Source organism: Cavia porcellus, unplaced genomic scaffold (genome assembly GCF_034190915.1).
Source record: "Cavia porcellus strain 051 isolate PalLab524CR breed Dunkin Hartley unplaced genomic scaffold, mCavPor4.1 scaffold_5, whole genome shotgun sequence".
Classification (NCBI taxonomy): Eukaryota; Metazoa; Chordata; class Mammalia; order Rodentia; family Caviidae; genus Cavia; species Cavia porcellus.
The window spans coordinates 862162-972400 of NW_026947488.1; the positions used below are offsets into that span (position 1 = coordinate 862162).

The following is a 110239-nucleotide window of genomic DNA, read 5'->3' on the forward strand; positions in this document are numbered from 1 at the left end:
TTTCCTATGTCAGTGGTCTATGCAACAACAGCTCAACAGTAACTGAACTAGATGTTCCCAGTGGCAGGGAGTTCCTCTCAGTAGGGTAAATCTTAAGTAGTTGGCAAGTCCCTCAATGCTGGATCAAAGAAGACACTGCAGGCTTCTAAAAAATGGGCTTCATGGGGCTTCTTCACAGATGCCACCTTATTCTCCTACCTTCACAGCATCACACATTTGCAGTTTGTGACTGGCCCTTGCCTGCCTCCCAAAATGCTGTGGGCTTATGACAAGAAGGACTTATGTACTGGTTTCCTTACCACTTTTATCAAATCCTAAAGACACATCCAATAAGCATATGTGGATTTTTCCCCAAAAGAATGCTTTATTGACAAATTGCCCATTTATTCATTTTAGAAAGATGTATCAATGACCTATTCCTGCAACTGCAACCTGCCTTATCATACCCTACGGCAGTTAACCATAGAAAAAGAACATTAAGGGCTCACCGCCAGCCCCTGCATCCTCATTGTGCTTGCTGTGCAGCCCTACGGGTATCCAAAGTGGCCAGGGATCCTTGGTCATCAGAGGACACATATCCTACCAAAGTGGACAGTGAGCAGTTCCTTCCGCTTCCAAGATGCAAACACATGCACACAGCACGCAAGGTCTTGGTGCCTTGCTAAGAGCCACTAAGGCACACAGCTGCCCCTCCAGACATGTCTGACACACGGGACCCCAGTGTGAGAGGGGCTACCAGGGTGTGGCAGTTTGAAAATGAAACATCTGTAGCTCCTGAGAAAAGGTAGCAGCAGAGTTCTAGCTGATCCCAAGCCCCATTTCCAACATGATCTGCAGGGCTGGTGGTGCTTCTCCTGCAACCTGTGAGCAAGCAGGCAGGCTGGGCCACGCCTCAGCCAGTCAGTGCTATGCAGAGGCACATCTTGTTCAACGGTGTTAAAATCAGAGGGTTTCTTTCTCTCTGCCCCTCCTGCCCTCAGAGACCCAAAAGCTGCCTGTGCTAGAGTAGGGAGCCAGAGGAAATGCCAGTCTTTGTGAGAATCAAGTTCTTCATACTAGAAGGTGCCACTTAGATAAGCATACTAATTGGTCAGGCCAATTACATGGACCAGATACGACATGGACCAGATGCAAAACTGTACACAATGCTCAGAATCTATTACAGAACATATATGTATAGCATAAGGCGATGTAAGGCTTGAATTTCAGCTTGAGTCTAAAGAATATTCTCTAATGATAAGGCTAAAGCTGCTTTGCCAAATTTTAATTTTTGAGGAGTCCACTGCATTTAAAAAATAGTAAATCTGCTTGTCAAATTAGTGTAACAACTAGGCAGCTGCTGACAATGTTTCTGAGGTCTCAGAAAATGGACAATTCTCTTATTCAGCATCTCCTGGCAAAAACTGGGCTCTGGCAGTGCATTCTTGGTGAACATACGCTACCTGTGAGTTCAGGAAACAGGAGGGGAGGCCAGAAAATGTTGCTTGTTTCATATTCTTATGTGTCTTCTTCCTGCTAAGTTCTGGGGAGCTATCAAAATTCCCAAGAGGGGCATAATTTTGGGCCTATTACTCCCCAGACCCTCCACCCTGTCCATTTCCTGTGGCCCTGAAAAGGACAGCACAGTGATCTGCTTCACCTATGAACTTTTAGTGTAAAACATTTATATACAGGATTGTTTTCTAACTCTTGCGAAGGCAGCGGTCACATCTGCACGTGAAGGAGCATGATTGCCCTCAAAACCAACTGTTCAGTCGTCCCAGCTGGTGGCTCCATTGCGCAGAGTTGTAGCTGTGATGATGAAGGTGTGCTTGCACCTGTTCCATGGCTTGGCGACACTATCGCAGGTTTAGAAAGGTGAGTGATCTGGCAGGGGTGGGTCAGCACTCCCCGCTGGGGAACAGATGCTGTCACTGCCATTCTCTCTGCCGCCCACAACCTTAGACTACAAAGAAAAAGATCAAGAAAGCAAAACCTGAGACATAGAGGACATGCATGGTAAGTCCTAGATTTAGTTCAACTCTCTACATAAGCTTACGTAATACAAAAAAATACTCAGCAGGCTGAGGTAGGAAGATTGCAAGTTCTAGCCACCCCACACAACTTCGCAAGACTATTTCAAAATATAAAAACGGTTACTCCACACAGATGGCCTAGGTTCAGTCTGCAGGGTGGAATGGGAGAGAAGGAAGAGAGGAGGACAGGGAAAGCAAGAGCAGTTAGTCCAGCAAGAAACAAAGGAATAGGTCACCTCACCGACAGGCAAAGGAATGGGTAGGTCCCCAGGAAATTATATAGCGTGGTAGAGGCCAATCCCAAAAGGCTACATGCTGCTCAGCATGGTGGTCCACACCGCCTGGGGTCAGCATTCAGGAGGAAGGCTGAAGCAGCACCACACAGTGAGTTCAAGGCCAGCCTGAACTACAGAGCAAGACTCTGTCAAAAAAAAAAAAAAAAAAAGGACTATATACTACTATATGCCCACTATGTGACACTTTTGAAGTGTCAAAATTCTAGAGACAGAGAAAAGGTTGGCAAAGTAGGAGCAGGAGAAGGTAGATATGTCATAAGAACCACAGAGTGATTTTGATGGGTACGGAAGTCCGCCTTTATGCCCTGTTTAGGAGACTGTACAAGATGTGAACACTGCACTAAAGCCCATAAAAGGTACAAGACATTTCTCTAAATAGCTTCCTACAGTAAGCCTGCAATAAATGGAAAGTGACATGATATGTGACACCTACAGAGAACTAACAGCATAGGAACAATTACCTTTATGGTCCCCACTCGGTCTTCAAATGACTTGAAGGTGGCAGAGTTCCTTTAAAGAGAAAGGGCAGAGGTATAAGTGTGAAGAGCAACCTCAGGGATACCCTCTTCGATCTGAAGGGCTTCAGATCCAGGTTCTTACCAGGAGCCCAGTCAGCATCCAGGGACTCCCCAGGTCAGATGCCTGCCAATGAGTCAGGCTCAGACATCATACTGAGGCACTACAAATCCTGAATGCTTGGCACACTCCTGCCACACTTTAAATGTATCCCCTGGAACCCTGGTATGGTGGCACATACTTATAATCCCCTTACTCAAGAGGGTGAAGCAGAAGAATCTCTAGTTTGAAGACACTAGGAGTTACAAAGCCCATGTCTCAATCCCTACCCCAGCCAACACACCCTTGGCTTTCTGCACTAAGGCTGTGGGAAGTCCTGGAGTCCTTCACTCACATCTCTTACAGAAGCAGTTCTGGAGGGGTAAGGTAGCAGAGGAGAAAATAGGCCAGTCCCCATCCCATGGCTTCACACAATCAGATCTCTAAGACTCCCTTGATGCACCAGGCATGGTGGCACACACCTGTAATCCCAGCACTTGGGAGGCTAAGGCAGGAAGATCAACACAAATTTGAGGCCTGCCTGGGCTACACAGCAAGACTCTGTCTCAAGAAGAAACAAACAAACAAAAAAGATTCTCCTGATAAAAATGGGTCGTGCTGAGCCATGCTGTGCCTGACCAAGCAGATGAGACCAACAGACCATGCTGCAGGTGCTCCTGGAGAATCCTTAAGAAAAATGAAGCCTCCAGAGAAGCTTCTTGCAGGGGTGCCACTGTCTATGACAGCTTTACCACCTTCTGCCTACTGACCCTGCAAGGAGCCAGGGCCAGAACCTGGGAATTTCAGGATAGAGCCCAGTTTGGCAGAATGGACTCCTCTAGAGCAAGGGTCCCCAACCTTTGGGACACAGACCAGTGCCATTCTGTGGCCTGTTAAGAACTAGGCAGGCAGGCAGGCAAGCGAAGCTTCATCCAAATTTACAGCTGTTCTCTGATCCCTGGCACCAAAAAGGTTGGGGACTACTGCTCAAGAGGCCTCAGGATAGAAGCCTCAGTTCCATGAGTTCTTCCTCACCAGTCTAAAGGGGTCTTTTCTAGTCCTCAGCCAACAGGAAGCTGCCAGGGAATGGTATACTGCATTTGGGGATATAAGAAATACAAGGTGTAATTGATGGATGCTGCCCTGCCCCCACCCAGAGACACCATAGCTCTGAAGCAACAGGGAACAAGCGTACTTTACCTCATGACTGGCATACTTATCGAGTGGCGGATGGAGTAGCTGCTGCTTGGAAGCATGGTAGAAGCAGAGAGGGAAGCAAGTTAGCACAGGCTTCAGACTGGCAGGCACTCGCTGGCCTGGCTCACAAGTAAACCAACTTTGCAGGGTAGAAGAGGGACCCTACTTCAAGCAGAATTGGAATGAGCCCACTCTACATAATGCCAGAAGAAAATCAACTTAAGGTACCTCTCTCCCAGATCCATAAAGGTAGCCAAGGCCACCTGGTAGAGTGCCACCGCCACAGTAGAACAGTAAAACAATAATATGTAAGGAATTCTACATATGGGGTTTTTTCTTTTTCTTTCTTTCTTTTTTTTTTTTTTTTTTTTTTTTTTGTCTTTTTCATTTTTATCGGTACCGGAGATCGAACTCATGACGGTCTGCTTGCAAGGCAGGCGCTTATGCCGCTGAGCTAAATCCCCAGCCTACATATGGGGTTTTTAAAATCATTTGCTCCATGGAAGTTTCAGGTATCTTCACATCAAGGTAACTCATTTTGTGGCAAAAGAGAAGCACTCAGGTCAAGTAAAATGTCAATGAAAGCCTTGGGTCCAGCTGCAGTGTACAGTGGTGCATAAACATCTTTATTGCCCAAAAAGTGTATTTTGTCAGCACAAGGGAATGGTACCCTGGAGAGGAATATCTATGAAAGAGCTTTCCACTAATAAATGAAACAAAACTCAGCCTAAGGGACAGGACTGCTTCACAGGGAGCAAGGAAACAGGATCCACTTTTGAAAGGGTGAAGAAAGTTGGGCATAGTGGGACACACCTGTAATCCCAGCACTCAGAGGCAGAGGCAGGAGGATCATTCTGAGTTCAAAACCAGCCTGGCTATAAAGTGAGCTGAAGGCCAGCCTGGACTGAACTGCACAGTGAGACCCTTTCTCAAAAATACAAAAAAGAAAAAAAAAAAAGAAAAGAAAAGAATAAAGAAAGAAAGCCAAGCATAGTAGCACATGCCTGTAATCCTAGCGCTCAGGAGGCTAAGGCAGGAAGATCATTGCAAATTGAAGACCAGCCTGGGTTACAAAACCCTATTTCAAAAAGACCAAAATAAATAAATAAATAAATAAGTAAATAAAAACAAAAACAAACCACCAACAAAGAAAGAAAGAAAGGGTGAAGAAGAGCAAGAAAGCAGGCATCATCCCTCTATGTCAAGTGATTCTTTTTGGGAATAAACCTAAGTACGGATGCTGTGATGCATTTACTGCATGAGCCCGGGTCACCCACTGGCTACCCCAAGAACAGGCAGCCAAAGGAACCCAAGTGTGAAATAAACAGAGGACAACGTGTCAGGGAGACCTGGGAGAAGTCTCTGCATGGCAAGTTGCTGGCCAACAGCCTTCAAAGCAGTGACAACACAGTAGGTGCTATCCCATGAAGGGGGCTCTCCCACGGCTCCACCCACATACATCCACCCAGTACAGTCTCCCAAGGGCCCCACCAGAATCTATCCTGTCCTGATTCAGAAACAAACCTTCCACAAGGGTGTCCAGGGTCAGTCTTACCTAAAGGAGTGTGAGAATGGATGAGCCCTGAAAGTGGCAGCAGGAAAAGAAGAAAGCCAGTGTTAAGTAAGGGAGGCTAATGCCAACCACAATCCCCATGGCAGCCCCAGGCCCTTCTGCTCAAGCACCAGAAGGCCAAGCAAGGACAGTGTATGGAAAGGAACTCCATGGCTGCTCCTGTCGTTCTTACACGACCAGGAACAGCACGACACACGGCCAGTCCTGGCTCTATGAGGCTCCTAAGAATACCTCCCAGTACTGTGGTCCCCATGTATGACAGGCTCCTGTGCCTACACCCTGTTTGGAGCTTTTGAAGACAAAAAGAGGACCAAAGACAATTCTAGAAGAAAAGGGGCCCTGTGAACAGCACAAAGGCTTGAAATGAGCCAGTAAGATTGGGCCAATACTCCACATCCAGAGTAGCCTTGTTCTCCAAGCTGAGTTGAAACACAAGCACCATAAGAGATGAGGAACACCCTCAGGGCCACGCACTTCTGCTTTGAGTTCTAGCTCCACACACAGAGGGTGCCCAGGAAATGTGTAGTATGAGGGGAGCTGTTGGACTGGGGACAACGGAGCTGGCCACTCCTCCATGGTGCAACTGGGCCCCATGTTTGTTCGTTTGCTTTTTGTTTTTTGTCTTTTTCCTTTTTATCGGTACCAGGGATCAAACTCACAACTAGCTGCTTGCAAGGCAGATGCTTATGCCGCTGAGCTAAATCCCCAGCCCCCGGGCCCTCCACTTCTAACACACTAGAAGCCAAAACAGGTCATTCCCAATAAGGACAGAACAACTGAAGATGGTGAACCTAGCAGAAACCACTCTCTGGCTCCCATACAGTTTTCCCCTCTCCCCCTCCATCTTCTCAGGTCCTAGGGCACACCAGAGGCTATGGGGCCAGGGATGCCCCCGGACAGGCCCACTGTGGACAGAGCTATCCGGCACAAGGCCTGGACTTAGGTCAAAAAGAGCCTATAAGGGGCTGCACACTCCTAAACTCATGTTGTCAGCTACCTAAGACTCCCTCTCACTCCAGAAAGACCCAAGCTCTCAGCCTCAGTCTGTAACCCAGGAGGCCTTAGAAACCACAGAAACCACCTCTGACCACCTGGTGAAATGACAGAGATCTGGCCAGGTGTAGTTGCATGCAACTGTAATCCCAGCACTCAGGAGGCCGAGGAAGGAGGATTGCTTGAATTTGAGACCAGCATGGGCTACTTGTGAGTTCAAGACTAGCCTGAACTACATAGCAAGACTCTGTCTCAAAAAAAACAAAAAAGAAAAGAAATGACAAGGATCATCAAGGCCTTGAGAGTTTAGAGGTCACAACACCATTAGAAACACCAACAGAAGTGCCCTGAGAAGGAAGACACAACAGCAAATAGGGCACATTTGGGTACCTTGGTCGCAAACAGCCAAATGCAGAGATGGTTCCTCTGACTCTGCCCTGAGGCCAGGGCCACAGCAGCATGTGCCAGGGACCCTGCTTGCTGCCTACTACAGCTTGGAGGCCACATACCAGAAGGGCTGCAGCAAACCCCAGTTCTCAGACAACACATGCTTTATTCCTTGTCACAGAAGTAGCAACAAAGAAACATGTTTCCACAAAAAGGCAGGTCCATAAAAACTGCCCTATTCCAGCAGCCAGGACTGAGCCATGAAAGAGGGCCACACACAGGGACCCCCCAGCCTTTGGGAACACAGCCAAAGCCTGTGAAAAGGCACATGTGGGAGACACAACTGAAGAACGTTCATAGGGTATTTCCAGGGGTCAGAAACTGTTCAAAACAGAGACCTGGGGGTAAGGGGTAGATGGCCTCAAACAAAAAAGAAAAACAACTCCAGGGCAAAAGCTATCACTTAAGGGCAGACTAATATGTCCTCACCTCTGGCTCAGCAATCAAAAGGTAGACAGCAGCAAACAGAAGGACTTCCCCAACCCAGCCAAGGTCCAGCAGTTGGTACAGCCACACTCACTCTGTGCACCTGAGTCCCAGCTCGAGGATGGCTTCTCTGAGCCTCCAGTTCCTCAGCATGCAAGCCCAGTCAGGCTAAGGTCTCACCTCATGTCTCCGAGCTTCCTGCTAATGGCAGAGCCCATGGTGGACAAGGCAGCAGATGTCTTCTGTCCTGCCTGAGAGAGTGTTTCCTGTGTCTTCCTGTAGCTGAGAAAAAGGCACGCCAGTTAAGACTAACCAAGTAGCACAACTAGGCACAACCCCCTGCCCAGGAAACAAAGTGCAAGAGAGCACCCAAGGAAAGGTGAGGAGTCTGCTGGGTAACGGGCACTGCCTGGGCTGCTACGGAGGGGCAGTGCACGGGCAGTGTAGACTCAGCATGCTTCCACTAGAGTCACAATCCCCCAACTCTGAGATGAATTTCTTCCTCCTATAGTTCAGACAATGTATCTCTCCCTCACCTGAAATTTAGCACTCTTATCTTACCCTAGGAAAAGCAATGCCTATGAAATACAGAGAAAACAGCCCAAGAAGGTCTGGTTTCATGCCTGGATAGGCAGCGCTAGAATACCAGAAGCCGAAAGTTAGTCCTCAGCTCCTTACTGACACGGCCAACGCAGACTCAAAGCTTCCCTTTCCTTCTCTCATGTAAGAGTCTTCCAAGTGGTAGAAACGCAAGCTTAACCACAGCCTTGGGAGTACCTGTCATCTGTGGGGTGGGTGCCTTTTCCAGACAAGTACCCTCACCCTCCAGCACTATCTGCACAATGTCCTTTTAGAACACGGGACCATCCTGCTCTCATGCCCCCGTTACACAGTGCAGGAGTAAGGTCTTGACCCAATGCAAAGACTGCCACTCCAGTATCCCAACCTACCCCTCCAGTGCCAACCCCTCTGTGGGCATATTTCAGAGACCTTGCTGTATAACCTCAATATCAGCAGAACATGTACAGGTAGGACGTGGTGGTCAAAGGGATGCTCTTGGGCCTGATCTAAGAATCAACATATGAGGCTGCCAGCTCTTGCCCAGCTGTCACCACAAATGAAAGATATGGCAACCTCCAACATGACAAAGCCCATCACCAAAACTCATGTTAAAAGCATTCTGGCCAAAATTTCTTACTCAGGAAAGCCAGGGAACCTGAGGTCAAGTCAAGGGCAGACAAGACTTCCAAGGCTATGTGACACTGTCAGGCTAAAAATGTTTTTCCCTGAGCTGGGCGTGGTGGCTTACGCCTGTAATCCCAGCACTTGAGAGGCTGAGGTGGGAGGATCATTGTGAGTTCCAGACCAGCCTGGGCTACAAAGTGAGCACAAGGCCAGCCTGAACTGCATAGCGAGACCCCATCTCAAAAAAAAAAAAAAAAAAAAATGTTCTTCCCCAAAACCCTGGCTACGCTGAAGTTCAAGATCTGCCTCCCAGGGAAATGCCCCATTAGTGCCTCCAGGTTGCAGGACCACAACAATCCTTCAGAGCGTGGTCCAATGAAGGCATTGAATCTGCCTTTATTCGGACAGAGATCCAATGAAGGCACACCCACTGCCCTCCAGGACCCTCCCACTGACCACTACCTTGCAGATGAGAGTATGACCATACACATGGCCCATGAAGAAGATGGGTATCCTTCTCCTGGCACTAGCCAGCAGACTCTGCCAGAACCTCATCCAAGGCCTAACTACCTGGCACACTTTCCTGCCAGAGCAAGGGAAGCAAGGTTAACTGCAAGCCCCAAATGGTATCATGTAGAGACAACTAAGAACCAACAACATTTAGTTGCAGTAATACAAATTCAGGACACATCTCCAATCTCAATTTTCCCTGAAAAATATACAAAACAACATTCTGTGGTTTGCTGAAGTAAAATAAGCTGAAGCCGATGATTTAAACAAAAATCCTGGGGCCAGAGGTGTGACTCAGTAATAGAGCACACCCTGGGTTCAACAATACCAGTACCACCAAAAAAGAGGGAGAAGAAAGGAAAAACAAGAAATAGAGAAGAGAGGAGAGGAGAGGAGAGGAGAGGAGAGGGCCTCATGAAATCTGTGTGCTCAAAGGGTGAGGTTGTGGAAACTGACTGCACAGAAAGATCCAGGCAAGCAGCTGGTCCCCAGCACTGTGAGCCACAACTTACGCCCAGAAGCCCCAGCCTACAGCATTTCTGGGCATGTGAGAAGGTGCACAAAGGAGTCACATTCAGAAATGGAAACACTGAAGCTGGATGCCCAAAGAAGCTGGCATCTCCTGCATAAGATGACCTAATGACAGGCCCTACCCACTCTCTAATGCTGGCCTCTGCTTTCTCGAGCTGAGGCTTACCCTGGGGCTCTGCCACTTCCATGGACTCATGCTACAGCCCTACTCCCACTCTCTGGTAACCTAGAGGGCAGAGTTATTATCACTACTGGACATACAACAAGCTAAGAATAGGGAGCATAATCAGAAAGCTGCTTTGGAAACCCCAAACTGTGCCACCCTAGCCAGTTCCTTTTTGACAGTTTACTTAGTAGACCTTTTGGGACAAAAGCCCAGGACAGACAAGAGCTTCCTCCCACCCTCAGCAAGCATGTCCAACAGCCAGTGTGCAGATCTGACACTTGTGCTTTTCCTGCCTCTCCTCTGGACCCTTCCTTGTAGGGAAGCTCCCCATCCCCACACAAGCTGATACCCTAAGGATATCAGCTCCCTGGCTGCAAAAACTAGTCTAGTGAGATCCACACCTGGGCCACTCTGTTTTTCATCTGCAAAGTTGTAAGGTGGGGCTTCTCTGCCACGTGAGTCCTCCCACCTCCCTCTTTGGTTGATGTTGCTTCTCTTTAGCTATGTTACTTGCAGTCCAAAGAACTCAAAGCGTACCAAATAGTAAATACAGTTTGGTCCACTCTTAGCAATGGGTTTTCAGCTAGTTCTACCTGTAAGAGAAACATAACGTGATGGTTTCACAACCCTCAGACCATGCCTTGTCTCACACAGAGCAGTGACAAGGGTACGAGTAGCATCTCAGCAGTGCAAGCACAGTGCAGCTTCCAGAGGGCCAAGTCCACAGGTGCAGACATTCACACAGGATCCTGAGCCCTGTCCCTGACATCAGGGTGCTGTCAAAGGATCTACAAACCCTTGGATCAGGGAAGTCAATAAGCTCCTCTTCATTACCCACCCTTACAAAAGTTCCAGAGAGTCAAATCCTATAGCAGCCTATCTTCTGAAGCTGGGCAGGACCGTCACCAACCAGACAGAGGACCCTGAGTAGCCAACACCCTTGGCATCACTTGCAAGCCTGTCTCCTGGGCTGTCAGTACAGAAAAGCCTCTGCTTCTAAAACCCTCACTGTGACAGCTTACACCAAGAGCTGGCATGAGAGTTCAAAGGAACAGTCTCTGCAGAAGAAGTCCTGGAAAAAGCCAATCCACCAGCCATACTTCCACATTAAGCCACAGGTTTCTCTCCAAGGGATCAGAATTCTACATGTCCTAAGCTTTTTGGGGACTATTTGAGATTGTACCCCAGCAGCCCTTTGTCAGGAGGCTTCATACATACAACAGGACTAAAGTCTTTTGAGACATATATATATATACCTGGGGAAGAGGGTTCTGGAGACTGAGTGCCAGGGTATATTCCTAGCACTCTCTCCTGTATTTTTCATTTTGAGATACTGTCAGTAAATTATGAAGTTGTCCAGATTGAGCTCCTGCTTCAGCCTCCTAGAGTGCTCAGATGACAAATGTATGCCACCGTGCCCAGATTCCTGGGACTATCTGTAGACTTGGTCTACACTGTGAGCCTGCCCAGAACCCTACCTACACTGAAATGCTGTTTCACACAAGGAACATCTGCTCCTAGCAAAGTTACTGTCCAGTCCATCCATAAAGACATCCCACCAGTGCTCCTACAGTACCTAGGGCAACAGCTGGCTAATGAACTAAGACACACAAACTGCCAGTTTCCCTAAGACAGCTTCCCATGTGACATCAGACCCCAAAGATCCATGGGCACAGTAAGCAAGACTGTTTCTGAGCACCATCAAAACAAACTTAGCAGCAACATTTCCTTCTAACCCAAACACAGGAGGAACCTCTGCCTGTGCTTTACAGCAACATAACACTTCTTTCTAAACAAGAAATGGAAAGGTCTCACAAAGAAACTGTATCTAATACCCCTCTACCCAGTTGAGACATTACAATCAGATAGAAATATAAAGATGCTATTATCTAGATCAAGGATTTAGCAGAAGTCACTCTGAACTACAGCTTGGCAGATACACAAAGCTGTGCACACATCAATTGTACTCTGCTGACGTCCCCACAGCTGCTGTACAGTGCCTCACAGACTGCAGGATACCTTTCAGCCCACAAGCATAACTTCCCCAAAATCCCAGCACAAGCAGTAAGACCCCCAAAACTGGAACTGAGTCTGCAGGAAAGAGGACAATGACAACAAAAAACTTGCCACCAGTAAAGATAAGGTGCTTGGGCCACTATTCAAAGCCCAGAAATACCTTCCAGGCAGATGCTGCCTGAGCCCAGCTCGGGCTCCTCACTGAAGGCTCCTTGGACAGGCAGAGAACTTTAAGCAGGGTCTGGTGGTTGTCCTTCAGCTACGCCCCTTGTCCCATAGGAGTTTATTTGTACTTGGGAGGAGAAAAATTGCTAGCAAATACCGAAATGCAGTTGGTGCCAAACATGTACATCTCCTCTGTCCCCAGGGAAAGCTGGGAGGAGGAGAATCAGAAGAAAGAGGTGCCATGTACTAAATTAAAATCTAAATGGGTCAAAGATCTGAATATTAAAACAGAAACACTAAATCTATTGGAAGACAAATTAGGTAGAAACCTTGGAGACATAGGAGTAGGTAAAGAATTCATGAACAGGACTCAAACTGCACGGGAAATACTTCCCAGAATCAATAACTGGGACCACTTCTTATTAAAAAGTTTCTGCATGTTAAAAGAAATCTGCAGCATAGTGAAAAGAAAACCCACAAACTGGGAAAAGATTTTAGTGAACTCTCTCTCAGACAAGGGCCTCTTGTCTAAAACATATAAAGAATTAAAGAAACTCAGACCTCCAAAATTCAAAGATCCAATCCAAAAATGGGCATCTGAGATGAATACCCAATTCTCAGATGAAGAAATGCAAATGGCAAATAAATACATGAAAAAATGCTCATCATCATTGGTCATTAGAGAAATGCAAATTAAAACCACACTGAGATACCATCTCACTCCTGAAAGAATGGCCAGGATCAAGAAAACCGACAACAAATGCTGGAGAGGCTGTGGGGAAAAGGGAACTCTCCTGCACTGCTGGTGGGAGTGTAGACTGGTACAGCCTTTGTGGAGATCTGTCTGGAGATTTCTCAAAAAGTTGGGACTGGAAGTCCCATTTATTCCAGCTATTCCACTTCTAGGCATATTCCCAGAAGAACTGAAAGCATCACACCACAGTGATATATGTGCACCTATGTTTATAGCAGCACAATTTGTAATCGCCAGATCATGGAAACAACCCAAGTGTCCATCAACTGAGGAATGGATAAAAAAGTTGTGGTATTTCTATACAATGGAGTATTATTCAGCTATAAAGAAGGATCACATTGAGATATTTATCAATAAATGGGCGCAGCTTGAGACCATACTCATAAGTGAAATAAATCAATCTCGCATGTGTGAATACCGAATAGTTTCCCTAATGTAAGTAATGATTCAAATATATAAAAATATGTGGTAATCATGATTCCCCATTAGGTGGCCTTGGAGCCTTATAAAGTTTTCACTCATTAATTAGAAAGGCTTTATTCTGGGCTTCTTGATTTGAAAATATTTGAAGCTAGAGTATATGAAGTTTTATCCAAATATTTCAAGGAAAAAGACACTATGGTAACTACTATTAAGTCAGGTTATATGGTGGTGAAGTACTAGGTTGTTGAAACAGTCATGCTGTGACCTCTATTGTTATATTGTTATGTCCTGTTTTATCTCAATCTCCCCCTTATTGTTTTAAAAAAATTAGTCATTTCTTATGTTTGTCTTAATTAAAGAAAAAATTCAAATAATTAGGATATATAAATAATAACTCTTTTTGATTTCCTATTAACTTGTTTTGAAGTCCTGTAGTACTCCCACGATCTTGTTTTGACTGATTAGACTCTGTTCCATTCTATATGGTAGTATCAAGTTCGAAGACATAGGCAACTACTTTGAAGACAATAAGATTCACTAAGATACCCATTCTGGTTTGACTATTGTCTTCTTTGGAAGTCCTGTAATGTTTACAATGCCTAAGTTGTATTGGTCTTGTTCTCTACTGTTTTGTCCAACTTTATAATATCTAATGAGATAGACAATTCTTTTTAAGGAAACAAGGGACAACGTTGATAACCATAGTTGATAAACTTGTACTGTGTTCTACACCATGTGCTATGTCTATCCTTGGTATTGACTGACAGCTTTGTTTTGCCATATTTGACTGTATTCTCCCCCCCCCTCCCCAAAAGTAATAAGCACTAAGGAGTAATGAAATCCAAAGTGTGTGAATTTTGTTGTAAAAAAGAGAGGGGAAGAAAAAAAAAAGAGCTCTAACGGATATAACAGCAAGTGTGTTTAGGGGTGTTAAATAGCTGACTGTATCAATGTTTGTGGATCATTGAACACAGCTGTTTGCAGTCTACCTGTTTGAATGTCCACCTTGTATTCTTTGATGCTGTGATTTGAGGAACTATTTTCAAGATGATAATATGTAATATACTAACAGGTGATTTCTTACTGTTATGTTTTTTTTTTGTTTGTTTGTTTGTTTGCTTTGTTTTTGTTTTGTTTTGTTTTGTTTTGTTTTGTAGTTCTGTATTACGTGTACCCTTACACCGCTTTGGTTTGTTTTGTGTTTTTCTCTTTTTCCTCTTAAATAAAAAAAAAAAAAAAAAAAAAAAAGAAGAAAGAGGTGCCAATGGCACGGGCACTCACAGGTCAGATTGGGTCACTTTCTCATTCCACTCTCCAAGTTTCTCAGAAGTCTTCACATAGCTAAAAACAGAAAGTTTGTGGAAAGTATTTAGAATGACTTCAACTCAGGCTTCAAATTGTGAGATTCCAGAAGACACAAAGGAAGACGACCTGGCACAGATGCCAGGGACCAGCTGGGGCACCAGCTCTCCCATCACACCAAGGCTGTCTTCTGTTGGGAAGCAGTTTCTGGGGATCGGCGCTTCTGTGGGGAGACAGGGTGGTATAACCCACAGCCCCAAAATACTCTTGACAGTGACCTTTCAGAACCTAAAAGCCACAATGTACTAAGGAGGAATATGGATCTTCCACAGGTTTATGAACTGCAAGTCAGTCTGCTCTTCTTCAGGACTCGGTTTATGAAAATATCTCATCCTTCTACTTTGAAGGACATGTGTCAGAGGAACCAAGAAATTTAGAGCTACTTCCCAAATTCAGAGAACTGAACCCTGCATGGGTCAGAGGTCCTGAGAGTGACAGTGTAATGTTCATAAGGACTGCTGTCCATTTCAGCAGACCCAAAAGGTTGTTCTCATTGAAGACCTAACTGGTTGCCAGGTGTGGTGGTTCATGCCTATAATCCCAGCACCCAGGAGACTGAGGCAGGAGGATTATTGTGAGTTTGAGACCAGCCTGGGCTACAAAGTGAGCTCAAGACCAGCCTGAACTGCATAGTGAGACCATGTCTCAAAAAGACTAATAATAATTAATAAATAAATAAATGAAGACCTAACTGGTAAGGCCGGGCATGGTGGTGCACAACTGTAATCCCAGCACTTAGGAGGCTAAAGCAGGAGGATCACCACAAGTTTGAGGCCAGCCTGGGCTACACAGTGTGTTCCTGGCCAGTCAGGACTGCACACCAAGATCTTGTCACAAAAAAAATAAAAAAGACCTAACTGGTGCTCTTTCCAACCTGCATCCCAAAACACCACCTTCTTGCCAATTCCTGCCTGAACAACTAGCTTTGACCAGTGTAGACTCTATGCTCTGAGTAAACCTCAGGTACAGTCCCTACACAAGGATTGCAGGCCTCTGGCTACCTGCTCCCAAGCAGGCCCCACTCCACTGACAATGCTTATAAGATATTTCAACCAAAGCACTCACATTGTCCATCTGCAAAATACAGGCACAGCCCAGATGAGGGCTCTCTCCAATCAACAGGGTTGTGCCCAGGGTGGGGCTGGTACCTACGCGTTAGAGACCTGCACATCATGCCAGCTCTTAGACAGGTTCTGCTTCAGTTCCCCCAAGGCAGACAGGCCCAGCCTCCTTTTCAGCTCTCCACAGTGCCTCTCCTTGGCTGCCAGGACCTGGCGCAGGGTGATTATTTCTTCTTCTACCTGCAAAGCATGCAGTTGACAAAATGGGCCATCACTACTGTAGGAAGTGACCAACATTCTTATACATGCTGCAATCAAGTTTCTCAGAATTACTACCTAAGAAAAACCACAATTCATTTTAGGGACGGTGTACACAGCAGAAGCTGCTGTTCTGTCTGGCATCGGAATCCTGACTTCAGAACTACGCACTCCTCCATCCCCAGTGGTTTTGGTGGGGTTGCCTGATCCCTATGCCACTATCCCGAACTTCCCCAGCTGTCTATGGGCAGTCTCAGGGTTACCAGGTAAGGCCTGTCAGAGCCCTTCCCTGTCAGTGGCAATCAGGGAAGAAGCGCCTTTTCCCTCTGAATTCTGGGTCTGAGTTTAGACATAAAAGCTGAACTGCTGGCAGCCAGGCCCTACTGTAGCCATGGAGGAATATCCTATGCAGAGTTGACAAGAAAACAGATACCAAGAGACAGAAACAGCCCTTATGACATCTATGTTTGTGAGGTCAAAACTCCAGGCCTCAGTAAAACTTAGCTATGGCCAGGTGTTGTGGCATATGCTTGGAATCACAGCACTGAGGAGACTGAGGCAGGAAGATTGCCATGAGTTCAAGGTCAACTGGGCCTTAGTGAGTTCCAACCCAGCCTGAACTACATAGCAAGACCCTGTCTCCAAAAAATAAAAACAGAGAGTAAAAATAGCTGAAACAAGAAATAATCACCACAGGCTGGTCCAATGGCAGTGGGTTATCAGAACTGATTAACATTAGTGTCACTAAAGTTGGTATACCACCCCCCCCATTGCTAAATTTGACTGGCTTATTAAAAAAAAAAAAGAAAGAAAGAAATAATCACCACAGCTAAGCAAAACAACAGAAAACATGAATGACCAGGTTAGCAAAGAAAAAATCATCTAATCTATCACCAATCGTCCAGCAACTACAAGCAATGACCAGAATGCAGAACGTTCCTCTCTGAGTCCAATGACCAGCAGGGCTCAGAGATGTGGTCAGATGGTTTAGCAGTTCTGGGAAGTACACAAAATGATTTTTTTTTTTTTTCTGGTGGCACCGGCAACTGAACCAGGATCTTCACACTGAGCCATAATTCAGCTTTCTTTTCCCCCCTTTGGTACTGGGGATTGAACTCAGGATCTTGCATTTGCCAGGCAGGCACTTAACCCACTGAGCTATATTCCTGGCTCTATTTCTTGAAGCAGGGTCCCACTGAGTCTCCAGGGCTGGGTTTGAACTTGAAATCTACCCAGAGTGTAGGATTGTAGCAGTGTGATACCACGCACAGTGGCAAACTGAAAATTTTAAGTAACACAGAACTTGTTCACCTTGCAACTGAACTCTAAAAGAGACTCCATGGTTCCAATTTCTAACCTACATATTTGTAAACAAAAGCAAAGTCTCCTTGGACCTCTTGTTACTTTTGTTTAACCTTCTTGCTACTCAGAGGCAGCTATGAATGTTCTCACAGTCTAAAAGCTAGGAGGCTCAGTTACTCAACTCACTCTCCTCAGACGTTAAGTGTGAGCCCAAAATACTTACAACAGCATTGCAGGACTGGACACTGTGATACTTAGCATTAAACCCTATCACATGGCACAGTCAGTTTTGTAGGTTGCTTTAAATAAAAACTATGCTTTGATATATACAAAAGTTATTAACTATTTTACGCTCAAAGGATCTTAAAGATCACATGAACCAAGTTATCTTACCAAAAAAATTAAATAAAATTTAATTTTATTTAAATTTTTTGGTTTTTTTGGAACACGGTTTCGCTATGTAGCTCAGGCTGGCCTTGAACTCACAGCAATCCTCCTGCCTCAGCCTTCTGAATACTGGGATTACAGGCATGTGCTACCATACCTGGCTAAAACCATTATTTTTAAAAGAAAAATTAAGACCTAGGGAAGGCAAACTTGTAAGGTCCTGAAAACAACTTTAACTGTTAATTCCAAAGGAAAAAATCCCAGTTTAAGGCATGCTCAGAGAGGCCTTCACCGTGTGGATAGTCTTACAGTGGCTTCCATACAGGGTGGCACAAAGTGATTTCCCTGTAATGGGTGGGAACACAGAGCAGCAGGTGGATGACCCACAAAAGCAATTCCTCCAGAGCACAGGCAGTGGTCTGGTCCCTCATTAACCCAAGACAACTTTGAATCCTGGTCACCCAAAGACAGACCACAGCACCTTGGCAAGCTCAGTCCTGAGCTCCTCCTCTTCCACCTCTGTCAGACCCTCAACAGCAGGAGTCTGGGCAGCCACACCTGGGTCAACAGGGACATCAATCATGAAGTCAGGCAGCTGACCTTTGTTAGGAGAATTCAGGTTGATATCTGCCAGAGACAAAATGGTGTCAGAAAATGTTCATTAAATTTTCAGGAAATGGGTAGGATAGAGATTTCCCAGGAAGGAAGAAAGAGGTGGCTGGGAGAGGGTATGGAGGCAAGAAGAAGGCAATGGAGACCAGCACCACCTCCCAGACTCATGGACATGGTCTAGGCAGCTCTCTCTCAAACCCAATACCACCTGTACTGCTGGGGCACTAGAAATGCTAGCCAGGGTACGCAAACCCTAACTCTGGTTTCTCCTGTCAGACTACTATCTAAGGTAGAAAGTGCTTGCTACAAAGAGTACAGCCCAATCCAATAGAACTTCTATATTTTTAGAGCAAAGAAACTCAATATGGTGATCAACAGCACAAGCATCACCTTCTATTCCACTCCTCTGCCAGGGACATGCTAAAATTACATACAAGTAACATGTGCTAGTCATTCAGTCCTTACAAGAAGTCACCAAATAAAAATCCTCTTTAATCTCATCCTTGATCCTCATCCCAAGCCAGGAGACCGCCAGCATGTGCAGAGATGGAGAGGGAAACAAGGCCCCCACACACCTCTGTCACATCACATCAAGTTCAAATTCCTGCAGACATTATCTCTTCACATTAAGTGCATCTTCCTGTCTCCACTAAAAGCCTAGAAGGTATCACATGAAGAGAAACACTTTATCTCAATTCTGTCCAACACATGACTGCTTCTATCTACTGCGCATTAAAAATATCTCCCCTGTTGGGCATGGTGGCACCTGCCTATAATCCAGTACTTGGGAGTCTGAGGCAGGAGGATCACTGTGAATTCCAGACCAGGTGGATTACATAGGATTCAAGGCCAACCTGAATAGATGCTGAGACCCTTCTAAAACCAACAGGGGTCTGGAATTAGCTCAGTGGCACAGTGCCTGCCTGGCAAGCGTGAAGTCCTGAGTTTGATTCCTGGTGCCCCCCAAAAAATAAAAATAAAAACCACAACAAAAAATATTTTTCCTCTTTACCAGTGCCCTTTGTGAATAAAGAGGCTTCTAATGATGTCTATATGTTCCACAGTAAATTAAAATAAAAAACATGTAAAATGGAAAGAAGAAAAACTATCTTTTATTGCAGATAAGCTTGTCAACCATACAAATTCTGAAGATTCTACTAAATATAGATTACAGGGCAGAGATATAGCTCAGTGGCACAGTGCCTGCCTGGCAAGGGCAAGGTTGTGAGTTCAATTCCCAGTACCCCCCCCAAAAATATATTACATTGAAAATCAAAGTGCTCTACCTACAAGTTGCTGCTTGCATCTTACACTCTTTGAATGTTCTATACCCCTAGAGTTACATTTTTTGAGCATTCAATAGATGTTCAAGGAGAGTAGGGGAACAAAAAAAATTAAAACGTGTTATGTACATGCACCACCTCCCAACGATAAAGGTAATCATTAGCTACCAACATACTAATAAAAAAATGTTTACTAAATGAAGCATATAAACTTTTTTGGGGGGAGTACCGGGGATCAAGCTCAGGACTTCGCACTCGCCAGGCAGGTGCTTGTGCCGCGGGGCTATACCCCTGGCCCCCAACATATCTACTTTTAAAACAACCAATTTTAATTTTTTTTCTTTTTTTGGTACTGGGGATCAAACTCACAACCTCACGCTTGCCAGGCAGGCACTTGTGCTGCTGAGCTAAATCTCTGGCCCCAATTCTAATTTTTAACTGAGCCCAATCTACATGATTTTACTTCATTTCTATCCACTGTCAAAACTACTCAAATTTCAATGTCTTAAACAAATCTCTACAAATTTTCTTCTATAGCAAAACAAAAAAGGCTCTCAATCTCTGCCCATAAGGTTAAAACTGAATCCAACAAAAATCATACTCAGAAACTGGCCATTTACCAAACTGACATCAAGCAAGTTATGGTCACTCTGCAAGATACTAAACTCAACAAACTGTCGTGGATAAAAGCCATTCAGATCTTGAAGGGACTGTGGACAGAAAAAAAACTTACCAAAAGTACTACAGAGAGCTGGGTGTGGTGATGCATTCCTGTAATCTCAACACCAGGAGGCTAAGGCAGGAGGATCACCATGAGCCCAAGCTACACATTAATTCAACGTCAGCCTGACTACAGTACATAACAAGACCCTGTCTCAAAAACAAACAGGGTACAGGGTTTTCATGTGACCAAGCGCTACAAAGAATAAGTGTGGGGATGCACTACTGGCAAAAATAATGAATGAGGTACAGCCTTCACTCACCCCGGATGAGTCTCAATTATTGAAGACTACGCTCATCCGTAAAATGGGGGCAATACAAGAACCAACCTGAAAATGTTACCCTGAAATTACTGAAAATTCATCTGAGAAGCTTAGGTTAGTGTCCGGCACACAGCAAGTGCTCAGTGTTTTTCACTGTTATTATCAGAAACTAATGCTTTCAGTGCTTACCTAGATTAAATATGTAAGTAAAACAATAATGGGTTCCCTTCATTTATCACAACTGGAGACTTTTCTTCTTGGTACCAGGGATCGAACTCACAACCATGTGCTTACCAGACAAGCGCTTGAGCCACTGGGCTAAATCCTTGGCCCTCAGAACTTGAGACTTTTTTTTTTTTTTTTTTTTTTTGTCTTTTTTCATTTTTATCGGTACCAGGGATCAAACTCACGACTGCCTGCTTGCAAGGCAGGCGCTTATGCCGCTGAGCTAAATCCCCAGCTCCTGAACTTGAGACTTTTGATGCAATTTTTTTTTGATTCTTCCCTTGGTACTGGGGATTGAACTCACGGTCCCTGTACCACTGAACTACACTCCCAGCCCAATTTTATTGAGGCAGGATCTCACTAAATTGCCCATGCTGACCTGAATCCTTCTGCTTCAGTCTGAGTAACTGGAATTACGTGCAGATGCCACCGTGTCCAGTTCAACAGCCATCAACAGAAAAACTGCCAAGGGGGCTGGGGATTTAGCTCAGCGGCATAAGCGCCTGCCTTGCAAGCAGGCAGTCATGAGTTCGATCCCTGGTACCGATAAAAACGAAAAAGACGAAAAAAAAAAAAAAAGAGAGAGAGAGAGAGAAAGAAAGAAAAGAAAAACTGCCAAATATGGTGATGCATCCTAGAAATCCCAACTACTCTGGAAGCTGAGGCAGGTCTGCAAGTCCTAGGCCAGCCTTAGGCAAATTAGACTGTTTCAAAAATAAGACAGAAGTGTAGGTGAGTGGCAAGTGTTAGACCCTCAGTTCAATATTTAGTACCAAAAATAAACATTCCAGAATGTATGAGAACCCACAAACACTAATGCTTAATTATTACGTTGGTGCCAGTCAAATAGTAGGAGAGCTTCCTGAACTTACCCAGTGCGATTACGTCAATACAGGAATTCAGCAGCCCCTCTCTCGGAGAGCTCCAAAATGGAATGCAAAACTTGCACCGCCTTCCCAATACTTTAATCCAGGCCTGCTCACAACCCTCAGTGGCCACCTCCTCCCGTGGTGCCTGTTTCTGGAAACAGGCTGGTTTCCTGCTGGCTGTGCCTCTGACTCACTCCACCCTTTTCCCTATGATGCAACCCTAGTTTAGTCTACCAGCAGCGTTACCACCCAAGGGACGCTGCGCAGAACGCGAAAATGGTTTCACCTCCTTTGCCCAAACCGCCCAAACGCCTTGGCCCGGATCCACAGCGAGACAAAGTGTCCGCGAAAGGCCAGAGGGGAGCAGAGCCATCAAAGCCCGAATAAGGGTCAGTGACATGAGTTGCCTGAAGTTAGAAAACGCTCAATTCTAGGCACAGGAGAACACTGGAGGAAAGGGACCTCGGAGTTGGTCTCAGGGGAGGTCAGAAAACTGGAGTGAGGCCGAAGATGCATGATAGGACCATCATAAGCTTTGAAGTTCAGGCTATGCAAGCCAAAGAGGGGCCGCGGGAGGGCGGGCAGGCAATGAGGGACCTAGTGCTACTCCCGGGAGGGGCACTGTGCGGGGCCGGCCCAGCCTATCTGTGGCAGAGGCGCCGGGTACCTTGGCCGGGGGAGTCCATGTTCAGTCGGCGGCCCGGCTGCAGCCGACGTCAGAACGGGGCTTGACTGAGCTACACGAACCAAACAAGCAAGAACAGAAGCAGCCCGTAGAACAGACCGGAACCAGCGGAACTGCTCAGCCGCCGCAGCATTACGCAAACAGCGACGCGCCAGCCCACTTCCGCTCCAGCTCTTGCTCCGCCTCCGTCCAGCCTACAGAAGTGGCATCCAATGAGAGCGTCCTTTGGCCCGGGTTGGCCTTATCCATTCCAACCTGATAGGCCAAAACTGCAGGCGAAGCCGGAAGCGGAGGCTGGGGTCCGCCTCCCAGACTGGCTTTACCAGCAAGACGCACAGGTGGAAAGGCCAGACTAGCCGGAACCCCGGGCAAGTGGGAAGTGGGAGTGATCTCCAACTTGGCGCTACGTAAGGCCTGGAGCCTCAAGCTCCTTGGAAGTGTGTACCGTCTATCACTAGCGCTTCGGCCGCGCGCTTCTGCTGGCCGCTATCAGACGCTAAGAATCCCTCAAAGCCCGACCCCTCTCTTTGATGGTCACTCTCTTCCCATCCAAACCCCTGTAGGTTTTTTTGTTCGGTTTTTGTCTTTTTATGATAATGTTTTATTGTATGGCGTTACATAGAAAAAGATGAGATCGCGATTCGTCCTTTTGCCCTGCAGGCGCCGCTGCCCTCTGGCTGCTCCCAGGACCCCTAGTTCCACGCGTGTCTGCTCTGAGCTTCGCGCTGAGCCTAGTACGCCGAGTTCGCTCGGGCGTGTACACAGCGGTGAGCCCTCTCGCGTGCGTTCTCCTTAGTTTTGTGTGTGCACCTTGTGTTTTCTCATTTCCTTTTCACAGCAACCAGTAAGCACCAGTACTGTCGCCTTTGTCGTTTTACAAATAAGAAAACCAGCTAAAAAGTAACTTCCCCAAGATCACGCAGCTAACCAGGAATTTGGTAGACCCTTGAATAAAAGCCTGCCTGATGTCAAACAAGGGGGATGTAACCCCTTGGCATCTTGCCTCTCAAGACCCACAGCTTGTCCCTACTTGCTCCTGGAAGATCTTTAAGTGGTATTCATACCCTTTCAGATTTAATCTCCCCGTATTGTACTCCCCTTGCAGCCATTCCACTGCAGCTACTATTTCCAGGGCACAGAGGCCATTCACACTGCTCCTTCCTTCACCTGGCTTTCTTCCCCCAAAGGTCTTCCAGATACTTTTGTACAGGCCTACATATGGCCAATATGTCGTTGCCACTTGCCATCTTGCTGACCCCAATCTGCCCAGCCCCTATCCAAAAGAGTTGTGAATGACAGGGACAGACAGTGCTGCTTCCTGAAGTGACTGCATTACAGATGGTGAGCAGGAGCTTGGCCTCATTCTCTGTTGTATTCCTGAGCTATGAACAAGCCCAGGCCTGGGCCCAAGAGGATGCCCAGTAATGAAAAGTCAGTGCAGGTGTTTCTAAGCCTCATGGTGCCCTGCACATCAAATCTGCAGTCTGTCTGCAAACTCCCCTCTGTACAGAATATGGATATGAAAAGGGGACCCTAAAGAGCAACTGGGAACAGTCTTGAGCTAAGACTTTAGGGCTCCAATGGCTTTTCACAGCTAGAGACAACTTGTACACTTGAACCCAGCTGGCAACCTCTTCCCTCTCCCTGAAAACCAGGCTGGGTGAAGGGCGCCTCCCTGTGGCCCCACAGCCCATTCCCAACAGCCTTTTGCAATGATCGATCACCCATCACACAGTATTACCATAAACTGGGCCAAGTTCATCTTTGCATTCCCTTTGGGAACTGGGAGCTGTTGTCCAAAAGTGTTTGCAGGAAGGAAGGAAGGTCAGAGCAGGGAAGACCAAAAGGAAGATCTGAATGCCCTTGTGAAGGATGACCATGGACCAGATATACTGCCTACCCTCCTTAGACACCAGGTCAGGATACTGGGCAGGACTAGCTTTTCTGGTTGGGGTTGTGAGAAAGGGAATAAACCTTAGGCTGAGAAGGTGTGGAATACCCACAGCAGGAGCCTCACCAGCCCAGGCTACAGCCTCCAGGGCAACTGGAAGTCCTCAGGCTCCAGTGGGCTGCAATGAGTTGCTTCTACATTTCGGAGGTGCTTGCGTGCAAGGAACAGCGCAAGCTGGCGTTGCCGCCGTGGGCTCAGGCCCTGGCCCACAAGCCAGGGGAAGGTGGGCCCATGTGGCCCCCAGGCCTGTTCCTCCTGGCAGCCCTCACGGTAAGAGTGTAACACTGCAAGGCACCACTCGTCATCCACACGATAGCGTGTATAGAAGGCAGCCTCCTGTGCCAGGCTGTTGGAGCGCAGCCAGCGGGTCACAACAACACGGCCCTCATGTGCCATTAAGGTCGGATACCGGTGCTGCAGCAGGCGCAGCAGCAGTTCATTGCCACGGTTACCCTCCACGTCTCCAGGGGGCAGAGTAGGCAGGTGGCTCGAGGTGCTGACCACATCATCCTGGGTACGCCGCAGCAGTAGCACTGGCCCAGGATAGCAGCACAGCTGCTCAGCAACATTGAGGTTGAAGTGTTGCCGCACAGTGCGTACCACCAGTCCCTTCCAACTGTGGGGCATGACCTTCAATGCTAATGGCACAAGGTCATCAAAGGTGGCATCTAGCACCAGTGCTCCCAGCTCTGGGTAAGTCATGGTAGCCCAGGTCGCACTAAAGCCTCCAATAGACCAGCCATAGACCACCACATGTGCAGGTGGAAATTGCAGGCGGTGCAGGGCATACTTGACCACTACATCCATGGCGTTAGCATCATGCTGTGGAAACGGAGCACCTGTGCTGCCCCCAAAACCCGGATGGTTCCAGCCTAGCACTGAGTAGCCAGCTTCAAGTGGTGCAGACAGGCAGCCCATCTCATAGAAGCCAGCATTGCCTTCACAGCAGATGACCAGGTGCAGGCCACGGCCGTGGATGCCAGGGTTCTGTCGGCGATCCATGAACATGGTGTCAATCTCATTGCCATCACAGGCCACCAGTTTGGCACGCCGGCCATGGTAGCGCTCCACAAGGCGCTCTTGGCCCTGCTGCAGTAGTGGCAGTAGTGCTCGGGACATCAGGAACATGGAGCCAGGGTACACGAGCCAGCGCCCTAGTGAGTGGGCCAGGGCATAGCTGGTAAGCTGGCTGGGCAGCTCTCGGATCTGCTGTAAGAGGCACTGTGCCTGGCTTCGAGTCCGGCGCAGTGGCCGCCCTGGAGCATCCCCTCCCAGTGCTGCATCCCGAAGCAACCACACACCTGCAGCAGCTGCTGTGCAAGTCAGTGCCCGATGACTGCTGCCACCCCCACCAGCAGAGCACACATCATCCCATCGAAAGTCCACAGGCCAGCTGCGAAAGTTGTAGGTATAGTTGGCTGTCAGGTAGATCTTGAACACATGTACCAATGCCTTCACAAAACAGATGACACACATGGGCACACTGAGGCTTCGTGCTTTGCTGCACTAGTTCTGAGGTCCAGTTTGGGGGCTGTGGGGTGACAGGAGGCACAGGCCCTGCCCAGCTGCAAAGATAATGCTACACAGGGCTGTCTTGGGGCATGCCTCTTCTGGGTAGGCCATAACGGCCTTTGTGACCTGGCTTCCAGAGCCAGTGGGAGGCTACATCTGTCTGGCACCGCCCAGCTTTGTGAGTCACTGTTGCTAGGGAAAGAGATACCACTAGGGTGGTGGGTGCACAAAGAGTTCCAGGGCATGGTAGTCCTCAAATTTTGCCCTGCCAGCAAGGCATGGTGGTGCACGCCTGTAATCTCAGCATTCAGGAGGCTGAGTCAGGAGGATTGTTGCAAATTCAAGACCAGCCTGTGCTACAAAGTGAGCTCAAGAACAGACTGAACTTGGGGCTGGGGATTAGCTCAGCGGCATAAGCGCCTGCCTTGCAAGAAGGCAGTCGTGAGTTCGATCCCTGGTACCGATAAAAAGGAAAAAGACAAAAAAAAAAAAAAAAAGAACAGCCTGAACTGGGGCTGGGGATTTAGCTCAGCGGCATAAGTACCTGCCTTGCAAGCAGGCAGTCATGAGTTTGATCCCCAGTACTGATAAAAATGAAAAAAAAAAAAACAAAACAAAACAAACAAAAAAACAAGAACAGCCTGAACTGCAGAGTGAGACCCTATGTCAAAATCAACAGCGACACCTTCCCCAATCCATGCCTTGAACCATTGCTACTTCCCTCTTAACTGAAGATGAGCATCAGACAGGCCAGAAATGGGCAGCCTTGGCCTCTTCCTGGCAGGTGCTGGGATCTAGCTAGAAAGAAATGAAGATTTCTGATGCCTGAGCCAAGCTTGCTCTAGGTGCCTGCCATGGGGTCATTTGACTTCCATCTCCCCATTAAGCCTGGTGTCTCAATGGCGTAGCTGCTCAAGCAAGAAGGGAAGTTTGTTCAAGGCCTGCAGCTCAGCTTCTGCCACTCTGCTTCTCAGGAAATAGGGCAAGGACACTTTGGAAACCCCCCTCCCTCACCTTTTCAGGATCCTCTTTTCGCTGACACCAGCAATTGCAATGACCTTCTCCAGGTGGGTCCTGCTGAGTGGGTTCCTCTTTTTCAGCCATTGATTGAGTCCCTGCTCCTCCTCAAGCCACCACACAAGTTGTCCTTTCCTCTTTTTTAGAGGCTCTGGTGGGTTCCTCTTTCTTTCCTGTACTGGAGAGAGCCAGTGCACCTGAGGGCTGAGGGAGCAGATATAGGCAGGGTGTAGTTTGAATGCTCAATCCTAACTACTTAGGTGAACATTATAGGAGATTGGCAAGTTCAAGCCCATACTGGAAAATTGAGTCCTTGTCTCTCTCTCTCTTTTTTTTTTTTTAAAGGACTGGTGATGAGACTCCTGCCTGAGAAACCCCAAGCTTTGGGGGAGGGGTTTCCAGGACCCAGTAATCTGTTTCTGCTTTCTTGCTCCAGCCTCAAGCCGAGATACTGCCCACCCCAAATACTGTAACCCCAATGGCTTTGGAATCAGCTGAGGATGGGTGGACAGGACAGGAATCAATCAACAAAGTGATCTGAGGGCTGACTATTCCCCCCACATCTGAAGGTTCAGATAAAATACAGAATACCCAGTTAAAGTTGAGTTTCAGATAAACAGGAAATACCTTTTGACTGTAAGTATGTCCCAAATATTGTGTAGGACATTCTTATAATAGACGACTGCCCCACTTCACCATGGTATGGAAGTATACCCATGCAGTCACTCTGCTTTTCCTTTCAGTTCAGCATTCACTAAATTACATAAGAGTCAACACTATTATAAAATAGACTTTGAGTTAGATGGTTTTGCCTGTCACCTGATGTGTTTTGAAAATGTTTATGGTAGTCTAATGAGCTAAGGTTAGTGGTATTAAATGTATTTTACTTATACTATTTGCAACTTACTATGGGCTTATCAAGATATAACCCCATTGGGCTGGGGATTTAGCTCAGCGGCATAAGTGCCTGCCTTGCGAGCAGGCGGTCGTGAGTTCGATCCTTGGTACCGATAAAAATGAAAAAGACAAAAAAAAAAATTATTCATCTGAAATTCAAATTTAATGGAGTGTCTGATTTCTAGATTTGTTGTTGTTTTGCTAAGTCTGCTAATCTTACCCCAGATTTGCAAACCCAAGTATCTAAGATTCCACTGATTGTCCCGCTTTTGTTCCAGATTGGTCTGCTGTACTTGCTGTCAGGTCCTGAGGACCAAGAGGATGTCCTGCGGCCCACTGGTGCAGTTCTCAAGTCCTTTAACTCTTTCACCTCCAGGGGACCTGATTGGTGACAGGGAAGCCCAGGAGAGAGCTCATGAGGTGTCACACCTGGGGCCAAGGGGTGGGCAGTGTCCCATGGGGAATTGTGGTACTTGCCCTGCTGCAATGTTTACCTCTGACCATGTAGGGAAAAAGAAGCCATTGTGGTTAGTAGTTATGGTTTGGATCTCAGACATCCCCCAAAAGTTATCTTTAGAGAAGGGGCTTTTGGAAATTGTTTGGATCATAACAGCTCTAGTTTCATAATTTAATGGCATTATTAGGAGGTTGGGACTGGTTGAAGAGGGTGGGTTACGGAGAGGGGCTCATGACCTTGGAGGTTACATCTTGCTTCTAGTTCCTTCCTTCTAGCTTCTTGGTTGCTGTAGGTAAGCAGCTTTCCTCCACCATCTTGTTCTACTAGAATGTTTCTGCCTTGCCACAGGTTAAAAGCAATGGAGCCAGCCTCACATGGACTGAAACCTCTGAATCTGTGAGCCAAAATAAACCTTTGCTCCTCTAAGTTGACTTTCACAGGTTTTTGTCAGTGACAGGAAACTGACTAACACAGGGGTGGAGGAGGAAACCTTAAGGGACCTTCCAGGAACCTCTCTCATAAACATGCTGTGGGTATGGGTATAGACCCAAAGGTGCCAGGCATTTTGTGTGACCGTAGGAGCAATCCTAACCTCAAAGCAGACGGACTGATTGAGGGGGTCCAAGTCTCTGTTTGCTTAATCTGGGTCTAGGCAGTGGATAGAGAGGGATCCTCAAGGCCTATGATCCCTGATTTGGACCCTGTAAGGACAGTAGCCTCAGCACCAGTGGCAAGTGTCCTGGAGGACTGCTCACATAGCAGTATAGTGAGAGGTGTTGCATTTTGTTGTGATTCCTCAGGGAAAATTCTCACTTAGAGCTGCCTTGCCCTCCTAAGAACTGTCTCCTAGTTTTTTTCTATTCTCAGATCTGTTCGAAAATGGAGACTTTTCTTCAACCAGGCCCACCTGCCCTCAGCCTGCCCTTGCACCAAAGGACGAGAAGGGGAGGAACCAGAGACTGGCTTCTGGGAACCATAGGTCAGTGAGGTGGAGCCATAGCCTCCAGGGGCTCCATGCCTTAGCCTGTGTCTGGCCTGGCTCTTGACACCATCAGCCAACGGTGGCCTGAGTGCCCCAGAACCACCAGCTCTTGAGAGACTGGAAAGCATGTGACAGGAAGGGAGCTGTCCCCTCTCCAGAAAGCCCCCCAGATTAGACCAGCTGCAGCAGCAGTGACCTCTTGTGCCCCAACCCTCTGCTCAGGAAAGGACAACAGAGCTGGGGGGACTCTGGGTCGCTGCTTATCAGTTCTTAGAGAAATCCCTTTCTCCCCCTCCAGACAGACATATGAGCATGCACCCCACCCCCACGAGGCCTGCTAGCCCTGGACCTCCTCCCTCCCCCACTGAAGCAGTGCTTCCTCCCTGGCCAGTTCTGTTTGCCTCCCTGGAGGCCCTTGATTTATGCTGCTGAGCAGGCAGAGCCAACCTTGGAGAAGGAAGGAAAGGAGAGAGAGAAAACCAGTCCCAGAGACCAGAGGGGCTGGAGCCAGGATCAGAGCCCCTAGCAGAGTATGTCTAGTGTAGTATGAGTGACCACAGCAGCTCTGGGCCCAGGGAGCAGTGCCCTGGTCTTGGGAAAGCTGAAATGGCCCAGCAGGAGAGGGAGCTGAGTCTGCACAAACGCCTCTGCTCAGGAAATGGGGTGCAGGGAAGGTGGGGGTGGTTTGAACCCAAGGACAGGAGGGGACACTTCCTGGCGGATACAGGGTCAAGAGAAGGGCGGAAACAGCCAAGACAGCTGTTGAACATCTGGAGTCACAGAAAATTAATTGCACAGTGCCCTGGAGGACAGTGGGGTTGCAGAGCCTATCCTTTGTCTGTGTCCTACCCAGGATGAAGGACCTGCTGAGAAGCCCTTCCCCAGAGCACCCCAATACCCTTCCCAGGAGTAAAGAAGCCATAAATTGTTTTTGCTAAATCTTTGACCCCTGAGGAAGCCTGTGGCCACAAAGGTCACACCATGAATGACTATGCCCTGTGTGTAGAAAGAAGGTGAAGGGCCAGAGCCCACCAGACCTGATAAGGAGCCACTCTGCTCCTGGCCAACCCCTGAGCTTCAACCTCTGTGCCCCAGTGCCTGACCTGCTGCTCTCCTTTGGGAATAGGCCAGTGTCACTCCCATCTTAATGGCCCTGTGTACTACCAGGTGGGGGAAGGGCCACACTGTTTTCCATAGCAGGTTAGCGTCTGGGTGGGATTGAAAGCCCTGCCAGCCTTTCCAGTGGGAGCCAGATGTGCTAGGGCTCAACCTTCACCAGGGCAGGAAGCTGGCCACACCTTTTCTGTAATTCCAGTGGGTGGACATTCCTTACCCCTGGGTTCTTCAGGCCAACACCTGTTCTTGGGATGATCTCTGAGGTTCCAGACACACACCTTGAAGGGTGACTGTCCAGGAGCCAGTCTCAGCCCAGGCTTGGGAGTTCCTTAGAAAAGAACAGTATTTTTCTATCACTACAATACTCAGGGATGTGTGTGTGTGTGTGTGTGTGTGTGTGTGTGTGTGTGTGTGTGTGGTGTGTGGGTGCGCACGTGCTCATATGCAATTAATTTTAGTTTTTTCTCTGGTACTGGGGATTGAAACCTGGCAAGCCTTTGCACTGAATTATATTCCCCAACCCCAGTTTTTATTTTTTATTTTGAGATATGGTTGCCCTCAGCTTCCCATGCTGGACTTGAACTTTTGATTGTCCTGCCTCAGTCTCCCACAAATGCTAGGATTACAGGAATATGGCACCACACACAGGTTTTGATATAAGGTCAGTATTCAATATTGTGATTTTCTTTGAGACAGGATTTTACTAAGTAGTGCAGGGCCAGACTTGAACTCATTATGTAGCCCAGGCTGGCTTTGAACTCACATTGATCTTTCTGCCTCAGCCTCATGAGTGCTAGGATCACAGGAGTTTGCTACCATATCTAACTGACATTATTTTTATTCTAACTCCTAGGAGAGAGATGAATGTCCTCGCTGTTGTCCCTCCCAGTTATCCCAGTTATCCTGGTCCATTCCTCTCATACACTTTTCTGTAAGTATGTATATACTGTGGACTGATCAAGGAGGTTATTTTGTCATTCCCTTTTTTTTTGTTACTGGGAATTGAACTCACAACCTTGTGCCTGCCAGGCATGTACTGTGCCACTGAGCTATATTTCCAGCCCATCATTTGCTTTAAAGAACTAGATCTAAACTGGACGTGGTGGCTCACATTTGTAATCCCAGCACTCGGGAGGCTGAGGCAGGAGGATTTTTTTGAGTTCGAGACCAGCCTAGGCCACAAAGTGAGCTCAAGGCCAGCCTGAACTGCATAGCGAGATCCTGTCTCAAAAAGACCAAAAAAACAAAAACAAAAACAAAAAAACAAAAAAACCCTAGATCTAGCTTTCTTTTTTCCACAGTATGTTTTGAGCTCTGCTGCTGGTAGGATAGGCAGGCTGCACACCCTCTATGTTCATGCACTAATGGCCCAGGAATCTAGCACTAGAACGTCCCCATTTTCAAACACCTGCCCTGCATGTCACACCCTGTGCAAGCTGCTTGACTATATGTCCTTTTCCTATACACTAGATTCCTAAAAGCATGTTGCTTTCCAGCAGGGAACTGGAAAAGGTCTTATCATTACCAGGGGATTTGGCTAGACTGCTTCTCCAGAAGTCTGTTCTGGTCTGTGAATCTGGTGCCCTGGAATGGGACTTGGCTCTGGGCCTCTGTAGCAATATGTAGCAGCCTCAGGCTTTAACACTTGTCCATCTCCATTTATAAATATGTTAAGGACTGGGTGTGGTGGTACACACCTGCAATTCTAGCAGTCAGGATTGCTGCAAGTTCAAGGCCAGCATAGGCTACATAGGGAGTTCAAGGCCAGGCTGAACCATTGAACCAGTGAGATCCTGTCTAAAAAAAACAAACAAAATGCCAAATTGGTTGGAGATTGGCTAATCTCGACTGCAGACCTAACCAACATTAGAAGCCCACTCAACCCTTTGAGAGCCCTACCTCATCTGTATGGGGCACACATGTTCTCTTGGTGACCAGATAGAAACTATGGCCTGGATTTCAGTCAACTAGTCAACTCTGGCTTTGGGAAAAAAAAGAGAGACCAAGCTGGCCAGGGGAATGGGGTGAGAGGACAAATAGAGAAATCCTGGGACTTTTGGCCTAAGGGCCATTTCACCAGCATGGGGCTCATAAAAGCAGCAATGGGAACTGGAAAAGAGCCTAAAAGTTCCCAGACGGGAGACACATTCGGACTTTTGCCAAGAACCCCAGAGTAGACAAAAGTTGCCCACCTTCCCGAGTTCCTCCAAGTTCTGGAACTGTGGAAAAATTCCTGGAATGATGAAGTGTCACATAAGGCAGTCCACTCGTAGCCATTGGAAAGATGAGGTGTGACCTTGGGCCCTTGCCCCACACCCTCTCACACCCTCTTCCTACCAAGCCTACATCCCTTTCCCGACTCTGCTCTCCAGGGGCTGTGGATTGCAGGGTGCTGCATAGTCCCACCCTGGCCCAATCATATGGAGCAGGAGAGCCGTGTGGCAGAGCAGCTTAGCCAAGCAGGGAGTCTTGCTGGAGCTGAGTCTGTCCTGTGTACCCTGGCCCCTTATCTGCCTTCCTGGCTGGTGGCTCACGTCTCAGAATGTGTAGATTGGAAGCTGAGCTTCACTAAGGGTTAGGTCTAGGAAGGCAGGGCTGTGAGCTCAGGGTTAGGATGCCTTCACAATTCCAGACCTAGAGGCTCCTAGCCCTGAAGTAAACCCATTATCCTTGGAGATCTCAATACCCAAAGCAGGTGAAGAAAGCCAGTCCAGAGATGGGTGGGCCCCTGCAAGATGGCTGACAGACCTAGGTTGGCAGAGACAGAGTAGATCCAAGTCTGGCCCATTCAATGGGACAAAAGACTGTGACCAAGGCCCCACCCTGCCCTGCACACAGCTGCGGGAGGGGGTGGGCCTCCTGAGCTGGCTCAGTGGATCTAGGTTATGGCCCTGGCGGCTTCTTCTAAGTCACTTGCACAGATTAAAAACGGCAACTGTCCCAGAGCTGACCCCAGGGGACCCTGAAAGCTTTCCCACCCCCAGCACTCATAGTGCTCAGTGTCTGCCTGCCGGACTCTGGGACGATGGCTGCTCCTGCTTCCTCAACCCCCACCCCCTGCTGGTCTGGAGAGCTGGCTCAAGGTCAAGCCCGCTTCAGCATGGCCATGGCAGGTGGGGCTAGGCAGGCGCAGATTGGCAGGCCCTCTCCTTCAGTCCTCTCCTGTCACTGTAGGGCTCTACCAGGAGGCTGGGAAAGAAGAGAAACCCAGAAAGTAGGCTGGCCTAGGGCGTCCAAGAAGGTGCCCCTTGCCTTAGTTCCTGTGGCTTCCAAGGCCACCCAGGCCTACATGTACCACATGGACATACAGGCGCATGCATACGGTGACCCTATCTCAAGGACAGCCTCTGGAGGCCAGAAAAATGTCTAGGTCTTTGCTTTTAGGCCACCCAGGAAGGCAGTGGAGTGGGAAGGAAGAAGGAACTGGGGGAGCTCCTGGTCTTCCCACCCCAGCCCTGGGGACAGGCACTCACAGTAGGGCTGTCTACCCCCATACTTTGAAACTACCCTGAGCTGGGCCAGCTGCTGGGGATGCATGTGCCTGCCCAGCTCCTCTGGTTGTGCAGGAGCCCAGAGTGACTACAAGGCTGACTGCCTTTGAAGTGCTGTGGCGAGGCCACAGGAAGTGGGCAGCAGCCCACCCAGGCCTTGGGCCCACCCTCCTGGGGTGAAAACTCCTGTGCACTGGGCCAGGAGCCCAGCCTGGAGTCACTCCTCCATGCTGGAACACTTTCACTGCCTAGGAATGACTGCAGGGGCTGCCTGCCACTCCTGGCTGAACCCCACCCATGAACTCTTTCACCTGGACTCCTACAGGGTCCGCAATGGGGCACACTGGTCTCTCTCTCTCTCTCTCTCAGCTAAAAATAGCAGGTCTTGGGCTTTGTGGAAAACCCCCAGGGTGGGGAAGGAAGAACCAGGGCAGGGAGCTGGGGCTGAAGGAAGGGAGGCTTCACAGGAAATGCCTGGGTGCCCTGGCCGCCCTAGAAAAGGCTCCTGGTCAGTGGCTCACCCCTTGGAAAGTCCCAGGCAGTGCCTGCAGACCTGGGGGTGGGGGAGCAGAGGCCAGGAGGGTGGCAGGAATCTCCTGAGCCCTGTGGGCTGGGCCTCAGATTCTAGGGTGACTTCCTCTTCAGCCTGGGCTGCTCTCCTGCCACGAACCCCAGGAGGGTAGAATGAAGGTAGTTCTTTCTCCTTTGGTCACTTTCTACACTTGCTGGTAACCTAGCAATCCAGTTTCCCTTGTTTCCTCTGATTTCCCTTCACCACTCACAAGAATAGTTTTTCAGCAGATATTTACTCGAAACCCAGTAAGGGCTTGGCCCAAAGAATGGCTTTGCAGGGATCAGGAGCTAAGATTGAGGTATAGGCTGTGGAGTATGGCTGAAGGGAGTGGTTGTTCTGGAGGACTGAGAACAAGTCAAGATGTGGTAAGGGTGTCAGCACACGTAGCGCTTTGCTGACTGGGGTTAGGAGGTTGCAAGGAAGTCACTTCTAGGAAGCCACTGAAAGATTCTCAACCAGAAAATTCCAGATGATGCTGCATTTCAGAGAGGCAGTTGACCCTCCCCCTCCAATACATACACAATCTGATCCAAAATATTTGGGTAAAAATGACATCTATATTAAACATGTATAGATTTTTTTCTTGTCATTCCTAAAAGACACAGCCTTGACATTGTATTAGCCATTAGAAGTCATCTACAGATAATTTAGGTGTATGAGAGGGCGGGACATGGCTCAGTAGTAGAACACTTGCCTAGCAAGGTTCTGGTGTGTTCCCCAGACCATAATAATAATACAGTGTTGTACCCCCAAAAACAAGACCCCAAAATATTGTCCAAAAAACGGGCAAGACGTCCTTTTTTGGTCTTTTTCCTTTTTATCGGTACCAGCGATAGAACTCACGACTGCCTGCTTGCAAGGCAGGCGCTTATGCCGCTGAGCTAAATCCCCAGCCCCACAAGATGTCTTTTTAAAGAAAAAGGAGTGCTTTTATTTAGGCTGGCACCAGCAACACAGTGCAGTTGGAGTTTGCAAAGCAGTGTAACTGGCTTAAAATTTTGACAGACTTTTACAGAAAGAACAATCACAAAATAAATGAGGAAGACCTTTGTTTCCCTTTGCTTGAGGGCAGAGAAGTCTCGCAGTTCGTGGTCAGCCATTTTCTTCTTTACAAGAATTTACAGTCCCTTGTCTACTAATTTCAGGATCACACAAGGGGAACAAAGGCTGAGAGGGATCAAGGTGCACTGATTCCAGGAACAGTTGTCCTTCACAAAGGAACAAAGGTTAACACAGCAAACAGGTTACGATGACAGCGCTTTTTAGTGTAACAGAAAGTATATGTGAAGATTTATGTATGTTCTGCACAAATGCCTCAACACTCTATATAAGGGTCTCAAGCATTCCTTGGATTTGGGTAAAAGGGTATCCTAGAACCAGTCCCCTGGTGACACCTAAGGACACTGCTGGTGGCTTGGAGGGCTGGAAGGAGCTGGCAGCTAAGGCTGCTGGGAGGAAGAGAAGGCAGGGAGAGGCAACTGAGATAATCCTACATGTGCAAGAAAGGCAGCACAGTGCAGAGAAGGCCAAAGAGAAAGAAGCTTTGCTGGACACAGAGGAGGCAGTGCAGAGCAACTCCCAGGAGCCTGGGCCCTAGGCAGGGCTCTCAGGTGTGGCTTCCTGGTGGCACAGTCTTCCAGGAAAATGTTTCTGCAGTGAGTGGCTTAGGTATATGTTGGGGTTCTTACATGGATGCCATGAAAGAACAGAAATTCAAATACTGCAGTTATTTCAAGAGAGTGATTATAGAGTGGCCCACAAAATCTAAACCAGATGAGGAAGAAACTAAGGAATGAGGAGCGTCACACCTGTAGTCTCTATACTCTGAAAGGCTGAGGCATGAGCATTGCAAGTTCAAGTCCAGCCAGGGCAATTAACAATTTAGAGAGACCCTGTCTCAAAATAAAAAAGAATATAAAGATTGAGGATATAATTCAGTTAGAAGGCCCTGGTTCAATACCACATGCTATAAATAATAATGTTAATTGGAAAGAATTGGGAATGTAGGTCAATATAAAGGTTATGGGGTTCAGTCTGTAGTACCACAAGCATTGGATGGGGTAGGGTCAGCTGTCTGGAGGAAGAAGGGCCTCCCTGGGCCTGAATGAAAAGCTGAGTGAGATGTGATACCTGAGGGGTGGCTGCTGTGGCCCCAGAGGGGGAAACAGAAACAGTCACCTTGAAGGGTACGTGTGTTTTGGTGACAGCAGACTCCAGGATGTGCATCTAGAGTGGGTGGGAAGAAGCAAAGATGTGAAGGACCCCTTGTGACGTCTCCCAGGTGACTTTGGGATTTGGAATCTGGCATTTCCAAAGAAGGGAAGAAGGTGGCATCTCCCGTCTCTGTCTGTCTGTCTGTCTGTCTGTCTGTCTCTCTCTCTCTCTCTCTTTTGAGACAAGTCTCCTCACTATGCAATTCAGACTGGCCTTGAGTTCACCATATAGCATAAGATGACCTTGAACTCATAGGGGTCCTCTTGCCTCCTGAGCGCTTGGATTGCAGGCAGCTTTGTGCCACCATGCCCAGCTCTAGTCACCATCTTCAGCCCACCTCCATCATCAGTCGCAGCCACCACCCCAGCTCAGCACCAGTAACAGCTTCGGAGCCCCCATGTTCCCATCCCATCAGCACCACCAAAAGCCACCATCCTAGTATCCCCATCACTGGTTCACTTATTCAGTCTACAACTATGGAGAATATTTGTGGGCCAGGAATTGCATGGTGCTCTGGTGATGGCAGTAAGGAGCAGAGCTGAGGTCTGTCACACTTAGGAGTGTGCAATTGGTGAGATGTATGCAAAACAAACACAACAGAAAGTGAAGTGTATCGGGAGGCTCAGGCAGCAGGATCATTGCGAGTTTGAGACCAGCCTAGGCTATAGAGTGAGCTCAAAGCCAGCCTGAACTGCATAGAGAGACCCTGCCTCAAAAAAAGGACAAAAAAAAAAAAAAAAAAAAGAAAGAAAGAAAGAAAGTGAAGTGTAGACCAATTCAGCAATCCTACTTCCAGGTATTTGGGAGATCTTGCTGTTACGCTTTACTCTTGTAGTACTGAGGATTGAACTCATGGCTTCAAGCATACCAGGCAGGTTTTCTACCCCTAAGCCCCCACTATACCCTCCACTCCCAGGCTTTTACTCAAATTAAATGAAACACATCTACACAAAGACTTCTCCTCAACTGTTTATAGTATACAGCTTGAACCTGGAGAAACCCAAGGGTCCATCCACTGGTGAAAGACAAGCAGGGCTGGGCGTGGATAAAGAGATCCAGCTCAAGGGAAGAGCACTTGCTTAGCGTGCACATGGCCCCTAGCACAGTTTTTAAAAAAAGAAAGAAAATGAAAATTTTTAAAAGCTGGGCAAGCCCAGGATTTAGCTCAGTGGCATAAGCGCCTGCCTGGCAAGCACAAAGTCATGAGTTCAATCCCTGGTACCAAAAAAAAAAAAATTAAAAAGCTGGGCATGGTGGCTTATGCCTATAACCCAACACTCTGGGAAGCTGAGGCAGGAGAATCACAAACTTGATCCCAATCAGGGCAATTTAGTATATGGCAAGAACTGTCTTAAAAATAAAAAGATGTGAAAAGCTCGGGTTTAATCCCAGGTATCTGCTGCCCCTTTGTTCCCTTAAAGAAGCATTGGTACTTCCACAGCATGGAAAGAAAATCAGTGCACTCTGATGCTTGTATAAGGCATTTTGAAAGCATTGTGTTAAAGAAACAGGGGCTGCGGATTTAGCTCAGTGGCATAAGCACCTGCTTGGCAAGCACATGGTCGTGAGTTTGATCCCCAGTACTGATTACATGGTTTTGTTTACATACTACATGGTTTTGTTTACATACAGTTCTAGAAGACAGAATCATAGTGACAGAAACCAGATTATATACATACATACATACACACACACACACACACACACACACACACACACATATATATATATATTACCAGGGATTGAACTCATGACCTCCTGCTTGCCAGGCAGGTGCTGTGCCACAGAGCTATAACCCCAGCCCAAGATATTATATTTCTTTTTTTTTTTTGTCTTTTTCCTTTTTATTGGTACCAGAGATCGAACTCACGACTGCCTGCTTGCAAGGCAGGTGCTTATGCCACTGAGCTAAATCCCCAGCCCCAATAAATTCAGTTTTTAAAAAGATGTAAAAATTGTGAGCACAGCCATGAAAAAGGCCAGGCATGGTGACTCATGCCTATAATCCCAGCGCTTGGGAGGCCGAGGCAGGAGGATTGCCATGAGTTCAAGGCCAACCTGGGCTACATAAACTGAAATCCAGCCTGAACTACGCAGTAAGATCTTGTCTCAAAAAAGAAACAAAACATGAAAAAGATGAGAAGGGAAGCTATAAAAGGAGAGATGCATACAGAGGTTGGGAGCTCCCACTTGTCAGGTGCTGAGGAACTAAAGCCCCAAGTCCCAGGGCTCTACATTTCACACTCCCTTTGTAAGGAAAACAGGCAAATTCTGACACAGCTCTGTATGAGGTAATTTACGTCCACAAGAGATTTTAGGTGAGAACATTTCCCACTCAATTTCTTCCTTGGACAGCAGGGCAGAGATGTCTGTGGGTGGCTGACGGGAGCACTATCAGCCTAGAGGCAGAGCCAGGATGCTGGCATAGGAGGGGGAGACTCTGGTCCTGGCAGGCCGAGACCCTCATCTTCCAGGCTGTGGGGCAGTTTTCAGCCTACTCCAGGAAAAGTGTGGGGTTTCCTCTTCTCTGGGGTGGCAGATTTGCCTGGAAGGGAGGTAGGGGATAAAGGCAACCCAGTGAGGTGGAAGTGACCTCTCAGGCCTGCACACAATGGGGCTCCCCAAGAAGAGGTCTTAAGGATGGCACCATACTGCCCTGGGTATATGGGCAGTTTCACAACCCAACAAGCTGTGGCAGGACCCAGGTGCAGATTACCATCTGCTGTCCCCTTCACTCATTGTTAAGAGGGGCCTGGACTGGCTATCAGGGAGACTGCTGTGAGCCCCAGGGCCTAGTGATCTTTTCTCCTTGTGGCCTTGACAAAGGCTGGGAACCTCCGGCCTGGCGTCCTGCGTCCTGCCAAGAGGATGTCCTGTCTATCCCATAGCCCGGCCTCCTCATCTCTCCCAGAAGTCGCCCCAAAGCCTCCAGGGGAGGAGGCAGGGGTGTGGGTATGAAGGAGAATCAATGCCATGGCATCCTAAGACCCATCTCTCTTAGCACCTTCTTCCCTCAGATGAAGTGAAGGAGGCCCCCAGCACCTGGGCATTTCCAGGACAGATTTCGAGTCTCCCCTGGGTCAGGGGGCAGCTGCTCCACAGGACAAAGGTTCAGGAAAGCAGGTGAAATAGGGCACATGGAAAAAGAAGAGGCCAGGCTGAGAACACCCTGAGCTGACCCCCTCCTGCCAGCCCCTGACCTTCCTCTTGGGGCTGCCTGGGTGTATGGGAGTGGGGAGTAGGGTACAGAAGAAAGCCAGTCAGCTCAGCTCAGCTCAGGTTCCTGCTGCAAACACTGCACCTCACAGGGAGAATGAGGCAGAGTGGGTCTCAGGGTGCAAAGGGGGCTCAGACCCCCCGGACTTGGTCCCTCTAGTGGGCTACAGCGAAATGGGACAGGCTGAGCACCCTCCCTTTCAGAGTCACCCACTGCAGCAGTCTCTGATCCTCTCCCTGTGCCCCATGAGCAAGTGGTCTCTGTACCTCTGTGGTTGTGAGTGTCTGCCTGTGTGCCTGAGTGCCTGAGTGTGTCCACGTGTCTATGTGTGTATGCATGTGTGTTGTGTGTGGGAGGAGGACTTGGGTACCTGGGGATGGGTACTATGTGTCTGGGTAGGCCTAAGGATATCTGTGTGGGTTCACAACCATCTCTCAAGTCTGCGAGGCCAGTGTGTGCCCAGCTGGTGTGTGCGAGTCAGAGTCTAGGTGTGCCAGCAGTGTGTATGTGGTGTGTGTCTGACTCTCAGATGTGTGTGGCTGCCCTGGATGACTGAATTGGCAAGTGGAGGCCTAGAGAATGACCAGTGCCTCCTAGAACACCTGGACCCCAGGACAGTGAGGGCAGGACAGCAGCTGCTGGGCCTCTTTCCTTAGCCCTTCCCCCAGGATTTGGTCCACCTTCAACTCTGGCAGCTCAGCCAAGTTAAAAATAGCCCCGGGGCCTCTGGAAGCGGAAGGGGTAGAGGCTCTGAGGCCAGACTGGGTGGGAGGAGGCGGGAGGCATCCCCTAACCGGGCCGGGCAGCGGGTAGATCCCCAGCCCCGCACCATGCTCTCTGGCCAGCTGCCTGCTCAAGCTGGGCCAACTCCATATCCTCTGGCCCAACCTGGGCAGCTGTGGGGACCCCCACCCAGGAGACTTGAAGAGCCCTGCAGAGAGAATCTGCTGAGAAACACAGAGCCAGCACTAGGGTGGTCAGCCTGACCAGCTGCACCCTGCCCCCAGCTCTGATTCCCTAAGGGTGGCTCCTCCTCCTTTCCCAGTCCCTCTGTGGTCTGCTCCCTCCATGTGGGGTGTTGAGTCTGGAACACGACCTGGCCTTTTCCCTGGCTTCCAGCCCAGGGCTGCCCTGAGACTTCCCTGGAGGGGGGAGAGAGGTCCTTTGAGGGGCTGGATCCAGGCAGGATGCAGGATGAACAAGCCTTAGGAAACATTTTTACTTTTCAAAGAATTCAGGGGAGGGATTTTTGGGGGGAGTGGGATTGTATATAACTTGTGTATTGCATACATTCAGAACAGGACATATGTCACAATATATGACTCAATGAATTTTCATAAACTAAATGCAACTTGTTACCAGCACTTAGATCAAGAAAATATACTTATTGGTTTTATGCCTTGCTTTTCTTGAGTTTTTCTTTTTATTTTTCTGGAAAGCCCAAGCATGAATTTCCAGAGGGCATATCCCAGGGTGGAGCTTCAGTTGCACCGGTCTTAGCTCCTGCTGAGCATCTGAGAGGGGGTGCTGTGAACTCCACTCTTCCTAGGACTGCTGGCACTTGCCCGGATTTCAAGGAGCACAGGCCCTCCCAGCTCTGCTCCACCCCCAAGCCTGCCACAGTCTTCTGTCTGGGGGTGTGTCTTGAGCTGAGTTTTCCCGAAGAGAGAGGCTGTGCCCCTCTAAGAGGATGGGCGGGCATGTGCACCCCTCCACTTGGTTTGGCACGCCCAGAGGAGGCGCCCTGTCCTGGAGGCCCACACCCACCCTTCCTTCCTCAGGAAAACCTGTGGTCTGATAAGGCTTCCAGCCTCTGGTTTTCAAAACCACCCCGGCACCAGGACCCCCAAGGGAGGAGGAAATCCAGCCCTGCTGACCCACCAGGACCGGAGGTCAGGAGCCCAGCTGTTGGTGCTCCATACCAACCCTAGTGGCAGCACAGAGCTCCTCAAAAGACCCTGGAGAAGAAAGCACTCAGCATCTAGGCCAGAGCTGACACCAAGACTGTGAGGCTGGAATGACCACATCAGATGTGATGGCCACTGTTTGGTCAGCTCTGCCTCTTCGATACTTTTTTTTTTTTTTGTCTTTTTGAGACAGGGTCTCGCTATGCAGTTCAGGCTGGCCTTGAGCTCACTGTGTAGCCCAGACTGGTCTCGAACTCGAAACGATCCTCCTGCCTCAGCCTCCCGAGTGCTGGGATTACAGGCATGAGCCACCACACCTGGCTAGGGGCCTGTTTGATACTTTAACCAAGGCCAAATTCACTCTTGGCCCTCACTGTGAATTTTCCTCCAACAATGAGCCCATCCTGGGGTGATTTGGGGTCTAGGAGCCCCTGAGGCTTCCACAAGCAGCCAGGGATGACTCTGAACCCAAATCCCAAAAGGAAAACTCATTTACCCAAGACTCCAAATCATACCCAACCCCAGCTAGCTCCCAGCTCTTCCTCCTGGGCTCTCCCATCCCACACTCACCTGTTCCTGACTTCAATGCCCCTTGTGACTACAATGCCAAAAGATGAAATTTGTGGTGTTTCTTCAGGTACAGATGGTGACTGCTTGGCTCCAAACTGGTGGTGACTCAATTTCTGACTAGGGCAGTTCCCATGTCTCGACTTGGAGACATACATGAGCCCAGGAAGGTTGGGGTGGGGGGAGTAAATCATAGCAGCAAAGAGCAGGCAGTAAGCTATGAACTAGGGTTGGGGTGCCTGCTGGGATGACTGAGAAGTGTGAGGGGGCAGGACCAGGAAAAGTCTTGTTGGCAGAAGAGCCTGGAATGAATGAGGAGCCGATTGTGTCTAGCACTGGCAGAGGTGTGAGCAATGCTGCTAGGCCTGTAGGCAGACACTGAGTCCCTTGGTTTAACACCTGCAGCAATGCAGCTTAGAGGACTGGCAGTGTGGCGATAGACCAAGGCCATGTGAGGAAGCTGGTGGGCAAGGAGGAGGGATGCTGGTCCCAGAGTGGCAGAGGAAGGTGGTAGCATGCTATGCTCATATCAGATATTCTCTCCTCCTTTTGACTGTGCTGACCTGGAGTTTGAGTTGCAGGAGTCTCCAGGAAGGCACAGCCCTAGCTGGGGGACAATGGGAGTTGTAGCCTGGAGCTGTCACCCACCTAGGACTGGAGGATCTGTTGGCATATTTACAGGGGGACCCAGAAGCCTATCAAGCAGACTGGCATCCCACTTTTTTGCCAGGTGGAGAGTGTCCTGGGTCACGCTGCAATCTGGGCCAGGCGCTGCAGCTCTGTCCTCTGGGACCAGCTCGTGGAAGCTCACTCAGAACTCTGCCCTGGTCCTTGCATAGATGACCTCTGAAACCCTCAATGAGGAAGGAGGAGAAGGGCCTGTGATTTCCGCACCACCAGGTGACCTTCCCTGACCCTACCCTTCTGCTCCCCAGGGATCACAGTGATCCACACCTTTTCCACCCTAGTGTCCATTCATGGTGACCCTGGTCTCCCCTCCCCCATGATGAACCTGCAGCCCTGGCCTCTCTCCTTTAGGTTGGGCCAGCAGCACCTGCCTGGCTCCCACATCCGCACCCCTCTGACTTCCAGTCCCCACACAGAAAGCTGTCATCCAGCTGCCAAGTGGAGGGGCAGATACCTCCTCTGGCTTTCCCCTCATCTCCCACTTCTGCTTTGTCCTAATGTTACCAGGGTTGTAGGAAAAAAGCCTTAACTCCAGGAATCCCAAAATGTTATTCAGGGTGTGGTAAAGGGCAGGAAAGGATCTTTAATTAGCATGGCCACCTAGGGAAGCATGGATATAGGTTCAAAATCTGCTTTCCAGCTGGGTATGGTGGCACACATCTGTAATCCTAGCACTGGGAAGGCAGAGACAGGAGGATCATCATAAATTCAGGACCAGCATGGGCTACATAGTAAGTTCAAGGCCAGTTTCGACTGCTTTTTTTTTTTTTTTTTTTCCTTTTTGAGACAGGGTCTCATTATGCAGTCCAGGTTGGCCTTGAGCTCACTTTGTAGCTCAGACTGGTCTCCGACTCGCAATGATCTTCTTGCTTCAGCCTCCTGAGTGCTGGGATTACAGGCACGTATCATCATGCCCAGCTGAATCAACTACTTATTGAGATGGTCTCAAAAAGGCAAAACAACAACAACAAAAGATCTGCCTTCCAGGCGCTGACATACATTTGTGATTTTATAGAAAAGAGGGACAGAAGCAAGAGCTGGGATTTGCATGGCCAGCAGGGGAGATGACCCTGGTCAAGTTGCAGTGCAGGCAACCAGTACCTCAGGAGTGGTTCTGTGAGATCCTGGAGAGCAGTATCACAAGGGACAGTTGGCTTCCCATCATGAGATGGCGGCTCCTGCCTGTGGGGGGCAACATCAGTAACTGCTCCCACTTGGGGAGTGACCTACTCATGGAACGCTCTTGGAGGCTCTGCTTTTCTGGGATCCAGGTAACTGCAGGTACAGAAGAATGGCTGGCTCCATAGAGTCTATAACTTGATGTTGTAAAAACTGGCAAATGAATATCCCTGTAAATTCTGAAAGCCATGACTTTAATCTTGGAAAGAAATGATATAGGTTGGGAAATAAGGGCCAATAAGTCCGTGGCACAGACATTCTTTGAGTGAGTAACATGCCCATGTGCATAGCTGAGCAGCTGATGGGAGGTATATAAAATGAAGGTAGAGGGCCAGGATTTAACAGCAGTGTACGTACTTCCCTGGCAAGTATGAGTTCAACCCCTCCCCACTCCCCACCCCCCCCCCCGTGCCAAAAAAAAAAAAAAAAAAAAAAAAAGCAGAGATGGCAGGCTTCATCTTGCTTTCAGTTACTTATTTGGGATCTGCAGGCCCAGCTACTAAGTCTCTATTACTCTAGGGCACATCAGCCAACATATTAAAAATTCTCATTTTAGATCACACCTCTCTCTCATTCAAAGTCTTCAGTGGCATCCTACAGCTCATAGAAAAGCCCAGAAGACCCACCGTGGCCTTCATTAGAACCTAACTCATCTCACATGGTGTAAGGAAAGACTTTCGTCATCTCCACCCGCTGAGTGCAAGCTCAGGTCCCAGTCCATCTGTACGCTCCCAGTCCTTGTACATCCGGGTGGCCATGTGCCAGGAAACTGCCTGAAGCCTGTCTTCCCATGCAGAGGTGCTTCTTGCCTTTAATCCTTTCCTCCCCTCCTCTCCCTCCTCTCCTTCCCCTCCCTCCTCTCCCCTCTCCTCTCCCCTCTCTCCTTTCCTTTTTCTTTTTGGAGACAAGGTCCCACTATTTGACCCAGGCTGGCCTTGAACTCATAGTGGTCCTCCCAAGTGCTAGATTACAGACATGTGCCACCATGCTTGGCAACACATTCTTGAATGAACATGAATGCGTCACCTGCAAACCGGCAAACATAAACAAACATGTAGGAGACAGACCTGTGCAAAGTCAGAGGCAAAGGCTCATGGAAACTGTCAGAGAAACAGCACCTGACATTTAGGGTGAGCCAGATTCACTCAGACCATTTCATTAGGAAGACACCAGGACAGATTCAATGTCACTCAAACTCAGTGGGCAAAGTGGTGGGGTTTTGTTTTGTTTTACTTTTAATTAAAATTTTTAAAGTGCTGGGGATGAAACCCACCTGGTACATACTAAGCACGTCACAGATCCCCAACCTTTTAAATATTACTTTGACACAGAGTGTCACTAAATTGTGCCCAGTTTGACATTAACCTTTTAATCCACCTGCCTCAGCTTCCCAAGTAGCTGGGATTACAGGTGTATGCCACAAAATACCCAGGCTAAATTTTTTTTTTTTTTTTTTGTCTTTTTGAGACCGGGTCTCGATGTGCAGGTCAGGCTAGCCTTGAGCTCACTTTGTAGCCCAGACTGGTCTTGAACTCGCGACGATCCTCCTGCCTCAGCCTCCCGAGTGCTGAGATTACAGGTGTGAGCCACCACACCCGGCCCCAGGCTAAAATTTAAAACAAATTTTTTTGTCTGTGTGATGGGCTGCAGGTTTAGCTCCATGGTAAGGCTCTTGCTTTATAGATGTGAGGCCCTCTGTTTGATCCCAGCACTATAAACAAATAGGTAAATATATAAAACATGCCCACCACATACATATTTGTGACCAAGGAGGGTGGGTGTGTGTGTGTGTGTGTGTGTATTTTTTTGTTTCTGTTTTTGTTTTGAAAAAGGGTCTTAGTATATAGTTCAGGCTGGCCTGGAATTCACTGTGTATGTAGTAGTCCAGGCTGGGAGCTAATTTGTGGTGATCCTCCTGCCTCTGCTTCCCAAATGCTGGAATTATAGGAGTGTACCACCTCGCTCAGTTTGCATTTAGATTTTCTTGAGCAAAGACACTGCCGACGTGGGGGACCACTGTAGACGATGTACCTGTGCCAGGTGTGGTCAGTAGGAAAGGCAGCTGGCTCTCCCTGCCCAGGGTTCATACAGGAAGGAGAGTTTGCAGCCCGCTATACACCAGCACTTGCTAACTAACACTGAGCCAGGCTGCTTCTGCCTCGCTGTACTTGCTCTGTGGTTCCTACAGCTTTTGAGTGCTTCAGGGCTGGGCAGCACTCCGTTTTAGGAATCAGCACTTGGTCTTATTCCTAAAGCTGAAACTGAGCCCCTGACCTTGAGAGGCTGCTTAACTCCTACCACCAGAGCCCACCGGAAGTGGTTTTTACGGTTTGTTTTGCGTTTTTCCTTTTTTTAAAATATGCTTTTTTTGGATCCAGAGGTTTAGCTTGGTGGCACAAGTGCCTGCCTGACAAGCAAGAGGTTGTGAGTTCAATCCCAGTATCAAAATAAAACACACTTTTTATTTTAGAATTTACTTGGATTTCAGAAAAGTTGCAAGTCGGCAAAGCACAGACAGTTCTTGTGTACCCCTCCCGGGCTTTCAGTTTCTGTTATCTTGCATCTCCGTGCGGCTTATCAGCACTGGAAAGCTTCCCTTGATGTACCTTTGCCTGTAGTCAGGCTATCTCTGGATCTTCCTTTTCCAGAGGAAAAGGAATGTCCTCCTCTGTCCCACGGTCCCCTCCAGGCCACTATAACACTTGTGATTTCCGCCACTCCATACAGGTTCTTCTGGGATGAGACTTTCGGAAACTTCCCTTTTTTTCGTGACCTTTGGAGGTTTCTAGGTGCACAGGGTCTGGTGCTGTGTAGACGGTCCCTGGATTCCTGTCTGGTGGAGATGCTTTCTCAGGATTAGCCTGAGGTCTGAGTTTTAGGGAAGACTCCCCAGAGGTGAGGCACCTTTCTTGGGGTAACTAACAGTCACATGATCAGCTGGTGGTGCTAATCTGGGTTGTCTAGGTTGCGTGGCACCTGCCAGTGTCTCCACTGTCCAGGCTGTTTCTTTCCTTTTTTTTCAATTCTGTTTTTCCAAAGGGATCTCTAAGCCCAGCCCACATTCAAGCAATGTGTGGAGTTAATCTCAGGAGGGGCAGGGTCTGCACTTGCCATTTGGAGCCCTGCAAGGAAGAGTTGTCTCTTTCTATGAACTCAGTTCCTCACCGTCTGCCTCTGCCCACATGCACTCAGGCTTGAGTATGACCCAGCACTGGGCAGCTCTGGCATCAGTCCCACAGGCACTTGGTCTTTCTGGTAGCCTTGGTCTTTCTGCCTTTTGTCCTTCCTGTGACCACAGGACTCACATAGTCTTTTCCCACCCCGCTCCCAGGACCAGCCTTTCTCACAGAGCCCCATTTCCAGTTCCTTTTAATCACTGGAAACGCTCTTGTTTATGTCTCTGCTAAACTGTCTCCTGCTAGAGCATGAGAGTTTTGTCTGGTTTCCAGCCTCAGCTCACACTGGCACATGATGGGCTCTGCCTCTTGCCCTCACAGCAGCTGAATGATGAATGGATAAGGCTGAGGCATCGAGCTGGCCCTGTTCCTTGCTGGGTGTCTCTGTACCCACAAAGGAGATCCAAGAACATCTCTTCTTGTAGGAGGGGAAGCCTGCATCCCATGGGACAGGACAGAGCCCCTGTGCCACAGGCTGGGATGAGGCACAGGCTCTTCCTTTGACCCCCTTTCCAGCCCCCACATAGGGAGATCCTTACACCTAGTAGGTGCTTATCAAACATGTTCTGCTTCTCTCCTTCCTCCCAGGCCCACCCCAATACCCGACAGATCTCCCATACCTCCTCCTCCCAGCATGACCTATCCTGGAGGGCTGGCTCTTTGGTCTGGCAGCTCCCAAATGTGACAGCAGGGAGAGCCAGGTGTCCCCTTGGCCTGTGGCACTCTCTGAATGTGCAACAGGATCTCTGGAGATTGTGGCCCCCAGGGAGCTGTGGCCTCTCTCCAGCCAGGCTGAGCCCTGCCCCCACAGTCCTGCCCTGTGCTAAGATGGAATTACAGCCCCAGGCCTGTATCTGTGGGGGCACAGTGCCTCCCTGGGCCTGCCAAGGACCCACTCTAGGGCACCTGCTGCATGCCCAGGGCCACACTTGAGCTAGAGATCAGAGCCTAGTGGGCTGGGGAAAGATGGGCTCTTGTGGTGGGAGGACAGGCAAGTGTCAATTTGTGGCAGTGACACTGGGATGAATGGGGAAAGGAGGAGGTAAGTAGGAAACGGGGGAGCAAGACTAGGGCTGGGATCCAGAGGGGTGGCCAGAGGACTGTGGTAAGTCCATTCGGAATAGGTAACCCAGGCTGGCTAGGGATGGCTCAGAGCCAGGGACTGGGCCCACAGCTATGAAAGTTGGTGGATACCCTATAAAGAGGCTGGGTAGGGAGGGGATCAAGCACGCTCCTGACCTTTGCCAGGACCCTCTTATGGTCCATGGTCAGGAGGAGGTATTTGCAGAACCTCAGGGGGAAGGGGCCTCGGGTGGGCCCTGGCTCTACCCATAGTGTGTTGAGGACTGACTCAGTCCTGCTGGGCAAGGCACTGACTACTTCCTGCACCTGTGCTGGGCCTGGCTGTGGAAGCTGGCACTGAAGTCAGGCTACCCTGCCCTCTGCTCCTGCTCCACTCTCTCCCTGCCCCTTCCTTTAGTCCCTTCTGCTTTTTGCATCTGCCTTCCAACACTGTTGTTCCCTGGTCACGGGCCCTCGGGACCTCCCATAGCTCAGCCTACCCCACCAAGCCCACAGCTCTGTCCTAGCAGGAGTGGGAAACTGTGGAATGCAGAGCCCTGGTGCTTGGCCAGGGAGGTGGGAGTAAGGCTTGGGGAGCAAGGGGCAACAGTTGGCAGTGGCACTCAGGAAGAACGGCTGGAGTAAGAGAGTGCTTGGAATGGAGACAGGGTGACAGTTGGCCATGGCAGCTGGAGTGGCAGTTGGGGCTTGGCAGGGGCACAGGCCTGGAGGACAGAGGGGTGGTGCCACTGTGGAGTTGGCAGGTAGCCTTGGCCCCAGAGCAGCTCTGAAGGGTGGTCTTTGGGAAGCCTGGGCAGGAGGGTAGGACCAGCTCGCACTGGACCTGACCAAACTCTGCCTAAGAGGAGACCCACCTGGATTCAGCCTGGACTTGGCACCTCCTCCAGCCCATGGGCGGGGCTCTGCTGCAGCTCTAGGCCAGCCTGGTCCACTGTAGGACCCAGGATGACGTGTAGTGGGCGGTTCCCTGGGTAGCCTAGCATCCTCAGGCCTATAGAGGGTGTCTCCCTCTTACCCTGCCCTCTGCTCCTGTCTGGTCTCTCAGCAGAGGGCTGAGAGAGGGCAGGGACAGGTTCTGGGCAGTTCCAGAGGGGGCAGGACTCCTGGGGCTGTTGCCATGGGGACGACTGAGCAATACCACTGGTTGGAGAATAAACAGGCAGGTTCCCTGACCAGTGATGGAGACAAAGACAGCCACAGAAAACCCAGCTGGGGGTAGATAAGGAAATGCTGCTTTGGGGGAAGAAGGAGGTGGTGTCAAAGTCCCTGGTGATGGCTAGGGTCTCTCTCCTCCCACACAGAAAGAAAGCTATTGAGGCTAATTTGGTCTTTCTCTACAATTTTATGTCCCAGAATTGCTCCCAGACTGTTCCTTTAAAAAGCAGACTGAGAATGAAAGGTGGTCCCTGCTCTCTGAGAGTATGGCATGCGGTTGGACCCTTCGTTGCTCCTCTGTTGCCTTGAAGCCACACAGTGGGGGCTGAGGGCAGATGGCCAACTGCCAGAGCAAGTGGGAATAGTACTGGTGAGCACCGGTTTGCAGAGGCTGTATATGCAGCATCTGTGAGCCACGTGGGAGCTTTCTTGGTGGCTCTTATGGTCCTTCTAGGTCCCTGGAGCCAACGGGGAAGGGAAGCATGTTCTGAGCTACTGTCATCACTAAACTCGTCCAGCTTCCACACGTGGCCCTGTGTCTCCAGTCCTGCTTCTCCAGAATGCCTAGTGTGCTGCTCATTCCCTCCCAGGCTTCAGGGTGTCTCTTGGCAGGCTCCAGGCATGCTCACAGGTGGCAGGGGGACCCTCCCAAATGACTTCACCACACGGCCTGGACAAGTGTGCCCAGGGCCCTGGGCACCCATCCTTTGCCCGTCTTGTCCAATCACTGGGGCACAGCAAGGACCAAGTCTGAGCCCTCATGGCGCCTTGGGCACCTGCCCTCAGTCCCCACCATGCCCAAATGCACATACCCCACTCATACCTGTCCCGGCACTGTCTCCAAGGAAAAGCTGCTGTGTTTGTGGGGAGCTGGCAGGTTTTCAGGCAGTGAGATGCAGGCTTTGACAGTTGGACCAGCAAGTGGGTCCCAGCAAGACAGGAACATTACTGCCTAGCTTGGCATCTGCTCACCTCAGGTCTGATCCCAGAACAGCTTCATGGATGCTGGGTCCTGAGTAAACATGACGCATCCTGGCAGACACAAAGGCCTGGGGTCAGTGCAGCCACAGCCTTCCTCCATGTTCTGCTGAGAGGCGGCAGCTCCTCTTTCTTTTTTTAATGGTTCATTTTTTTAGTGGTACATTGATGTGGAGGTAAGGTGGCTTTAGGTATGGCTTAATTAGAGCTCTCTCTGGAGATTGTTCTTCATTGTACTTTTTCAATGTGTTGGCTGCTTGACCTGCTCTTGGTTCTTAGAGCAGAAAAGATAGGAATCTTGGTCCCTTATTGGCAGCAATGCTATTGGAGGGTGGAGAGCAGGGGGGGATCCCTCTGCTCTTGATCATTCTAGAATTCAGCCTTTGCTAAGATAGGCAGCCCTAGCTTGGCAAGCATGGTGAACTTCTACATACAGGCAACATGCTGAGCAACAACTGAGCAGTGCTTTGGTGCTCTGGTGGGGCGGCCTCCACTGCATGCAGCAGGCAGAGCTCTGACCACCCGCACTGTCCTCTTGTGGGGGTGTCAGCAGTCTTGGGAGACACTGGGTCTCTCTAGGCCTCACTTCCTCCAGAGTTCCTACCAGGCTAATCCAGACACCTGGGAGCGGGGTGGGGGCATGTGTGGCCATCTACAGACAGAGGGTACTCTGTCTCCTAGAAGGGGGGCAGGCAACCAGCCGGATCATCCCAGAGGTTAGGGCGAGCCACTTCAGTGTGACAGTGTATAGCCCAGGTCTTACTAGGGCGGTAGAACTCCAACCCTGTGTTTCGGACCAGGGATGTGCCTCTGATGATCCTCCAGGGGAAAGGCCAGCAGTGCCAGCGTGGGCAGCTGGCAAGGGGGTGGGGCAGGGGCGTCTGCACAACCATTTCCAGGCGCCAGAGAGCAGAGGGAGTGTCGCAGGCTTTCATCGCTGCCTGCCAGACCTCGGCTCGCCCTTGCTCACTCAAGGAGAATTCCCCCCAGCCTGTCCTCCCACTGCCGCCCTATGAATGCTTCCTCACACATCCTGAGAAAGCTCCACCGCGGCCTGCCACCTCCCACCTCCCGAGGAATTCCGCGGCGCTGGCCCGTCGGGAGGCAGGGCGCGGACGCCGGGGCGCCACGCGATTGGCTGGCCCGGGGTGCTCTACTCCTCTGCGCGGCGGCCGGCCGCGGGCTCATCTCCCTTCCCGCCGCTGAGCCCGGGGCGGGGAAGCAGCAGCGTCGTGGCCTTTCGCCGCGAGCTGGCCCGGAACGCGGGCCGCGCTCGCCACGCTGCTCGCCCCAGGGCTAAGCACAGCATCCGAGGGCGAGGAGATATGCGGGCCTCACCGCGCCGCTGTAGGCGGAGGGAGAAAAACTGACCCAGGCAGCACGGAGCGCGACTGCCACCACCAGCTGCGGGCTCAGGGTGAGGCTCAGACTGCTGGCCTCCCGCCTGTCCCCAAAGTCCGCACTCCGCCAGGGCCAAACGCACCCTGAGGACGCACGCCAGGCCGCGCTCCTAGTTGGCACCCGAGCCCAATGGCAACGGCCGCCACATGGCCCGCGTGCGCCCACATCCCAGGCTCTGGCCCCGCGGGCCTCGCCACGTCCCCGCGCCCCGCCGCGTGCGCCCGACTGCCCAAGCCGCGGGGAGTCGCGAAGTTTGCAAGACGCGCGCCCCAAGACGACTAGGCGGGACTGGGGCCGCTGGTGCACGAAGACCCCGCACCCTGGGGCAGGCACCGGGCGCCGTCTTGAGGGCCGGGCCGCGCCTCACCGCCGCTCCCATACGGGGGTCGCCGACCGCCCGCCGCCCCTGGGGAAGGGCGCCCGGCGACGGAACCGCGCCGCGCCGCCCCCGCGTGCGCCAGCCCAGGGGAGGGGGCTTCCCACAATGCCCAGCGAGCCGCAGCCGGCACTTCCGCTGTCCAGCCACCGCGGGGGGGCCACGGAGCACCGGCCGCCGTGCGCCCCCGGAGCCCGCAGCGCCGAGCCGGCTGAGCGAGGGGCGGGGCCAGCGGTCGGCGGTGGGGGCGGGGCCGAGGCCGGGGCGCGGGGAGGGCCAATCAGCGGCGGCCGGGCGCGCGCCGGGGGCGGGGTCAGGGTCCGCGGGCGGGGCGCGCGCGGGCGGCGGGGGCCGCGGGGCTGGAGCGGCGCGGGGGCGCGCGCTGGCCTGACGGACGGACGGACTGACTGGCGGGCGGACGGAGCAGCCCCAGCGAGCGCGCAGCTCGGGCCCTCCTAGACGCAGCACTTGCCCGCCGCGGCGGCGATCACCGGCGCCGGTCCGGCGGCCGTGGCGCCCGCCAGTGCCCGCGCCCCATGGGGTCACAGGTAAGCGGCGCCGGCTCATTGTCCACGCGGCCCGGGCGGCGCACCGCAGCAGGAGGCACCAGGGCCGACCTGGCTGGACAGATGCCGCGGAGCGGCTCCGAGCCGGGCGCGCCCCGCCCGCCGCCTGCCGCGCCCCGCCCCGCGGGGGCGCCCTCCCGGGGGCGATCGGCACCGGCGACGGCTGGGGGCGTGCAGCGCAGAGACCCCGGCCCACAGGTCCCGGGCCCGGGCGACGTGGGCGGGGCGGCGTGGGCGGTGAGGTCCCCGCGGGGCTGACTGTGGCGGCGATGGCGGGGTTGCTCGGCCCCTGAGCCCCCAGCACCTCCCTCCGCGGCAGCCGCCACTGTTCCTCCCCCGTCACCTCCGAAAGGGGAATTTTCCAGTTGGTAATTTCTGCTGCGTCAACGCCCGGCCCCGAGAGGCAGCCCGGGGGCGTCCCACGCCCCCCGCCCGCGCACCCCGCGCGCCCCGCGCGTCCCCCACCCGCGCAGCCGAGCCGCACCCGGACCCGCCCGCGCCGAGTTTGCCAAGAGTCAGAACTGCGGGAGGTGGGCGCGGGCGGGTCACCGCACCCTGCCGGCCTCGGGGGTCATTGTCTTCTCAGCAGCTGGACGCCGGCCCCATCTCCATTTTAATTACCGGCGGAACCAGGCGCAGGGCCCTCGGGGCCGTGTGGCGAGGGGCGCGGAGAGGATGCGGCGCGCGGAGCGCACGGGTTGCGCGGAGGGAGCAGGGTCGGCTAGGAGCCGCGTCTTTGTTTCGCTGTAAATAGAGATGTCAGTTTCACAGGGTACCGCAGGTCAGGGTCTGACAACTCAATCCCGAGGGCAAGTGGGGAATTTTTTGCTCCAGCGGGAGGGTTCTGCCTAGTTGAGGTTCCCCGGTCCCGCCAACAATTTCACTGTTTGTAGGATTAAAGAGCCGCACACAATAGGGCTGGACTGAGGAGCCTGGGGGGAAGCTAAATGGGATGAAGAACAGCAAATTTCTTACACTGAAGAGATATAAACAAAAGTTTGAGATTCTTAGCGATTTTCCTCCCGCTTTCAGCGCTAGTCTCAGCGGAGCTTTTGGCGAGGGTTACGTGTCAAGATTGTTATCTGCATTGTTTAAAGAAATGCTAATTAGGAAACGTGTGCAGCAAACGGCCGGCAGACGGCCGGCAGACACCTGTGCGCTGTGCGCGAAGTACTTCTGTGTGTCTGCATTGTGTCAGTTCTGGAATCTCTCATGCTGGATTTATCACAGACGCTAACTTCCCGTTTGGTAACAGACTGGATATGGCTCTAATGCTTGCCCTCCCTGCCTGTGCAAGGCAGTATTTTCACTCAGCGAGAGTGGAAAATAAGTTTGTTCTTCAAGAGGAAAATTGTGGAAGGGCTTATAGAAGAATTTACCAAAAATGAAGCAAACAGTAGTACTTTATCGTAGTGGGGTTCTTCCACAAGGTCTGCTTTGTGGTAATGTTGGATGTTTTGAAGACTTTGGGGGCACATCAGTCTTAGGAAAACAGCAAGTGATGGAAGCCTTTAGGCAGCAGTTATCACAAGTGTAATAAAGACTTCAGCGCTATCTCCCTTGAAAGAATTGTAATTCTTTTCATATACTTTTCTGAAAGTGAGGGAGCGAGTGTTGCTGAGACTTGACTAGTGTGATGAGAGACCCTCACTTTGGGTCATCTAGAAATCCAGAATTCATCTTTCCCTCAGGCCTGCCTGTCATCTACCTTTTTGTGTATGGATCCGAGAATTTTGCTTTGCTTAATTTCTGTTTGCTTTAGCTTTCCTTGTGCTCAGAACTGGGCTCAAGATCCCTTGGACAAGTGGGACTGTGGCGCTCAGCTCTTACATTCACTATGCACCGGGACGGGCTGACTCCCTGCCACCGTGGCTTCCAGTGTCCCGCCTGTGCAGAGTCCAGAGGTCCATCCAGAGATGGAGAGGAAATGCCCTTGGGGTGTGGACACGCCTTTATTGTCTGATGTGTTATTTACAAACACTGAATTGAAAGAAGTTTTGACAGTGAATTTTCTGACATTGTCCGTAAGTGGGACTTTGCAAATTAAGGGAAATTGGGCCGCTCTGTCCCTGTGGTCTGTGTTTCTGGGGCGCTGCTCAGCTATGGTACTCTGTTCTCCATCACAGGTCCTCTATCAGCCTCCAGGAGTGGAGGAGACCCACTTAGGGCACAGGTTTAGAAACTTGTGAACTTGGGCTTATTCTTCACATTACTGTCTTTTTTTGTGTGTGCTCTGGTGCCTTTGGAGTTGCTCTAAGACTGTTCTGGGAACTATTGCTTCTTCTCTTGCCTATATCAGGATCCTGGCACTCACAAAGGATAGTTCCATTTTGGGGGGCTGCAAGTTCTTACCCAACTCTTCTTGTTATAAAAATTGTAGCTTTTTTTTTTTTTGTTTATTTTGTTTTTATTTTTTTGAGACAAGGTCTTGCTGTGCGATTCAGGGTAGCCTTGAACTCACTATGTAGCACAGGCTGTCCTCCAATTTGTGGTAATCCTCCTGCCTCAGAATCCCGAGTGCTGGAATTGCAGCCCAGACCACCACTTGGCTCTTCACGTTTTACTTAACATATTTTCCAGAATGACAGTAGATTGTTAAGAATTGTCTTGTGAATCTGTATCCTCCTCTGGGAGGAAAAAAAAAAGATTTATGTTGCCAGAGTTTGCTGCATGGCCTGACCTCTAAGTAAACGGATGAAGATGGGTGATGTCTGCTGAAGCACAAGACTGTGGTGTGGGAACCTGCTGTCTGTCCGGGGCACACTCTCCTGGTCTCTGATTGTCTGTCGCTCTGGCTGTGAACTTGTGCAGAGCCCTGTGCCCTAACCCATGAAATCAGTGAGAGTTTTCCATCTTTCTGCTTGAACACCTTGTGTGCCTTGTCTCTGCATGCTCCAGCATGGTGTTCTAGCTTGTGAGTGATGACAGAATGTGCCCTACTGTACATAGAAGGAAAAGAGAAAACACCTTTTCTAGCACACTCACCAACTGTTCTACTAAAGGCTAACGACAAGCAAAATTACTCAGCTCTGATCAAAATGTGACTTATGCAAGTTCTGTTAAATAGTCAAGTTGCAGAAGTGTCATTTAACTCTTACTTTACATTAAAAAGTAATGAACTTCTTGTTACTTTATTTTGTTTTGTGGCTTGGGGATCAAGCCCAGGACCTCAAGTTTAGTAGTTAAAATGCTCTACCATTGAGCGCCATTCAGTCCTGAAAATTATGAATTATTTTTAAATCTCATTCTTTGCATTAAGAAATTACTAACCTTGGGCTGGAGATACAGCTTACTGATACATCACCTGTTGGGCAAGGTTATGAGTTTGAACCTAGGTACCAAGAAAGAGAGAGAATTACTAATTTAGCTGGGCATGGTGGGGAATGCCTATAATCCCAGTATTCAAAAGGCTGAGGCAGGATGACTTCAGTGAGTTTAAAGCTAGCCTGTGCTACATAGTGAGCTCAAGGCCTGAACTACATAGTGAAAAAAATAAATTAAGAAATTACTAACCTACATGATTCTGATTAGAAAGTTGATTTTTTTTTTTTTTTTTTGGTACTGGGGATCGAACCCATGACTGAGCTGGCAAGGCAGACACTGAGCTACATCCTCAGCCCCTGATTTTTTTTTTTTTTTTGAGACAGAGTCTTGCTGTGTAGTTCAGTTGGCCTTGAACTCAGTGTAACCCTGGCTGGCCTCGGATTTGCATGGACGCTCTGAGCTCAGCCTTGAGTACTAGGATTATAAACTTGAGCCACCATGCCCAGCTTCTAAGTAGAAAGTTGAGAAGCAGCACTTCCAGAGCTTCTTTTTGGGTTTTGATACAGGTGCTTTTTGAGTCATAGTGGAGGGATGCCTGAATTGTCACAGCAGTTCTTTAGTATTATTGGGGACCTATTATGGATCAGCCTTTGGGATGGGTTGGGGACAAGGCTAGTGGTTGTTGGGGTGCGCAGGTGATGCAAGGGACCATGGCATGGCTGCAGATGATAGAAGAGGTCAGGACTGCTGTGGAGAGCTTGAAGGACTATGTAGGCTGCTGGCAGGGAGGCGTCTTCTGGGTCTCTAGCGATGATGCAAGAGGAAAGACCAAGCAGTGGATGGCAGTGTGCGGACCTGAAGGACCTGACCTAGGCTCTGCCTGTGGGCACAGCAGTTCAGGGCGATCAGCTGAGGAGGTGGGTGTGAGGAATGGCGGCGTGGTCCACACAGCACCTTTCCAAGCTGTTGCTTCTGCACACGGCCCCTGCCTGTGAGGCCGCACTGGCAGACGTTGTTCCCTTTAGGACCGCTGTTGGTGCGCGGCTCTTTTCCTACCTGTCCTTGCGTGATGTGGTGCCCCAGGTGTGCTGCGAGGCCTCCACTCTCCTTCCTGTCACTGGCTCTCTGGTTTGCTAATGTGTCTGTCATTCCAGTTGCCCGCAGAATGAAAAGGACCCATGAGTGTTCATGGATAGTGGACTTTTATTTTAATTTTTTACTTTTTGATAATGGACTTTTAAAGAATTTCTTAATTTATGTAAAAGTTGAACAGAATTGCAACTTGCATGGTGTACTTTTTTGTTTCCTGCACTGCTTCATCTGTCTCCTCCTGAGCACTCTGAAGAAAAGGAGGCCTCTTGAGTTTAATAGAAAGCCTCCTCTCTCCTCACACCCAAGCACACAGGAAGTCCAGCAGGGCTCTTCTTTGTAAGGTTGGAGCAAGACGCTTCTGTGTTTTGTGCTGCTTTCGAAAGGCCAGTCTGTGTGTGGTGCTGGGATCAAACCTGGAGCCTTGCACATAGCAGTACTCTGCCTGGAGCTGCGTCCCTGGGAAGGCAGCTTCCATGAGGGCGACCGTCTCCTTGTGGTGTGGCCCTGGGACACGGGCAGTCGCCTGCTCAGCATGGGATGTGGCAGAAGGGAGTTTCACCTGTAGCCTTCTCTTTCCCTACTTCCCCTGCTCCAAACTCAGGATGGATCTGGATCCCAGCCCCCTTTTGTTAATATTTGATTTTATTTATTTTTATGCTTTTTACTTTGAGACAAATTTTTCTGCCTTAACCTTCCAAGTATCTGGAATTATAAGATTGGCAGGAGGATCGCCTGGGCTACATAATGAGTTCAAGGTGAGCCTGAACTGCATTAATGAGACTCTGCATTAATGAGGAAGGGAAGAAGGAAGGGAGGGAGAAATTGCTGGAGAGCCTGGGTCAGGGAGCGTAGGAGGCTCCAGCTGTGGCCGAGAGTGACGCTGGTGAGGTCCTGTGATGGAGCATTGCTGCGTGCCTGTGCCGCAGATGGGGATGGCTGGCTCCACATGGCAGGTGCCAGTGTCGTTTTCTGTGAGGTTAGCAAACGACATGTCCTTGGGGAAGCACAGCAGGGTCAGCATCTGGTCAGTTCTCCTGCATGTGATGCTCGCTGGGCAGGGTGGGTCTCACTCCTGGACAGGGCGTGAGTCACCGTGCTCTGGTCGCCAGGGCCAGCGTTTGTGATGCCTCTGCCTCACTGTCCTGCTGCTGCTGCGTTCCATGTGGCGCTCTCCTCACAGAGGAGGCTGTGGGTGCACTGCACAGGGGGATACAGCCTCGCCCCAGTGGGCCAAGCAGTCTGCCGGGGCAGTGCTATCTCCTGGGCAAGGGGCGAGGAGGGGACTTGCCAGGTGCCCACATGGGACTCGGGCCTCCTGCTCACGGCTGTGCCTTGGGTGACACTGGGGGTGCTGGCTGTTTCTCTTTCTTGGGCAGTACATGAGACCTGGGGCGCCTTTTGGAATAGCAATTTTTTTTTTTGTACTGAGACTTACGGTTCATGTTCTTTAACACTGAGCCACATCCCAGCCCTTTTCTTCTTTTCAGTCAGGGTCTTACTGACAGGGACTTACTAAGACTAGGTCTTTCATGCCCAGGCTGGGCACAAAACTGTGATCCTCCTGCCTCAGCCTCCCAAGTAGCTGAGATTCCTGGTTTGTACTGCCGTAGCTGGTGAAAACATTCTCTTTAAACAGTTATTTGGGAAGTTTTGAAATATGCACACAGAGAGAACGGCCCCTTCCCAAGCTGCAGTAATTCCTGACACTCCAGACACTCCACTTCATCACCTTCATTTTTTTGTTGATTTTTTAGAACAAATTTCAGACATTTAATTCTGTCATTAAGTACTTAGCTGGATCCAGTAACACGGAGCCATGCGCTTACCACTGCCCCCACACGAGTGCTGCTCAGTGCGGTACTGGGCACTAGGAGAACCCCATGTCTGTCCTTGTTGGTGCTGGAGACTGGACCCAGGGTGTAGCACTCGGCATCCCCAGCCCTTTCAACATTTTATTTGTAAATGTATTTTTCAGTACTGGGGATCAAACCCAGGGCTGTGGCACTAAGCTACATCTCAGTCTGTTACTTTTTTAAATTTTGAGGCAGGGTCTCACTAAGCTGCCCAGCCTGCACTCAGATTTGTACTTTTTCTTTTCTTTTTTTTTGGTCTTTTTTCCTTTTTATTGGTACCGGGGATCAAACTCACGACTGCCTGCTTGCAAGGCAGGCGCTTACGCCGCTGAGCTAAACCCCCAGCCCCAGATTTGTGCTTTTTCTGCCTCAGCCTTCCAGAGTGCTGGGATTATGGGCGCTTTTCTGCCACACCCAGTTTTACTTTTTCCCCCCAGATAAATCATCATCATCTACATCAGACACTTTGGAAGGAGTGTGCTGGTCCCTGTGAAAAAGCCAAGCTAGTGAGCGAGGTTCACTTGTGGGGGATGTGGCCACCGCACCGGCCTCCTGCCATGTGGCCTCCGGGTTGCAGAGCTGGGAAGAAGCTGCTCCGGTCCTCAGGGGTGGTGGAAAGGTGAAGGCTGTGGCCACCTTCTGAGACAGGCCAAACTCGCAGTTCAGTAAGAGCCATTGTCCAGCCTGGAGCCTGGCCCTGCCACGTTCAGTGGGCTCAGGTCAGCTGATGAGGACTGTCAGGCAGGTCCCGCTGTGCAGGAGCCTCTTTCTGCACAGCTCTGCCTCCTGGCTCCCGAGTCTGCTGTGGCTTTGGGCAAGGGGGCTCTGGAAATACTGGACACATGGTGATCACTGAGCCCTGGGCAGGGTGAGACCTCATCTTCTGGGTGCTTCCCAGGGACCAAGAGCCCCATCTGGGAGGCTGCCACAGCCCCCACCTTGCCTACAGAGTTTCGGGTGGCTCAGCTGTGGCCTGCGCATGTGGAAAGTCTGTGAAGAGACCCAAGAGCAGTGTGGACGCTGCCAATGCCTGTTCCTGATGTGGGGGGTGGCATCCCTTCTGCTGTCTGCCTCCTGAGCGAGGATACAATGTCCTGGCTATTTTGATAGGCCATGCTGCCTTCTTTTTTTTTTTTTTTTTTGTCTTTTTCCTTTTTATTGGTACCGGGGATTGAACTCACGACTGCCTGCTTGCAAGGCAGGCGCTTATGCTGCTGAGCTAAATCCCCAGCCCCCATGCTGCCTTCTTGTTTCTTTTCTTTTTATTTCTTATAAACTGCTGAACATCCATCCATGTAAAAATTTTTTTTCATACTGAGCTATATACCCAGTTCTTTTAAATTTTTTTCTAAAATTTGGAAATAGATCTCTCTGAGTTGCCCAGCACGGGCTCAAACTTGGCGGTCCTCCTGCCTCAGCCACCCAGTGTGCTTAGATTATAAGCATATACCTCCACGTCATGTGGAAATGACATTTTCAATGCTCCTTTGATATATATATATATTTTTTTTTTTTTTCATTTTCTGTTGCTGGACACTTAGGATTTTCTTACTTTTTGCTGTTATACCAAGCAGTGCCTGGAACAAATTAGCTCAGGGTTGTTTCCTTAGGCGTAGGGTCCCACCGTAACATCGGGGGTCAGAGATGGGAACACGTCTCAGTCTTGCTCTTGCCACAGGCTCTGTTCCAGGACAGAATGATGGGCTGTGGCCTTGCTACCCCACAAGCTTTGAGTATTTACAGCTTTCTGATTGGTAGGTTGATTGAGGCTCATAGCTGGGCCTTGAGCATGCTAGGTGAGCATTCTACCACTCAGCTCTATTCCCTCGCCCTTTAACAAATTTTTATTTTGAGAAGGGTCTCACTAAGTTGCCCAGGATGACCTTGAATTTGTGATCCTCCTGCCTCACCTCAGCCTTCTGAGTAGCTGGGATTAGAGGTGTGCCCAGTTGCACCTGGCTTGCGTTATTTTTGTCAGCTTCATGTATTCAGACTTTTTAAGAAATCTTTTCCCAGAATCTGGTATATCACCCTTGCTCTCTGCATGCCCTGTTCAGAGATCTTTAAAGTTTTGACATGAAGTTAACCAAAGGTGTCCATCATAGAATGAACTTTGACCTTAAAAGGACAGTGGAGACCATATGGCTTGTCAGTCACCACCCCAACCACAGGTGTTTCTGGGTGTTGGCAGGTGCCCCCTGGTGTGACCAGTCCTCCTTCCTGGCCAGGCAGTTGCTTGGAGTTGCTGCGGCAGGGATGAAGCTGGGGCCGGCCACCTCTGCGCATGCCGGGAGGCTCAGACTCCTGAGGGCTTCGATGTGCCTTTGCTTGTCCTAAGCGGGTACAGGGGCGAGTGTGTGTACTGAACCTTGTCATCTTGTTCCTGGAGGGAGGACAGCGAGGCTGCTGGGTCTCCCCAGGACTGCACTTCCAGTGCCCAAGTGGATTGCCCTCTGCACCTGGATGGCAGTCTATACCTCTGCACTGCTGGAGTGTCCCGCACCTTCCCCCACTTCCTGCGCCTCCTCCCTGAATCCCGGAGTTTACCCCAATGTGATTATGGAGCCTGTTCCACCAGCATTAGCACTTGGCAGGGGAGGCCCTGGGAGGCTGGCACAGGGGAGGAGCCCGCTCCTGGGTGTCCCGCAAGCCACGCTGGCTGACTGTTGCTAACTTGGTCTGGGACTCACCTGGGCGTCGCTCTCACCCTGAAGCTCTTGTCCCACCCTTCCTGCACCCTTCCTGCATTTCCCCTTGAGCTGGGCCAAGGAGAGGGGGCTGGGCTGGCTGCTGTGGGAGTCAGGGCCAGCCCAAGGCCTCTGAAGTCCCCATCAGTCTTGTCCTTTGGTGCCCGTGTGGCCTGCGGATCTGAGGAGGCCAAGGCTGCGCGACATGCGCCTGTGCTGTCGGTGTGGCTCCTGCCCAGGCAGCTGTCATTTGTCCGCACAGTGCCTCCTCCTGCTCTGTCTTGATATGAGGCCTGCACCCTGTGCAGTCATGGGGACTCTTGGGAACGGGGCGTCAGTTGCCACAGGAGCCTGGGGCAGAACCTGTCCTATGCAGGGCCCAGGACTGCCACTCCTGCACCAGAGTGGTTTCAGCCCATGGTGGCTTCTTGTTTCAGTTTCCAGGGTGGGTTAGTGACATCAGCACACAGTTGACCGAGGTGGCAGTGTGTAAAAACGTGTGTCTGCTGAGTGAAGGAGCATGTGGAGGCTGTGCTGTTCTTGCAGCTGTCCAGCCCGCTGACCATGCCCTGGAGATCTCTGGGCCCAGCCTCCTGCACCTGTGTCCACTCCCAGAGTGCTGGCCTCTTCCGTGCAGCAGGAGCAGAGCCTGCTGCAGGACAGGCGAGACCCCCTCATAGCCACCATGCAACAATTCCTCTTTGAGGGGTGTTTGCCTCTGGGTCCCCAGCTCCTCTCTGAGGTCCGGCGGCACCTTCTGTAGCACAGTGCTGTCACCGGGTCTGTGATGTCAGCCTGTGCCATGCATTTGCTCCTTGTCTTGTGGCTCCTCCTCCTTGGAAGTCCCCAGTCATTGGGGTCTTTACCAGCCCTGTGCTCACTGTGTCCTGCCACCTCTCCTGCCATGCCTTGAGGAGCTATGCTCCTGGCTGCTGCCTGTTTCCAATGCAGCACAGGACTCAGGGTCCTGGAGCAGCCCCTTTGGTTTGGATGGCCTGGACTCTGTGTCTGGGAGTCTTCTTTTCAGGCTGTGGGTGGAGCTACACTGGTACCAGCTGTGCTGGCACCATGCTGGGACAGCGGTCTTTCTGTCCCTTCCTTGAAGACCCCGGCCAGTAGGGACTCAGCCTGGCATGGTAGGGAGTTGCTTCTGCTTCATTCTCCTGGTGTGTGGGGACTCTCGGGCTTTGGTCAGTATCGAAGCGCTGCTCAGTGCTTTAAATGCTGGGCTGGCTCCTGGGGGCTTTCTGGGCCAGGGGCGCACATGTGCTGACCCCCTACATCTTCCACGTGCCCCCTTGCCCTGCGCTAGCCTCTGTTAGACTCTGTAGTAGGTAGGGGTGGCATCTTCAGGCTTGATGCCCTCCCCAGAATTGCTCTGGGCTTCTGTGGGTGCTTGCTGGACCTGTGGGGTGCTGATGAGACTCCAGAATGTGTTTCTGAGGTGAAGTCTTCAGTCTTTGGTGAGGACAAACACTGAGCTGAGACGGGGCAGCGAAGGTTAGGAGTGAGGGTTTGGAAAGGGGAAGAAGCCGTGTGGTCTGGGTGGGGTGCACCAGAGGATGTGACATGGGGCAGGTTTGGAGGTGGAGGAGGCAGTGAGGTGGCCCAGGCGTGAGAAGCCTAGGATGGAGGTGAAGGAACTGAGACAGGGCTGGTGACCAAGGGGAAGAGGCCCGGGCAGATCCAGAGGCTGGTCGGGTGTGGCCAGTCCTGGTTTGGGTTTTGGGTCTCCCTGGCCGCATGTGGAGGCCTAGAGTTCCTCGGCAGGTACCACCCAGAGTTTGCTCACTGGAGAAAATGCAGGTAGCACCTCCCAGGTAAAGGCAACGTACGTATATTCTGGTGTTTGGAGAGGGTATTCTTTGCAGTCAGGAGCGCATTTAATTTTGTTGTTTGTTTGGTTTTTTGAGACAGGGTCTTGCTATATAGTCCAGTCTGACCTTGAACTCATGGCAGCCCTCCTTCAGCCTCCTAAATAGGGCCACATTTTTTAAAATTAGTGCACACTTTTCAACATCACTGGACATTTGAGAGATACAAATTAAAACAACACCGAGATTCCACCTCACCCCAGAAAGACTGGCTTAAAATTTAAAAATCAACGAACAATAAATGCTGGAGGGCTTGTGGGGAAAAAGGAACCCTTCTCCATTGTTGGTGGGAATGCAGACAGGTGCAACCGCTTTGGAAATCACTATGGAGATTCCTCAAAAAACTAGGACCAGAGATCTTATTTGACCTAGTTATTCCTCTTCTAGGTATCTTCCCAAAAGAAATAACTTGTGCTGCTATAAACATGGGTGCACATGGGTGCATGGTATCATCATACCACAGTGATGTATGTGCACCCATGTTTATAGCAGCACAGTTTGTAATAGCCAGATCTTGGAAACAACCTCAATGCCCACTGACTGAGGAATGTGGTATTTCTATATAATGGAATACTATTCAGCCATAAAGAATAATAAACTGGACATTTTTATAGGTAAATAGATGTACCTTGAGAACATACTTATTAGTGACATAAATGTATCATGCGTGTGTAAACGTCATTATTGTTTCATTAGTATAATAAGGGAAAAACATATATTTTGTTCAAAGAGAATGACTTCAGCCAAACAATGACTCAGGCCACACATGCTTTCCCTTTAATCCACTGTGAGCCATTTTGAGTTGACTTTTGGATGTTTTAAGAAATTTTTGATGTCTTCCCTTCCCCGGCCAGCGCTGGGCAGCTGCTGACCGCCTGTCTCATGGGCAGTTCTCTGTGTTCTGGTTTTTTTGCATGTGGATATCCAGTTGTTCCAGTATATTTATTGAGGGTACAATCCTTTCTCCACTTAATTGCTTTTGCATCTTTGCCAGAAATCAATTGTGGGTGTGTATTTTGGAACTTCATATTGGTACCTTGGTGGTTTGTCTATGTTGATACCAATGCTGTTTCATCATGATTGGTAACTTTGTGAGAAGTGGGACTGGGGAAGGCTGGAGCTCTAATTTTGTTCCTTTATCAAAGTTGTTTAGACTATTTGGAGTGTCTTCTATTTTTACATAAATGTAAGAATCAAAATGTTAATCTTTATGAAAAATGATATTGGCAGTTTTTTGGTTTTTATTTTTGTTTTGTCTTTTTCCTTTTTATCGGTACCGGAGATCGAACTCACAACTGCCTGCTTGCAAGGCAGGTGCTTATGCCGCTGAGCTAAATCCCCAGCCCCTGATATTGGCAGTTTGATAAGAGATTTTTTTTTTTTGACACCATGGATCGAACTCGCAACCTCGCACTTAACCAGGCAGGCGCTTATGCCGCTGAGCTAAATCCCCAGCCCCTAAGAGATTGTTTTTTGATCTTTATTTTCTTTTTCTTGCTTTTTCTCCCTCTCTTTTTTTGGAACTAGGGATCAAACTCACGATCTTGTGCTTGCCAGGCAGGCACTTGTGCCACTGAGCTACCTGGCTTTCTACTTGTTTATGGTTTTATTCTGTCTTTTATTTTGAATTTCTCAAGGATAGATATTCATAGCTTCCTTCTTTTCTAACAAGTATACTTGGTGAAAATTTTTAATTAAAAATAAATAAATAAGATAGTGCACATTTTCAGCACAGAGTGCTGACCTTCCTCATGAGGAGCTGGTGCATGTATGTAATGCACCTTTTTTTTTTTAAGATAGGGACTCATTGGCCTTGAACTCATTACGTAACTCAGGCTGGTCTCAAATTCCTAGCAACCTTCCTGCCTCAGCCTCCTGAGTTGTGTATCACAGTTGTGTATCACCATGCCCAGTTTATAACACATTTTATTTTATTTATTTTATAACACATTTTAATGTTAACCTTAATATTTTGTTCTTGTTTGCAGTACTGGGAATTGAACCCAGGGGTGCTCTGTCACTGAGATATGTTTCCAGCCCTTTTTCTTTTTTGAGACATTAGGTTGCTAAGTTGCCCAGGGTGGTTTTAAATTTAGTATCTTCTTGCTTTAGCCTCCTGAGTAGCTGGGATTACAGGTGTGTCCCACTGCATCCAGCTCATTTGGAAAAATCCAAGTGTGCACATCTGTAGTCCCAGCACTCTGGGAGGCTGAGGATGCAGAGTGCAAGTTGGAGCCCAGCCTTGTTCACTTCGTGACTTAGTGACTTAGTGAGACTGTCTTGAAATAAAAACTAAAAAGATCCAGATCTTTCTCAGTGCAAAGGTCCTGGGTTCAATGCCAAGCACTACAAAAATAAATGAATACATAATAAAAATTTTTTTTGTCTTTTTATCGGTACTGGGGATCGAACTCATGACTGCCTGCTTGCAAGGCAGGCGCTTATGCCACTGAGCTAAATCCCCAGCCCCCTAATACATAGTAAAATTTTAAGATGCAACTGGAAATAATAATATGATCTATGTAAAATTTGGTTTGTTGGAGTGTCCTGTTGCTCATGTTTTCACCTAGTTTTTCAGAAGAGAATAAACTCAGTACCTCAATATGTGGTGAGGACTGAGCCATTCCAGGGGTTTGTGGCTGCTCCCATGGGACTTACCATTAGTGGCCAGGTGTGGGGAGGCCAGGCCTGGGGAGGCTGTACTTTCATAAAGAGTAGGATTTGATGAGATCGTTCCCTGTCACCCAGACATTTACTTGGGTCTCTGCAACCCTCTTCTCCTCCCTTCACCCCGCCAGCCCTGGGCAGCTGCTGACCGCCTGTCTCATGGACAGTTCCCTGTGTTCTGGAGTTCCGTGTGAAGGGACCCTGTCTTTCTTGTGGTGTGGCATGGCTTATTTAGGTGGAGATCAGCCTGGGTTCTGGCATGGAGGAAAAGTGGCGCAGGGGGTGGTTGGGGCACGAGGCTTGGGCTGGAGCCCCAGGGCCCCTTTTCTTGTAGAGCAGTACCCAAGTGTTGGGACTGCTTCACCTCTTGATGCACATCTAGGTTCTTCCCAAATGTGACTGCTTGGAATGAAGCTGGCGTGCATGTGTGTGCATCCTTTTTTTCATTCCCGCTAACGTTTGCTCCTCTTGGACAGGTACCCAAGCTCACATGGTGGTTGGCCAGCTGTTTTGCTGTTTACTGGGGTTGAACCAGGCCCTTTGCATTGTGTTACATACTTCACCTTCTTTTGTCTTACAAAGTTGCCGAGTTGCCCGTGCTGGGCTCAAACTTGTACTCTTCCTGCCAGAATTCTGGGATTGCAGGTGTGTACCATCACACCTGGCTGCTTAACCTTTGAAGGTTCTACCAAACAGATTTCCAAAGCAGCCAGGCTACTTTGCTCCCCCATAAGCAGTGCAAGGAGCTCTAGACACCCACATCTGTTGTGCTGTGGTCTCTCTGGTGGGTCAGCAGTGGCTGCTCATTGTGGCTTTTTTTTTTTCCCCCTTTGGTACAGGGGATCGAACTCACGATCTCACGCTTGCCAGGCAGGTGCTTATAATTGTGGCTTTTGTTGGTTTTATTTTTGAGACAGGGTCTCTCTGTGTAGTTCAGGGTGGCATTGAACTGAAACAGTCCTCCTGCCCCAGTCTCCCTGCTGGATTACAGCTTGGGCTCTCATGTGTGTCCTGCTGATGGGGGTGAGCACCATCAGTGACATGTCTCCCTTGTGCCCAGTCTGTTCAGAATATTTGTCCATTAAGAATTTCACCACTTCCAGGGGCTGAGGATTTAGCTCAGCAGCATAAGCGCCTGCCTTACAAGCAGGCAGTGGTGAGTTGTGAGTTCGATCCCCGGTACCGATAATAAAGGAAAAGCAAAAAAAAAAAAAAAAAAAAAAAGAATTTCACCACTGTCATGAAGAGAGGTTTTAGATTCAAGGAGTTAAACTGAGTCTCCTCCAAGTCCTGGTGGGCTGCTGCCTGTTCAGTGGCACTGGAATCAGAATGGTTGGTTATTGATTTTTTTTTTTTTGTCTTTCCTTTTTATCGTACCAGGGATTAAACTCACAACTGCCTGCTTGCAAGACAGGCGCTTATGCCGCTGAGCTAAATCCCCAGCCCGGAATCAGGATAGTTGGATCTTCGAGATGAGGGTGTCTTTCTCCTGCTTTGAGTTAATTATTCACTTACTACATTACATTTTAAGCAAAATTTAAAATAAAATCTTCACCTTAACTGAAATGCAGAGGTTAAGTTGGAGATTAAAAAGTGAGATAAGGACCAGGGATTTAGCTTAGTGATGCAGCACCTGCCTGGTAAGTGTGAGGTCCTGAGTTCCATTCCTGGTGCTCTCCCCCAAAAAGGGAGATGAAGTATAAATGTGGTGAAATAGTTTGAGCTAGCTGATGTTTTAGAGGGATGCTCATGGCCTCAGCCATTCGGAGTGAAAGTGGGGAATTTTCTTCAGCCCAGCCAGCAGGGGGTGCCACAGGCTGCAGGCATGCTGTGCCTAGGTCCTGGCTCTGAACTGGAGGCTGGATGGAAAACTGGTGTCTGGGGCTGGGGATTTAGCTCAGCAGCGTAAGCGCCTGCCTTGAAAACTGGCGTCTGTAAGGGCTGCCAGCAGGAGGCCTAAGTGACATCCATTATTTTACATTTTCCTTAGAACACGGGGTCTTCTTGGCAGAACTCTTTAAAGGCCCCAGGGGAAGGAGTCCACCCTGCTTTCCACACTGATGCTTTGAACTTGCAGTGTAGCAAGTGAGGTCTGTGCTTAACCTTTGGGTTTTGTGGTTCTTTGTTTCTCTTCTTCTTCTTTTTCTTCTTTTTTCTGGTATTGGGATTAAACTCACTTGCCAGGAAAGCTCTTATGCCACTGAGCTAAATCCTCAGCCCAGCTTTTTTTTTTGAGATGGGATCTCACTGTACACTTCAGTTGACCTGCAGCTCACTGTGTAGCCCGGGCTGGCCTCAAACTTTCTGCAATCCCCCTGCCTCAGCCTCCTGAGCTGGGATTACAGGGATGCGCACCATGCCTGGGAGTTCTTTTGCATTTTAAGATGTGCTACCTGGGCTGGGGATTTAGCTCAGCACCATAAGCACCTGCCTTGCGAGCACGCGATCATGAGTTCCATCCCTGGTACCGATTAAAAAAAGATGTGTTACCTGATGTGATGGTGCCTGCCTGCAATCCTAGTGCTTTGGGAGGCTGAGGGGAGAGGATCAAAAGTTCAAGCTTGGGCCCAGCTTGAGCAACTTATGCACTTGGTATGATGCTGCTTCAAAATAATAAAAAAGAGTGCCTGGCAAGCTTGAGGTTGTGAGTTTGATCGCCAGTATCAAAATAATAAAAAGAGGGCTGAGGTATAGTTTAGTACTCTGGGTTTGCTCCCCAGCACTAAATGAGGAAGAGGAGAAAGCAGCAGAAAGAGGAGGAGGACAAAGAGGAGGAAGAAACAGTGGCAGTGGTAGTGGCCATGGTGCAGGGAGAAAAAAGTATACTGATTTATTCAGCTTTTACTTGTGAAACACTCAGGAGTATCTGAAAGAGTTGACATGAATAAGTGCCCATCTTAAGTAAACAGCTTCTGTCTATAATTTTAAAAATTTTCAGAATTGTTTTTGGACCTGAAAGTGGCTGCCTCCTGGCGAGGGGAGCAAAGGCTGCAGTGAATCTCAGCGTGGTGGGAGGAGACAAGTCTGAGCTGGAGATGCGAGATGGGAGAGCACCAGCCAGTGACAGTCAGGAGAGCTTAGCCCACCCGTAGCCAAAGACAGGCAGGAGTCTCCCCGAGCTCGGGTCCAAGGTTGGCGTGTATGGACCTCATGCTGTTCTCTGTGGTCTGACAGCAAAAGTGTTCTTTGCACACCTTGCCTGTGACCCCGGCTTGCGGAGCTGCTGGCTGAGCCGTGGCACTCATCCCATTTTTGTCAGCAGATGCCTTTTACACAAGTTTTGTAAGGTTACCTCTGAGTACCCGTGATTGTGAGTTGTGAAACCTGTACCATGGCGTGCGCTGGCCTGACTGGTTTAGTTTTTAGTGGTCTGTGCCCTGTTTGCTTGGCTTTACCTACAAATGGTGCCCTGGCAGTGAGGTATCACAGTGCTGCTACCAGAGAAAGGAAACAGCTTAACATACTGGGTTAGGGTATCCAAACCTGTCTTTTAGCAAAATGTTACCTTCCCTTTTTTTTCGTTTAACCTTTCTTTTTACGGGGGCTGAGGATTTAGCTCAGCAGCATAAGCACCTGCCTTGCAAGTGCGTGGTCGTGAGTTCGATCCTCGGTACCAATTAAAAACAAAACAAAACAAACAAAAAAACCTCTAAAACCTTTCCGGAATCAAACTTAGCACCAAGCGCTTACCCCACTGAGCTATATCCCTGGCCCTAGAATTTCTTGGGGGGTGGTACTGGGGATCAAACTCATGACCTTGCACTTGCCAGGCAGGTACTTAAGCCATTGAGCTAAATCCCCAGCCCCTAGAAATTTTTTATGTGTTTTTATTAGTACATTTTACGGTATGTAATGATTACATTCACGGTGGGAAGTTGGTGCACGGGCCTGTACTGTACACCTTCATTCTTTTTTCTGTCCCCTTCTCCACTCATCCCTTGCTATTCCCTCCAACACTTTTTTTTTTTTTTTTTTTTTTTTGAGAGAAGGCCACCCTATGTGGTTCAGGCCTCTAACTCTTGACAGTTCTCCTGCCTCAGCCTCCCGAGTGCTGAGATCATGGGCATGCACCACCATGCCCGCCGGCCTCCAACTCTTGATCCCCTTCCCATTTGAAAAGGTTTCCATTTTCTTCTTTGAGTCCCTTGTTTAATTCTTGTCCCTTCCCTCTTCTCTTGTTCCTCTGCCCCTTTGAAAATGTTCTCCCTACTTCCCATTATCCTTTATTTATATTTTGGGTTTCTCAACCCTGTTCTATTTAAACTTGGTGTCTGATTTATTTCCCTTGAGATTATGGTGCACCCATTTACCTGCATATGCCTCAAGTTTATCCTTTATTTTGCCTCAATTTTTTAAAAACGGCTTTCTGATTGGTTTCCCTTTACCTTTTGGTATTGGTTGAAGGAAGATTTGGAATGTGTGTCCCTTCAGGGCAACCCAGGGATGAGCAGGCAGGGAACTGGCGCACTGGGTGGAGGGCGTGGCTGCCCCTCCCTTTCCGTGTGCCTGGTGGGAGTTGGGCAGTTGGGGTTTGCACGCAGCCTTCTGTGGGAGGTAGGGTACTGTGACCTCACTGCCTGACCCACTGGGCAGAGTAAAACTAGCACACGTGGTGTGACCTTGGTCCTAGGGCCCACCAGACCCACTGTGAAGCACCTTCCCCGCTGGGGTTTGGTGTCAGGAGTGGCTGGCCTGGACAGGACGGCCCCCCGCTGCCACCCTTCATGACCTGGGCTACTGAATCTCACACTCTGAGCTTGTGCTCCCCAGCCCTGATGGGTGACATGACTTTAGGATCCTAGAACATGGATTCAGGCTGTTTTGGTACCCAAAGTGGTCTTCAGTTGGAAACTGGAGTCTCTTGGGATGAGTAAGCTGTAGATGCAGCAGGTACTGGAGAGTCTGCAGGGCCAGGTGTGATGTGGTAGAAACAGTAACAGGTTGCCAGGCGTGTTGGGGTGGGCCTGTAATCCCAGCACTTGGGAGGCTGAGGCAGAAGGAGCACTGTGAGTTCAAGGCCAGTCTGAACTACAAAGTGGGACTGTCTCAAAAAAAAAGCAGGTGTGACTTTTCCACGACACTTGCGAGGTTTTTGTGCAGTCTGAGTGCGGTGCAGCTGCTTCCCACCTTGTCTCCCCCAGCCCTAGTGTCACACTGAGTGCCCAGCTGTGTCCCACTCTGGATTGTTTGGAGCCCTGTGCACCCGCCTGTGAGCCCCTGTGGCTGCACAGGTGCTTCAGAGATGAAGCATTGGGGCCAGGCATGTAGCTCAGTGCCTGCCCTGCAAGCATGAGGTCCTGAGTTCAATTCCTGATACCAATAAAAAAAAAGGATGAAGGTGAGGCTGTCCATGTGAAGGTGTGTGACCGTTGGGCGTGTATGGGCCCCTGAGGTGGGCTTCTCCCCAGCGAAGTGCCCTGCCTCGCTGTCCCATGGAGGAGCGTGCGGCACGCGTGTCCATGTCCAGTGCCTGTAGGACCGAACTCTCTGTGGCTGGTGTAGGTGGCGGCAGAGGCTGAGGGGCGAAGATTGCTGCCTCAGAGGATGCCATTGTCACAGCTCACGTGTCCTTCTGGTGCTGGTGGACGATGCACTCTGAAACCTGAATTCATGTCTAAACTTCCCTGGGCTTGGAGAGGTCACGTGTATTCTTACCACATCTGAGACACTAATCGCCTTAAATACTGTCACTTTTTTCTTTCCACTAACTTTTTTTCCAAGTGAAATTTTTATGCTTTTTCTTACTAGAAAATCTATGAATGATAACTTTAAGTTAGGAGATAACTGGATAATAATTAACTTTGAAACTTGCAGTTTATGTTGAAATTATCTTAGAAATGTAATCTATAAGAAATACTTTTTCTAAAAAATAAAAGTCATTTTATGATTTTTTTCCCCCTTCTCATTGGTCTGGATAATTTTTTTGTTTGTTTGTTTTGTTTTTTGAGATGGGGTCTTGCTGTGCAGTCCAAGCTGCCCTTGAACTCACCATGTAGCCCAGGCTGGCCTCAAACTTGCATTGATCTTCCTGCCTCAGCCTCCCAAGTGCTGGGATTATAGAATGCCCAGTCTGTTCTGCCTATTTCTTAAAAATTCTTATAGGATATTTTCTAGTTGACTAAAGAGATTCTTATTTAAACAGAAAATCCAGCAATGAAATCTCTTGGCTTCCAGGTTGGAATGCAGGCACTTGTCCTTCTTACATGGCTGTCGCCATGTCACCTGCTCCAAATGGCAGGCGTTGAATTGGTGCTCTGAGCTTAGATGACTATTTCCCGTGGTGTGAAATGAACTTGTGTCCCTCCTTGGGGTCAGTGGAGCCCTGTGTGAAGAACCAAGTACCCGGGCATGATTGCCTGTTCCCCGCCACCCCAGCTTGCACGCTGGTGTGCAGCGCAGCACCTGGGTAATGAGCTGCCACAGGGGCTCCTGAAAACACTGGCTGCAGCCCGTGGACACCCCAGCTCCCCAAGCCCTTCTTCTTGGTGGGGCAGGTGCCACATTCATGCCTGAACAGTGGCTGAAAGGCACGCAGCAGGAGCAACACGTCTCCCCCAGGCTCACGTCCAGGGCCTCGTGGTGGGCGGCTGTCTGTTCTTAGCACAGGCCCAGCACCTAGACCGGTGGCGCGCTGCTCCAGCAGGTATTTGTATCACTAACAGCTCTAAAAGGTCGCCACAGGTACTCGTGGATGTGGACCATGTGACAGGTGCTGGGCCTGGCTTGTTATGGCTCCACTGGAGGAGAGTGAGCAGGAGGCACAGGCAGGTGGCCCCGGCGTCCTCACCCCTAGCAGTTGCAGGAAAGGCCAGGGAAGGAGGATGGTGGCCAAGGACCCTAGCATTCAAAGAGAGGAAGAAAAATCCTCTTTGCTGCCTCATTTTCTCCACCTGTGAATTAGCAGACAGTCACTGTGTTCCACAGGTCATTTTTCAGGTGACCAAGGGAAGGGATGTGTGCTGTAACACTTTCAGTAAGTCAAGAGGAGGAGTAAAACTTGCACCCTGAGCCAGGGACACAGCCGGGTCCTGAGTTCAATTCTCCCAAAAAAAATCCCCCTTGCACCCTGTCTGTCCCAGAAGCCTGTGTGGGGTGGACTGGGTGGCCCAGGAAGGACTCAGCCTCTGCCTGTATTCGGGCAGTTCGCTGTCCTGTTAAGCACAGTGACCGATCAGTTGGGATGATGGAACAAGTAAGGGGACAGAGCACACGCTAATTGTCTGTGCCCCTCTCAGGTGGACTTTGGGGTTGGATGTGTCTCCCAAGAATTTGGGTGCCGAAGTTTGAACCCCTGAGACCTCAACATGTGGCCTTGTTTGGAAATAAGGTCGTTGCGGACGGAATTAGTGAGGATGAGGCCACTAGTTGGACCCAGAACGCCAGAGCGATTGACGTCCTTGTGAAAAGGCATGTGGACATAGCCCTGCAGGGAAAACATCAAGGAGGACAGAGGCAGAGTCCAGGAAGGCTCCACAAACCATGGGACCCAGAAGCTCCTGGCTGTCCCTGAGGCCCAGGCTGGCGTGGACGCCTCGGTCTGGACTGTGGCCACTGGGCTGCGCAGGGCAGGACAAACCTCTCCTGCAAGCCGTGTGCCTGCCGTACTTGGTAGGCAGCCTCAGCACCTGAGCAGGACTGTCGCTGGGTGAGGGAGCAACCACGAGTCTCTCTCCACTTCCAGTGTGTTTCTTGGGCCCAGGAAACTCCCAGGCCACACCCGGTGCTGGGCAGGAACCCCGAGCTGGCTGGAGGGACGTCCCACATACTTGCTGAGACCTCAGAGCTTTGAACATTCTTAGGAGCGAGGCTATGAATGTCTGACTTCAAGTCTTACTACTCTGTTGTGTGTGCGTGTATGTAGGAAGTTTTATTTATTTGTATATTTTTAAGAATGTTTCTTCAAGGGCTGGGGATTTAGCTCAGCAGCATAAGTGCCTGCCTTGCAAACACACAGTCATGAGTTCAATCCCTGGTACTGATAAAAAAAAAAGCAAGAATGTTTCTTCAAGCTTTGGGACGAAGATTCTTTTTTTTTTTAATTTTATTTTAGAATAAAACCAAGCAAAGTAAAACAATGAAGCCAATTAAAACAAGTTATATGTGACACAGCATTTCAAAACAAGATAATAGGAAATCAGCAATGGTTACCATGATGCCTCTTGTTGTCTTCAAAATAACTGCCCATAACATCAAACATAGTAAAATCAAACAAAACAGCACAGAATAAAAACAAAACAATGAATGCAATGCAGGACTTGAAAGCAAGATAATAGTAAATCCAAAATGTAAATCCACAATATATCTTGTTATCTTTGAAATAGCTGCCCATGCCATCGGATACAACAAAATCAAACAAGACAAAACAGAATAAAACCCAACCAAACAAAACAATGAAAATGATACAGGATTTCAAAACAAGATAACAGGAATTAACAACGGCTACCACCCTTAGAAGGAGATCCCCCATAGATGCTACATTGCACATTGTTACCCTCTGAATAAATGATCAGACCACAGGCTTTAGGCCTGCAATGTCAGTGATACACTGTAACAATATAAGCATTAAGTTGCATTTTACCTCATTAGCTATCACACAGTCTGTGTTACTCTGGATCAGCTGGTTGCTTACTGGCTGAGAACTGTCTCCCTGGCTGTGCGCCCAAAGGGGCTGGTGTCTGGCTGCCCCCCCAGTCAGCCCCTGTGTGGTCCACACTTGGATTCTTTAACCTAGATTTTCAGTTTGGATAAGGAAATTGCTTCAGTCTTCTGGTGGGTGCTTTTATTATTTGTATTTTATTATTGTAGCTGCTGTGTGCTATTCTGCTCAGAATCGCATCTCTGCAGCATGCCTAGAAAGTTGGCTCAGCTGGGGCAGGGCTTGGTCTGCCCACTGCTGTGGCTCTGTGCCAGTGAGGGCACCAGGCTTCCCTGGGCCCCTACACCCCAGCTTATGGATCTGGCTTCTGCCCTGAGCAGTGGCCCAGCTCCCAGCCGCCCCCACAGTCCCTGCTTGCCTGGAGGCCCCCCTCACCCTGCCCCGCAGCCGCTCTGCTGCTGCTTTAGTGGCACCTGTCCTACGGCATGTGTGGGTAACTCTTCCCTTCTTCCCCACAGAGTCTGTAGAAGAGGCCACACCAGGACTTCCAGATGAACAACCGAAAGGAAGATATGGAAATCACGTCCCACTACCGGCACCTGCTTCGTGAGCTTAACGAGCAGAGGCAGCACGGGGTTCTGTGTGACGTCTGCGTCGTCGTGGAGGGCAAGGTCTTCAAGGCACACAAGAACGTCTTGCTTGGGAGCAGCCGCTACTTCAAGACGCTGTACTGCCAGGTGCAGAAGACATCCGACCAGGCGACAGTCACCCACTTGGACATCGTCACCGCACAGGGTTTCAAGGCCATCATTGACTTCATGTACTCCGCCCATCTGGCCCTCACAAGCAGGAACGTCATCGAGGTGATGTCTGCTGCCAGCTTCCTGCAGATGACGGACATTGTGCAGGCCTGCCACGACTTCATCAAGGCCGCGTTGGACATCAGCATCAAGTCGGACACCTCGGACGAACTCTCAGAGTTCGAGATTGGTGCCACGTCCAGCAGCAGCACAGAGGCACTCATCTCGGCCGTGATGGCGGGGAGGAGCATCTCCCCGTGGCTGGCACGGCGGACAAGCCCGGCCAATTCCTCCGGAGACTCGGCCATTGCCAGCTGCCATGAGGGCGGGAGCAGTTACGGGAAGGAGGATCCAGAGCCCAAGGTCGATGGCCCTGAGGACATTTCCTCACAGGCTCTGTGGCCCGGAGACGTGGGCTATGGGCCCCTGCGCATCAAGGAGGAACAGATCTCGCCTTCTCACTATGGAGGCAGTGAGCTGCCCTCTGGCAAAGATGGTGCCATCCAGAGCTCTTTTTCGGAGCAGGGTGCTGGGGACAGCTGGCAGCCCACAGGCCGGAGGAAGAACCGAAAGAACAAAGAGACTGTCCGGCACATCACGCAGCAGGTGGAAGATGACAGCCAGGCAGGCTCCCCGGTGCCCTCGTTCCTTCCCACACCGGGATGGCCCTTCAGCAGCCGAGACTCAAGTAAGCCCTTCATGCTGAAGAGCAGGCGTCAGCCCTGGAGCGCTGTGGTGGCCCTGGGCTGCGGGTGAAGCCATGCCCTTCCCAGCTCTCACTGGGGCTTTCCTTTCATAGGAGTTGGTACGACCACAGGGAAGCAAATGGCGCACTCCGAGACCAGGGCACCTGGGGGTTTTGGAGCCCCTGGTTCCATGCCCATCAGTGCGGTGGTGGCACCCTGAGACATGGGGCTGCCTGGGATGGGGCAGCTCTGTGGGCAGAGCAGTGGGGAGACCGTGGGAGGTTTGACCATGTGTGGGGTGTGGATTTGGTGTCCTCTGTCGCCTGTGGAACTGCCTGGGGTACTCGGTGGTCTCCAGAGAGGCCAGCAGCCTGTCCCTGAGTGCTGTCTGTGGTCCTCGTGCAGGGGCAGGCAGGGTGTTGTGATTGTAGAGGGTCTTAAAATGTAGACACTTGTGACACATTTGCCCTGAGTGTGGGTTCTCCCAGCTTAGCTAGGACCTGCTCTGCAAAGCGAGGCCCGCTCCTGCCACAGGGCCCTTGTGCTGAGGTGTTGGAGGTGGTCCCCATAGCCTGCCGGATGGTTCCATGTCTGTGCCTAGAGTAACAGATAGGAAATGGACAGGGGGTACAGCTCCCAGTGCCCAGGGCCTGGCAGTAATCTTGGCTTGTGCTGATCCCTTTCAGAGAGCAGAGTGGGGATGAGCCACTCTGTCATCTTGATGTCTAACTCTTTCTCCCAGGCCCAGAGCTACAGCCAGGTCAGAGAGAGAAGTGGTCAGGCAGGAGCAGGGCTCCCTGGCCCATGCCTTTGAGCAGAGCCCCTCCAAAGGAACATTAGAAATCACCCAATGAACCTTGAATGGACAGAGGCAGCAAAGACAGCAAACCTGGAAATGGCACCCATGTGCTGGCCCCAGGGGTCTTGGTGCTGCCTGCCTGGAGGGCTTCCTGGAGCAAGAAGAGCAGCTGGTAGTGCAAGGCCCTAGTGCTGGCCATGAACTTTCAGTCCTTTTGCCTAAACCTCCCTTAGGCTTGTGCCACCATGCTGGGCTCCATTCTGAGCATTTAAAAGCATGCGGTTCCTGCAGTTCACTGGCACTATATAGGTTCCTATTAGTTGGAACTTCTGTATCTCCCAAAGAGAAACTCTGTATCCCTTAAGCAATGCCCTGAAACTCTGTATCCATCAGACAGTGGCTCCTGGGGGCTCAGCAGAGCACATTTCCAGGGGCTGTGTTACCTCCTTCATCCTCCTCCCTTCCCTCCCTGCCCCAAACCCAGGCCCAGGCTCAGTGCCAGGGGGTTTAACTCGCGGCTTCTTGCCTTTGGCAGGGTTGTGCTCTGGGTAGGTGTCCTGGATACTCTGGGGTATGGGCAGTGGCCCTGGGCTGTACACACTAGCTCCAGTGGTGCTGCCTGTGGATCGGCAGCATCTGCTGTGGTGGACAAATACCCCTGGGAGTAGCCTTCAGCCTTTGGCACAGAGCAGGACCACATCAGAAGGACATTTCTGGGCAGATGGAAAAGTTGCTTGTTCTGCCAGCTGTCCCTAGAGAGGCATCCAGGGCAGAGGACAGGGACCATGACATCCTGTGTGCTCCTAACTTTGTTCAAAGTCTTTTACCAGCTGCAACCAAAACCCGAGAAGCTGCAGCCTCCCCTGAGTGACAGGGCTTCTGGGCCATTTCTGGGGTGTGCAGACCTTAGGGGCCTCTCACCGTCCCAGGATCCCTCTGGCCCACCCACAGGTGATGGCCAGGGCCTTGGTGTCTTGGGAACAGTCAGCTATGAGGTAGTAGGATGCTCCCTGAGCCCATGGTTGGATGCCGCAAATGCAGTTGGAAGCAGAAGGTGATTTCAGGATCCAACAAGTGATTTCGCCTGTGTACTTTCCTCAGAGTCTTAAATCCTTGGGTTACCAAGGCAACTGTGAACCGCTTCTGCTGGAGGATTCTGAGTACCAAGACAAGGACAGGAGGTGTGGGCTTGAGTGTGGGATGATTCCTGCCGAGCTATGGTGGCCAGTTGTTTCCTGAGTCCCCCACCCCACCCCCAGCCCTCAGGCTGAGATCTGAAGCATAAATGGTGATTCTTTGTGGAGGTCAATTTGTTCTCATTAGAGGTTTATCACATCTTACAGAAGAGTATTTTTATTCTCATCTCACTTAATGAGAAAAGGCCCCCTTTTTTATTCCTTTTGAGATAGGGTCTTTGAGACTTCTTTAAACTGGAGGGCCTCCTGCCTCAGCCACCTGAGCACTGGGATTGTAGGTGTGTATCACCATGCCTGGGGAAAAGGCCCTTTGCTAAAAGAACCTGTTAGGCAGTCGCTGCAGATCTTTGGGGCACTCAGTGTGTTCCAGCCAAGCTGCTCTGTCTGCTTGGCGTGTCCTCCTTGGCTCTGGAACCCTGGGACCTGCTGGCGTCTCAGAGTGATTTTCCAAGCAGAAGTCAAGTGCATTCTCACCTAGCAGCTTCGAAGAACCAAGCCCATTGTCGTTCCCTTCTGAACTCCAGCAGCTGCTTCCTGTGAGAGCTGTTGGATCTGGGTTACAATGGGCAGCTCAGCCTCAGCAGCTCTCCCTCCAGGCCTCGAATGAGGGTGAAGGCCTTGGGCCCCCAGGCTTTGCTGGGGAGGCTTCGCTGCGGTGGGTCAGAAGTGGTGAGTCCAGGGCCCTGACCCTGTGTGCTGCACTTGTCCCTGACAAATGCTGAGGAAGAAGGCTCTGTGGCTGGGATAGAGCTGTGGGGTTTGTAAAGTAAATGTACTAGACTTGTGCTAAACTTGGGTTAGGTTAGAACCTGACATGTTTGATTTTTTTTTTTTTTTTTTGGTCTTTTTCCTTTTTATTGGTATCAGGGATCGAACTCACGACTGCCTGCTTGCAAGGCAGGTGCTTATGCCGCTGAGCTAAATCCCCAGCCCCGACATGTTTGATTTTTGAGAACACATTGGGACCACAGAACAGCTCTAGTTGGCAGCTGGGTCTCTGAAGGCTGCGGTGCCAGCCACACCCCGGTAGCCTCCTCTCTGCTTGGGGAGGCATGAGTGGCACTGGCTCTGGGTGGGCCTTGCGGCTTCCCAGGGCTCACTGCTGGGGCTGGAGTGGAGCTGCAGTGGATGCAGACGCCTGGACCCACCTCCCAAGTGTGTGTGGGTGAGCCATACACTGGCAGGAGTGACTCCCCTGTCCTGGCCCCAGGGGCTCAGCTGCCCCCACCCACTGAGAAGGTGGGCAACATGTAGAAAGTGTATCGAGTCTGGAAGATTGCCCTGTGATGTGTAGGATGGGAAGACCGATAACGAGGTGACAGCCTGGGCTTCAGTGCCTTTTGAGGCAGAACCAGAGTAGTCTCCACACCTGCGCCCCCGCCGTGAAGCCAGGACTTCCTTCACTGTCTAAGCACGAGCTGCTGGATTAGTTCCTGACCGGGCCACCAGATCTGTTAGGTGGCCACTGGTAACCCAGATGGCATTGCTGTGCTGAGGAGCGTTTCTTTTGCTGCTGTGAGGGGAGAGCTCATCTCTGTGCAGAAGACCCAGAAGAGGAAGTACTGGTGAAGTAGATGGGGGGCTGGAGGGCCACCCCAGGAGCTCACAGGCCAGGGCGTGAAGCTGTGCAGAGGGACCTGGCGAGGCCGTGCTTGTGACGCTGAGCCCGGAGGTCCTGGTGGTGATATACTGCCCTGTGCCGCCTGCCAATGCCGCCTGCAGACTCTTCTCCCGCATCTTCCAAGCTGAGTGCGCCCTTATACTGGGTCTGCTGTGCGGTCGAACTCACAGAGGGTGCAGCCCAGCCCGCTCTGCGCCCTGCTGCAGCGTGCTTCCCGAGAGGGTGGTGAGCATGAATGCGCAGTCAAGACAGCATCGGCTGTGTGCTTGGCACTGCCAGGCCTTTGGTGCTGTGGCCCTCACCCCTCAGGTGGGCACAGGCTGCCTAAGCTTCCAAGGCATGGCAGTACCAAACAGCTCCGCAGGCTCGTCCGTTGCCCTTGGGTCTCCGGTCTGAGGTGGTCCCAAAAACCTCCTTCCCCAGTCTCAGGGCCTTTATGCTGGAGGCTGCTGCAGCAGTGCCTCAAGCCCGGTGCCCTGCCCTGCTGCCATCTGGCCACTGTCCCCCCGTGCTCCTGCTCCTCCCCCTTCCACTTGGCCTGCATGGTTGCTCAGCACTGTGGCCCGTCTCAGGCCTTGATTCTGGCTCAGCAGGGCTGCAGGTGCCCAGGACCAGGGTGTCTGCGAGGCACTGTCCGCCCAGCTCAGGCTGGCCTCTGGCAGAGATTGCAATTGCTTTTCCCTTTTCATTTCTTCTTTGTTTCCTTGCATTGCTGAGATTGAACCAGGGCCTTGCTCAAGCCGGACAAGCGCTCTATCCCTGTGTCCCCAGACCTTTTATATTTGACACAGATTCTTGCTGAATTGCCCAGGCTGGCTTTACACTTGTGATTCTCGTAGCTCAGCCTCTGAAGTAGCTAGGATTGCAGGTGTGCACCACCTCACTGTGTGTGTGTGTGTGTGTGTGTGTGTGTACCAAACGCAGGGCCTTTGCACCAAGCTACATACCCAGACATTTTTTTTTGTATTTCTATTTTGAGATAGGGTCTTGCTAAGTTACTAAATTGTCCAGGCTGGGCTTGTACTTGAAATCCTCCTGTCTTCAGCCCCCCAGAATGCTGGGATTACAGTTGTGCCCTACCATACCTGGGACTTTGATATTATTAGTTTTTGTTTTTTGAAACAGGGTAGTTAAGGTTGTGTAGTTCAGACTGGCCTTGAGCTCACTGTACCAGTCAGAATGGAATCAGACTCATAGTGACCTTCCTGCTTCAGCCTCCAGAGTACCGGGATTATAATCGTGCTCCACCATGCCAGGCTACTCATATTTTTTAAGGTGTGATAGCCATAGAATAAATGGCGGACTTGAGATGTACTTTTTGAATAAGTCTGTTTTTGGGAAAATATTCACGCAGAAAACATGAAGCGGTGGCCACTCCTGCTGCTGAGTCCTCTGTGTATCGGCACCCTGCTCCCTGCTTAGTCAGCTACTCATGGCCGCCTACCCCCCACTCATGGCAGCTTCAGTGCGTTTCGGGGTTAGGGACTGTCTTAGTTACTTTTTCTCATTGTGGAGACCAAATACCCAGTTTCCAAAGTTAAAGGAAGAAAGGTTTATTTAGCTCCGTTTGTAGAGGGTTCAGTTCATAGTTGGCTGGGAGACAGGCTTCGTAGGCAAGAAATAGTTCTTGACATGCAGGAAGGCAGCAGACAGCAAACAATGGCACAGTGCTTTTCCTGCCCCTTATATTCCACCCAAATGACCCACCCTTGGCACAGGCAGCTCTCGCCCCCAGGGTAGGACACCATTAATCCCAGCATCGCACACCGTAGATCCAGCCATCTCCAGAAAGCCCCACCTATGACCGCGTGAGGCTGTGGGGTCAGCCACACATGGCCATGACTGGTGCACAGCAGCGTCACCAGCTGTCTCAGGGGCCCCTGTGGGCCTCCCAGGTCCGCGTCCTCCCACTATCCCCCGAGGGAAGCTCTTGCCCGGGCGGCACCTCATCTGACAGATGCAGGCTCTTGTCTGACCCGGGATGACTGCCTGGATGTTGCACCTCTTTGATCAGTGGCATTGGATTCCACTGTCTCAATATCGCACCCTTTGTTTGGTCAGTCTCTCGTCCAGCTAAGTCAGCGTAGTTCCAGATGTGCACTTTTTGAGCAAGCCTCTGAACACTGTTTTACAGATAGTAGTTTTTTCATTTCTCTTGAGAAAACACCTCACAGTCGAGTGGCTGAGCACAGGAAAAAGATGTGTTTAGACTTAGAAGTTTTCAGATGTGTTTCCTGCAGTGGTTGCACCACCCTCCTCCCTCCTGCAATGAGAATTTGGTTGCTTCTCTTCACCTGTAGCTTTGTGAGGTGGCATTTTTAAAATTGTTGCCGCTCTGGTGGTGGATCGATGTGATGAGTTTTGAGAAACATACATGTAGACCAGAGACTGTTTCCTGTCCCCCAGTCTCCGTGGCCCCTTTCCAGCCAGGCCCCAGGCGGGCTGCAAACTTGCAGGCCTTTTGCTTCAGCCTCCCAGTCTGAGCTGCTGCTTCTTTTTTTTAATCACTCAGTTATAATAATGGTTTTTCTTTTTTGCTGTAGTAGGTGTTGATTCCAGGGGCTGTTGAGGTATGTCCGAAGCCTTTTGTTTTTTTTTACTTTTTTGATACAGGGTCTACCTATGCAGTTCAGGCTGGCCTTGAGCTCACTACTTTGTAACCCAGGATGGTCTCAAACTTACAAAGATCCTCCTATCTCAGCCTCCCAAATGCTGGGATTACAGGTCAGGTGTACTTTTTGCAAGTGGTTGCCTAGTTATTCTGATGCCATTTGCCAAAATAAGCCCTAACTTTTTTTTAATAGATAATTTTGTTTGTTTTAATTTTCTCATGAAATCACTGTTACTCTTTTGTTTTGCTTGTTTGTTTTGTAGTGCTGGGAATTGAACCCAGGGTCTCACACGTGCTGGGCAAGTGTTCTGCCACTGAGCTGCATCCCCAGCCCAGCCTGGCCTTTTATCCACTGAATCATTTGGTTAACCAACTGTTGTAGTCAGGAGTTTCAAGGAGAACAATTACATATAGAACACAGAATTTATAATATTATTTTATGATACCCAGAGTTAAATACAAGAGTGCAGGAAATCTGTCCACAACACTAAAGACCTAGAAAATCTAGCTGAGGGCCTGGATCCTACAGCAGGGCCCTGTATGAGTCCAGCTGAAGATCTAGTGCCCACAACGATGACTCACACAAGTCTGTTCCACAGATCTGTGCTGCAAAGGCCCAAAGGTCAGCAGTGGAAGCTAGAAAGTCTATGCTAGTGGGGTGAAGGATCAGTGCCAGTCGGTTGAGGGTTCTACACTGGAGCCAAGAAGCAACGCTTAAAGTAAGGACCAGGGTTCCCCCAAAAAGTACCACAGCCATCCTCAGAGACAGGCAGGTCCCGAGCTCCTCCGATGATGAGAACAGTTGAGTACATATCACAAAGGCACCATGACAAATGTGGAGATTAAACAGCACATGTCTTCCCCTCCAGAGCCAGGAAGCGAAGCTGAATGTAAGGGCCAGAGCTCCCCCAAAGTGAACCACAGCCATTCTCAGCAACAAGGTCCGAGCTGCTCCAACAATAACAGCTGCGTTCATATCAGGGGAGCCAGCATGATGAGCTCCTCCAGGAGAACCAACAGCTCCAAACAGCAACAATACTTGGGAGAACACACACCGCTGCTCTTCCTCTCCAGGTCTCCTTCTATGCTGGCAGCAGTCCTCAGGTGGGCCATCCACAGTCAGCACTGTGCTGATTCAGCTCAGCTGGTGCTAAGCTGACCGCCAGTTTTTAATCTGTGACACCAACTATCTATGCAGTGGTTTGTGTGTTCCACATCTGCAAGTTCAATCACAAATTGAAATTCACAGACTTTCTTGTAACCATTCCCCAAATAGTCCCATGTAACGTCTGTTAGCACAGCATTTCCTTGGTGTCAGGTATTGTTAGTCATCTAGAGATCCGGAATGTGGGAGGGCTGTGCCCCTTAGATAAGGGCTGGGATGCTGGTGAGCCTCTCCCCGTTGGGGTACCTAGAGCCTGTCCCCTAGATCCAAGGGTCATCATAAAATCAAAGGGAATTTCTTAGATGATGTGAAAAACTTTTCATAACCACAAATGAGGAAAGGATTTTAATTCAAATGACAAAGTCTGATTCTTAAGTTTTAAGCATTTACAGGTGAGAAGGTAGAAGTTTAGAAACACAGCTGAGCATGGTTGAGCTCCTGTCATACGGCTGCCGGGAGAGGCCTGGTCTGGACGGCATCCTGGGAGGCTGTGCTCTGCCTGTGAGTGCCGTGTCCCCCAGGTCAAGGCAGCCTGGCCAGCCACCCCTGCCTGCAAGCCTGCACAGCCCAGAGGGTGCTCGTGCCCTGTGATAAAGGAGTGCCCAGGGTGGACCACACATCGCCTGCTCCAGACCCAGAAGCCCCCTGGTCCTACGTGTGTCCTTGTCCCCTCCCTCTGAGACAGGGGCTCCACTCCCCAGGCCCGGGTGGCCCCTGTGGTTCCACACGTCCTTCCTGTTCCATGATCACGTTGTACCCCGTGTTACCCCGTGTTACCACTGGCTTGCGAGTCTGTGAGAAGTCTGCTCACTCCAGTGCTGTTAGCAGGTGGCTCAGGGTCCACTCTGCCCAGGAAGGAGACCTGCATACCAGCCAGCCCTTACAGTACTCAGCTCAAGGCACAGGCTGGTGATCCTGCCTGCTCAGTGGGGCATGCTAGCACTGGAGCACCGGGTGCCACGCAGCCTCCCTCAGTCAGAGGTTGGGCACCGAGGACAGCACCGAGTCCGAGCCAGCTGCCTGGTGTGGGGAGAGCCCAGGATGCTGGCTCCAACCTGGCCAGAGACTGGCTGTGCCCAGGGCACCGGGTGGCGTGTGCTGAGCCACTGCTGTGAGAACAGTGAGCGCAGCCAGACCTGCGCTTTCTCTGGGACCTCTCTCCCTTCTGTTCTGTTTTTATTCATTCAAAAGCTACGCCTGAAGGCCACCGTGGCTTTCCTCCTGGTGTGAGCCCCACGTCCTCCGGCTGTGCTTTTCCCTCTTCTTGGCCTGCACTTGTGCAGAGCAAGTTTCTCCCTCACTCTTCACTTCCATTCTTTCAAGTAAACTTTGTCACTGTTTTTGTTTTTTTTTAAATGCGTTAAGGACTCGGAGTCACAGTGATGCCCTGACCTGCCCAGGAAAAACAGCAAGATGCCGTCAGCCAGTGTGGGGAGAGACAGACAGAGACAGGGAGAGACAGGGAGACAGTGTGGAGTAGGGCCCAGGCACTTCGGACGGCCCGAGTGTGTGTGTGTGTGCGCGCGTGTGGGTCCACACCGTGTGACAGTACGTGTGCTTACATGCGTTTGAACTCTCTATGACTCTGATTGTGCACATGTGCACACCTCGTGAATGTAAATGTGCTTGTGTGCATGTGTGTGTGTGTGTACGATGTACTGTGCTTGTGTCTGATGGCTCCAGACAGAGAACGCATAGATTTACCCATGTGCGCCATGCATTTTTGGAGCCCAGCCCGTTCTTTGGGTGGGAACAAGCACTTGGTGTGCTCAGTAACTGTGAGGCCAGCATGTCAGTGGCAATCAAAGTCAGCTCTGTTTAGCATTCTGACCTCCTCAATGTGCCCTTTATTCCAGAACCTTCTTTCCAGACAGGACTGGACTGGGGGCAGGGTGTCCAAGGCTGCCCTGGCCCTTGCCCAGTACTCACCTGGGGTGGTCAGTTGTGTGCAGAAAATGGCCCTGGGGTGTGCGTGGTGGACAGGGCTGCTAGTAGACTCCATTAGGGCTTCGAACAGGCCTCCCGGCATACAGAAGACACCTTGTCTAGCCACTCTGCTTACATTTTGGGTTTTGAGACAGGGTCTTGCTGTGTAGTTCAGACTGTCCTCAAGCTCACTACATGCTACATAGCCCAGGCTGGTCTCGAACTCACAGTGATCTTCCTGCCTCTGCCTCCTGAGAGTGCTGGGTTAGAGATGTGCATCACTATCCTGGCGCTGTATTAGCTTTTTCGTGACAATGATAAAAGTGCATTTTGTGGTCCTCCGTAATACTGAACTCTGTACATGGATTGATTGCCTGCAGCTTCCCATTCTGCTTGTGGAATTTTCTTTCTGAAATCACTGCTCATAAACTTCTTTTTCTAAATGCCAGCTGTGTCCAGAAGGCCCTGAGCAGACTGAAGTTGGCATTGACTTGGCCCACAGGTGAGGGCCAGTCCTCAGTGTCTACTTGCAAGGGGCACTTTCTTCCACAGCCTGGGTGTGTCTGTCCCCTCCCAGGGACTGGGCTCAGACCTATGCCACCGGGTGCTTCTCTTTCACTTTGTTCTCATCTGGAGATAAGGAATCTGCGGAGGGCCAGCTGGCCCGCTGCTGAGCGCCTTAGGTGGTCACTGTGGGAACTGCCAGACCCACCCTGGCCATTGCATAGTTCACAGCCACGTCATCGCACAAGGTTCTGGCTTCTCTGCAGTGCTGTTGGTTACTTGGTTTCTTGGTGGTAGCCATCCTTCTGGATGTAAAATTGTATTTCATTGTGGTTTCAATTTGCATTTTTCTGGTAACTGTGAATGGTGGGCATCTTTTTTTTTGTCTTTTTCTTTTTTATCGGTACCAGGGATCGAACTCACAACCACACACTTGCAAGGCAGGCGCTTATGCTGCTGAACTAGATCCCCAGCCCCAGTGGGTATCTTTTTATGTGCTTCTTGGCCATTTGCATATCTTTGGCTAAGTGTCTAATCAGATATATTGCCTACTTTTATCTTGTCTTTTTTTTTTTTTTTTTTTTTTTTGGAGATAGGGTCTCGTTAGGCAGTTCAGGTTGGCCTTGGACTCACTGTGTAGTCCAGGCTAGCCTTGAATGCACAGGGATCCTCCTGCCTCAGCCTCCTGAGTATTGGGATTAGAGGCATGCACCATCATGCCTGATTTTGTTTTTCTTATTAGAGTATACGAGTATATGGTCTGGACAGAGTCTCTTATCAGATATATGACTTACAGATATTTTCTCCTAAACTATAGCTTGTCTTTTTGCCCTCTTGAGAGTGTCTTTAATGGCACAGGAAGTTTTTTTTTTTTTTTTATTTAAAGAGAAAAAAGAAAGGAAATTTTAAAAAAGCAGTAAAAGGGTACAAGTAATACAGAATTTTAAGAAAAAAATACACAGTAAGAAATCCTAGTTAATAGGTTACATATTGAAGGAAGTTTTAATATGATTAAATGCAGTTTATTTGTTGTGTTTCTTATGCTCTGGTATTGCTAAGAATCCGCTGCCAAACTTAAAGTCACCTATGTTTTCCTGAAAGTGTCAGAGTTTTAGCTCTAATGTTCATGTAGGTCATCGATGCATGTTAGGTATTTCCTCTTTTTCTTTTTCTTAAGACAGAGTTTCACCATGTAGTTCATGGTTGGTCTCAAATCCACAGCAGTCCTCCTGCCTCAGGCTTCCGAGTGCTGGGAGCCAAAGGTGTGCGCCACCATGTCTGGCTAGGTGTTTCTTCTTTAAAAGGCTTCAGAAGTCCAGGCAGAGGTGGTGGCGCATGCCTACAGTTCCAGTACTCTGAGGTAGGAGGATTTCAAGCTCAAGCCTAGCCTGGGAACTCAGTGACCTACTTGGGACCCTGTGGAAAACAAAACCACAGCCTAAAAAAAGAAAAAGGTAGAAATCTTGCCGTCCCACGAGCCTGAGCCTGGGGCCCTGTCTCCAACGCTGGGCCTGTGTGGGGACCACCACCCAGCCTGTCGCGTGTCAGGGGCCAGGCTGGCAGGATGGGGCGGGACACGCAGGGCGCTGTGTTGGGCCAGGATGCTGGGCTGCTGGGAAGCTGCTGAATCACAGTAGCTCCCAGCTGCAGTTCTGTGTGACCTGAGTGTTCTCTCTTCTGTGTGTCTCTCTTCCCAGATGCAGACCTAACTGTCACTGAGGCCAGCAGTTCAGACAGCCGAGCAGAGCGGGCTGAGCTCTATGCGCACGTCGATGAGGGTCTGCTGGGAGGAGAAGCCAGCTTCTTGGGTCCGCCACTGACCCCTGAGAAGGATGAGGCCCTGCATCAGGCTACGGCGGTGGCCAGCCTGCGTGCGGCACTCATGAGCAAGAACAGCCTGCTGTCCCTCAAGGCCGACATGCTCGGAGAGGATGGCTCCTTGCTGTTCGAGTATCTGCCCAAAGGCACCCACTCGCTGTCCTGTAAGTGTCGCCCCTGTGTGTCTGTCGCTGGGTGTCGAGTCTCCCGAGGAGTGTGCAGCCCATCTGCATGTTGGGGAGGCTGTGGGCAGCAGCCACTCCCCAGGTCCTCAAGGCTTTTGGCAATGAGCAGGGCACACCCAGCTGGGACTGAGGCAGGCTTGATTTGCAGATGGGCAGCCCGGGAGGAGGAATGCGCAGTCCGGCGACGGGAGGGAACGGTGGGAGCTTGTGGGACTGTTTCATGCTCAAATTTGAGGCATCTGGTGAACCATCTGAACCCTAAAACCCGCTGAGCTGAAAAGTGCACACAAGTAATAAACAGACCTGAAACCTCGAACTAGTTGAGCCTTTGCAGGGCCGGGCCGTGGGAGACAGGGTCTTTGTGTAGCTGGGTGGTCGAGGCGCCCCCTGCTGGCCACTGGTCCAGGGCTTTGTGCGGAGACTGAGGGGGCTCCAGAAGGAAAGCGCGGGCACACTCACTCCGCCTCGCCCATCACCCATCCGTCCGCCGGGTTCACTTTGTTCTTCTGGTCACATGTGAGCTTTAGAGCCTGTGTGTCCCCGGCGGAGACCCAGATGAGGAGCACTGCTGTGTGGCCGCTACCCAGGCTGTTCTCTGAAGAGGAGGCCAACGTTGGCTCATGGCTAAAGGTGTGGTGCCGCAGGGACCAAGCTGCATCTCTGGTCACAGGGCTGCAGGGACAGTGGCAGGGGCCCGTGATGCCAGGGGATGGGCATGACCACCTGGCCAGACTGGCCATGCTGTTGGCACTGCCTGTTCAGCTGATGTCCGCACAGGCTGGACATGAGGCCGTGTTTCTGATCATGTCTGTGGTGGCCCCGCCCTGGGACACTGAGCTGGGGCGAGAGGCTCCTGTCCCTGGTGTCACCTGGTCCTACCTGCCAGTCATCTGATGTTGGGGCTGTGGGACATGTGTCTTTATTTTCATTTTTGCTGTTTTAAAAGACAATCTTTTCACGGTTTGGTTCTTATGAGCACTAAAGTATTTTGAGGTTTTGTAGTGATGTGAGGAGTTATGCAAATTGGGTAATAAAAACTGAAAGTGAAAACCAGTGTTTGCGTTCTCTTCATTTCCCTGTTTGGACCGGACCTGGGTGGGTGGAAGTGTTTCCCAGTCCCGGGGCACTGGCATCGGGCACCCTCAGACCTCTTCCCCACATCTCGTCTGAGAAATGGGGAGAGCGACACCTGCGCAGCTGCTGTGAATTTGAAAACGGCATTTGGGGAACGTCATTTAGTTCAGGCATCAGCCTTTTCCCCTCTCAGATGCTCAGCTGGACTGATCTTAACCATTGTTGGACTTCTCAAGCCACCAGGGACCTGGTCAGCGCATGGAAGTGGTTCCAGGGAATTTGGGGTGCCTGGAATTTGCAGAGCAGGGTTTCTGAGAGTGGATGAGCTCTGTGGGAAGTGTGGAAGATAGCCAGGGAGCCCCAGCACTGAGCCCAGGCCCCTCTATCTCCCCGAGGCTGGGCTCTTAAGTCCACAGTGCAGACTCCTTAAGGCAGGTCCCAGCAGGGACTCCCTCTTGACTTGGTGCCTACGGTCGTAGTCAGGAATGGTTTTGGAATGAGGGGAAATGAATTCTTTGTGCTCTTCTGTAATCTCACCCTGGACACAAGTGTTGTCCACAGCCTTTGAGGCATCTGTGCTGGGCACTGTGTGTAGATGGGGTCACAGCTGTAAACAATGGCTCGCTACACGGGGCCACAGGTCAGCTTGGGCATCGCAGCCCTGTGCTGGTCTCTGGTACCAGACCCTGCATCCTGGGCTCCTTGCAGCAAGTGTGCTGTGGGTGGGGCTGACACTGTCTTCTTGGCACTTCTCCTGTGCCACTGTGTCACTGTGTGAAGTTTACCATGTCTCAGGTGGGCTGACGGCAAGTACTGCCGTCCTGGTGTGCCACAGGGTGCGGGCATGCGTCACAGGCCTCTGCATTCCAGAGAGGAAACAAAGTCCCACTGCATTCTACCTGTGACTAATTCCAGTGAAGTCAGTGAGTTGTGGTAATTTGTTATTTCCATGGTGTTTTAACCTCCTAACTTTTGATATCCTAAGTTTTCTACTCTTTGCATAAGAATCTGCTTTCTCATTAATAGGGTTAGAAGCTGTCAGACTCTTCCTTCCACTGGCCAGGCTTGGCCTGGGTGACTTTGCTGTGTGGAGGTGAACCTGCCTGGTGGGCAGAAGGGTGGTCAGCTCAACGAGGGGTGGATTCCTGTGAAACACGATTTTCTGCTGTCCTGAGTGAAATCAGCCTGTTTCTGAAATGAAGACAGGAAACATCCAGGTGTAAGCCCCACTTTCCAGGATTTCAGGGCCGCCTCCTTGCTGCAAGCATCCTCACTGGCAGGTTGGGGTTGCACTGGCTGGCAGCAGCGGGTGACAGTCATGACACATGTGGGTGGAGGCAGGGCACCCACAGACTGCAGCCAGACCCAGCCTTGGAGCACACGGTCTGTGGAGTGTGTCCCTCTGTCACGAGGAGAAGCCATATCAGTTCCACTAGAGCGTTGCTTGGTCGTTTCCCTGCTCCTCCAGGAAGAGCCTGGTTGGCAGAAGCATTTGGGCTGGGATGTGGTGCGTGTGGGGACAGTGCAGGAGGGCAGGTACCCAGGGTCTGTAGACCCCTGCGTGCCCCATGCTGGCTCAGTCCCTTGCTAGTCGAATTCTGGAAGTCAGCTCCGAGCACAGGAGCCTGTGAGTCGTGCGCTGCCGCTGCCAGCTTGGGAGCAGCTGGACTGCACAGCTGGAGATGCTGAGTGTTCAGAGGACAGAGAACAGTGCATGCCTGCTGGGCTGTGGGGCCACGTTCCTTGTACCTTTCATGGAGAAGCAAAGGAAGCCAAAGCCTCTGCTTGGGTGAGATGATGACCCGAGTCCTGGCTTCTGGGCCCGGGCCTGGTTTCGTGTCAGGTTTGTGACTTCCACATCCTGGTTGCCCCTGACGAGCTTTGTCCAAGGCTGTGACTTTGGTTAGGACCCCAGGAGAGCACACTGCCCAGCGGGCGGGTGTCACTGGAGCATGTGCAAATGGTTCGTTGCCATAGGGCTGACATTGCTTTGCAGTACAGGACACAGTATTGGGACCTAGCTGTGACCAGATTCTCCTTGGTCACTTGTGCTCTGTGTTGGTGTGTGTGATCTGGGCGTGGCAGCAGTGTGCAGGCAGTGTAGAATAGCTGACCCTCAGAGGTCCTTTTGGATGATTCTGGAACATTCTAGAAAAGTAGCATTAATTTCCTCATTTTCCTAGGACTAATAACACTGGTTTGGCTATGAATTCAACCAATAGTGGTTTTACCCTGGCTCGTCAGCCTTATGATTGTCTCATCAAAAAACTTGTTTCTTTTTAATTCAGTCTAACTTGGTTCTCTTTTACTTTTGTTAATACATTTATAAGTCTGTTTGTGGTCATGAATAGAGACCATGAAGAGCCTCATTCACAGTTCAGAACATGGCTTTGTCATGTAAGGTGTGTCCATCTGGGACCTGGATATCCAATGGCTTTTGTAGCCCTGGAAACAAGAACACAGAGTCTTCTCCATGAGCATGTGGACGGGGCCCAGCTTTAGTGCAGGCCCAGGAGGCCGTGATGCCTTGAGGCTGTGACCCCGAAGTCCCCAGTGTCGCCGAGCACATATTGGCTGGAACCTACCCCAGCTGTGGCAGCACAGCCCTACCCCACAGAGCACACCAACTCCCTCCCTGCAGTTCCCCAAGGTGACGCCTGGCTGTCACCACTAACTTTGGCTGGTAAAGTGGCCCTGGCACCTTGGCCAGCTGCTGTGGACATTTCCTCTTCCACACTGTGGCCGCAGGAGAGGCCTGAGCAACCTGGAGCGTTTGGTGGTGAAGGTCTGCAGCTTTTTTCTCTTTGGTTTACAGAACATTTGCTTATTGTTTCCATACAAGGAATTAAGGGCTTTCACTTGATCCTGGATTGATACTGGAATTCTTCCCATTGGGCACTTGTTACGGTATTACGGACTTCAGCTGATGTCTCGTGAAGAACCTGTCAGAAGATTGGCCCCAAGACCAGGGCTGCAGGTCGCCAGCCTCGATTTCAGTCCTGAAAGCCTCTGCTGAAATCATTTGCTCCTGGAGAAAGCCACCACAGACAAGCCTGGGGGGAAGTGCCCCGCCACTGGGCTTGGCCAGCGAATCAGCGTCCCGGCCAGCTGTCACCGTCCGGGACTGTGAAGGCCTGCAGCTGGCATTCTTCCTCGCAGTGAGCCTTGCTTCCCACGTGCCCAGGGCTGGTAGCAGAGTTAAGGTTGCCGCCCTGCTCCTCCTCAGAGCTGCAGGATGGCTCGAGGAGGCTGCCTGCACCAGCCCAGCTGAAGTGTGAGGTGGCCACGAGACCTGACACAGCCCAGTACGCGCGCTTTGGGGGCGGCACTGCTTGATTTGTCTAGCAAGCAGGTCCCCGTGGGTTCAGACCAGGAACCCCCACCCCCATGATGAGCGGAGAAGCAGTTGTAGCCGCAGGTTCTTAGTAGTTGCATCTTGCATCTGCGGCTCAGCTCACTTTTCAGCCACGAGAATGAAGCTACATTGTTTTACATTTTATATAAGACATTTCGCGAAGATACTGAGAGGCTGAAGCAGGAAGATCACTTAAGCTCTTGAGTTTAAAACCAGCCTGGACAGCATAGTAAAGTGTTCATATTTTTTTTTAAAAATTCTCAGACCTCGTTTTGAGAGATTTTTTTTTCTCGTCCTCTTAACAAAGACATTTGATTTACACAGGATGAGTTAAGATCCAGTTCTTAGTTTAGCATAGTATTATGCACCTGTAATCCTAGCACTTGGGAGGCATGAGGATTATCATGGTTTCAAGACCACCCTGGACTACCCAGTGAGTTTTTTTTTTTTTTCCCCTTGGTACTGAGGATTGAACTCATGACCTTGCGTTTGCCACGAAGGCACTTTTGCCGCTGAGCTAAATCCCCAGCCCTCCCTACGCAATGAGTTTAAAACCACCTTAGGCTACCTAGCGAGACTCTGTCTCAAAAAATAACTAAAACAAAACAAATCAACAACAACAACAACAAATCACAAAATCCTACCAGTTCCTAAAACAGGATGGTGGGCCCGAGTGGATTTTGCCTGTGCAGGGTTGCTGCATGTTCTGATGTCCTGTCCTGTGGAGAGCGGTGGTCATGATACTCCTGCCTTTCTCCGAGGCTGCAGGGTAAGGTCAGAGGTCAGCTGGCCTCCCTGGTGGGTCTGCTTGGGCCGGCCAGGGAGTCCAGGCTCTGAGTGGTGGGAGCAGCTGCTGGACCTTGTTGCTTGTCTAGGTAGTGGAGGTGACTGTCCAGGGACCGACACACAGAGCTGCCCTGTGGAGACCCTGGGGCTGTTGTTTGGTTGATTTTTTAAAACATCTTCAAGTTTTAGGTTTTAGAGGCCTGAAAGAAATGGGTTCATGGTGAAGGAAGTGATGAGGGATACAGGAAATACTGAGACTGAATGGCTGATTTCCGTCTTGATTCTTTATTATCTCTCCCACCACCTGGGGGCCATCCAGTGTGGGAACCTCCGCATGCTGCTCAGAGACCTCATTGCTTAACTTAGCTAATAGTTTACTGAAATATTTCATTAAAATAGTGTGAGTTGGGGATTGGCTTCAAAAAGTTTTTTTTTTTTAATTATCAACATGTAACATTAATCACCCTTGAAAACAGAATTTTAGTAATAAAAAGATTGTTCTTTCATAGGTCTGTTGACTGCCACTGAACTTGCTCCTTCTCTACAGGGAGCTTTGGGCTTCTTAGTGGTTTTTTTTTTTTTTTAATCGTTACCGGGGATTGAATTCACGACTGCCTGCTTGCAAGGCAGGCGCTTGTGCCGCTGAGCTAAATCCCCAGTCCCACTTCTTAGTGTTTTTACCGTCCTAAAAGATGGAAGTGGCTGCACAAATGGTGTGAACCAGCATTTATAGCGATGAAGACTGCTCTTCTCGGGATGTTGATTTATTAGTTTAAGCTGTGTTTTAAGTGAGTGATGCAATTTTGATCATTGTCAGTTTGGCACTAATTTATTTTAAAGAAGTGCATCTTGGGGCTAGGGATTTAGCTCAGTGGCATAAGCGCCTGCCTTGCAAGTGTGTAGTCGTGAGTTTGATCTCTGATCCCAATAAAAAGAAAAAGACCAAAAAAAAGAAGTGCATCTGAAAAAAATTCTTTGAATTGCTGGTTTCAGTCATGGCTAGCTAGCATAGGCAAAAACTCTTTGAAAAGCTGCCCACCCCAAAATACATATTAAAAAACATAAACCCCATAAAAACATAAAAATTGCCAGGTGTGGTGGCACACGCCTGTAATTCTAGCATTTGGGAGGCTGAGCAGAAGGACTGTGAGTTCAAGACCAGCCTGGGCTACAAAGTGAGCTCATGGCCAACCTAAACTGCCTAGCAAGACCCTGTCTCAAAAAGATCCTCCCCAAACGACCCCCTCAAAATATAAAAAATCCAACCCACACAGACACATAAAACAAAACCAAGCCAGGTGTGATGACACATACTTGTAATCCCAGCATTCTGGGAGACTGAGGCAGGAGGACCACAAGTTCAAGCCCAACTTGGGCAACTTAGATGCTGTTGCAAAAACATAAAACGAAAGAGCCGAGGTGTAGCTCAGCGTGAATGCTCTGGGTTCAGGCCCCAGAACTTCAGAGAGAAAACAGACACTGCACGTACACGTGTGCCCTGGTGGCTGGTGCAGGGCACAGTGTGAGCTCTCCCCGAAGGGCCTCACTGCATCTTCCAGACACTGGAGCAGGACACAGCTGAGTGGGACGTGACTGTGTTTGTACTGTTGACTCCGGTTCTTCAGGGTGGTCACAGTAGCTGAGACTCAAGGGACAAAACCCTCCAAAGCAAGAAACCACTGGTGAACCCCAGGTGAGCCACGCTCAGTGTCTTAGTTCTCAGGCTACGACCAAAACCGTGCAGAGTGCAGGGCTGGGCACCGGTGGGGCCGAGGCCAGGCCAGCCCTCAGGGGAGGCCCCTGCAGGTCAGGGTTTCACTGTTTGCTTGCCAGAAATGGGACAGCTCGTGAAAGCCACCCTTTGCTGTCTTTCAGACAGGTGACGCTGTTGGAAGGACCTGCTTTCCTGCTGGCCGTGTCCGGTGCCTGTGGTAGGGTACAGTGTATGCAGAATGACAGGGCCCAGATCCTGCACCAAGCCAGGTGTGATGACAGATACTGCAGTTATCAGGGCCGTGGAGGTTTCCAGCATCACCAGAAAAAGCGAGAAGATGATAGGCAAGACAGGTTAAAAGGCAGAATTTCAGGATTGCAAGAGAGTGAGATCTAGGCTGGGGATTTAGCCCAGTGGTGTAAACACCTGCCTGGCAAGCTAGAGGGCATGAATTTGATCCAGTACCAAAAACAAAGAACAAAAAACACCCTTTTAAAGAGAATGAGATCTGTAAAAAAGTTTGTTTTATTTTATTTATTTATGGTACCAGGGATTATACCTAGGCAGGTGTTTATGCTGCTGTGCTGAATTCCCAGCCCTTTTTTTTTTTTTTTTTTTTTTTTTGTCTTTTTTGAGACAGAGTCTTGTTATACAGTTCAGGCTGCCCTTGAACTTACTTTGTAGCCCAGGCTGGCTTTGAATTCCCAGTAATCTTCCTGCTTCAGCTTCCCAAGTAGTGGTACAGGTGTGTATTACCATGCCTCGCTCAAATGGACATTTTAAAACTGAAAATTCAGCATCTGAAATTAGTTTATAAAATAGGCTGGGTGTAGTATCACATCCCCGTAGCTCCAGCTTCTTGGGAGGCTGGGACAGGAGATTTCAAGTTGGTAGTGACCCTACACAATTGAACAAGATCCTGTCTCTCAATACCAAGAGTAGCGAGGGCCAGGGCTCGGTGGTAGAGCACTGTGGCCCTGGTGCCCAGTGCCACGCCCTTGAAGGGCTGCCTCGACACAGCGGCGAGCAGTGGACTGAGCTGGAGACATCATCAGGCAGTGGAGGCTCTGAGCCCTGAGGGAGGCAGGAGCGCAGTGTGCGTGGGCTGGGGTCCCCAGGGCTGGGCACAGCCACCAGGGCAGCAGCTGAAGACTGTGGCTGGGGATTTTCCAAAATCGAAGGAAGCCGCTGTGGCCTCTGAAGCTCCGTGAACGCCAGACCAAGCAAGGCAGTAGCAGGAGCCGGCTGCGGCGCCTGAAGGCACAGGAGCCTGATGGACCTCACACACACGTGCACTGGCTCACGTGCTCACGCTCATGTGTGCGCACATGGGGGGAAGCGTGGGAACCCATCGCCCGGTGCTGGGCACTGCGACCTTGGGCCCAGGAGCCCGCGGGAGGAGGCGGCTGTGTGCACTCACACTCAGGGCTCTCGATCCACAAGTAAAATAAGGGTACAGTGGCCCAGCTGCCGACTGGCTTCTGTGTCTTCACAGTCACAGAGAATTACGCCTGAGAGGAGAAAGGGGAAACACATAAGGGATGGAAAGATAAAGGATAAATAGAGAAAAGCTGGTGGGCTTGGACTCAGCTACAGCAGTAACAACATTGTGGTAAGCGGATCACGTTACCATGAGATGATTGCATTATTCTAAGATGAGCTATAATAGTCCAAAAAACATTATCCCCATGTGCTGGGGGTCATACTCAAGGACGCTCTACTGTTGAGCATCAGCCTCTTTATTCTTGAAATAGGCTCTAAGTTGCCTGGGCTGACCCCAAACCTGTGATCTTCCTGCCTCAGCCTTCCGAAGGCTGGGATTACAGTTGTACACCACCACGCTGGGCAATCAGAGTAAACTTTTGAGGTCTTTAGGGAATAGCACAGCACTGGTGTGTCCGCGTCTAGCAGTGGCTCCGTCTTTAAGCTGTGAAACCAAGACTGGAGGAACTAAAAGAAGTTAGTGAAGTCAGTGATGAATAGAACAGCACTGCAGACAGCCCGGGACAGAGGAGACGTGCACATGAAACTTGAACTTCTGGAACGAGTACGTCACAGCAAGACGTTACTCTCCTTTTCTATCTCTGGATTGTACCTGGTGATATTTTGAGTCATGTGTCTGCATTCAGACTTTCCGGACGGTGTTGTGCAGCTGTACACCACCTCACACACTCAGAATATTCCAACGCACAGGAAACGTCACCAAGACAGATGAGAAAGGCAGAGAGAGCACACAGCAAAGGCGGACTGCGAGAGTCTGCTCTCTGACTCAGCAAGCCAAAGTCAGGATCAGCGTCCACATGATCCAGCACCCTCATCCTTAATAAGCGTGTCACAGTCACATGGATGCTACAAAGAATGTTGACCTGAATGACAATTGAAAGATGCCATGTCAAAATGAAACCACTGCTAACAGTGTTTACAGCTCTTATTGTCTTTGTTAGGAAAGAAGGGAGATTCTGAATTTCTGTGTTAAAAGGCGAGTGTATTCTGTACATGTGTCAATTCCCCACAAGGAATATAGTGATGCACGAAAAATAATGAAAAAAAGTGAGAAAAAGAAGAGCAAATTAAATGTGAAGGAAGACCAGGTGTCAACGTGAAGGACTGGTGTGGGACACGCACTTGTAATGCCAGCACTCCGAGGTGCTGGGGCAGCAAGATGGAGCGTTCCAGGTCAGTTTAGGCAATTTAGCAAGACCCTGGCTCAGAATAAGAAAGAGCTTGGGGTGTAGCACAGTGCAGAAGGTTTGGGTTCAACCCCCAGTGTTGGTCGAAGAGAGAGCAAAAGCAGACACAGAAAAAGTGGTGGAAAAATGTCTAACACCAAAGGCAGGCTGACAAACTCCGTCAGAAGTGGGCAGGCAAAGCAGGGAGGACACCGTTGCCAGGAACAGTTCTAGAAAGCTCATTACTACAGGTACTGGAAAGATAGTAAGAGAATACTGTAAACCACCTTGTGCTAAGACACTTAGCGTGTTGTAAGAAACGGGAAAATTCCTTGGAAATACAGTTTATCAGAGAGAAGCAAAGGGCCAGGGATTTAGCTCAGTGAAAGCACTAGGTCGTGAGTTCAGTCCCTGGTACCAAAAAAAAAAAAAAAAAAAAAAAAAAGAGAGAGAAGCAAAAAGAGAGAGGTGCCTCGGGTTCTAGGGTTTGCTGAGGAGGGTTTACCTGTGAAATCTGTCCCCAGGGAATCTCCCACATGGGACAGCTTTGCCAGCAAGTCCCTTGAGTGGTGCTGGAGCAGAGAATCCACCCAGCCTGGCCACTGCCATGTGCCCAGGCTCGTCCCGGACCCAGTGGATCGGCCTTGCCCCACGTGCCTGCCTCTGCAAGGGAGCAAATGGGGTCGCGGCCAAGCCCGGCGGGTGAGGGTGCTGCAGGTGCACCGTCTTGATTATGTGACGGAACGTTGTCCACTGGGGTTTATGTTTGGATTCATTTCAGAAATGCACTGGGAGTCCGGTCTTTGGAAAATTACGGTTTGACACAATTGCATGACTGAAGGTTCTGGAAATGGCACACACCCACCCTTTGCTTATGGCAGCAAACCTGGCAGCCCTGGGCGATTCACTGGTACTATCATGAAGGAGGTATTTGTTTGCTTTGCTGTACTCGGGACTGAATCCATGGATGCTCTGCCACTGAGCTACATCCCTAGCCCTTCTTAACTTTGCATATTTATTTCTATATTTTGAGACAGGGTCTCGCTCTGCAGTCCAGGCTGGCCTTGAATTCACTGTGTAGTTTAGGCTGGCCTCACACTTGCACCAATCCTCCTGCCTCAGCCTTTGGAGAGCTGGTGTTACAGGAATGAGCCACAAGCCCTGGCCTGGAATCTTCTGTGCACTGGGCTTGGCTTCCTGTTCCACTGCGGAGGAGCAAGGGCAGACAGCCAGGGAGTGGGTCGGGGCCAAACAGCTTCCCTGCCTGGGAACTGGGCCCCTGGCAGTGAGTGACTAGGCCACCCCAGGGACCTAGCTCTTGAACCGCACCCCTATGAGCTTGTTTCCAGGTGCTGGGCCCAAACCCAGGGCCTTGTGCTGGGCAGTCAAGGGCTCTACCCTGGCCTCCACCATTGCCCTGGAGATTGGGAACCAGGACACAGCCATGGGACACACAGACCAGACACTATGTCCTGTGGAAACTCTGTGGGACACACAGGCTGCAGCCCCGGACCCAGTGACAGGTGCCACTAGGCATTTCCAGTGAAAAACTAGTTAGATCACAGCGGGCAAGTGTAGTGCTGCTCGGCGCCTGGCACGCAGTGGGCCCTGGACCCCATTGCAGCGCCACCACTACTGCCAACCACGGTGCCCAGAGCCACCTGTGGCAATCTCCCTTAGGGGTCCTGGCAGTGGATGTGTGGGAACCCCATCTTGACCCCTGGAACTGGTAGTGGATCTTATCTGTTCAAGGAGGCATGGCAGATGTGGTTGAATGAAGAGCTCAAAGATGTCTTCCTAAGGCAGAGAAGGCCACAGAAAGATAAGGGTGGGAAGGGGGCCGCTGCCTCTCTCTGGCATGATACCGTAAGACCCAGGGTGTTCGGAGTTTTGTTATGGCTGTGACAGGAAAACAGAAAATGTGTCACTGGAGGACAGCTTCAGATGTCCAGGCTGTAGTTTTTTAGTAGAGGGATTGAACACAGGGCCGCACCCACACCGGGCAAGTGCTCTGCCACATCCAAGCCCTTTCTAAATTTTATTTTGAGACTCTGGCCTTGAAGTTGTGATCTGCTTGCCCTGGCTTCCCAAGTAGCTGGGACCACAGCCGTGCACCACCATGCCTGGCTGATGGATCTGCTCCAGCTGCGTCTCCTTCTTGAGCAAACCCTCCTTACACAGATGGGCTACTACTCATCTGTTCTAAATTATTTTTTAAGAAAAAAGTGGTTCCTGTACCCCCCAATAGAAAAAAAAAAAGGTGTAAAGATAAGTATGTATTTGACACGCAGGCCTGAATCACTAGAGGAGGCTAACGTTATGTGGTATTTAAAAATGTATTTTATTTTATTTTATTTATTGATTGATGGTCTTTTTTTTTTTTTTACTGGTACCAGGGCTCAAACTCACGACCACGCACTTGTAAAGCAGGTGCTTATGCTGTTGAGCTAAATCCCCAGCCCCGACTGATGGTCTTTTTGAGACAGGGTTTTGCTATGCAGTTCAGTCTGGCCTTGAACTCACTTTGTAGCCTACACTGGCCTTGAACTCACAGTGAATCTCCTGCCGCAGCCTCCAGAGTGCTAGAATTACAGGCATGTGCCATCACCCCTGGTAGTAATTCAGAATTTTAATTTTCATGGTTATAGAATCGGTACAGAAACCATGAATGTGTTCCCCCAAAAGTTGTTTTACGTAAAATCCTGTAGAAACCCCTTTTCTGGGTTTTCTTCCCACCCTAGAGAGTTGGCACCCAGGGGGAGAAAGAGGAGAACAGCTGTGAGCCAGGTGCCCTGGATGCCAGGGAGGCTGAGGACCAGCTGAGACCCTCCACCCTAGGAGTGGTGTGGAGTTCCTAGTGTGGTGTAGGGGTGGCCGGGCACGTGCAGGCGGTGGGAGGGGGTGTGGCAGGCCTAGCGCAGATTTACCTGCCAGGTTGTTCCTGAGCACCAAGCAGACCAGGCTCCTCCTGCTGCTGCCCACTGTGGACGCAGAATGAGTGGGACCTGCAGGGCCCCCAGCGCTATGGAGAGCTTCCTGCCCAGGGCGTGGAGTGACTTAGGGTTACACAGGAAGCAGCGGTCACAGGCAGGTGGTTGGCCCACTCTCCAGGCCCTCTCCAGGGATGACCTGGGGCAGTGGTGCAGTGACCTAGCTGAAGTGTTACTCTCAAGGGGAGAAAAAGGGAAGCAAATGTTGGACAATAGAATCTGTAATAAGTTAATTGAAACATTTAAATGACTACGTGGTTAAAAAATGTGACATCGTATCTGGGCCCATGGCCTGTAATCCCAGCACTCTGGGAAGCTAAGGTAGGAGGATCCCAAGTTTGAGTTAGCAAGAATTTGTCTCAAAAATGGAAAAATAGGGGCTGGGGATTTAGCTCAGTGGCATAAACACCTGCCTTGCAAGCAGGCGGTCATGAGTTCCATCCTCGGTATGGATAAAAATGAAAAAGACAAAAAAAAAAAGGAAAAATAAGAAAAGGACTAGGGCTGCGTATGGTGGCACACACCTGTAGTCCCAGCACTCAGGAGGCTGAGGCAGATGGAGTACTGTGAGTTTGAGACGAGCAATGGCTACATACATACTGAGTTCAAGTCCAGCCCCTAAACCTTACAGTGAGACCCTCAGAGAAAAGATGGTGGTGATATGTGATACAGTTCAGTGTGTAGGCTCTGGGTTCAGTCTCTAGTATTATCACAGAAACAAAAAGCAAAGCAAACCAAGCAACAAAAATGTGGCATTGGGCCGGGATATAGCTTAGTGGTGCAGCGCCTGCCTGGCAAGCATGAGGTCTTGAGTTTGATTCCTGGTACCCCCAAAAAACCCCCAAAACAAATAAAAAACACAAAAAAACCACGTGGCATTACAAAGAGGTCGCACTGTGTTAAATATTACGTTCCACACAGTGTACACATTTAACTCCAATTCTGTGAGGATACACATGTGCATGTGTCATATGCTTCGATGGAGACACCATCATCTGTGAGTGATGGTTTCACCCTTTGGGCCATGTGGACCCCTTTCCTCCTGCCGATGGTCCCGAGTGTAAGGCAATGGCTCACATCTGATGAAAGGGCCAGGAGGACACATTCTCCCCCATGGAGACTTGGCTTTCCTCTTATAGGCAGACACAGCACTGTGTTTGGCGGCTCTGGCAAGAACACTGGCTGTGGGCTGTGATGTCCCTGTGGCCTGGTGTCAGCTCATAGGATTCAGAGCCTCTGATTCTTCTGCCTGACTCTTGTTCCTGGATTGGGGCACTGTTCTTGGAGTGCTGGGCTCAGGAATGTGAGGGGAGGGCTCACAGGAGACCTCATGGTCTCCTGGCACTGCCAGGACCTGCCGGTGTTCAGGCCTGGTGTACTTGGGGCTGCTCTGCACCAGCCCATCTTCAGATTCTGCATTGGCAGGGACCTCAGCAGTGCAGCAGGACTGGGCCACCTCGGGGTGCGCTGAGTTGCTGAGGCTGGCTGCAGGCCACCATTACCCAGGACAGCACAGGTCAAACTTGGGGACTCCCCTGGTAGGTGGTGTCTCCTGCCCTCTGCAGTCTTCTGTGCCTGCGCCCACACGTGGCACCAGCTTTCTTGTCTGCCTCCCATAGGCTGTGTCTGACTTGTCCTTGTGCCTGGTACTGTTCCTACGCATGTGTGGGATCTGAAGGGACGGAGGTTTGGACAGGACCGAGCCAGCTTGTGCAGGTTGCCAGGCTGAGCTCTCCTTGGCTGGGACATGGCCTTGGGGCCTCTTGCCTAGGCTCAGGCTGCAGGGCCCCTGGGGCAGTGGGTAGACAGAGGTGTAGGTAGGAGTGAAGGGGCTGGCTGAACCCTAACACCTCCACTGCTGTTTTTCAGTGAATGAGTTCACGGTGATCAGGAAGAAGTTCAAGTGCCCCTACTGCAGCTTCTCGGCGATGCACCAGTGCATCCTCAAGCGGCACATGCGCTCGCACACGGGGGAGCGGCCGTACCCGTGTGAGATCTGCGGGAAGAAGTTCACGCGGCGTGAGCATATGAAGCGGCACACTCTGGTGAGTGTGGGCACACGGGGCCAGGCGGTGCTGCATACCCAGAAACAAGGCCCACGCGATGGGGAAGGAAGACGGAGCAGGCGGAAAGAGCAGCACCCACCTGGCAGGGTCTCCCACTGCTGCACTTAGAACTGGGTGCAACCGGGTGTGGTGGTGCACCCTGTAATCCCAGCACTCAGGAGGCTGAGGCAGGAGGATCATTGAGAGTTCAAGACCAGCCCGAGCTACAAAGTAGGCCCAAGGCCAGCCTGAACTGCATAGTGAGACCCTGTCTCAAAAAGACAAAGGGTGCAGGAGGCCGCCTGTCACCACTGTCCATCTGCTGGCCTTGCCCCAGTGTTGGTCTGCCTGTGCCCTGCACCTGCACCAGGCACAAGCTCAGCACCTGCAGGTCGCTGTTGGGTAACAAGGGCTGGAGGATAAAGCTGTGGAAGGGAGGCAGGTTTGCCCCAAGAGGCAGCAGGAGGGCACCTGGTGGGGATAAACTATCAAGGCCAGGCAGGCACAGGCAGTACCCAGGGGCTGTATCCCTGATTCCCTACATGTCTGTTTTCCTGTGAGTTGGGGACACAGGGTGCAAGAAGGGCCTAGGACAGACAAAAGACAGACTAAAGATGGATCTATAGGCACTCAGAGCCCCTGAAGTCTAGGGAGTGGGTTTTAGAACTTGTCCTCTAGTTGTATTTGCTCATGTTTAGTTCAATAAGCCGAAGATGATTTCATTTTAAAACCTTGAAGGAGTGTATGCACCTATTTCTACTTTTTCCCTACCCAGGGAGAACCAGCCTTTGCTTTTCACACTGATAGGGGCTGAACAGGCTTAGCGATGGTGGTTGATAGGATTTTTTTGTACCAGGAATCAAACTCACAGCCCTGTGCTTGCCAAGCAAGCACTGTGCCACTGAGCTACATCCCCAGCCCTTAATCAAAACTACAATAATGTTTTAGTACACATCTGGACCCATGTGGGAGTCCTGTTCGCCACCTTGGGTAACAGCTGGAGGTTTACCTTGGAATTCATGGCTGGGCTTCAGAGTCTTAGCTCCTAGAAAAATGCACTTAAACAATTGGGGTTTGCTTTTTTCTAAGAATAGTTTCTGTGTGTAGCTTCTCTTGGGGTGCCTGACCCTGAGAAGGGGGAGCCTTCTGTTAGGGGCAGCTCTGCAGCCCACTGGCCCAGCCGCACCTCCACTTGCATCACAGCTTCACAGATACTGCATGTGATCTCTTCCCTGGCATGTGGCAACCCCTCTAGTGTCTCTAGGGCTAGGGCCCTGGTGGCTGGGAGCCGCCCGTTCTGATAGGGTGGACCATCAGCCTCTGCTCTATAACCACCCCCATTAGGGGTGATGGTTGCCATGGCAATCAGCATCCTTCCCTCTGGGTTCCTTCCTAAGCATGTGTCTGTCAGGACAAGTGATGCCTGGCCATCTGGTCCTGATGTGAGGCTCCCCAAGACACCCCTGTCACTTCTTGAGCATCCTACACTGCCCAGGCCACAAAGGCTCTTGGGGTGGACACTAGCTCTTGCAGCTCCTCCTGGGCCTATCTGATCATCCTCTTTGGGGACAGTTTTTCCTGAGACTACTCTAGAAGTTTTATTTTATTTTATTTTTTTGTGGAGGAAAGCAGAAGGAAGACAGATTTAAAACAGAGCGAAAAAAGACAACAGAAAAATCTGAAGAAAGCTCCCCGGGTGCCAGGCCTTAGCCAGCAGTGTCTTTCTCTGTTTCACTCCCACCTGGGTAGCCAGGCCTGCTCCCAGAAGCTGCTCGGTCAGCTCCGCCTCAGGAGCCTGCGCTGGCAGAGGGAGCCGGGACACGAAATGGGGGTGCTGAGGAGAGGTGCTGGAGTGGCCTGGATCTGGCCCACCTGGATCCTGCCGAGCTAGAAGGAGGCTTTGGGAGGCTGTAGGAGAGGACACTGTTGCCCCTGGTGGACGTTTCTTTGAACGCAGGTGTTTGCTGCCACCTGTAAATCTGCCCATGTGGGCAGGGGACTTGAGCAGACCTGGCTGCCCTTGGTCCTGCCACGGACTGCCCCTCCTCCCCTGCCCCAGGGCCTGGGAGAAACCACGCCCCTCTTCCCCTCTCCAGTCCTGACTGCACTGTCCCCTCAGGTGCACAGCAAAGACAAGAAGTACGTGTGCAAGGTGTGCAGCCGCGTGTTCATGTCGGCGGCCAGCGTGGGCATCAAGCACGGCTCACGGCGCCACGGTGTGTGTGCCGACTGCGCGGGTCGTGGCGTGGCTGCGCCCTTGGACCACGGCGGTGGCGAGGGCTCCCCCGAAGCACTGTTTGCGGTTGACGGGCCCTACTTGGAGGACCCCGACGACCCTCGAGTGGAGGGCGAGGAGGAGCTGGGGGAGGATGAGGACGACGACGTGGCCAAGTGGAAGGACGACGTGGGCCTGGCGCATGAGGACGCGTTGCTGGGGGACGACAAGGACGATGAGGACTCCCTGCGGGGTCCCCGCAGTCCTGCCGGGGAGCAGGACAAGGACTTTGCCTGGATTTCCTAGGCCCCGCCCCGTCCCGTCCCGCGCGTGTCCTGTCCCGCGGGTCTCCTGCTGGGCGGGCGCGGCCCCTCCTCGGGCCCAGCTCCGCAGCATCCCGCCGCGGAAAGCAGTGCCATGGGCGAGGGCAGGTGCGACACTGCGAGTGGGGAGCGCGGGGCGGGGCACGAGGTGCGGGTGCAAGTGCGGGTGCCGGGAGGGGGGCACGCTGTGGTCCCCGCGGGTGCGCGCAGCTCCCGGCGCGGCGCTGCCTCTCCCTCCGCCCCGACCTGCCTGCCCCGGGTTCTCCTTCCTGTGCTCGCCGCTCGGGGCCAGCAGAGTCCGGGCTGCCGTGGGGGGAGCTCTGCGACCCTCATACCCGGGGCTTTGGTGCTTAACACGGGGCGGAGCGGCCGGCCCGCGCCAGGTGCTATCTCTCGGGCGGACGGCGGCGCCCCTTCTTGGCCACGCAGGCTCCCCCGAGGGCCGCCTGGCCCGCCTGGCCCCGGCCCCTGGGCTCCGCTCGGGGCTCCTACTGACCCTTCCTGGGACGGCTGGAGCCAGGCTCCGGCCTTTGTTGCTGCTAACGCCGCAGGTGGGGCGCCTAGCTGCGGTGCGCTGCTTGCACCTCCCCACCTGGGTAACCAAATTTTAAAGTAGTCAAACAGATGGAGGTAGTTACAGAAAAGTATTTTGTTTGGCATTATTTTTCTCACTTGATGAAACTATGTGGGGTTGTTTTACTTTTAGCTTGTTGTCAAGTCCTCTTAGGTTAATTTTGAACGATCTTGCTCCAGCCCTGTGCTTTTCGGAGTGAAAGCGAAGGCCGCATTTGGGCACGCTGCGTGCCCCACCCTGCGGGTCCCAGAAGGCCACACTTGGCCTGCAGGACTGACCCCAGGACAGGACACAGGACGGGACACTCCTGCGGCCCAGTGCTGGGCGCGAGGGTGTAGAGTGCTGGCTCCAGCAGGAGGGTTCTAGCATCTTTTCCCAGTCTGCAAGCCAAATGGCTTTGACCAACTTTTTTACTGTGTCACATCTATTCTTTCTAAGTGGAAAAAGGAAAACTCCACAAAAACATAACTTAGGTCTCAGTGGTCCCCTGGTCACATGTCCACTGTAACATTCCCCGAGTGCCAGCCGCCTTACCTGCCACTGCTGACGGGGACAGGGCTGGCGCACATGGGGACATGGGGACATGGTGCTATCCTAGAGGGCCTATGTTACAGGAGAGGAGGCAAAGGTTTTGATTTTTCAAGTAAAGTCAGCCACTGTCTCCCAGTTACAGGAGGCCCCTTCTGGCCTGGTGCGGGGTCTGCTGTCCGTTGTCCCTTGATAGAGGCTGTGAGCCCTTCAGGGCCCTTGGCCTCTCCAGAGACGCCTGCTGCCGGCCATCTGTGAGGGCAGCCCCAGGCACATGGATCAGTAGGGCAGCATAGCTCAGCCCCCACCAAAGGAGCTCTGGGCTGAGCCCCTTTGGCCTTCCCAGCCCCCTTTGAGGGCTCCCTCAACTTTGTACCTTTCCTCCTGCTTTTTAAACACCTTTTCTAATCAGACTTTCTTATAAAATGCATTTGGAAACCAGACCTTTGCTACCAGCGTCTCTGGATTTTGTACCAGTCCCCAGTCTCAGGCGCCACCCCAAGGCCCCGCTGCCTCTGCACTCAGGACCTCCCGCTCTCCTGCCTGCTGCGCCACCTCTGCCGGCCTTCCCTGCCAGTGCCTAGGAGGCACCTTCTGGAAACCCAGGGTCCCAGCCCCAGCCCTCCCCTGTGTTTGCTGTGTGGTGGCTTGGTTGCTCCCATCAGCTTGCTAGTGGGTGTGGAGCCTCCCAGACCCAGATGAACACGTCCACCTCAGCGGAGGCTGGGAGGGAGGCGGACGTGATGGAGGTTTTTTTTTTTTTTAACGTGACTTTTTTTTTTTTAAATCAATGTTCAAACTAATAAATATTTTTTTATGAAGAACGTGTAGATTACATTTCACATTTTGTATTTTTGTTTTCTATCTGTTTTGGTGTTTGCAACACCAAAATGGGAAAGTCACTGGGGCGTTACTGAGGGGCAGGGAAACCCTGCGATGTTTGTATCCTGCTCTGGATCCTGGCCAGGTTGTACATTTGGACTCTGGGATTTGGGAAACAGGACACTGCCAGGACTTGACAGGGACCTGACTCAGAAAGACATAGTTATGCTTCCAACTTTGCACATCTTCCTTTTTAGAAACTGAGAAAATGCAAAAACTGGAACTTTTTGCAATATTATGAGAATTAATCTTACTTTGGCTCATTCTGTGACATGTGCAACTCTTATGAAAGCCATACTTAGTGGTGGTTGTCTCTTATTTTTTAGATCCTATGTTGTGTTTTGTATTGCAGCCCTGTCGATGTCCGCTCCCGGCCGGCAGGAAGGACACACGACACAGTCTGGTAGTGGACAACCTTTTCTTTTTATTCTTCTTCTCCGTACAGCCTGCCCTGGGTTCTCCCAGCTGAAGCCTCCTTTGGTCCGCTCCCCGCGGCTCCTTTTGTGCTTCAGCCTGCCCCAAAGCCTCTACCGGTCCGCTCTCCGCGGCTCCTTTTGGGCTTCTACTTCCGGGCTTCTATCTGGCTTCTTCTTCCGCCCAGGGGTGGCACCGGTATATATACGGGTACAGTGTCCAATCATGTTAAAGTAAGCAAGGCAAGCTGATTGGCTAACATCATCAGTTGCCAGGCAGACTATATTGTTGAGCGGGTTGTTTACGCGGTAAGCAGGAAACTAACATATTCGATGGGAGGGGCAATCTACCTCAGGCTTCACTCTTTACTACAGGCCTCACGTCCGCCAAGTGAGGCGACCGGGCTCGGGGCTGCGGCTCCCAACATCTCCCCCTTTTTTATTTTTTATGAATGTGCGCATCGTAGCCCTTCCTGGACTGGGTGCAGAGGCTTATGCCCTATGCGTAGGCCCACCGTAGGTCCTTGGCTTAGACCCTGGTCGGCCGTCCCATGGTCTGCCAAGGCCCTGAGGCCCTCGTCCTTTTTTTAGGGCCAGGCACAAACTGGACGGAACCTGGATGTACACAAGCTTGTACTCATTTTTTCTCCGTAAAGAAATCCCCTCGGAGAGAAATTTAGACCTGGGCAGCATCTAACAGTCCAGCGGCTTACGTGCAGGATGGGGTAGGGCCTGGCTTAGGTCGAGTCATGCTGGGGAGGCACGCTCTTACCCGTCATTGACTCATCTACCCTGCTATATCATAATTTTTTAGAGGAGGAGTGTGGGAAGCTCACCGTCCCTAGACTCGGTCGTAGGCTAGGCGAGCGAGCCATGCATATGCCTGAGGATCTTCTTGTCCATTTTGGGCTACCGCTATTTCTATTCATCTTGTTGGTTGGTCTGTGATGGATCTCTAGTAGGGCAGGTCTGATCTTCAGTCGAGGGCTTTGTTGCCCGTGTCAGTCTCTCCGGTATCCACAGTGGTTCTCGTCCCGGTTCCTGTGGGAAAACACAAACCGCGCCTCGGTTCCAGCTGATTACCGGATCTGGGCCCATCCATTGTCCTGTCAGGACATCTTTCCACTTCACCCACCCTTTATGGTTGGGGGAAGGGTTGCAGTGCTCCACAGCTGGGGAGCGATTATCATTATTTAAATTTAAAAAATTGTGTGTGAATAGTGCCATGGATAATCGTGCCTTTGGGGCCAGGCCTTGGCCTACTCCCCCTTTTTGTTTTTGTAAAATTTTTTTGAGGCTTTTATGAGCCCTCTCAATGATTTTTTGACCTTGGGGATTGTATGGGATATCATGTTTTAATTGAACCTCTATTATTTTGTAGAACTTATTGAAGGCTTTGTCTATATAGGCTGGTCTATTATCAGTTTTTAATATTTTTGGTTTGCCCCATGTGGCCCAAGCTGCCAGGCAATGATTGATCACATTAGACACTTTTTTACCTGTTTTTGTTGTTGTAAATATGACGCGAGAACAGGTGTCTGTGGAAACATGAACATATTTAAGAGTCCCAAACTCCTGTATATGTGTGATGTCTATCTGCCAAACATCACCAGGGATCAAACCTCGAGGGTTTACTCCCATCGGTATGGCAGGTTTGTATGTGGCACAGGAGTCACATAGTCGCACGATATCTCGTGCATCTGCTCTAGAAACATGGAAATGGTTTGTTAGTGTCTTGGCATTAACATGAAATTTATCATGGAAGGCACGGGCTCGCTCGATTGGTGTTAGTAAGGTAAAAATCTATAACGGGCGAGTGGCAGTGTCAGCAGCCGCATTTCCCTGTGCCATAGGCCCTGGCAGGGATGTATGTGCTCTTATGTGGGTGGTGAAGACCTTATGGTGTCTGTTCTGAAGCAATGTCTGGATAGACAGGAACAGTCTAGCCACTGTGGAAGTGGATCTAATTAAACCGGCAGTCTTAAGCACTTGCATAGCATTGACCACATACCTAGAATCGGAGACAATGTTAATGGCCTCTGAGAACCGTTTAAGAATCATTTTAACGATCTGTAGTTTTATCACCTGAGGCTGATCTGGTTTAAATTGTATGGTAACCGGGGGCTTGTCTAGGATCACATAGGCGCCTATCCCCGTCTTGGAGCCATCTGTGTATATTGTAGTTGCTGGGACTAATGGCTCAGAGGCAGTAACCTTTGGAAAAATTATAGGGTGCTGAGTGACAAATGACAAGATAGGGTCTTTAGGGTATTGATTGTTTATATCCCCATGGAAAACACATCTCAGAATGGCCCAAGTATCTATGCAGGCAGCCAGGGTCTTGATCTGGCTGGCGGTATAGGGTACTCGGATGGCTTGTGGTCCTGAGCCAAAATGTTGGACAGCTCTATCATGCGCTTCAAGGGCCAATGAAGCGACTGTCTCCGGGTAATGCTCTATGACTTTTGCAGGTGAGACCTTAGGGTGTATCTACAGTAGTGGTCCTTTTTGCCAAATCACCGCTGTAGGCTGTAGACTAGTCTGT

The 110239-nt window shown here is 50.6% G+C and overlaps 3 protein-coding genes and 1 long non-coding RNA gene across 12 annotated transcripts; 2 read left to right on the top strand and 2 right to left on the bottom strand.

The window, feature by feature from the left end:
• Positions 1-340: 340 nt before the first annotated feature.
• Tpd52l2 (TPD52 like 2) lies at positions 341-22462 on the bottom strand. 7 transcript variants are annotated; one of them, XM_005008401.4, is made up of 9 exons: positions 22262-22462; positions 18104-18249; positions 15767-15915; positions 14534-14593; positions 7683-7784; positions 5619-5645; positions 4067-4108; positions 2773-2821; positions 341-1945 (listed from the first exon to the last, which is right to left on the bottom strand). In XM_005008401.4, exons 1-9 carry the CDS (start codon positions 22278-22280, stop codon positions 1850-1852), a joined length of 690 nt encoding a protein of 229 aa, XP_005008458.2. In that variant the 5' UTR covers positions 22281-22462; the 3' UTR covers positions 341-1849. The 7 variants fall into 7 exon arrangements, with proteins under 7 accessions (XP_005008458.2, XP_063104054.1, XP_063104053.1 ...); XM_063247984.1 differs by lacking the exon at positions 22262-22462 and adding an exon at positions 21598-21647; XM_063247986.1 differs by lacking the exon at positions 341-1945 and adding an exon at positions 1991-2436.
• Positions 22463-22619: 157 nt separating this feature from the next.
• LOC106025980 (uncharacterized) lies at positions 22620-43562 on the top strand. 2 transcript variants are annotated; one of them, XR_002789518.2, is made up of 6 exons: positions 22620-22838; positions 22940-23046; positions 27935-28076; positions 28462-29092; positions 31065-31142; positions 42912-43562. It is a non-coding gene; the product is annotated as an uncharacterized LOC106025980 (long non-coding RNA). The 2 variants fall into 2 exon arrangements; XR_001199586.3 differs by having other exon boundaries at positions 27935-29092; positions 42912-43554.
• On the bottom strand, positions 24032-26388 carry Abhd16b (abhydrolase domain containing 16B). Its single transcript, XM_003462789.3, has one exon. The coding sequence runs from the start codon at positions 25704-25706 to the stop codon at positions 24306-24308; it is 1401 nt and encodes a 466-aa protein (XP_003462837.1). The 5' UTR covers positions 25707-26388; the 3' UTR covers positions 24032-24305.
• Positions 43563-51507: 7945 nt separating the features above from the next.
• On the top strand, positions 51508-107223 carry Zbtb46 (zinc finger and BTB domain containing 46). 2 transcript variants are annotated; one of them, XM_003462790.5, is made up of 5 exons: positions 51508-51856; positions 75334-76303; positions 87821-88105; positions 102584-102759; positions 104879-107223. In XM_003462790.5, exons 2-5 carry the CDS (start codon positions 75367-75369, stop codon positions 105278-105280), a joined length of 1800 nt encoding a protein of 599 aa, XP_003462838.1. In that variant the 5' UTR covers positions 51508-51856; positions 75334-75366; the 3' UTR covers positions 105281-107223. The 2 variants fall into 2 exon arrangements, with proteins under 2 accessions (XP_003462838.1, XP_063104067.1); XM_063247997.1 differs by lacking the exon at positions 51508-51856 and adding an exon at positions 52625-52764.
• Positions 107224-110239: the final 3016 nt, after the last annotated feature.

Coding starts and splice junctions, on each gene's coding strand:
- Tpd52l2 (XM_005008401.4), bottom strand. Junction 15,916..18,103: donor TCAGGACTGAGCTTGCCAAG/GTGCTGTGGTCT, acceptor CATGCTTTGCAG/GTAGAAGAAGAAATAATCAC. Junction 1,946..2,772: donor ACCGAGTGGGGACCATAAAG/GTAATTGTTCCT, acceptor TTTTCTTTGTAG/TCTAAGGTTGTGGGCGGCAG.
- Abhd16b (XM_003462789.3), bottom strand. CDS start 25,706: ATGTGTGTCATCTGTTTTGTGAAGGCATTGGTACATGTGTTCAAGATC.
- Zbtb46 (XM_003462790.5), top strand. CDS start 75,367: ATGAACAACCGAAAGGAAGATATGGAAATCACGTCCCACTACCGGCAC. Junction 76,304..87,820: donor CTTCAGCAGCCGAGACTCAA/GTAAGCCCTTCA, acceptor CTCTCTTCCCAG/ATGCAGACCTAACTGTCACT. Junction 102,760..104,878: donor ATATGAAGCGGCACACTCTG/GTGAGTGTGGGC, acceptor CTGTCCCCTCAG/GTGCACAGCAAAGACAAGAA.